Source organism: Scleropages formosus, chromosome 2, assembly GCF_900964775.1.
Source record: "Scleropages formosus chromosome 2, fSclFor1.1, whole genome shotgun sequence".
In the NCBI taxonomy this organism is placed as follows: Eukaryota; Metazoa; Chordata; class Actinopteri; order Osteoglossiformes; family Osteoglossidae; genus Scleropages; species Scleropages formosus.
Genome location: NC_041807.1, coordinates 24,990,162 through 25,101,195, shown reverse-complemented (window position 1 = coordinate 25,101,195; position 111,034 = coordinate 24,990,162). Strand labels below are relative to the sequence as shown.

At 41.8% G+C, this 111,034-nt stretch overlaps 6 protein-coding genes and 1 non-coding gene across 12 annotated transcripts; 3 read left to right on the top strand and 4 right to left on the bottom strand.

The window, feature by feature from the left end:
* Nucleotides 1–5,696: 5,696 nt before the first annotated feature.
* Nucleotides 5,697–16,115, bottom strand: stau1 (staufen double-stranded RNA binding protein 1). 2 transcript variants are annotated; one of them, XM_018759525.2, is made up of 15 exons: nt 15,900–16,115; nt 14,100–14,398; nt 13,202–13,329; nt 11,865–12,021; nt 11,319–11,457; nt 10,961–11,132; nt 10,588–10,683; nt 10,151–10,363; nt 9,746–9,889; nt 9,125–9,271; nt 8,227–8,302; nt 7,612–7,931; nt 7,295–7,417; nt 7,041–7,120; nt 5,697–6,456 (listed from the first exon to the last, which is right to left on the bottom strand). In XM_018759525.2, exons 2-15 carry the CDS (start codon nt 14,290–14,292, stop codon nt 6,369–6,371), a joined length of 2,076 nt encoding a protein of 691 aa, XP_018615041.1. In that variant the 5' UTR covers nt 14,293–14,398; nt 15,900–16,115; the 3' UTR covers nt 5,697–6,368. The 2 variants fall into 2 exon arrangements, with proteins under 2 accessions (XP_018615041.1, XP_018615050.1); XM_018759534.2 differs by having other exon boundaries at nt 13,202–13,323.
* A 488-nt stretch (nt 16,116–16,603) lies between these two features.
* On the bottom strand, nt 16,604–30,459 carry cse1l (CSE1 chromosome segregation 1-like (yeast)). Of its 2 annotated transcripts, none has more exons than XM_018762794.1 (25): nt 30,332–30,459; nt 28,654–28,744; nt 28,421–28,563; nt 28,215–28,316; nt 27,687–27,832; nt 26,540–26,630; nt 26,060–26,167; nt 25,762–25,854; nt 25,045–25,212; nt 24,779–24,908; nt 24,456–24,521; nt 23,515–23,717; nt 23,257–23,341; nt 22,993–23,054; nt 22,730–22,866; nt 22,349–22,452; nt 22,143–22,240; nt 21,878–22,028; nt 21,366–21,574; nt 21,137–21,234; nt 20,817–20,902; nt 20,529–20,610; nt 20,272–20,418; nt 19,441–19,672; nt 16,604–17,412 (listed from the first exon to the last, which is right to left on the bottom strand). In XM_018762794.1, the coding sequence occupies exons 2-25, from the start codon at nt 28,736–28,738 to the stop codon at nt 17,323–17,325; spliced, it is 2,916 nt and encodes a 971-aa protein (XP_018618310.1). In that variant the 5' UTR covers nt 28,739–28,744; nt 30,332–30,459; the 3' UTR covers nt 16,604–17,322. The 2 variants fall into 2 exon arrangements, with proteins under 2 accessions (XP_018618310.1, XP_018618302.1); XM_018762786.2 differs by lacking the exon at nt 30,332–30,459 and adding an exon at nt 29,963–30,317.
* Nucleotides 30,460–31,511: 1,052 nt separating this feature from the next.
* LOC108940173 (protein polybromo-1-like) lies at nt 31,512–46,869 on the bottom strand. 4 transcript variants are annotated; one of them, XM_018762150.1, is made up of 30 exons: nt 46,547–46,869; nt 45,680–45,834; nt 45,414–45,511; nt 45,089–45,236; nt 44,754–44,903; nt 44,322–44,438; nt 43,917–43,985; nt 43,725–43,823; nt 43,375–43,460; nt 42,944–43,044; nt 42,573–42,789; nt 42,184–42,325; nt 41,590–41,684; nt 41,066–41,345; nt 40,793–40,898; nt 39,802–40,441; nt 39,242–39,453; nt 38,906–39,091; nt 37,710–37,867; nt 37,135–37,401; nt 36,753–36,898; nt 35,745–35,902; nt 35,184–35,367; nt 34,700–34,910; nt 34,210–34,411; nt 33,725–33,886; nt 33,091–33,249; nt 32,457–32,524; nt 32,015–32,228; nt 31,512–31,802 (listed from the first exon to the last, which is right to left on the bottom strand). In XM_018762150.1, the coding sequence occupies exons 2-30, from the start codon at nt 45,815–45,817 to the stop codon at nt 31,639–31,641; spliced, it is 4,977 nt and encodes a 1,658-aa protein (XP_018617666.1). In that variant the 5' UTR covers nt 45,818–45,834; nt 46,547–46,869; the 3' UTR covers nt 31,512–31,638. The 4 variants fall into 4 exon arrangements, with proteins under 4 accessions (XP_018617666.1, XP_018617674.1, XP_018617683.1 ...); XM_018762158.1 differs by having other exon boundaries at nt 42,956–43,044; XM_018762167.1 differs by lacking the exon at nt 33,091–33,249.
* Nucleotides 46,870–46,880: 11 nt separating this feature from the next.
* gnl3 (G protein nucleolar 3) lies at nt 46,881–53,372 on the top strand. Its single transcript, XM_018762185.1, has 15 exons — nt 46,881–46,975; nt 47,310–47,368; nt 47,742–47,882; nt 48,214–48,324; nt 48,427–48,489; nt 49,014–49,149; nt 49,283–49,386; nt 49,524–49,668; nt 50,163–50,250; nt 50,964–51,141; nt 51,560–51,702; nt 52,018–52,154; nt 52,272–52,429; nt 52,651–52,711; nt 52,791–53,372. The coding sequence occupies exons 1-15, from the start codon at nt 46,963–46,965 to the stop codon at nt 52,892–52,894; spliced, it is 1,641 nt and encodes a 546-aa protein (XP_018617701.1). The 5' UTR covers nt 46,881–46,962; the 3' UTR covers nt 52,895–53,372.
* Nucleotides 51,772–51,844, top strand: LOC114909940 (small nucleolar RNA SNORD19). Its single transcript, XR_003797491.1, has one exon. It is a non-coding gene; the product is annotated as a small nucleolar RNA SNORD19 (small nucleolar RNA).
* A 909-nt stretch (nt 53,373–54,281) lies between the features above and the next one.
* Nucleotides 54,282–64,039, bottom strand: nek4 (NIMA-related kinase 4). Its single transcript, XM_018760983.1, has 16 exons — nt 63,818–64,039; nt 61,664–61,930; nt 61,051–61,248; nt 60,733–60,840; nt 59,949–60,103; nt 59,697–59,832; nt 59,073–59,570; nt 58,901–58,957; nt 58,596–58,739; nt 57,781–57,942; nt 57,431–57,497; nt 57,226–57,344; nt 56,483–56,574; nt 55,733–55,944; nt 55,110–55,243; nt 54,282–55,000 (listed from the first exon to the last, which is right to left on the bottom strand). The coding sequence occupies exons 1-16, from the start codon at nt 63,905–63,907 to the stop codon at nt 54,890–54,892; spliced, it is 2,550 nt and encodes an 849-aa protein (XP_018616499.1). The 5' UTR covers nt 63,908–64,039; the 3' UTR covers nt 54,282–54,889.
* A 4,516-nt stretch (nt 64,040–68,555) lies between these two features.
* Nucleotides 68,556–104,335, top strand: LOC108938851 (calcium/calmodulin-dependent protein kinase type 1-like). The gene is made up of 12 exons (XM_018759815.2): nt 68,556–68,688; nt 74,300–74,415; nt 90,752–90,883; nt 95,797–95,871; nt 96,282–96,420; nt 97,615–97,741; nt 99,418–99,493; nt 99,683–99,795; nt 100,198–100,276; nt 100,653–100,740; nt 101,263–101,371; nt 101,495–104,335. Exons 2-12 carry the CDS (start codon nt 74,330–74,332, stop codon nt 101,575–101,577), a joined length of 1,107 nt encoding a protein of 368 aa, XP_018615331.1. The 5' UTR covers nt 68,556–68,688; nt 74,300–74,329; the 3' UTR covers nt 101,578–104,335.
* The last annotated feature ends 6,699 nt before the right edge of the window (nt 104,336–111,034 follow it).

The window sequence follows — 111,034 nt, the reverse complement described above, 5'->3', positions numbered from 1 at the left end:
CACCTCACCAGTCCTTTGCTGATGAATCAGCAAAACAAAGACAAATGCATAACGATATCAAATGCTTCACGTTAATATTTCACTTTAGAACACTTACGGTGACATAAAATGAGCAACAGCTTCTCTCCTCTTGAGAAATATCCTTAAAAATATCTGTTTGTGCTTCATGTTTACACCTGGCCATTTCAAGATCAAACAGCCCACTGAGATATTTATACTGCTCCTCAAAACCATATTCTGCATTATGTGTCAAAATTAAAATGACAAGCTATTATACTGGTTATTCCCTAAGGTATATACTGTACCACTTTGTACTATTCTGCCACAGTCATATGCCTTCTTATGTTGTACTTGGAATCGAAATTTAATTTTCTTACAATACATGTCATCATCGGTGGAGAAGAAAAAAAAAAAAACTTTATGCCAAGCTTAAGAACAAGAAATAAAACACAAGAACTCTGAAAGGGCAGCTGGTACTGGAGTGGTTAAAGCTACTACCTTCAAACCTAAAGACTACAGGTTTGAATCCTATGAGCAAAGTGCTTACCCTAAATTACTCCAGTAAGGTTACCTAGCTGTAAAAATGGGTAAAGAATTCTAAGTTGCATTGGAGAAAAGTGTCAGCTAAACAGAAAAATTCATACTCATCCGATGCTTTTGTCCAAAGGAACTTGAAATGCTGAGTTACGTATTTATCAGACACTTTTCTCCACAGCAACTTCCAGCGAACTCTATGTAGTGTTACCAGCCGACACACCTTATTCACCACGGTGACTTACACTGCTAGATACACTACTTACACTAGGTCACTCATCCATACATCAGTGGAACACTCTCTCTCTGTCACTCACACACTATGGGGGGAATCTGAACAGCATGCCTTTGGACTGTGGGAGGAAACCAGAGCACCCAGAGGAAACCCACACAGACCAATGCAAACACCACACAGGCTGAGTGGGGATGGAACCCATGTCCTCTTGCACCACCCAGGCACTGGGAGACAGCAACGCTACTCGCTGTGCCACTGTACCGCATTTAGCAGCATAAGCTAATTTTAGTGAAGCAATTCATGGTAAGTATCTGGATCAAGGCTATTATAACAGGAAGTGGGACTTGGACCTGCAGGAAAGGGGTTCTAAAAACTACACCCCCTGTTATACACTAAATAACACATACCTAAGACAGCTGATAGCACAGGGGTAAACACTACTGCCTTATGACTTTAAGGTTGTAGGTTTGATTCCCCCCTCTGGCTGTTGAACCCTTCAGCAAGGTGTTTACCCTAAATTGCTCCAGGAAAAATTATCTACCTGAGTAAATAATTGTAAGCTGCTTTGGAGAGAAGCATCAGTTAAACTAATCAATGTGATGTGACTTGTTAACATGTCAAGTATTTGCGGGGGGGGGTATATTAACCATAGTTCTCAGTGAAGTTATACTTTCTATAATTTTATTTGGTGATAGTTTTTTCACAACATGTATTTTCATAAAAACGATACATGGGCTATCCAAGCAAACGGGCCACTTATCAGCTTAGTGGTTACAGCTGTTTTCCTGCAATTGGAAGGTTCTTGGTTTAAATCCCATTCCTGCTATAGTCTCCTCAAGGTCAGGTAGTTATCCTAAATATACAGTAAGAACAACCTACAATATAGATGGGTAAACCATAGTAAAATTTACCCATAAAGTCTATACCATTAGATATATATTTAGACAGCATTTGCGAAGGCGAGGTGTGGTGGTGCGACACATCTGGGGATTGAGTCTTGCTTGGGGTGCCTTGCGACAGACTGGCGTCCCGTCCTGGGTGTGTCCCTTCCCCTTTCGGCCTTACACCCTGTGTTGCCGGTTAAGGCTCTGGCTCGCCCCGACCCCCCTTGGGACTAGCGGTTGTTGACGTTGGTTGGATGGATATTTACGAAAAATTTTCTCTAAAGAAACTTACAAAGATCTACCCATTTAGACATGTTATTTTTAGTGGCACAAGGGTGCAATACTAGAAGGTGAAATTTGAACTGAGGTCCTTCAAACAGGAGGCAACAGCTCTAACCACTTACTAACTTTATGCACCTACTCTAGCAATGTACTTTTGGATGAAGGGGTGAATGTGGAAAAAAGCTTAATAGAAATGATGAACATGCTATTGAAAGAGGGGTGTCTTGTCATACCTGGACAGGAGCTCCTTTGGGGGGCAAGAGCAGTTTGGGATGGTGGTGCTCTCCTGGCTGCCGCAGCAGATCCTGTCCCAGTGGTTGGGTTTCCACCAGAATAGGTCGTGGCCGGAGCAGGGGAGGGCCAGCTGAGTGCAGCTTTCGGCAGACAGAGAGGTAACAAGGAGCAGCTTGACAGCACCTATCAGCTGCAGACAGTGGCAGGTTACCATGGCGCTGGAGCACAGCCCAGGGCTCTGGTTCCCATGCATGTTCAAAGCAGTCTACGCTCCCACGCTGCATCCCTTTCCGCTCAAGTTGCATATACTGTCAAGATCCACAGTTTCTCAGCTCCTGTTTCAGTTGTTTTTAACAAAAGACGTTTTGTCTGAACTACATGTCAATGCACCTGGAACCGGTTACTCCACTGCCAAACACTCACCGCGACGGTGTTACCGGAAATCTTTCATTTGGACCGTGTCTCAGCCAGCTGCTCAGAGACAGGAGAACAACATGGACAAGTTTCTCCAAGTTTTTTTCCTTCCCTTCGGTTCCTTTACAAAGTCATCTTCCTTAAAGGCAAAATGCTCTTCCTCAGGTATTTCAGTGTTATGGGTCAGTGTGAAGCTCTGGAAGTCTAATAAACATAAGATGATAATACATTTAATTAATTCAAAGTTCATCCTTCAGGTTCCAACTTTTCCTCTACAAAAATGGAACTAAAATCAATAGAAGAAAAAAATGCCTGCAGTCTGAATTCAAGCACAATGTCCTTCCTGGTATTCATAGGCGTGGGAGGTGCTGGCTGTCTTCCCTCTTACTTGCTGCAAAGATGAATCTTAAGAACTTTAATCAGAATTTATGGCACCTATGATGTTTCAGAATTCAAATAAGAAGAAATGAGGTTTTACCAAGCCAGCCTTAAACAACATACCCTAGAACGAAATACAAAATAATAAAAAGAAAACAAAAAAATGTGTGATGGACTTCCATTTTAGTCCATTAGGTAACCTACATCATACTTTCACATTGTTTTTCGCATAGTACATCAGTGCATCTTCATGGTCCCAGTGCTCTTTAATCATTACACAGGTGTTGGATGGAGACTTATCTGAGCTTATCTGGGTTATTAGCCATACTTAGAATAAGTACTTGCCTATCTGCAGCCAGGGGGCGCGGGGGCGCAGTGGGTTGGACTGGGTCTTGCTCTCTAGTGGGTCTGGGGTTCGAGTCCCGCTTGGGGTGCCTTGCGATGGACTGGCATCCCATCCTGGGTGTGTGCCCCCCCCCCCCGGCCTTATGCCCTGTGTTGCCGGGTAGCCTCTGGTTCCCCACGGCCCCCGTATGGGACAAGCGGTTCAGAAAGTGTGTGTGTGTGTTTTCACCATGTGGTAGAAACAAGTTCAGGAAGGTCCTCTTTCCTGGCTCAATTTGGAACAGAAAAGCTCATTCTAAACCATATTCTGTATAGCTGTCCAAATTAGAAAGGGCTAGTCTGCTTGGAGGGGAGGAGGCACAACAGGTTTGGCCAGGTCCTGTTCTCTGATAGGTTTGGGGTTTGTGTTCTGCTTAGGGTGCCCTGTGATGGACTGGCGTCCCATCCCCCTTGAGCCTTATGCCCTGTATTACCGGGTTAGGCTACGGCTCCCCGCGACCCTACTCGGGATAAACGGCTTCAGCCAGTGTGTGTGGTTTGCTCTGCATTTGTGTTGGTTTAAGCACCTAGACCACAAAGCACTGGAGGCCCAGACTCGTGAAAGAAGCGGATTAATTTAATTCCAGTAAGCAGGCATTCATGCAGAAAGAACAATAACCAGCCGCCTACTGGTAAGGTCCTCCATTCAGCGCAATGGCAGGGAATGACCTTTCCGTACAGAGTCAACAGAAAAGGTGTTCTGCATTATTCCTCAAGAGAACAAACACTGCCAGCCTCAAGCAGCCTCAACACACATCCAAGACAGCTCTGTACATCGACACACCCGCACCAGGAACACGCTTTGCTTGATGCGTAAGTTTAGGCATTGACTTTCAACTATGAAAGCCAGAGAATACAGGCAGCCTTGACATGACTGACAACCTGGAGATCTTTGCATTGCAATCTTCAGCGGTCTTTTTTACTGATACTGTCCTACTATTCAAACTAAATCTGAATTGTGGAAGATATTGTCAGAAAACTACCAGGTTATTACTAGAACCACATATTTTGGAGTTGAAAAAAGAACCACTTTATAGCTCTGGCTACTCTGGAGACATGTCCTTCTCAGGTACACTGACCACCTTCATTTCCTAATGTACTTTAAGCAAAAGATACAAACCATCTATTTAGTGTACCATAATCAAGGACCCCATCAGCCCAGGATGTCAACAGAATATAGACACAACAAGGCAAGAACTGGTGACCACGGTGAACTGACCTTGAACCATCTAAAAGAACTGTATTTAATGTTCTTTGGGAAGTTAAGAGAAGTTAATTTTCAAGCATGTGGAACACAGTGAAAAAGCCATTTTCTCTAAGTACACGTACTGTGTAAGTTATATGCTATTTGAATTGTTTTTGCGACATATATGATACATTTTACATTCTTTAATTTTGGTGTCTACATGTATTAAATTGGGGGGTGTGGCAGTGCAGCGGGTTTGACTGGGTCCTGCTCTCCGGTGGGTCTGGGGTTTGAGTTCCATTTGGGGTGCCTTGCGACGGACTGGTGTCCTGTCCTGAGTGTGTCCCCTCGCTGACCAGCCTTACGCCCTGTGTTTCCGGGTTAGGCTCCAGTTCGCCGCGACGCTGCTTGGGACAAGCAGTTTCAGACTGTGTGTGTGTGTGTGTGTGTGATCTATTTAATTATCCCTGCAACATAGAAGAAAACCAACATAAAAGCACATTTAGCTGATGCAATTCCTCAAAGCAACTTATGTTAAGCTACCTACAACTATTTACCCACCTGCATAATTGTTACTGGAGCAACTTAATGCTCAACGGCACTAAAGCTGGGATTTGAACCTGCAGGTCCAAAGGCAGCAGCCCTATCCCCTGCACTACCAGATACCACTACACATTTTTTGTATGTTCAACTGTTGTTCAGAACTTCAATTCAGCTTTTGGCTTCATCCAGCAATCTTTCATTACAGTTCTTAATTTACATGAAACTTCTTCTGAAATTACAAAAATAACAGCTAAAGATGTGCATTTGTCACACGTATTGTACCTGCTATTTAACTTGGATGCTTATTGACTATCCTCTCCAGACTCCAGTTGCCTTACTTGCTTTGTGATCAGACCCGTTTCAGTTTTCCTATACTTATCAAATTTTTTTTGCAGCCTCTAATTGGCATGAATAGCATAGACCAAATGCTCAGTGCATTACATTCTGACTCCAGAAAACAGAATAAAGTACAAAAAAATGCACTGTATTGGTAGTACACAAATGCTGCCTTTTGCATCTGCTCTCCCAACAAAAGGATCCAGCCCTCCTACATCCCTTTCATTGCTGCACAGAATATAGAAACAAACTCACAACCCACAAACTGGTTTTCTTTTGTGCATAACAGCACATGAGTTTTACTTTCCATGGGGAGCAGAAAGCTTGATTTACAATGAAGAGCGATAGCAGAGGGGAGGGATAGAGACGCGCGGGGAATCGTGCCATACACAACAGGAGCTCTCATTGCCCCGCCGCATACAGAAGGGGGCAAAGTCACAGTACGTTACAGACATAACATTTAATCACAAAAACTTTTCAGCTCAACATGGAAATGTAGATAGACTTTTTTCTGTGTTTTTGTTAAAGCACTCAAGGAAAATCAACAGTGGTGTGTGAGCTCTCTCATATCCTTCCACAGGGTCTACCTGCATTTCACAGGTAACAAACCATCTGGAAACAATGGGGTTAAAAACAAAACCCAATGTTGGAGAGGGTGGGGGGGACACATTTCTCAGTGTTCTCTTCAAAGTACAGAAAAAATAACCACCATATGTTTGGATATGAAACAGCTAAAACTATGTTCTAGAAAAAAAAAAAACTTATGCAATTAAACAACATTAAGAATATTTATTCAATCTTGTTTAACTGAACATGTTAGAAGATTTAGCAACTGTGGTGATTTAGATACTACAGTGACTTTCGCTGTAGCCTTCTAAAACAGCTTTGTTACACAACAGTTTCGGATTTTTCTCTGGTGCTTTATTTAACCACCCACCCCCCGCCCACTAAACAGTGTCTATATGGTGTTATCCAGATTCTGTCCTAGGGTGCTGGAGTTAGTCTGTTTGAGGATAGAATCACCCTCCATTTCTTGTTTGCCGCATCTGAAGAAGGAAAAAACTGAATTAGTGAGAAGTTATAAAATAAAAAACCAGAATGCAGAGCAAGTAAAATCGGTTTACCAAAACTATATACTTATTTTGCACTATCACCGTTCGTTACAGGAAACAAGGTGTTGAGAAGGTCACTTATAAAATATTCTCTACCACCCATCCCCTCATTCTATAGAACTGAAGCATTAGGGGGATTACCAAGCAGTAACATGACACAGCTGTATGTATCCTATTTTTTCCTTAAGAACAGCAAAGCACACCAAAACACTGAGATGCAGAAGTGGATAACGGCATCAGAAATATCAGAAATCACTTTCAACGAGTCTCCTGAGGGAGACTCCAACTTGTTCAAATCAGCCCTTTCAGTGAAGGGTGGCTGTGGACTCTAAAGTTTGAAGAAGCCAGATGGAGACTTTTCTGTCTTATCTGACAGTAAGACACCTTAGCATGCCTCTGACAGCAAAACCAAACTTAGGTCTATGATTTAAAGCCAAAGCTATCCTTGGAGAAACATGCTGAAAACACACTTCAAGGTCATTCTGGGCCACTATCTGACCTCTGGGTAGACACCTTACCCAGAGATTGGTCCGTTTCCTGTCCTGTCACTTGGCTGCTGGTCCAGCTCTGACAACAGCTTCAGTATATTCAACGCAGCCTTTTTTTGGAGAATAAGGAAGCACAAATTGCAAAAAAAGTACAACAAGAATTCAGAAGATTAAACATCTGAAGGCAAAATCATGAACAGTAAGGAAAACAGCAGTCCATGTTCTCTAGAAAAGAAGTCATGAACTGCAAATGAGAAGATATGCTTGGTAAGAAAAAAGCTCACCATGTCATGACAGGACTCCACATCCTTCCCAATGCCATGGCTGATGAGGGGTGGCTGAGAGGAGCAGTTGATCAGCGAGACAAACTCATTCTTGTTATTTTTGGGGAAATCCTTGTATTCCACCTGCAAAGACAATAGTAAAGACAGTGCTCATGTTCATGTCATTGTTGAGTATTGATGTAAAGACTTTAACAATTCAGCAAATCACAACCCATTCTGTCTGAAGCTTAATAAAACACACAAATATGAACCTGTAGTTTAACTGCAGAAAAAAGACCACATAGGCGGAATATCTGTACATGGACATTTCTATGTACCTGTAAGCCCTGCACAGCTGCCAGGTAAGCCAGCTGCTCAGAGGGGCGTGTGAGAGGCCCATGGGGCAGGTGTGCCAGGCTGTTGTTACTCTTAAGGATGGTCTCTGCAGTGAGTGAGGTGCCAGCATACAGCAGCTCATTAGCGATCATGGCAGTGACAGTGGCTTTTGCTGGGTTGGGTGGGGCACGGCTGTAGTCCTTGCAATGATGGCCCTGGTTGACACCCACTGCCTGAGCAACCTCAGGTACCATTGGTAGGATGCCTGCCGGCAGCTGCTGGTGACTCAGGTAAGGTAGACGAAAATCATCTTCCTTTGCAGCTGAGAGATGGGGGGGGTTAATGGAAAAAACATGTTATCCAGTATGGAAGGTAATTACATGGACAGAAGGAACACAGCAGCCATCAAGTAAACTCCCAATGTTGTAATAAAAACACCCAACAATGGCATGAAAATGTTGTCTTACATTTCAGATCCTCACTGTGACCTTCTATTCAAATGACAGTGACAACCGAGCCATACCATTTACAAAGGTCACAAAAAAATCAGCCACATTACCCCAACCCCTTAGCCGTGCAGGTGCAATTTAAATGCCAAAATGACATTAACCACTTACCAATTCCACCCTCTTCTACTGAACTGGGTTCAAAGAAGGTGACTTTCCGCCCATCTCCCGGCTTTTTGATTGGTGGCTTGACATACAGAACACACATGCATTTAAAAAAAAAAAAAAAAGTCAGTCACAAAAACAATAAAACACCATATTTTCCCTTGACGTAAATGTTCAGATTCAACTTTGCAGGCCAATACACTTGTATCTCATGCTATAAACATCCGAGTTATGGATTTTCAAAGATACATTTCCTTTTCTCAAACTGCATTTGCTTCACTGTTTTTCTAAAATTTTTCTGATGCAGAAAAAAAAAACAGCCTGCATTTAGATCATTAGTGGGCAGCAAATAGAGTAGAAAATTAAATGACACTGTCTGGGGTGGGCAGCAAGCAGCAAATTTTTTATTACTGCTTTATCCAAGACTTTTACAGAAACTGCCTAGCAAAGAATCAGAGGTATATCATTAAACTTTTTTGAATGCAAACTAAAAGTAACCAGATGCTAAATAACTCAGCTGCTTCCTTGTAGTTGGTTTATTGTGTTTCACCCATAGCAATAATGTTCTGTCTTGTGTGTATAAAACAAAACACAGTCTGTGAAGATGACATGTTTATTTTCAATCATTTAAAATTAGTCCAAACCTTAACATTGCGTCATGTCAGTAAAATAAATAAATAAATAAATAAATAAATGGGTGCCCCCTTCATATTGCATCCTGGCTCATGGACAATTTTCTAGGATATAGGAATGCCCAAAATGGACTACAATTTAAGTTACAAACAGGCTTCTAGTCCCAACTGTATTCTTAAGGTGAGGTACAAATGTACATATGGTAGCAGCCCCACAGTTCAAGCTGAGGTGTAAAGCAATAGCGTACTGTCAGTGAAAAACCAGTGCTGACCTTTTCATCGGTTTTGAGCGCCGGTTTTGGGGGCTGAGGCTGCGGCACTTTAAAGCCCATCAGCTCCAGCATTTTCTCTGCAGCATTGCGTTTGGCAATCTTCTTGCTGGGACCCATTCCCTCCGAACACAAGCCACAGACCTTTACCTGGCAGAGAGACGCAACAGATAAGAGTATAACATGTATAACATAACTGACGGGTTAAAATCACAAGTCAAAGTGTGTGCGCAAAAGTTACACAGGGAGGGAAATGGGTCCTGAATACTAGCAGAAGAGGAACATAAGAAAAAAGGAGGTTTATATGATCCCAGTTGCAGATTTGTGTAGTCCCCACAATGCTGAAAGATGTAAAAACGTGGGAGTTACACAGACAGTACTACCAGGATATTTTTTAAACTAAGTGTTAGTATAAACAAACTGACATGTGGGTCATTATGAACACTCCTTATTAGCTCAGTTCATTGCTTGTTCCTAAGCAGCGAGCAGGCAGCAGGGAGCCGCCTAGCTCATGAACCATGTGACATTATGTACTGAAATGCTGCCAAGTTTATACAGCATTACATTTTACCAAGGCTTGAGGCCTTCAGCAGTGCTTCAGTGGTATGTGTAGGGAGGACTAACCTGCATGATAAACTCCCTGCGCCGAGGCAGCCCTCTCTCTGTCACCAGGCTGTACTCGGGCTCTTTCTCCTTTTTCGCTTGCTGAATCTGTGCCAGACGGCTGATGGGATTCATGCCCTGGCCATACTCTGGACTTGTTTGTAGCTGGTAAGAGAAAAGTTTTACCTTTATAACCCGCTGCAGGGCACATACTTGGAGAACTGTGATGCAGCAACGGCAGCTTCTACCAAATAACGTCTCTCAATTTATCAGACCTTCCTCACCTGTCACTGTACTTGCCTTAGCCTTTCCTAGCCACCATTAATTCTTTCAGCAATCCTACTGTCTTCTCCTAATCCTCCCCCACCTCCTTCTCTCCCTGCAACTTTTTTGCCTCTTCTAAGCTACTTCTCCTGCTGTCCTAACCTTGACAATGGACTTGGTTTTCTTCTTGATACGTGGTTGCAGCTTTTCCACAACAGGCAGCTGGGGCAGCCTGCGCAACTCCTCCAGCACGGCGGCTGCAGCACACTTCTTTGCTACCTTCTTGCTCTTGCCCTCACCCTCCGCTGAGAACTCGCCCACAGACACGCGCACCACAAAGCTCTTCATGTGAGGAGGGCCACTCTCTTTCAGCACCTGGGGTTAGGGTAAGGGGAGCACAAAAGAAAATTTTAAATGAATCAAACTAGAAGGCAGGGAAGAATGACATTTTATATACTCATTTTCTATATGAATAAGAAACATCATTGATCAAATTTAATTATATTTTTTAACAGAATTCACAGGGAAAAATATTTCAATTCAACTCAAATTTTTGTATGGTATCCACCCTAACAAGTTGCCCCAGAATTCATTACAACCTCAAAGTTTACTGGCATGTTCCTCTTCAAAGCGATTTCAAACACTTGGCTGATTTCTGATTTGTTGAGGTTCTCCTCTGGTGTCTCTCCATTCACCTGCAAGGTGACAAGGTCACCATTATTCAAGTCGAAGGAAAGCCACGTTTAGATAAAGTGACGCATTACCAAAAGTACTCTCCCAACAATATCCATATTAAGAGTGAGCAAACATCAATGCAAATCAACAAAAACAGGTTGAAGGATGTAGGATGTAAAGTAGATATGACAGAACATTCAGCAGAGTGTATGTAAAAAAACAAGGACCTTGAGCAATGTGGCTGTGTGAAGAAGGTGAGATCCAGAAAGTAGGAAGCGAATGACTGGTATATCTCACCTCTGGTACCTGCTCCAGAAGTGCCTCCTTTTGCAACACCCTCAGTGCTTTGGAAGCAGCATCATGTTTGGCAGCCTGGCGCGTGCGGCCCTTCCCATGGAACTGCTGGCCTCCGATCGACAGCTCCATGTGATACAGGACTGGCCCCATTGGAGGGAATGGGTAGTAGTAGCTGCCACAATAGGGTAAGCACAAATATTTTCTTGAACCTTGATACAAAAATACATACTGCAAAATTATGATTTACTGAAACAAGCTTTCAAAGCAAAAAAAAAAGTTTAACACATTTGCAACAGAATCTCAGCCAATTTTCAAAGAGACCATCTTCTACTATATTCTAGAATCTGGTGATACATACCGTTGATAAGGACCAGGTGCCCTGATGGTGTAGTTGAAACTGGGCCTTATTCCAGGATATGGATCAAGGGGCTTGTAGATTGGTTTCTTTCCCAGTTTCATACAAAGTGCATTTAGCTCCACAGTGTGCGTTATACAGTCTGTAAACAGATGAAGAATTCAATTTTAAAGCGAACATATTAACATTATCAACAGCATGATCAATCATCATTTATATATTTATTGAATTACTAGTTATTGACAGCAGACTCAATCAAATCAATATTCACAGGATTCCATACACCATGTTGCAAAAGAGAACTCCATGTTATTTACAGTTCACATATAATTAACTTTTTTCTTTTTAAAAAAAAAAAACCTTTTGATTTTTTATCAGCTACAATGCCAGAAAACCAATCCGTGAACAGATTATTGCTTATGTTGTATGGTTGTTTGCTTTCGATAACTTTTTGTGAAGTAGTACACTTAAGATGCTTGTCTCATTAGTAAGGTATATGTGAATACTTCCTTGATAAGATGTTTGAGAGTACTACTAAAAACACACCACCTGGATTCTTGCCGGTATTGCGAGGGCTACGCAAGCTGGGCTTGGGCAGTGTGGTTTGGGCCAGGGCAGCAGCAGCTGCAGAGTGCTGGGCCTTCTTGATACTGGTTCCCTCAGCATCCCAATGCTGCTCACCCAGTGTTAACCGTACTGAGAAAATCTGCAGAGGGATGGAGGGACGAGACACATAAAGCAGGTAAGCAACACACTGAATGAAAAGCCAACACTGTGTAATGTGTGTCCTTCATTAAAGATGTTAAAAATTGTTAAAAACGTTGAAAGTACTTCCCACAGCAAATCAACTGTAGAATATGCTACAGCTACCTATGAACTGCAATGTGTTGACTGTAAATTAAATGTAAAATAGATTCACTGACAGGTTTGTCCAATTATTTATATTTATTCATTTAGCAGATGCTTTTCTCCATAGTGACATACAACTCACAGAAAAGCACAGACAGATAGAGATGCAAACATGCAAATACAGTCAATTAATCCAAAACCACTGCTTAAGCAACAATTACACGAGTAGCTGCATATAGAATTGATGGTACAATTTTTAGTTCCGAAATTTTTTTACAAGTTAACTACACTTAAAAATAAAAGACCAGTAGAAAAGTATGCTCACACTGCTACTAATATTACTGTCAGAACTGTAAATAACTGCAATAGTTAAAGCACAAATTAGTTTAGTCCCTATCTACAGCAATCTGAGAGGAAGTCTATTGGCAGCTTGAAACTAGGTAATCCAAAAGAATCATGTTGTATTTTTATAACAGTCACTGATGCAGTTTTAACCAACCTGCTGTTTAAAAATCCCCAACAGTAATGCTCCAGTAAATATAATCATGGGTAAAATAAGGAGTGCTCAAAGAGAAAGGAATTAACAAGCTTTTTTTGGATGTGGCCTCTCTGAGGTATGACCAAAAAGAAGAGAAACGTTCAGTTTCATAAACACAAACGCGAGATGCATCATTGAATTTGCAGACGATCTGGAAATAAATCAACTTATTATTTTCAACACAAGTACAAAAAGCTATAATGACTTTCTGAATCAGCATTCCTTTGTTAACAAGTATGTTCAAGCTATTGAGACTTGCATTACCATAGCAACCGCACAAAATAAAGACGCAAGTAAAATGTCCCTGTAATTGTGTATATGTACTACTAGACACTTTTTTAAAAATCCAGCATGTAAACCAATAACTTTTAATCAGTGAGGATGTTTTTAAATCATCATTACATATTTCCATCTTTGTCACCATAACTGTTTAAAATATTTATGGTATGATAATCAAAAAAAATGATTCTGAGAAGTACAGAGGAATTATTCTAATTACCTTGGAGTGAGCTGGTCCCTGCTCACTCAGTAGTTTGTACTCTGGCTGGATTTTGTTGAAACGGGCTAACTCATTCACCAGACACATGGGGGTCTTCTCTTTAGGGTTTGCCATGTTGGGTACTGAAACTAAAATATTAAGTATACATTTTCACTGGTAACAGGATGTTCATCAGTTAAATGGTTAACAATTTAAAATATTATAGAGCTGGCATAGCTAAGTAGTTACATTTCACTTTTTTTTAAACATCATTGCACTGATTTATCAGTATAGGGTACAATATGCTATATCAAGGATGCTGACAGCAATTTTTATTCAGTTAATCAGGCAAACCACGTTACCTTTCAACCTCTCAATATTTTTATATTCACCAAAAAAAAAAAAGAGAAAATAAGCAATCAAATGAGGAAATACTACCAGCCCTTGGTAGGAAGCACTGATGCTTAAAAAGATCACAACAGCAACTGCTGTATGGACTTGCTTACAGTGCCTCTTGTGTATGTCAGCAACCTATATTTACATTACATTTATATTTATTCATTTAGCTGATGCTTCTCTCCAAAGCAAATTACAATGTTAAGCAACCTACAATTATTTACCCATTTATATGTCTGGGTAATTTAGCAGAGCAATTTTAGGGTGAGTGCCTTGCTCAAGGCTACAACAGCCAGAAGTGGGATATGAACCTGCAGCCTTTGGGTCCAAAGGCAAAAAGCTCTAACTACTATACTACCATCTGTCCCATATAGCTAACACAAGACCAATGATATTCAGGTATTGGAGGGCATCAACATTATAAAACAAAAGACCACACTGACAGTAACGGTCCAGGGATCCTATACCTGCCTTGGAACCATGACCTTTCATAAATGGAGCTATGTTTTATCCAGTCTTTTACCTGCAGGTGCACTAAAGGGTGTAGCTGAGGCAGAGGGCAAGGCAGAGCTCCGCAGGGGGTGGCTGGCGCTTTCAGAGGGCAGCGTCCCGGAGGCACAGGGGATGCTAAATCCAGGCTGGTGCTGCGAAAGCTGCATGGGCACAGTGCTAGGCAGGGGGCTGCCAAGGGGTGGCTGGAACTGGACCTGGGACATACTGAGAAGCTGGTGACTACCGATCCTGACGCAGGACTATAGCGAGCTTTGAGAAGGAGGAGCAGAAACGGAGGTCTTCACTGTGGAGTGGGTATGGAGCAACAGACTGCAACAACAAATAAGGGTCAAAAATCATCAGTATTCAGCCTTACAAAAGAACGTGCATCTTTAAATTTCACACTGGTTCATGATAAATACAATATTCAGAAGATCCATCCATTTTCATTAACCACTTGTCCCGGTCAGGGTGGCGGAGGCTCGGAATCTATCCCAGAATCACCGGGTGCAAGGCTGGGGGTGTACATCCAGTGTGGGAAGCTAGTCTGTTGCAGAATAGCCACACAGGTACGCACTACTGGCAACTTAGCATCACTAATCCACCCGAACTATCTTTAGACTGTGGGACGAAACCAGAGCACCTGGAGGAAACCCACGCAGACAGGGGGAGAAATATGCAAACTCCACATATAATACTGGGCTGGATTCAAACCTATGTCAAAACAGCTGAGGCACCGTCAAGGCGGCAGAGCTTTTTGCTGTGCCACCACAACGCTCTTCTAAGATATCTTATTCAACAGTCGCCTTTGACCAAGGTGACACTAAAAGTTAAACTTCACAATGATTTACCCATTTATACAGCGAGATAGTCTTAATGTATCATTCAGAGTAAGTAACTTGATTAAAGGTACAGCAGCATGAGAGACACAATAGGGAACCTCCACTGCAAGACAACAGCCCTAGGCTGGAAGGCATTTAAAAAGATGTACAGAAAAAAAGCCCTGGGAGGCCTCCCTACACACAGCAGCAGAGTGGAAGGCCCCCCCGGCGGCGCGCGGCCTACCCCCCCCCCTCCCCAGCGGACACTGCGCCTCGGACACGGTCCAGCACAACCGCGAGTCCTACATCGGCACGAGCGGACAAAGAGGCGAGGCAACGCGTCCACTGTGTGCCACCTTCCACCAGCAGGCAGGCAGGCAGCAGCAGACTGTGGGACTCGGAGCGACTAGCCCACCGCCAAGTGAGGGGCTGGGGCTGCACTCGGCCCATGACACGATCATGATGATGCAGCGAATAGTGGGAACGGACCTACATTTTTTTAAAAGTATTAAGTGCTTGTTTGTGTGGAGCTGCCAGAAGAACGGCTGAGATGACACGACGATGTGTCTGAGTGAGAGACACGTCCACAACCCCGTTCGTTGACAACGGACATCGCGGGCCGCCTCTGCACAATCACCGTGTTAAATCACTGCATACGTTTCATTGTGAATAACCGCGGCGAGAATGAAGCCCCTCCGACCCCGTTAGCCGCGTTAGCTGTGTGTGTCAGACCGCCGTCCGACTCGCGACTGCCTGTCAACACACACAGAAGACAGGGCTGCAGGCGACAGCTCACGCACTAACGAAGCCACCGCGTTCCATCTTCGAATATAACTGCATCCAACGCACAGAGGCGCATTTAAGATGCGGGTGTCTCCTGCGGACTGCTGCCGGCAGGTTCGAACAGCTGACGAGCGGCTCCATTCGCTAGCGGTGCAGCAGCTAGTAGCTACTAATAGTATACGACGGCGGACAGCCGCACAACAAACAAAGCGTCCAAATAATCTCACCTCTTTAATCTTTTCACTCCAGTTCTTTGTCAATCCATAAGCAACGGCCGCTTGAGGTATCTGTGTTTGGTGTCGTCTCGGGTTTCCTTTTGTTATTGGACATAAAATGTTTGGTAAGTGGTGGACAACGGGAAGGGGGAAAGGCGAACAGGGCAAACACTAAAGAGAACGACTCGAGCTCAGCTGTGCCTCCGAAGGAAGTGACGTCACTTGGGCCGGCGGAAGCGAGCGGCTCGTTTCCATATGGATCGGAGATGCTTTCCAGGAACGTCTTGCGCACACGGTAAAATAATTCTTTAAAACGTAGGCATACGTAGACTTCCTGTAATATATTGCCATCACGCGTAAATGAAACATTCCAGTAACTACAGATTGATATGTGCAGCCAGCAAGGGACGGCAAAATGTAAAAATCAATACAGTTCAACAGAATTACTCAGGTCCTTTCAGCAACTAATAGCAAACCCAGCCCACGATCCATAACTTTAACGAAAACAGAGTGCTTTCCCTCAGTACACTGCACTCTGATCAGCTTGGCTTGACTGAGACGGAAATAAAAACAAAGGGAAAAACTCAACTCAGTGCATATCAGCATAACAAGTAAAAGCACCAATGAATATCTATTAAAGGGGGATTACATATAAAGAAAAACAAGACTTTCCACAGAGGCACAAAATATTGAGTACCACTTTTCATACAAGTGCTGTTCTTTATTAGCAGAAACTTGAACAATACAAAGACAAGACACTACATCTGAGCAATTTGGATGCAAACATAAGAGAAAGGGAGGGGGGGGAAAAAAAGGGGGAAAAAAAATCTCCCCTTGCAAATAAGCACTACACAGTTAAACTGGGGGGGAAAAACAAGTTTGCATGGAAAAAGGTTTTAGAAATTATGCAATTATGCTGACTGCTGTGTAGACCAGTTCTATGCCAGGGGACTGCAGTATTGTCAAAGGTCTTTGTCCACCACATCAACGACGGTTTGCGTTACGTTACTAACATGAATGGAAGTATGCTACAGCCATCTGATACTTCAGTGTTAAGACCAACAACTGGCTTGATGTACAAATCAACCAAAAGCATGAAATGTCACTAAGCTGTGTGTGCATGTGTCGTAGCTCTTTCCATAACGCATCAATCTTTTCTTCAAACCGCATGCAGATCGCTTCAATACTCCTCATGTACAAGTCAAAAGGTTTCATAAGAAAGTTGCTGTTCTTATATTTGAATGCCACTTCCCTAAATTTACTGTAATCAAATTAAAACTTTAAAATCTCAAGTCCATCAGAAACATATTGAACTCAATGCAAAGTTTCTCCATTACAGTGGTCAGTCAGTCACTGGGGAAGTCCACCACTGAGCTGAGTCAGACCATGTCCCAGTCTCCAGAGTGACAAGAGTCCTGTGCTTGGCCAAGTCCTTCTACACCAGCTGCACGCTGGCAGCTTGCAGATAACCCTGAAGGAATTTAAGGGCCTCAGAATCCAGACTGGTACTCAGCATGGAGGGCACCTGGCAAGATGGGACAGACAAAAAAAAAAAAAAAAACATTCCGATTAAAATCAAAGCAAAATGTTTTGGCAAATACAAACTGCATTTTTAGTTTTTCCAATTATAAAAAAACCTCTGCTCTAAAGTGAGGGGTCAACAGGACTGAGAACCACAAGTATTAACTGAGCTACTAATAAATAAAAGCAAGTTGAGGATCTGTATTGATTACATGATATTTTGTGAGTTTTTCTGCAACTTCTGAAACATCATCATTATTTCAAATAGCAATATGAACAAAGCTTTAACTCATTTTGCTGCCCAAGTTCCTAAGTAATAACTTACACACAGTTACACTTACAAGCTAACAACAGCTGGTAGCATAGTGGTTAGAACTGCTGCTTTTGGACCCAAAGGTCACAGGTTCCAATCCCACCTCTGGCTGTAGAGCTGTTGAGCAAGCTACTTGGCTTAAATTGTTCCAGTAAAACTACAGAACTGTATAGAGAGGTAAATAATTGTAGATTAACATTCTAAGTTGCTATGGAGAAAAAGTCAGCTAAATCTAAGTGATGAGTATCATATGGTGTTCCCCATAAAAACTATGAAGTGTGAGTACTGAGTAAAGGTCTCCTATAACAATCCTAAATTTTTACAATGCATACATAGCTTCTACCATTACCACATGTAGTAGCATAATCCAGAAATTTGTGCCTAGGTACACAAGAAAGGAAGGACGTGATTTAGTCTCTGTCCAATTTGTCCTGAAGGGAAGTGCAAAGCAGTTCATTGCCCATTTCATGGAACATAATGGGACAGACTGAAGGGATGCAACCACAACCCATGACCTGAAAGAATTTTAGATACACATTTCTGGGCTATGTGGTTGAAAATTTAATGTAATGTAAAAGTGCTTCACAATGGGTGTATCAATGTAATGTTAAAAGCTGTGCATCATAGCATTACAGAGGTTAGCAGCATGCTTCGCCGAAACATTATTGCTGGCTTTGGACAATTGAAAGTTCGAACAGGCCAAAAGTGTTTCCTTCACCTTTTCAAGCATGCTTCAAGTATCTGAACAGCTTTAGAGAAGTTAAAATTGCATTTCATGCAGTCACAAACAGAGCCATGTTTAGGCAGAAACACAATCACATTTCTGAAGCAAAGTTTGCTATAATGTCGGTGATGTCTAAACACAGGAGTATTTTTCCTCTCCCTTGTAACCAGTGATGTTGTGACACTGCAGCCATTCGTTGCACTGCCCCAACATACTGCATTTTTTTTTCCCCATTTAGATGCCACTTTCTTCTAAAGCAACTTAGAAAGTTGAGCTAGTGACAACTGACCAATTTACATCAGCTGCACAATTTTTACTGGAGGCAGGTAGTTTAAGTGCCTTACTGTAGGGCACTACAGCAGTAAGTGGTATTAAAACCTGCAACCTTTGGACCCAAATACAGCAACTTTAACCACTGCTATACTGCAGTAATGCTCAAGTTAAGAGTACAAAATAGATGAACATAGAATTTCCAAGAGTACTGCAGATTTGAAATTACTGAAATACCAAAAATAAATTGCTCTGATCAGAGCAAAAATAGCATTATGCATATTTGGTCTTAATTTCATCTGTAGATTGTCCTCAAGACATGAATGCCAGATATGACAAATTTCAACTGAAGATGTTCTTATCTACTGCAACAACAAGAGGCAGTAAGTTAAGTGGCTTTTTTAAAAAAAACAACATAACAGCCTTAAAGTAACACCATACACTGATTTAATATACTTAATCAGTAAACGTACATATAAATTACCATTAACTGTACAGTATCAATACCATATTACTGCACACGAAGCAGCTTCATCCATAGGTTATTGTCAAAATAACTCCCTAGCTTCAAATTAGTCTCCTCCCTCTCAGGTCCCAACCCATTTTTCAACCAGAATAAGCCTTCTGTCAGTGCCTTTTTGACCAATATGTAGAGTTTGAAGACCTTTCAGTCTCAGAAAAAGCATCAGGAACAGGATAAAGAAGTGTTAAAGCAGTCAACTTACCCTTCCTGGGCATGCAGTGGACAGCTTGTGCAGAGACTGGGCGAGGAGAATCTTGGGATTGCCGACAGCATCACCAATGGGGTCATGCTCCTTCTTCCCAGCAAAGGCTAGCTGGGAGAAGGCAGTTTGGTACCCAGGGGTATCCTCAATGTCGATAAAGTGCTCATCATCAGGGATGCTGTCATCCTCTGGCAGCTCAAACAGACCAATAAGAGCCTGGAGCAAAGGGGTCCTGCATAACAACCATTGCAGCCAATGGAGGTAATACAAGGTTAGCTGTGTATTTTTAAGAATAAATACCTCTCTTCACTTTCATTAACCATTTGTCCTAATGTAGGGTTCAAGTGGTCTGGAGCCTATCCTAGAAGCACAGGATATAAAAGCTAGACAGTACACCCTGAACAGGATGCCAGTCAGTCACAGGTTTGTCAAACATGCTTATTATTCAGAGAGGCCAAGGGAAGCTCAGAATCACCAGTTCACCTGAAACATCCCTTTGGACTGTGGGGGGGGCAGAGCGCCCATAGGCTCACCCATGCAGACATAAGACTTAAAACTCCACATCCAAATGCACTGCCCATGTGCTGCAAGTTCTCCAGTGCTACCTGCTGTACCACTATGTCTCCCCACAACCAAAACATATGCATCATTTCACTCAAATGTATGACTGCATTCCTGCCACCAGAAAGCATTTAAAACTGGCAAATACTGAAAACACAAGATTAAAGTTGTGGAAGCAGGAATATCTCAAAGGTCCAAAGAGTTTACAGAACGCTTCTTGGCTCAGTTAACACAAACGAAACTGAACATCCAGTCTATCCATTTTCTCACCAAAGCTTGGTGTAGTCTGTATCCATCATGGCTGGACACTCAGTCAGAACTTTGGTGATGCCCACAGCGCAGATCTTCTTCTCTACCTGACCAGAAATCTTCTGGACATCCGGGATAACTAACTTCTCCAACACCATGCCGAACATCCTAACAGAGATAAAAGCCAACTCCAAATGACCTATACTTTATTTTCCCTTCACACTGCACACACCTTTTCTGAATGTCATATGTGGCTCTTTTTGTAGACAGACACTTACTTTGGCTGTATGTCATCAAATATCTCTTGCAATGCAATTGCACCATACTTCACGCAATATAAGTTAATGAAGACCAGGAAACCTGTTTAAATGGGGGGGGGAGATTGCATTGAGACTAAGTCTACAGTCAAACATGGAAGAGACCAACATGGAGAAGACTGAAGCAGGAAAGAATGTCTTATACTTTGTTACCATTTGTGTAAAACAGACTGCTGAAGTACATAATGGCTCTTGAGATCTTAAAAATCAGATGTGTGTTCTCCTTAGATCAACGTCAAATGTACTCACTCTTAATGAACTTGGTAGTTTTTGAACTCTGAAGTCTCTGGAACAACAGAATGAAGATCTGTTTCCGGTACTGACTTATAGACTCCCTGCAAAACACAACACAATGTTGAAAGACTACAAGATCAATTCAGGATCTCCCTACAGCTATATTTAGCACAACTTAGTTTAATAATGAATGCTGTGCCATTTTAATAAAAACAATACTGGCCTTAAATAAGAAGTTTACACAAAATATACTACTCAGCTCCATTTAGTGCAACTGTCAGTCAGTGAGCAGCAGAATTATCATTTCAAGCTTTTTGAATGTTTGGCTTACTCACGGGGGCATGTGCTCAATGATGCTACTGAGCAGATAGAAGCCTTGGTGGTCATTGGCCTTTGAAGCAATAAGCTTCTGGAACACTCCCAGCAAACCCGGCTGTGTAGAGTGGGTTTAGGAAAACATTAATTTCATGCAGGAAGACCGATCAGACTTCTCACTACTTACACTGTTCACAACAACCAAGCTTTTAAAAAAAGAAAAAAAGCTGGTACTTTCATGAGACTCACAATTTTGTCAGTGGCAGTGTTGGCAATGATGGACCCCCCTCTCTGCAAGTAGGCCTGCAGAAGGCGCACAAGTGGAGGAATGTTCCCAGTGCGCTCCCACAGTACGGGCTGCAACAGGTGTGGGAACAGGGCCATGTAGGACGAAGGAATGGAGCTAGAATGAATCTCCAGTAGCAGGGACATCACCTGGAACACATATGGCACAAACTCTGGAGTGCCAAGGAGAAGGGGGTGGGGAAAAGAATTGGACAGTTCAACAAAATCGTATGCAAAACCAGAACTGTAAATACACATGCACATTAAAATAAAATAAATAGTAGCATTCCTGTGAGGTGTCATGTTCCTCAGACTGTGACTAACAGTCACTGACTGACACCAGTATTTTCCTTTGCTAAGGAGTTGGAAGGGAATTAATTTAATAGATTCCTAGTGCAAAAATGAACTGTGTTCTTCAGAGTACCGAGATTTACAGTCTGCTATGGTGATATGGCTAGGTGGGAGTGGTGACCTACCTTGCACGTCATTTTGCAGGATCTCCGTGAATACAGGAAAGAGTGCTTCTTCAAAGCTGACTACTGTTGTAGGGTTAGCCTTGCAAGTGATTCTGATGGACAGGCACAGGGACTCAAACAGGTAGTGGTTGAAGTGTGGCTTGCTGGGGTTCTGAAGACAGACAAAGCCAGATAAGACAGACTGTATACCTAATAATGAACCTCAAGCATCAACAAATCTTTATTACTGTGACTTCAGCCTGTTTTGGGCATAAGTGCAGCCTACCTTGCTGACTAGGAGGAGCTTTTGTGTGAGCTGGCCAATCAGGGTGGGAATGTAGGGCACAATGGCTTCCTGTAGGAGGGAGAAGCTGCGCATGACCGCTGCAAAGAAGCAAAACACATTAGAGTCCAAGGCACATGGTGTGTTGAACACAGAAATACATGTTCACCGTACAGAAGAACGGCAATGAAAATATGGTAGCACGACACCTTTCATGATGTATTCATTTTCAGAAGATCCAGGCAAAGCCAGAGCTTTGAAGAGGTTGTTCAGAAGCTGCTCTGTGAAGGGCACTATCTCTGCTGGGCTAAGGCTTCAGGACAAAAATGCACAAGAGCAAAGAGTTCAGAAGTGCAAGATGAAGAACTTTTAAAACACAGTTTTGTACTGTAAGATTGCTATTGTATATATAGATAGTTAGATATAATTTATTGATCCCACAAGGGAAATAATTATGTTATCAGCAGAATAGTCACGATGGGACAATACCATTATGCTGGGGCTACAGCATAAATGAACAAAGTTGAAGGAGCAAGTTCAGGTTAGCATAAGGCCATAGTAATACGATGCATTTGGGATCAGGTACTCACAGTGTGGAGTTGTTGGAGCCTCTCATAGTGAAGAGCCTCTCGAGAGCATGAGCAGTGTAGGTGTGTTGTACTATGCTCTCAGCTTGGAGGTGGGCCACCAGTAGTGGTACGGCCTGAAGAAGTTGCTCTTTCGGAAGCTGGTACAGAGCCACAGAACAGTGTGCCACAATCATGTTTGCAGACAGCTTAGCAAAGGCTGATCACAGTGCAAGGACCACATTTGTAATAGTGATTCAAATATGACAAAAATACAAAAGTCATACCTGACTCCTGAAGATCATAACATATTTAATGGCATCTGCCTTTAGCACTGGAAACTCATTAACTGGAACACAAAGAAAGGCTCAATTAGTTTTCTTTAATCATCAATCAAAACTTTTCTGGAGCATGTTAAAATTGGAGCTTCTCCTAACCCTAAAAAACCTGAAACATCACAGGTTTAAATAAAAGAAAATGTATACAATGAACATGTTTTCAGGCTGCTGGAATGCTTAACAGAGTCTTAAAAATTAAAAAGGAAAGCTTACGGTTGGGGGACTTTAGGTCTGTAAGAATGTGATTCACAAAGAATTCTGTTAGGTTCACCAGCTCGTTAGCTTGTGTTATCCCATGCTGAAAGATAAAACAACATATAAAGACATTTACTTAAAACTGATCAGTGAAAGCATCTAAACATAAGACATGCAACCAGAAGATGCAGGGAAACTTCAGACATGGGTAAACAATACCCCCATCTAAGACTGGTACCCAGGGCACTTCATGGTCGAGCCAAGTTGTGCACCTACCTTCTGAGTCTGTGCCTTGGAAGCTAGTGATGTCACCAGGTAGATGGCAGCATCCTTGTGTTTCCAGTTAGCGCTGGGGTTTTTGGCATACTCTGCGAGCATGGAGTTAACATAGCCGGAGAAGATGCCAGTCACAGAGCCCTCAAAGAACTTGCACAGGCCACGGACCAAGTCACAGGCTGCTCGGCGTCGTGTGTCGATGTCTTCAGAGATTAGAACACATCATTTCAAATTAAAATAGTCTTTAACAAGAAACCAAAGGAATATAACTTCCATTCATAAAGCGTTCTACATTATGTGATATGACACTTTACATGGTTCAAGCCAGCTGCCCGAAAGGCTACTATGCAATGAAGACTCTACAGTATGAAAACTTTGTTGAGGACCAGTTCCTCTTTGCTGTTTAAATTAAGCTAGACTTTGTTAGTCAAATCATATCCGGTATAAACAAAAATACTGGATAATTTTGGGGGAACTGTGAAATTTACATTTATTCACTTGGGCACTTTTCTCCAAAACAACCTCCAGTGAACACTATGTAATGTTATCAGTCCACACACCCCATTCACTAAGGTGACTTACACTGCTAGATATACTACTTACAATGGGTCACTCATCCATACAACAGTAGAACACACTGTCACACACACTATGGGTGAACCTGAACAGCATGTCTTTGGACTGTGGGAAGAAACCGGGGCACCCGGAGGAAACCCACGCAGACACAGCACAAACATGCAAACTCCACACAGACTGAGTGGGGATCAAACCCATATCCTCTCGTGCCACCCAGGGGCTGTGAGACAGCAGAGCTACTTGCTGTGCCACCATGCCACCCAAAATAGCCAAATCAGAGCAAACCTCATTTTTTCTCCTTAAGCAGAAGTATGTTCATTAAAGAAAATTCAGGCATCATGAGGAAGTGATGCATATGCAGCTACCTGAACCTTCAAGGTCCCTTCTGATGTACTCCTCAGAGTTGTCTTCGAATGCCTCCTCATCTGCACCTGAAACAAAATGCACTGGTCAGCCAGACTCTGGCAACACCAGATCACATAAAAGTAAACACCACAGAAGACCCTTCTCTTAAGACATAAAGGCAATGGTAATGTAAATTTGCTATTGTCAGTTAACATAGTTCAAAGCAAAATCATTTCCAAATATGATAAACTGAGTAAGCCAAAACCATCTACAACTCATTGTGCACTTCTCTAATGAGAAGTCAAGAGCTAGCCTTTGTCTGCCTTATGCCCACACCACTCACTTCTGAACTCCATGTTGGGGATGATGACCTTCTCACAGATGCTGGTCAAGGTGTTCTGATCCTCAAACAAATGCTTGTAGTGTGGTCTTTCGCATACAGAGGCCAGGAACTGGATGGCATTGCTCACTAGCTGTAACAAAATGAATGCAGGAGGAGATTAAAAATTTGCCACATTTGGTAAGAAGGTTAAAAAATGGAAATAACTTCAAATCAAAAACAAGGATTTTCAACAAGATCAAAAGATAGACTAAAAAGGATAAACTGACCAAGTCATATTTGACCTCCTGTCCTGTGGTGACAAGAAGGTTCCATATGGCAGTGACAAACTGGGGCAGGTATGGTTGGAACTCTTCATCATACTTCTGTGCATACAGGGCTGCATTGTCACAGATCTGAGATTTCAGCAACTCCAGCAGACCAGCCTCCTCCTCATCCTAAGATTAAGGGAGAAAAGGCACAATAATAAGGAAAAAGCAACAGCACCAAGTTACAATAAGCAGGTATTCCAAACAAGTTTGGGCCTAAATTAATACATTCACAAGGTAGAAACTAGTGAACAAAATCAAAGGTTTTAGGTCTTCTGGAATCCTGCAAGTTTCAAGAAAATTTGTGTCCCTTGATAAAATTCTGTCCAATTCTTCCAAACCTTAAGGAACTCAATCATGAGACCCTATTTAGTAACACATTAAAAGCATAACATAGAAACTACAATTGTAAGTAAAAACACCACAGCCCTAAGACCCCCCACCTCTGAAAGAAGAAGAAAAAAAAAAAAAAACCACAACAACTTTGCTACAACAGCAATTTAGAAGCTCCTATTCTAAGCTTTCAAAGCTTAACACTCATTTCTCTACAACTGAATTTTTATGGCAAAGTCCCCCTTCTTCATTTAAGGTATAAAAGCCTAATTATACATAAATGTGGCACATTATGAATAAAGGTTAAAAAAATATTGCCATGCAATTATATAAAAGCAGACCCACATCTGTTTGAAGAAGCTTATTATCCAATGTCAATAAATTGTGGAAATTTGTCATCCAAGTCGCCATGTTATCTTCAAAAAATTCAGGAAGATCCTGGAAAAAACAAAAAAATAAAGAGAAATGCAACCAGGATAGTAACTGAGCACTCTGAAAAAGATAAGGTATTAAGTAAAAAAAAGGTCTGTGGCATTAATTAGCTGAGCTCAAACAGTAAAAGGGTATACTGTGCTCCTGCTCAACAGCACAAATACATGTGGGGGGTTGCAAAAATGCTGATTCCAAAAATCAAGGTTCCCACCTGGAAGTTGAGGCTGTAGAACAGTTTTGAGATGAGTGTTAAGGATGAAAAAAGAATCTTGAGTGCACTGACGTTTGTGGAATGTGTCTGGCAAAGCTCAATGGTAGCCTGAAAGAACGGAAGCAGACTTTGAAGCTATAACTTCTATAACAACTTGATACTGCAGTGGTTAGAGCTGCTGCCTTTGAATCTTACCTACTGCTGTAATACCCTTTAGCAAGGTACTTACACTAAAATTGCTCAAGTTACATAGCTGTATAAATGGGTGTATAATCGTTAGCATCTTAACACTGTAAATCACTTTGGAGAAATGTAAACATAAACATGAGCCCACATTAACAGCCCAAAAACAAGTATAATAGATATTTCAACATCAATATTAACTTAAACCAGGCACAGATATAGTCATGTTAAAGCTACTGGCAAGGCTATTTTGGAAGTCCAAATAATTTTAGTACTTGTAGTGCATATGCAGCAGACCTTAAAGAGCTCAGTCAATGGCTGGGCAAAAGTATCCAGCACAAGCTTGATTTCCATCCACAGCTCATTGGATTTGAACTCATGCCGGTACCTAAGACATAAAGATTGCTTTAGTGGATGTATAACAGGTCAGCATTGTTCTATAATGCCTTCATAGTCTTATCAGCTTTTCAATTTAGAATCCAAAACAATCAACTAGTCAGTAAATAACATTCAGCATCAGTCCTAAATCCTGGTCCTCTCATTCTCATCTGTTAGTTAAGAATTGTTTGGGGGCACACTAATACAGTGACTTTAACATGATCTGAACTGTAGTTGTGTAGTTTTACCAAAGTGCTCCCATGTATCTCCTCTACTCATGTCTCTGCACTGGCTTCCTATAGCTGCCTGAATCAAATTCAAAACCCTGGTTACTTTGCACAAATGCTTCAACAGAACTGCTTCCAGCTATTTACAAGACTTAATCAACCGGTACACCCCAGCCAGGCCCCTTCGCTCATCTACTTCTGCTCGCTTGGTGGTCCCGCGTACGAAAGGCAAAGCTCGGAGGTTCTCTGTTCTGTGTCTGTTGTGGTGGAATGACCTTCCCCTTTCACTCAGAACTGCGGAAACTATTTTCAAGAAGGGTCTGAAAACCCACCTTTTCCAGATCCACTTCACCCAAGATCTCTCCAGCTCATTTATAGTGTAACTGTTCACGCATCATAACTCCGTAAGCATTCCCAGATACAACCTTTATTCAGCCATTATTCTGGCATTGTGCTTGCTCATTTGTGTATCTTATAATATTTAAAAAAATTGGTGGGAGGGTATCGGGATTTATCTATCCTGTGTCTTATGCACCTACTCGAACGATGAACCTCGGTGCAACAAGTGGTAGGTAACAAACTAGGTTTGCTTGAGACTTTCATGTCTGCAGCTATGCCTCCTCTTAATGTAATGCATAAATTGTACTTTTGTTGAGATGTACATCGCTTTGGACAAAAGCATCTGCTGAATGAATAAATGTAAATGTGTACTTTCTTCACTTAAAAAAAATCATCATACAGAGGATGTATATTATGTCTATTATACTCACAGTGAAAAAATGCAGAAGTGCCTGTGTGTGTACCTCTGACAGTGGCCTTCACCTACAGCAGACACTTACCTCTTGAAGAGGGAGTGAGCAGTGCGCAGCACCCCGTTGATGATGTTGAAGTCTCTACTTTGGAAGCGGTTCACCATCTCCCTCAGGAGGTCAGGCCACTTTTGTGGAAAGTCTTCTCTGCCAATGATGCTGATGGCATCGCTAAGCTACAAAGACATGTGAGGATTGTCACACTTTCACAAAGTGACCCAAGTCACTGAGACTGCATCTGCATCTTGAAAGTCAACTAAAATCTCACTAAGTTCATCATAAGAACAACATTAACAGAAATAAAAAGAGCCTCTTGATCAATTCTAATGAAGGTCTAATTAGCAACAACACTGCCAAGAAGTCTAACCCCTACTCACCAAGTTCAAAACAACTTTTCAGCTGACATATTTTAAAATTTAGGACTTTCAACATTTCATCACCCAAGTTACTCAACCACAATATCCATGCCATAAATATTCTTCAAATTTCACCCACTGATCAGCACCTCTTAACCCCAATACTCTTCAATCCTTTGCCAAAGAATAACACATGCCACACCTGTTTCTGAATCTGCTCTGGGCTGCTCAACATTAGATTCACAATGTTGGCCTTGATAGCAGAGCGATCTGCCTCTGAGATTTTGTTGGGTTCATCTTCCACCTAAGAAAAAAACAAAAAAAGACCATAAATATTAAAGTGAAGAAATACATTTAGGTTCTTGCCATCACAATACATTACTGTATCGAAACTAATGTCTAACTCACAATGCGCCAGTTCCTTTTGATGTAGTTCTTGAAAGTTACAGCTGCGCAGACACGGATCACGTTGTCCTGAGATTTCTCCAGTAGAGTGAGTAACAAGATTGGGTAGTTCTGGTTCCCTTCTACAGACTCAAGAAACTTCTCAGCTGCAGGAAAATGGGGAAAAGAAAGCATTAGAAACTGCACTCAAAAGGACCTAGAGCTGTAGAAACAAATCTTTCCGCAGTTGTTAATACCTGGTCGCCTAACGGTCGGATCTGGGTCCAGTGTTTTCCGCAGGACCTCTGTGAGACTTTGGAGGTTGGCATCATTTATTTCCATGGCTCTCTAACAACAAGAAGATTGGTAAACACCTACATTTCTCACAACTGGGACAAGTCACAGACTCAGAGTAGAGAATATCAGGGTATGCAGAGTAATTCAGCAGGATGTTGAAACTTAAAGGTACGGTAAGGTAAGGTCAGGTCATGCATCAAAGCAATATTTTCTTCAACACAAAACCTTGTACTTCTTTACATTGCTTCCAAACTTCCTGCCAAACATTAAGTCACCCATGTAACTCCAGATGATGCTCATCTAGCCAGACCAGTGGTGTCATGGTAGACATCATCTTTCCCTTTATGCCACAATCATGTCGTTTAGGTTAAAGAACCGGTAGTGTGTGGCACAACTGAAGAGAGACTATCATAACTTTTGCCAACTGAAGCTCACTGGCTACTGTGAATGCTTCACAATGACTGCCGTGAGAATATCACACTTCCACAATTCACTTCAATTCTGATGGCAATATCTGGGCATCCATTGCTGCAAATCCCTACCTGCTCATCCTCACAGAAGAGTAACACAAACACACACACAAAGCATGGGTAGTTTAGAGTCACCAATTCACCTGCAACATGTTTTTGTACTGTGTGGGAGGAAACCCACGCAGACACAACGATAACATGTAAACTACACACGGACTAGGCTGGATTCGAACCCACAGCCACCCTCGATACCCGCTCTGTCACCCCCACAAGCCGCTTCAGTTTCAGTAACGTTTCTTCGACATCTACGCCGACATGCTGGTCAGATAACTAACCCCGGCCTTCCTTCCCGAGCACGAAAAAGCAGCGTTTACACGCGTTTCGCGCTCCTTCACATCGGGATACGACCACATCATGTCCATGACTGAGCCGTGGCAGGCCGGCCACGCGCACCGACCATCACCGCCCACACTTGACACCGCGACATATCGCGTGCCAGCCAAAGTAGTACAGCGGCCCGAGCGCCGAGGAGCAGTTACATTCACGTGACGTGGGGAACCGCGACAAATCGCGCATCGCTCTGGAGTCTGGCAACCCGGCCGGCGAGGGGCGGCCGGTCGGTCGGCCACCGGCCGGCACTCGAGACAGGCCACACTGCAGGCCTCCCGGCTCACAAGCCGCCCAGCTCGACGCCCACGAAGTGAAGAGCTTCGCGATTCGTGTGAGATTTCCAGTAACGTTAGGAAGTAATGTTTTAAACAGTGTTTTGGACGCCATTTGGTTCGGACGGAGAGACCACCTGCTGCTGTGGCTCCATCATCCCGCAAGCCAAGTTCCTACCGCTAACAACGCCGGCGGTGTACAAAATGACCGGCTCTCAACTCGTCTTCATCAGCAGCCGCGTTAGCTAGAGCACTTATTTTCTCATACGATTTCTCACACGACGAAGGGCGGGCAAAGCGGCTAGTATTACTCAGGTTGCCTGGGTAAAGACGTGACTTTCATTCACAGCAACGTCGTGAGCAACGCGCTGCGCTGCTTGTGTTCTTCACTCGAGTTGTAACTCCGAACCGAGCTCTGTTAGCTAAACAGAACAAGAGAGTGAACGGAGACCGCAGTACCAACTACCAAAAAAACAGCAGCATACGGTCAACACAGCAAAACTCGCCTTTTGAAAGAGACGTTTACACGAAATCCGCTGAACAACTGCGTGCCCTACAGCGCGCGCTGAAAGCCCTTTCACGGTTCTCTCGCTTTCAAAATTGTCAGGGAACAGCGCGGTTGCTTCGGAGCGCATGCGCGACGGGGAGGGGTACCCTTTCCGCTACGTCATTTCCGCTGAAAGATCGCCAAACCACAGACTGAAAAATACTTTGTACGCCTGTGTCTTAGGACTCGGCAGCGCCGTGCTGTGCAGGACAGACAGTTCTCTAACAGCTTGCGTTTCCGTGGCATGAGTACTAGTTTTACAGTACGACACCAGCAAAAACAGTGTAAATGTGAGGGATGAATTGATTCCTGAAATGGGTTTCACATATGGTTTATGGTTGTTTCATCATAATCAAATTTAAGTTCGAATCCTACTCAGGTTGTAGCGCCCTTGAATGAAGGCACTTAACTCTCAACTGAGAATACGTTGCTTTATAAATTGGTGGATCAACTAAATTACTAATAATGCTAAACTTACTGTTGAATAGAAACATTAATTCCAGACACTTGGTGTTACTAGAACCACAGATTGCTTGTGACTGACCATCACATTTGGTACTTATTTTTATCCAAAAGGAACTATCCAGAATGGCACCCAGCAATTTTCAGTAAAATGTGGGTATCTGTATTGTAATGAATGGAGCTGTGCACCTGCTCCATGTCATCATACTGAAGAATAAAGGATGCACTACAAGAATGAATAATATGTGCAGCCTTGTAAAGGTTAACAGTCTTAAAGGGTAACTGGCTGAACTATTTCATTTCTGCATACACAAGTTTAAACATGCAACACTTCAGTTAAAAGTAGTTCCTAAAACACAATTTTTCCACCATGTGATATCCTAAAAAAAAACTAATGTAGGTAAATCCCTTCTGTAGTAGCATTATTACTTATATTAAAAATAAACTGAAGGATTCTTTGATGTTTTCAGAAAGTAGGAGGAGGAATCTTAATCCCTGGATTCCCCCCCCCCCCAATCAAACCAGCACATACAATTTTAACAAAACATTCTTATTTTTAATTAAAATATACCACATCAACATTAAAAAAAAGCATTACATCTGAAACAAAACAAATCTAGGAAACCAATTTAATTTTATAGCTTTTTGAACCTACAATAAGCATTTTCACAGTTGTTTTCCACTATACAAAAACTATCTTATAAAACGATGGCAAAATAAATATAATTTAAAAATGCTGTGACTTTTTCCTCACTGTATTTTAACTTGATAACGTGGTTGTAAGAGCCAGGTTACTCTATTGTCCTAAAGGTTGTAGGCATGACGGATGTTCAGCGTGTCTCGCAGCATTAGATCCCGCAGTCGCCACAGTGCATCAGCCATTGTACTGTGGGCTCCTTTGCTCTTTAGCCAATGCGATGGCAGGCGGCTCTCCTGCTCTTTGGTCAGGCGGACATCTCTCCGACGAGCTGTGTATGCAAATGAAACATAAAAGTAACATGAGTTACTCATTTTGTTCCATATCTCATAGATACATGTGTGAGCGGTACCATGCTTTCCACGAAATCTATGAGATGCCAAAGAATTCTATACATTTTTTCAAAAATAAATGGTATACACCATATGCTTTATGAAATACAGGAGGTCTCTGAACGCAATGATTTCTGGTATGAAAACATACCTGAGAGGGTCTGGTCCCACTTGGTGATGGTGGAGGACTCAGTGTGGAGGCCCTCAATGTACTTCAGGTAGGCCTCAGAGTGCAGCAGACGCTGAGTCTTTGGGGGAGGAGCAACAAATATGGGGGTTGAAGGCTGCTGGAGTGCAGGCTGGCCTAACTGCCCTTGTCCTGGGTAAGGGGGTGGGGCCTGCTGGCCCATAGCTGGCATGCCCATCTGTAAGAATCCGATCAAATCATAAATTTGCTTATAATTACCACCCCAAGGAAAAAAAAGGACCGAAAAATGTAGAAATTTGCAGGGAAACAAACACTTTTACTGAAAAAGGTGTGAAAACCCAGTGAAAGAATTGCATCTAATGATCACAGATCTGACTCTACGTATACAGTACACTATCAAAACTCATCACAGTGAGGCATCACTTTAAGTGGTGAAAATATCTACCTGTTGTCCATAGTGATTTCCAGCAGCAGGACTTCCTGCCATAGTGTTCACGCCAGGCCCCATTACCCCTAAAGCAATGGTAACCAAAGAAAGAAACACACAGGACACCATAACAAGTGACAGAAGCTGGTCAACGCAAAGGTAATAAAGTTGCATAAAACAAACAACACTTTTACACCAATTTATACAAAAATACCAAGTAAAATTTTAATTTCATTAGCATTGTTGACAGATGCAGGACTGCTGTTACTAATGTCAATATTTATAGACTTGAAGGTATGGTGGACTGAAAGTAGTCTTACCAATTAGTCAAGGAGTGACTCACTAATCACTACAGTTAGTGGAATTTGTTAATGTGCGAGTTATGTGTTAGTTCATGCACATTCAAACAAACTGTACTTCAAGCAGTTAAATTCTGGGGAATAATGTGACTCGAATTTGGTCCTAAAATGCAAGCTGAAAATCCTTTGTCAGAGATTGCCCCAAATAGACGCTGCATTTCCAAGCAACAGTCCAGGCAGGTTAGTCAGTAACAGCACCTGAGCCTGTGATACAGGTAGCCCCTTCAACAGGTGAGTGGCAGACACGAGTGACAGCGTGGCCATGGCTAAGTGGGTGGTGGAATTGTCCTTACCCGGGTATGGCATGCCAGGGAACCCAGGCACACCAGGCGGAGAATGGTGGGGCATCGCAGGCACCCCCATGTGATGTGGTGGCATGCTGCCCATACCGACCATGCCTTCAAGAGGGCCCTGCATGGGCATTATGGGTGGGCCATAACCACTCATCATGCCTTGGGAGTGAGGGTGGGGGAACAACACATCCATGCATCAATGTCATGCAGATGACTGATAGATCATGCACTAACTAGTAATGAAGACATTCTGCACTACATCAACTCAAAGGAAAGTTAGTCTATAATATGAACAATGTGTTATTTTGGGGGGGGAGAAAAGTTATAGAAAAAGTAAAAATACAAAAAGGTTATGAAAGTAAATATTTATATCCATGCAATTCATGAAACAAGCTATGATGGACCTGGAAAAAAATTAAACATCACAAAAAAGTGATTAATAATGTTAAGTCAGCTGCGTTTTAAAAGCCTCAGAAAACTAAAACAAAGATACAGGGATGAAACTACTGAGGTGCAAAAGCCAACTGCACTGACAGGGAAAGAAGCTAAAGAAAAAGTTAGGTGTATGAGCAGGTCAGCTTGACGGTCCTGCTCCAGTCACTGAATGGTTCTGCTGCATCCATGAGGGGGTTACCTGACACAGGTGTCATGTTCTGGTTAATCATCCCCATAGGGGTTGGCGGAGGCACGACGCCCATGAGCGCCCCTACTGGGGTACCTGCTCTTGGGGAAGCGCCTTGTTGTTGCTGGGCCACCCTTTCCCGCTCTTGTTGCTCCACCACTTTTGCTGCCCGTTCTGTAAGAAACACAGCAGTGGACATCTCTCAGCAGGAACACTAGTAAAGACCTGACAGCACTTCTGCAATAGAAACATACTCAAGTCAGTAACCAGAGAACATTTCTATCATTCCGGAAGCTTGTCTTTGGTACAGTAAAACAGATTAACTAGCATTTTAAGCAATGCACCTCCTCCTAAACTTGTCTTTTCAATTCTGATGTCACCTATGATACAGTACACCTTTTCTCTTTGCATTTAACTTTAAAAAGACTTCCTCACCTTACCTCCTGCATACAGTCAACACTGGCATTCAAGTGACATTATCATCGGTTTCCTTTTACCTTCATACTCAGCTTTTTTGTTTGCCTCAAGATTCCTCCATTCCGTCCCCACGAGGCGGCTGAGCTCCCCGAAGCTGAAATCTGGGTGCTGGGCCTTGATCACTGCTCTCATCTCACTGCTGAACAGGATGTACCCACTCATGTTGATTTTTCGTTTTGATCCTTCTTTTTTGCAGAGGCCCTTAATTAGTTTTGGTGTCAACTATAGTCAAAAAGGCAAAACAATTACTCAGTGTCAGCTGTAATCTCAATTACCTTTCCATTTAAAAAGCAGGTGTCTTCTGTATAATTAAATCAACAATTCAAGCCTTCTGTAAAGCCCAACGCTAAATCATTTAGAGAAACATCAAATTCCAAGAAGAAATAAACTCTACCCATATTCTAAAAAAAAAAAAAAAAAAAAAAATTCTGCTCAAAAAAATTATGCCTTGTTATGAGATTTAAAAATTAACAATGCACTAAAGTTTTCACTGAAAACTGAATAGTCAACCTGTGGAGGGGTGTAAGGCATCATATCCAGGTCACCAGATAGGGGTGTCTGTAGCTGGGGTAATAAGGAAGGGTCAACTATTTCTCCATCCTCATCTCCCTGCTCGTCCAGGTCTTCACCTGACTCCTCCATTTCTGCAAACTTGGCTTCCAGCTCTTGAATCTTTCTGTCCAGCAGTGGAGATGGCTCTTTCTGGGGTACGATTAACTTCCTTTAGGAGACAGATTCACATATCCAGTTGGTTATACTTTGAAAGACATAGTTCTCCAAATATACTTTAGTTCTTGTGTGGTTAAACATAAAAAGCTAACATTTTGTATACTCAGGGAAGTGGTGTGCAATTTAGTTCCGAGGATCATTTTAAAGATTACGCCTCAACATCAGGAAATCAAAATCCTCATTTAAATAATGGGTAAATAAACTTCTCGCAATGTACCAGCATATTTCCTGTGGAGCACATTGACACTACTTGACAAAAACCCACCGAAAGTAGTAAATCTCATCATCAACCACTTTGCCAGACAATGAGAAGCGCTTAAGGCCCTTAAATTTCTTCATCTGTCTCTCGCTCTCAATGTATCGGCTCTCACAGACTAGCACATCACCCTCGGGCATCTCCGTCAGCCGGCACGACAGGTAATCCTTGAATGAGGAAACTGCACACTTTCCTTCAAGATGAAAGAGAGACATTGAAAACAAGCCTTGATGACATTCATGTTCATTTTACCAGTGTAAAATCACAGTTAATAGCAATGTTTAGATACAGTTTCTGTTTTTCCATCAGCTCTCCAAAATGCTTTGGGATATTAGATTATGCAAAATTACTCTTGGCAAGCTATAACACATGAACTGAGTCAGTATATTCACCAGTGTTTATTCACTTGAGGTAGAGAGCTGTGAAAAATTATGACTAACACTGTACAATGCAAAGGATATGCAGTACAGGAGGCAATGTGGCAGTGGAACAGTATGTGCCATAAAGTAGGTTTGTTTTTAGATGCAGCTGTAATGTTTGTAAATACTGTCTATATAAGGAGATGAATACCAAGGACACAAGTCATAGGACAAGATTCCTCCAGGTTACTCAGGAACACCTCCTTCTTGTAGAACATTCTGGTGGGCTCGTGCTCTGTCTCTTCTGGGTGGATGAAAATGGGTCCAAAGAAGTATGCTGCACCATCTCGCACCCACATCTTCTCAATCCTATTCACAAAGAAACAGACAGCAATTGCTAAATAGTAAACGCGTGAAATATTACATGCCCAATCCTGAATGCAAATACTGTTTTATGTGACAGATTTCACATCCCTCAACCAATCTGCTGTATATGAATTTTATATATCTATGTAGTACAATTTTAGTTATTTACTGTAATAGGAATAGTTCAGATGTATTACTTCTGCAGACTATTATCACATTACTTCATTCAGCTGTCACTTCCCTTCAAAGTGACTTACATGCTACTTACAATTATCCACCCATTTATACTGCTGGCAAATTTTTACTGGAGCAATTTTAGGGTAAGTAGTTTGCGCCAAGACATTACAGCTGGAGGCAAGACTCGAACCTGTTACCTTTCGGTGCAAAGGCAGTCGCTTTAACCAGTACGCTACCAGCAGTGGTAGTAGTGGTGCTGCTGCTGCTACTGCTTATTCATTCAGCTAATGCTTTTCTCCAAAGTGACTTATACTGTTCAGTTTATATATTGAGCTACTTAAAGTAATTTACCCATTTATAAAGCTGGGAAATTTTTACCGAAGAAATTTATACCAAGTACATCGATCAGTGGTACTTCAAATGTGAGGTTGTTCAAATGCAAGGCAGTGGTTCTAACCACTATGCCACCTGGTGTAGTAGGTGCAATTTTTTGAGCAGTGAAGTCAGAATATAGGTTGTTTGCTTCTTGAGCCCAAAAAATTACTCAGAATTTTAAATGTAAAAATAATCTCATCTTTATTAACTAAAATACAATAATCAGTGTCTACAAACCTTCTGAACAGCATTTTCAGTGTTAAAAACGTGTAGGGATACAAGTTAAGCACAGAAAACTCACCTGCCCACCCTTGCCCGCACCAGCCCATGTGAGCGGATATATACACAGTCCCCAACTTTCAGCCGCATGCCATTGTAGTGGAGCTGCTCATAGTACTGGCAGCCTGGTTCCCCATTGCTCACATCTACAGGAACATCCTCTCTCTCCTGCACAAACAACAGAGTTAGTATGCTAACCACATTCTCTGTGCCTGATGGTGTCAACAGTTTACTTCACTGTTGCTTTTTGCTCTGATGAAAGCCCACTGAGAGCTAAGTGTGATATATCCAGACAACCACGGTAAAGCTGGTTTACCTGAACAACTAAACCCAACAAACTACACCAGTGGCTCTGTGGCTCATTAGGGATATCCGTGTCTCCGTCTCCCACTGGTACTGCTCACCTTATCAATGACACTGCAATCGTCAGCTCCTTTTTCACATTCAGTCACTTCTTGTGGCTTCTCCTGTTCATGCCTGGTGGCATTGGCAAACATGGAGGCGACTCGGACCACCGGAAGTGGTACATCCCGAGGTACAAATCTCACTGAGCTCACTGGCATCGTCCACATCTTAATCTTCTTAAAAGACTTGGTCTTGGCTGAATAGCGAGACTCACAGACAAAGACATCCTCTGGTCTGAAGCCCTCTGGTTGAAGCTTAAAATACTCCTGCAGATGAACATCAATTATACAATGCTATTGGCAACACTGATTAAGTGATAATAAATTAGCATTCATAATTTGAGGCAGGGCAGGAAACTAAAGCTATCCAAGACAAAAAGGGCAGCAAGATGCTATGCAGAACAAGTGTCAGTAACCTTTTATTTACTGAGTCTTGGGAGTTCGGAAGCCACCTGTGGTTTTCTCAAAGACATTCTGTGTTTTACCTGAATTTTTTAAAAGTTATACCCATGGTTACAAAAGCAGTCATTTCATTTGAATAGTGTGTAATATTACTGTGGTTGGAGGGTTCTTACCTTAACAAACATAACCACACACTTTCCTAATATTTTTCTGACAGGAACTTTGTTGTAGCAGTCACTCTTGAAAACCTCCTTCTCCAGGAACTTTCGTGTAGCCAAGTGGAAGGTCTCATTAGGTCTGTAAAACCAGCAACCATACAGCCATTTTTCACCTGTAAAGACAGAGAAACATAAAATAATAAAGACTTTTTTTTCCAAAGGCCCAAAAAGAATTAATTCACATCGTTATCAGCAGTCTAAAACCAGATTTTTAAATGAATAATTTCAGTATACAATCTTACCCTCTATCTGCCCTCCTCGTATCAGCGCTTTCGCTGTAACGTCTCTTGAACATTAATACCCTTTTGTGCTACCTACCCCAATTCCCTCCCACCATCTTTTTGCCAAAGCGTCTCTGAAAAAACATAAAATATAGCCTCTAAGAAAACCTTTTATCTGCTCAAACTGACAAAAAAATGCTACAGAACATATTATAGTGGCAGCAATGGGAGCGATAGCTCTTCCATAACACAACACTGTTGCTGTGGATGCAAACAGTTGTTTGGTAACCATTTTGGGGAGCTGTAATTACTCCCGTGTGTACGCCAAGCATGTGTGCGCTGTGAGTGTTGCTGTATGATGATGCAGATGTGCAATAAAGCTCGTGTTCCAACACTTCCGTCTCCTGAGCTGTCTTTCTGTAACGCTGCCGACAGCAGTTTTTACTATTTTTCTGTGCAACTTAAATATAGTGTATTGGTGTACTTCATTATTACAATTATGTTATTACTATTTGAAGTGTTTTATATCAGTTTGAGACATCTGTCAAAGCTATCTTAGGTTTTTGGGAGGCGTGAGAACCGACTACGTAGTAAATCTCATCAACCACTTTGTAAAACAGTGAGAAATACTTCAGACACTTAAATTACTTCATTTGTCTTTCGCTCTAAATGTAATTTAACATTTTCCTCATAAGTAACAATGGGAAATGGGCTCCTGCTATCCGCCATTTTGTTATGCACCTCATTTTCAGGAACGGGGTAAGGGTGTATAGCGGGATACAGCTGTATATTGACATAAAATATCGGGATCACTGAAGAAGCTTTTATTTTTAATTGTAAAGGATCATACTTTGTTTCCATGGCTCAAGTTAAAAAAATAAAAATGGAATGAAGCTGAACTGGTAAGAAGGTACGGTTTAAGGGTATTACCTGTATTATCCTGCCAAAGACGCTCAATACAGACAATGTGTGGCTGCAGGTTTGGTTCTGCTGGTTCCACAAAGACATAGTCCCCGACATGGTAAATGCTGTCTTCAAAGCTACAGTCTTGGCTGTAAGTGCGCTGAAGCCCCGATTGCCACACCCCTCCTGCCGGGTCATCACTCTTCTCAGCTTCTGTTATTCATAAATAAAACTACGTATCATTAAGATGCCTGACAGATGGCATCTTTCTATTTCATCTTCAGCTGACCTTTCTGCTTCTTAGCTTCTGCATGATGAAGTTGAGTGTAACTAAAAGCAAATACACAAGGAAAAGAAACCTACCTCTCTTTTCTTCCTCTCGCTTCAGTTTGTCCTCCTCAAACTCTAGAGGGAGCTTCTCCTTTTTCTCCCGCTCCACATCGTTGTGCAGATGCTTGGCAGTGTAGCTCAGTGCAGGAGAGAGCAGAATCTCCCCGTTCTTACACAGCTCATCTCGAATCCTGATGAAGAACTGCTGGAGTTCAACAGCGTCCTCAAAGATTTCAGAGTCTGTCCTGTGAGCGATATCACAAGAAGTTCATGACGTGGACTTGTATGTTATTTCTATGCTCTGTAGTCACCCGTGACCTAGATTCCTATAATTTCACTATTTTAGGGTGTCTAAATTTTTTGACGTTTTGGAACCTAAATAAGAATATACATTTATATTACAAACTGGATAAATTTCCTCTTCGCTAAGGTTTCTTTATTGTACTTTAATATACATGCATAACTGAGGTAGCTACAAAAATTTCAGATATTAAACAATATTTAGATATAAACAACCAATGCCAATCAGCAAGGCTGGACTTGTAGACCACAGAGCAGAACTGGGCTGAACAGTTCTTGGGACATTTTCTTACCGATGTAACCTTCTTGCTTTCTCCAGAACCTCAAATATATGCTCTTGGAAGACATCAAGCCTCTTGTATCGCCCTTTCTCAACATTTGACCGGATGATGTCAAAGTTGAGGGGTAGCTTATCAGGGCTGCCTGGGTCCCGTGCTGGAATTTCTGCTAGCGAGTCGCTGTAGCAGCGGCCCTCGTCGTCCTGATGATTGAGCAAGGAGACAAACAGGCTGTGGATAAGCTCCTGGATGAGAAGCGTGACGTTAGGTACATGGGCATCCTCCCCGCCTTCCAGGTCACGCCGTGTCTCAAGCAGGACCTTGTGCAGCACTAGGGCATCCTTGTAGATAAGTGACTCCGGTTCATTGTAGGTGCAGGCATTATTGAACATGAGCACAAAGTCCTCCACCAGGGCATCCACATCTTGGTACTTGTTGGCAATCATGTGGCTCCTGACCTTCTCCATGTCAATGGGTTTCTTGATGGTGATATAGTAGTCAGGCAGCTCAGCACGCGAGGGCAGCCGCAAGAAGATTGTGCTGAGGCGGCGACCACGCTTGTCTGTGTAGTTTTTTACTGCTTCATACAGCTCATTCAGCTTCTGCTGCAGCGGTGTAAGGTACTTTGACTTCTTTGGGGAGATGCCACTTTTCCCTAGAAAACAAGAGACAAAAACATATGAAAAACATTTAAAAAGAACAAAAGCAAAAAATCTTTTATTGTATGGTATACATAAATTGTGCTATAGTGTACAATAATATAAATTCACATCAATAATGAACAAAGAAAGCTACAAACAAAAATTCAGAATTCTGATCTCTACACAGTAAATTTTATTAGTAAGAGAACAGAACCCTGACAACTCCTACAGGCCAAGCTCAAGACAGGACAGAGGTATCATTTCAGAATCTCATGTTAGAGGTTCATTAAATTCAAACATTTACACACAGTAAAATTCATGGTTTTTTTCCAAGCCACTTCAGTTTACTTTCAGATTCAGCGTACTTATTTTCAACCTAGGTGAACCCACGTCGTCATCGTCAGGTACAGGTCCCAGCTCCTTGCGCTTGTCCTTTAAGATTTTTTCAAGAGTGTTGGCATCATTGTAGACCTAAGAGAGAGCAGAAAGACAAGCCTGTAATGGTTGTTGGACACCTCAAGAAGTACACTACATTGCATAAGAATCAGTCACATCTGTGTACCCTCTTCTTTACAACAAAGACCTTCAGAATCCATTTGAGAAAACTATCAGTGTGCGATGTCTGAATTAACACTAACCTGAGATCCCTCCTCGTTGTAGTGACGTGCGTTGCGGAACATTAACTTCATGTCCTCTATCATTTGCTCCTCGTTCAGGTATTTCTCACTGCGGATGTTGTGCTCGATGGTCCTCAGGTCCATGGGCTCCAGAATGATCTTATAATAATCTGGATAATCCTTTTTGGAGGGCTTGACCATGAAGAGCTCGCAGAGTCTGCGGCCTGTCACCATTTCCCGAGCCTCCATCACTGCATTGCAAAGCATCTTCATTCTGTTCTTCTTTGTATTCTTCTTGTGGCTGCAATAGGTCACCAATGGGGGGAAAGTGAATTTATGAAATTTATCAAATTTACTTATAACATTTTGAAACAAACTGATAACATGCAATCTATGCTTTGTATATGTATCCAAGCTGAAAATCAGCATCAATCCTCAGTTTTTACTGCATACAAGAAGCCGAAGACTTTATAAAAAAAAAAAAAAAAAAAAAAAGAAAGCAGGGATGAACATCACAGACAATGGTGGAAGGAATACAGATCTACCTCTTTCTTTTGGAGCTTCCAATGTCAGAAGTGCTAGAAGACAGCATACTGTCACCGTCATCTTCATCTCTCCTCAAAAGATCCCGCTTTTTTATCTGAAATATATGCATAGGCTCAACACAGAGCAATTTAAGCTCCTTTTGCTCCTACACCCGCCCCACTGGAGAGCCAACGCGATATTATGATTCAGCTCTCATCTCTTCATTCATCTCTTCCGGACTCACTTTGTCCATGATCTCTTAAGTTCGTGTAAAGTATAAATGTTCATGCCCGTAAGGTACACATGTTCATGAGCATGTTTGGATCAATCCTTCACAAAGCCACTCCTGCAATGTAACGTAAATGTTTATATGCATCTGAAAAAACTAAGAAGGTGATTAGGAATTGGCGATATTCTGGTAAAGTTTTATGCAGCTAGTTGTATGTGAACGTCAGTGCATATGGTGAAGAAACCAATCTAAATGTACTTAAGAGTCACTTCTGCAGCTATGTCTTTCTCCTAACGTAGTGCACAAATTGTATTTTCTTGAGATGTCACTTTGGAGAAAAGCATCTGCTAAATGAATAAATGTAAATGTAACTTGGCTTACAAACCTGTAAAATCTGTTGCAGCTTCAGGACACGCTTGTAAATAGCAGAGTTGGGCATGTTGTAACGCTTGGCATTTTCAAACATCAGGGTAAGATCGGCATCCATTTGTTCAATGTTTTCATACTCATTGTTCCTCATCTTTTCCCTGTGTGAAGGAAGAAAAAAACGAGTTGAGAATGACACTCTCAGCCCTCGATAAAATGCAGGAAAATTTAGGACACATTAATGGTTATACTTTTTCAGTCAACAGAATACAGGTAAACACATATATATTTTTTTTCTTTCACACTACATTTAATCTCACATCTTATACAGAGCAAGCAAACCATGTTTCTCTGCTCAGAGTTAAAAAAACAAAACTGAGAAAGAATGGCTATTGTTGCTGGTGGTACCGAATTTGCTGCAGCGAGATGGGGTGCTTAATCTGCTGGTAGTAGTCAGGGTACTCCTTGCGGGAGGGCAGCTGCAGGAAAGGCTCGGCAATGAGCTGACCCTGGCTATTCCTGCCACCGCGAACTGCTTCATACATCTGGAAGATGGGGTTGCTCACATCCATGCAGGAGTGCATGCTCTCTGCCTCTGACTCACCCTCATCATAGCGCACAGTACCTAATGCATATACAGAGACACATGTGAGCAGACACATACTACACACTTCCACAAAATTACATGAGATTCCTACCTTTCCAATAGATGGATTAATATGGATAAATTTCCTTTCAATAATTTAATGTCACACTTTTAATTTCTATTTTTTACATACCTCTATTCCTACCTCCAAGGGTATCCTCATCGGTGTCTTGGCCATACTGTGCAGCCACGTTTACACCAGAAAGGCGATCCCCCTGGGCTGACCTCCGGTTTCTTACACACAAACACACAAAAAAAGTACTCATGTAATCTTCATCAATCAGGTGTCACTGCGAGGCAACCAAATCTGCATGATTTGCACTCTTAGAGGAGGTTGTACTGTAAAGTTGAAACAAAGCGATTAAATTTAACAAGGGCATAAGTTTACTAGCCATGTCAAGTATAAAGACAATAAGATTGCAGTTTGAAGGCAGTAGTGTTATTCCAAGCTGTTGTGCAAAATAATTTGGATATACAGTGTAAATCATTTCGCCAAGTCTGGATGTCATACACCACCGTCTGTCATAAGAAATGGGGGATGTATTTAAAAAAAAACTGTTGTACCTGATTCGAATGCTGGATTTAATTGGTTCAGCATGTTCAATTTCACTTCTCTTCTGGGCAAAGATTTTCTTTATTGTGTTGGCATCCTTACCAAAAACAAAATTGGATCCATATTAGATATATTCCCAAAAAGTTTTAGCTCAGGAACACTATCATAAAACCAAGATGCTAATAATATTAATTAAAAAAACTATTACATTATCACTGAGAAGCATGCCCTCAATATTTAAAATAATATTCAAAGTGACATCCTAAAAGATCTCAAATGTCCATTAAGAGAAGTAATTTAAAAACACTTCTGATAATACTACACAATTCAGTAGCTTACTGCAACAAAAACAGTCAAATACCTTAAAAACCTGTGATCCAGGTTCATTGTATGTTTTGGCATTCTTTGTTAACAAGTCTATGTCCTTTGCCATGGCACTAATATTTTTGTAGTAGCCCATCTAGAAACCAAAACCAAACAATGTTAAAATTACAAACTATGAGCTATACATTGATTTGTGACTTTTTCACAAAACGTTACTGGAAGCACGTACCTGTATTCTCTGAGCTATAGTCCGTAGATCTATTGGTTCCTTTATTATGGCGTAATAATCTGGATAGTGCTGAAGGAAAAAAAAAAGACAGAGGCATATTTTTACAATATATGGTAAATTACAGACATGAAAAATCAGTCAAGTTTAAACCATACATTGCCATGTTACGTTCTTTTAGTTGATGAGCAGTGCTTATTTGAACACATTAAGGGAAAACAAAGGTGACCTTAAAAACAAAATTTTTGGAGGACTAAAACAAACAGAGAGAGGATTTGAATTACTGATAAAAATCATTTTACTATACATTTGTATCTGTAGGGTAATCATGTCTAGTGATGTTCTGCATTTACAACTGTCCCTGTCTAAAAAGGTGTCACACAAACAGAACCTTTTCTTACTACTTACCACTTTGGAAGGCAGCTTCTGAAACAGTTCACTGATGAGTCGCCCAGAGGGCTCAGAATATGTAACAATTGCATCAAGCAACTGTTCCAAAACATCTTTTAAACAGCTAGACTGGGCCTGACAGCAGAAAATAAAACATACACATATTCAAGTACAGACAATTTTGACATGTGCCATGAAATAACTGAATTACACAGAAACATATACATGTTCAACTACACAAAAACAAATGTCCAGCTTATTGACAATTCTGACCTCAAAATATTTTAAATGGAAGAAGGATCCATTTTCTAAATCATTGTCAAAGTGTTATACTCACTCTCACGCTGTTACTTATGTTGTACAGCAGCTGAAGTCTTGTATGAAAATATCCCTGTTTTGGTTATGTTTCTGTAATACCATGAGTTTGATGCACGGTAAACACTTCTTTACCTCCTCTTCTGTAGAAGTCCCAGGGTTATCAAGGAGGTCTTCCCCATCCTCATCATCTTCATCATGGTCCCCTCGCTGCACAAACTCATTTTTTGTCCGCACATAGAGGTCCCAGAGTCGGCAGGCAGCCTTATACTCTGGACTGTCAGCCTGGAGGCAGAAAAAATTCTTACAATGATCTCATGGCTGCAAAAACTGACACTTCATGTGCCTTGAAATAAGACTTTGCGTTCGTTAAAAGGCTTAACTCACAAAATAAGACAAAAGTGCCCATATAATGATACTCATGGTAACAAGAATATATCATTGACTACAGTCAAAATAAGAAGCAATACCTTGTAGTAAGTCTTGGCATTGTTGAACATGAGCTGAAAGTCTGCAGTGAGCTGATCCACATCATGGTACTCCTCCATCTTCAGCTTCTGCTGGATTTTCATTAGATCGATGGGCTGGGCCACCACTTCATAATAGTCAGGTTGGTTCCTGTTCATGATGGGGCAAAAGAGCACAATGACCGTAAGTCCACCTTTCAGTTTAATCAGCCTTTTTATTAAAGAAGAGAAGGAAATACAACAAAAGTCTTACCGATTCATCTGTCTAAAGAGTTCTAAAAACTTTATTATGGACACTTAAGTTTAACCTTTCAGCTTTTTTTCTTACCTTCTCTTTGGTGCTCTGATGAAGAGCTCACAGAGCAGTCTCCCGTGATCATCCTTGTAATCCCGAACTGTGTTGTACAGCTCATGGCACACCGCAATCTGGGGAAAAACAGAGTTGCTGTTGGTGCTCTTACAGCCAAAGACAACTGGCTTATACACCATCAAAAGCTATTTTTGTGCTTACATTGAAGGCAGGACAAGACAGTTCACTTTGTTGTTTGTTTGTTTGTTTACAGTCTGACAATTAGACAACTTTAGAAAACTTACAGGATCTACAGTAGGAATGCCAGAACCTCGTCTCCTTTTTCGGCCACTTCCCAGGCCAGTGGAGGTCTGGCTATCATCAAAATCCCCTCCGCTGATACTACTGGAGGGGGAAGTGGTCCTTCGCCGTTTGGAACCCATAGGCACCGCACCTTTAACTTAAGACGTAACGATAGTTATTAGAACACACGTACATCAGCAGTACAAGTCATTTGCTTTTGTACTAGTAAAGAAAAAAAAAAAAAACAAAAACATGAAATGAGAAGAAAACTCAATCAATGGTTAAATCAAAACACCGCTTAGTATTTCAATTAAATAATGTTAAGCTCATGATTGAACGTCGGACCCGATGTGTTTACTCAAAAAGGACACAGTGACAGTACGTACGAAGAAGCATCTCTCAACAACGGCTACACGAATGCCAATTTGAGTCTTTGTGCCTGTTGTATAAACATGACTGACAGGTGGACACGTGCGTGGTGGTTTTGGTAACTTACAGAATTATCACACACACACTACCGTAGTGTGTGAGATACACTACGCCAACAGACGTGTATTTTGGGGGCCGGTGCCGTTTCCATCTCGCTCCCGTCCCCAAGCTTGAGCAACGGCACTTACTCTGAACTGATAGAACAGAATGCCCTGCGCAAACTAATATAACTAATATTATTAATCTCTTCTTCATAATGTTAATCACGAAGATGCAACTGTAATAGTGTTACAGCCAGAAGAGGCTATCGGATGCTAACCGTTGCTAGCTAAGCTACCCCTGGCCGGGACCAAACGGACCAAACACGCGGTGGCCAGAGTCGAAGCAAAAGCCGAGGAACCGTGAGGAAGTGAAGCGGAGCGTGTGGCTGCTGTGCTCACCGGATAAGCGGTTCCGTGGCTGGCTGTCTGCGGCCGACAGGAGGAGGAAAGCAGCCGAGCGGCACGGCGCTAACTGACAAACACAAAGACGAATGGGAACGCGGCCAAAAAACGTTACTCCGGCTGTTTACCCGCCTCGCCTCGAATCTGCTAACTTGTCTCCGCGGGGCCCTGTTGTCGGTGAGGTCGGCGGCTAGTTAAAATTGAACCGTGTTACAATAAAACCGAATATTCATATTTTTAAAAAGTATTTAAAAAAAAAACTCCAGTTAAGGTAGCAGAGAAGCGGGTCTTGGCGAAAAGGCCCGCCTTCGCAGGATGCAGTGAACCGGAACCGGAAGTGCGACAGCAAGCGTGTCGGGTTTTGCTCCTTCGCACGGGAACGCTTTCCACGTGTGGAACCTCGGAGCGGTAGCATGAAGCGACCGAGTGAGTGGAATTTTTATTTTTGTGTTCCCGAATGGTGCTTTTTTTCCTAATGTAATCGACTGTCGTAAATGTGCTGTCAATGAACGTATAGCTGTAGTGTTTGGCGTTGGATCGCAGCGGTAATTCTATGCGTTTTCGTAGGTGTCAATGAATGACAATGATCATTGACAATGTGCCGCACGTCGTTGTTCAACCGAGAGACTGACTGACTGGGTCGCAGTATCACTGTGTTTACACTAATGATACATTCACTTAACTTTGTATCATTCTGTCTCACTGGTATCTCAGTGTTTCAGTGGTTTTTGAGGTGAAATGACAGTTGTGTTCGTTTCAGAGCTAAAGAAAGCGAGTAAGCGACTGACATGTGCCAAACGTTACAAAATACAGAGAAAGGTAAGCCTCCGAGTCCCATTTCAAGGGTCCAGTTATATAAAATTTACATAATAATTGTTGAAATGTGTAAATTGTGAACAAGGTTATTTCAGTGAATAAACACTTTTTGCCTGTGATCAAATCCTGTACAAGAAGAACTCATCATAATTCAGGGAACTAACTTAGTAGCTCAACATATAAATCATTTATATGTTGAGCTACTATTAAAGTTAGTTACTGCGTTTAGCAAATTCAAATTTCTGGTCCTTTGTCACAGCTAAACGCAGTAAAGACTTGATTTGCAAAGAGCAGCCTCTGTGTTGTTGTCTTTAAGTTGAATAATGTTCAGATCTGTAACAGTGTAACAATTTATTGCACCTGATGTTTCTTTTAGATCCGGGAGCACAACAGGAAACTTAGAAAGGAGGCAAAAAAGAAAGGAGTAACAAAGCGAGTGAAGAAGGATCCTGGAGTTCCTAACGATGCGCCTTTCAAGGAGGATGTCCTGCGTGAGGCGGAACAGCGGAGGATCCAGGTGAGGAGCTTTTCTGCATCGCGGAAACTGAGTTCTGTGTACGTGGCCCCCATTGGACACCACATCTGTGTTCGCTACAGTTGCCTTTCCAGGAGAGGTTGGTGAGATGCAATGTTTCACATAGACTGTATTCTTGACATTTTGCTCTTTAATGAATTACAAAACCTCTGGTAATGTCTGACTTCCTGGATGAAGAATTTGTAAAGAGATGCCTTGTATGGGGCCATTGGGAAGGTTATATTTTATCGTATTAACATACCTGAAAGTGTTGTCTCTTCTTTTGGTGATTGGTGCATTCGTAGACAAATAATTATCTTTCACCCCTTTTCAGCTAGAAGAACTGAAAGAAAAGAAGAAGCTAGAGAAGAAGAAGGAAAGGGCGGAGAAATGCAAGAAAAATTCTGAAAGTAACAAGGAACCCCAAGCCAAAAAAGCTAGGAAGGTGACAAAGACAAATACATAAACCTTGTTGTAAAGCTCATTTGACTTAAAGTATGATGATGATGATGATGATGATGATAATGAATTTGATTTACTTGTGCAGGAGGAGAGTGCAGTCTCTAAAGACAAATACTCTGGGAAGTTCCTCTGCAGTGAACTAAACAAGGTATGACAGACTTTAAACATAATTTTAAAAAACAGGAATTTGCCACAACTACACATATCAGTTTGTGTAGTATAAACTCCAAAAGTAGCCATGAAATGACACAACATGGTATATTTAAATCTTATTAAAATTAGTAAATATTGATTACCCTTCTCATTTTTTGTGCTTGTTTTTGTTCAGCATGTTGCTTGTATAGAAGTGAATACATGGTGTCCTTCAGGGAAGTTTATTTACAAAGGTCTTGACAATCCACTGCAAAAACATAGATGCTTGTAAGTCGCCTCGAATAAAGGCACCAGCAGCATCATAATGAGTGGCAGTAATACTATTTTTAACAATTACAGAAGGATGGGTTTCATCACCATTATATTAACCTCAATTACTGGATGTCCCAGCATCATTAACCTAGGCTGCATTGGGCTACTCTTTGGTTTATACTGTTACCTGAATACCCAAAGAATAAAACATTATTGTGGCACTGATATATGTGATGCCAACTGTATTTTCTGGTCTATGACTTGTAGGTCATCAATGCCTCTGAGGTAATCATTGAGGTGCTCGATGCCAGGGACCCATTGGGCTGCCGCTGCCCACAGCTGGAGGAGGCAGTGTTGAAACATGAAGGAAACAAGAAACTTCTTATGGTTTTGAACAAGATTGGTAAATGACTTTAACTTTTATTTACTGAAATGACCTGGTTAGTAAGTTGATTTAATTAATGTGAAGTTGTCATGTATTCTTTTTTGTGTGTTAAGTAAGGTTGATCCGGTTAAAAATGCATCCTCTCTTTTAGATTGTGCGCCCAAAGAAAATGTAAAAAAATGGCTGAACTACCTGCAGCGGGAGTTTCCAACTGTGGCCTTCAAAGCATCAACACACCTGCAAGACAAAACTGCGGTATGGGGAGAGTGAGCAAGGATTCTGCCCTGTCTTCAGTAAACAGCATAATGCGCACACTTGATTTCAGGGATGTTATAAATATCTATGGAGACTGAGTAATGTGTGCCATATTTGTCTTTTTGTCATGGTTATAGCAAGATAAGAAGAGGAAAGAGCCCAACAGAACCTTAGGTCTGATCTCAGAAGCACCCTCCTTCAGAGGCAGCTGTCTTCTGGAGTTACTGCAAGATTACGCTAGGAAGCGGCAGACGGAGGGTCCGCTCAGAGTTGGTGTTGTTGGTGAGGGCAAGAATATGTGGAACTATTCAAGTCTTTGCACAGTTTCAGTTGGAGTTCATAATGTGTTTTTGCTATGAAAAGTGTATTTCTGAGAACACCAGGTAGTTTAAATGTTCCTCAAGGTACTTACTTAATTGCCTTCTTTCAGCGGGTCAGGGAATAACTTTTATCTTTTCCCACACTGGTACGTTTTGTTTTTTAGTTTTTCATTTCCTTATGAAAATGCCCTATAAAGAGTCCTGCGATAACGTGCTTGAAAAAGCGTGCTATATACTTTAAAATCTCAGTGGTAGAGTCTGGTCTATGTGAAATAGCAATGTTTTAGCTTTTTTTCTTGCTCTTAAAAGTTTTACAGACAGCCTTTCAAGATGGCATCCAGGCTTAGCATCATTTCATACCTAGAGCCTCAACTGAACCCTAACTGATTTCACTTGTCCCTTGTGTTCCTCAGAGTACAGTGTGCTTCTGCCTTACAGTCTCCGTTTCCTTCCCAGGCTTTCCCAATGTGGGAAAGAGCAGCGTGATCAACAGTCTGAAGGGCAGCCGGGTCTGCAATGCCGGGGTCCTACGGGGAGTCACAAAGTGGGTGAAAAGGAGGAGGCGTACTGTGCTTTCAGTCATGGGATATCAGTGCGGCTAGTTGGCTGCTCAAAGCTCAGCTGAGATACTGTTTGTTGCTGATAAAAGCTCCTTTAGTTTAGCTATAAACAAGTTTAGTAATCTTGAAGATGGAATTTCTAAGTCAAACTCTGAGTTTGCCTTGACAAGCAGACGCAGCTCCCAGTCAGATAGTGTAGTCTTTTGAATGTTATTTTTAATATGTAGTTCTTACTGAAAACCTCATCAATGTTTTGGAATTAAAACAGTTCTGTAAGGAAGGGTGGGCAAAAATTCCTCCACGTCGACTTAAGGGAATGATTCTGAATTAAAGTTAATGCAACCAACAACACAAGTGTAGTAAGAGTGCGATTACTTCTTCCAGGCAGTGCCAGTTAGTGTTGGATAACTTCAGAAAACGCTTAACGAACAAAGTTATCTTCTCTCTCAGGTGTCCTTTGTGTAATATTAGATTTTGGTTGAAGACCTGAAAATATTGTGTCCAAAAAAAAAAAACCCTGCAATTAATAGAGAAAATCAAGAAGGGTGGATATACTTTTTCACAGCACTGTACTTACAGTGATGTACCTCTTTATACAGAGTAATTTTAACTTTATTCGTTCAGGTTACTTACGTTGCTCAAGGTCCTGCATTTTGATAGACATTTTTTATGGTAATTCTGTTTTCCATCCCCTCAGGTGCATGCAAGAGGTTCACATTGCTAAGAATATCAAGGTGATTGACAGCCCTGGTATCCTGGCATCTCCATCTAACCCTGGTGTTGCACTAGCACTGAGGAGTCTGCCATCCACACATAAACAAGACGATGTGCTGGATGCAGTGAGAGACCTGCTGAAACACTGTAACAACCAGCAGGTGATGCAGGGAAAGGGTAAAATGATTGGGTTGTCTGTTAGACTGTTGTGGATAGTTGTCTGTGGAGAAACTCATTGAGATCTTTCTGTTACTTGTTTATTTAAAAAAAAAAAAAAGCACTAGTTAACTTGGGCTGCCTCATTATGGGCTGGCATTGCCTCCAGGGTGTCCCCAGCCTAGTCCCTATGCCCTCTGGGACAGGCTGTGGACCACTGTGACCCTGCATTAGAATACGTGGTTATTGATAATGAATAAAGAAGCTTATGTGTGACATTTGCCAGAAGTAAGGGAACAATGTTGAGATTAAATTGTTTTTGTGGCTTCCTGAATATGAAAGCTGTGAACTGCTTTGTCAGCCAAAGGCCTCAGACATTTGGAGTGTTTTGTTTGTTTTCTAAACTGGCAAATCTTTCTTTAGGTAATGCTTCAGTACAATGTTCCAGCTTTCAAAAACTCCCTGGAGTTTTTGACACTTCTTGCCAAGAAGCGGAGCTTGTTGCAGAAAGGTGGTGTGCCCAACACGAGACAGGCTGCAGAAATATTTCTGTGCGATTGGACTGGGTAAGATGATGAGTACATTCTCATTCTAAATCAGTCTGCTTAGATCCAAATCTTGCTATGTTTTTGTCAGAGAAATGAGGAAATCAAATGATTCTTGAGTACAAGTGAAGACTTCTAATCCAACTCTGATCTCTGGCACCCGAGGCTGCATTAGTGTATATGTGAACGACCTGAAAAATGTGCATTGAGATGTTTTTGAAGAGACATTAACATCTGAGTATGAGGGGGAAGCATCTTTGTGCTTTGAAGAGGGGAAAAAACTATTTGAAAGTCTTATTTGCATGATTGATTTAGGCGTTGTTTGTTTCTTGCCAGTGCGAAGCTGAGCTACTACTGCAAACCCCCAGAGACCCATAGCCTTCCTCCTTACCTCTCAGACACTATGGTGGCAGAGATGCAGAAAGCATGGGACATGGGCAAGCTCCACCAAGGCAATGCAGCAGCCCTTAAGGGTAAGGGCTGACTGCGACTGTTGCCTCGCTGTGTTGCGTGCCCTGTGCAGTAAAAGGATGTTGTGAAGTAAGACAGAAAGAGTTAGGTTTGTGACTATCTACTGCTGTTCGTTGCAGGTATAAAATGCTCCAGTCTGGCCAGCAGTATCACCTTAACTTCCAGTGGCCCCACTTCTGGACTGCTGAATGAAAATGAAGTGTGCGACTTAAAAGATGGAGGGGGTGAGCTGCTACAGGGTGATGAGGTGGCAGAAGAGGACGATGAGGAGGAGGTGGTAAGTGTACGCTCTCACTTTTATCAATGTGCCAAAATGTGTGCATTTACTAATTTAGAAATCATCAGAAATTTAAACACATTGCAAACAGCAAGAATTGCATGTTTCCTATAGGAATGGTAGAGATCCCCAAATAAACTTGTATATAATGTCAATCTGTGACTGTTTTCTATTGTGTCCTGCATTATAACCATCAAAAATGATGTGACTTTTTGTTTCAGCCCCAACTGGTACCAATAGAGGATAAAGGACAGAAGAAGGAAAAGGCAAAATCTGTAAAAGGTTAGCACTCGGATTCATTGAATTAACTTGACTTTTCAGCGCTGAAAATCAGTCATTTCATTTCTCTTTCTTTCCCCAGTGCATCCAACCAAGGTGACATTTTCCTCATTGTCTGTAAACATAGACATGTCTTCAACACAGAAAGATGACGATGCATACGACTTCAATGTAGATTTCAAGTGAAGAGTTCTCGGAGCCCAGCCTTTGTTGTCCAGTTTTGCAGAATAGAGCTGTGTTGCAATAATCACATTTTAATAATAAACAAAAAAAATACCCTGTTGTGTGTGGCTAAAAATCATCTTTTATGTAAGACTGAGAAAATAACTTGTAGATTTTATAAAATCTTTATATATAAATCTGAACGTATCTACCGGTGCTTTGAATATCGTGTATTCACAGTTCATCTTAAATGTGCAAAACATGAACATTACATTTTTGAAGTTTCTATGTTGTAAAATACCTATGCTAGTATCGGAATAGAAGTCAGTTGAAGAAAGCGTGATGTAATTAGACGTTTTATGTTCTAAATAAATATATACACACACGCACAGTCTGAAACCACTTTTCCCAAGCGGGGTTGCAGCAAACCGGGCCCAAACCCACCAACACAAGGCGCTAGGTGGGAGGGGAAGGGGACACACCCAGGATGAGATGCCAGTCCATCGCAAGGCACCCCAAGCAGGACTTGAACCCCAGACCCACCAGAGAGCGGGACCCCTAAGTAAAAATATACTGTACCAAAATGATTCTCTTATAGTAGCTTGCTTACAATTAAATGCAATGAAAATGCCTTCCTGTTTAAAATATGTTGCTGGCTCTTAGAATTTGCTGTCTTCTGGCCTTTCCATAACTCAATCAGGTGTAAATCAACATGCAGAATGCCATCTGCTGAAGTGTGATGTGTAGTGCACACAGCCCTTTTGAAGAACAACACGTATGAGATGGACTCGAACCCCAGGCTGGGGTTCAATGCACCTCAAGCACCTCAATGGCTACGGTGGTATCTGCAGTTTAAACAACAGACAAGTAATAGATTCTTCATGCAAGTCAAGGTTTCAGTGAAGTTTTCATGGAAATTTTTGAGTACTGGCTGTCATGCAAATATACAGGTCATGTGTGTTTATAATGTGGAATAAGAAATGATGAGACTTTACAGGAAGGGTATCGATCAAAGTGTAGAGAGCTGTTTTAGTGAAGGAGTTGGTACAGAAGGTGCTTGTCTGAAGTTTGGGGCATGTCAAAGTGGAAAAGTGCATTAGCATAAGACTCACCTCTGAAATTACCTACCCTTTTTTTTTTTTAAATAGGCAACATAAATATACAAGTTCTGTAGCGGAAAAAGTGATGAATCTAAACTCTGAAACCCATCCTGCTTTAGCTGCAGTACACAGCATATATATCCAAGTTTTCCTAATGGCAATGTTATACAATCTTAAGTTAACGGCCCTGGTGTACAATGATCTTAATACAGTATATTGAAAGTAGGTGTTTGGTCCACATTCTCATTATCTTTTCGAAACAGTAAAACAAAGATTTACATTTAGAGAATCTTTATTTTTTAAAGCAAATCATTTTATACATTCAAATATCAACTGTACAAAAGACTAATTGCAGTTAGTATTACATGTAACAGTAAGTCTATTGTAAACCGTTTCATACTAATGTACTGTGTGCACATTTGTATGGGATTAAAACATGCCTGATTTAAATTTTTTCCACCAGCTATGAAATCATTGATGTATTGTTAGGCACTAGAACAATGACAGTGTTTTACCTCTCATACATATCTTTTGTATTTAACTAAAAAGGTAGAATTTCAAGTAAAATTAAAAATATACAATTATTTCATATTTCCTGTACTGTAGGGTTAGGGTTACTCTTTACAAACCACAGCTTCATTTCAATCACAGTAGCGAAAGGCTGTAGTCTTTATTTCCACTTGTGTAGCGGAAGGCACAACACCGGCTGCAGACTTGACTGATTTAATCATCATCGTAACTTTCATTACTTTTTGTTGTTTTAGCGCACACTCTTACACAAAGTGGCTTATGGATTTTACCCTGGTCATATGGCTAGCTGTTTTACTGGAGCAAATCAGCGTACTGCAGCATTGGTGGGAGTGGGATGAGCCACTTTCTGGTTACAAGTGACTTCCTTAACTGCTCTGCTACCTGTGAGTCACTGGGTACCCCATTCCCTAGAAGCAACGTCTTCAAAGAATTTCAGCTGGCGAACCATCACGGCGTAAGCCTTGTACTTCTCCTCTCCCATTGCTTCCCGGAGGCATAGCTAAGAAAAGGAAAATAAAACGCACTTACAAGATCTGAGTCAAAACCCAGACTGCAGTCTTGTCCCACTGCACGACTCTTTACAAAGCACGACTGTTGTGACTACTTGCCTCTCGTTGTTCCTCATCATCCTCCTCCATGATCTCCAGAACTCTGTCTAACAGCTTGATTCCCAATCCCTTCACCACATCTGTCCGTAAATGTTCAATCACTCTCATGATCTTTGCAAGACCAGAAGTAGTATCTGGAGAATATAAAAATATATTTACTGAATTTGAAACTTTTTCAATTAACCAAACGCTTCTCAGTTCTTAAGAAATAAATGGTAAAGCAAGATGATATTGACCCGTTACCAATCCGCACACGGGGTAGTAAATTAGGTGGTATTTCAATGAAAAGTTAACTGTACAGTGTCAATACAGTACAGTATAGTTTTCTTACAGTTTGATTAACAATGGCTAAAATGTTCAAGTAGTCACACGTTGGTTAAGATTCCGTGTGTCATGTCATGCAGCTCATTGAGTTTTTCCAAGTACTGCAAAAGCCTGGAGCAATACAGTCTGAAGAAAGACAATACCGAATAATAAGCTGTCCAATGATATTACATTAAGACATTTTAATCAATTCTATGAGAAGACAGAAGTTTAGGTCCACTGTTAAATGTAACAAGATAAATTGCATCTTGTGCAATAGGGAATTTTGCTGAATGTGTTGAAAGGAAGGAGTGACATACCTGAGGGAACTTTGCTGAAGCGGAAGTCCACTTGATCCTGTTGGGTCTTGCCGTGCAGAACCAGGGTGTCTCTGTACTTCCTGTTCAATCTGAACTCAGGAAGAACTATGGCGCCGGAGCCAGTTTTTTCAGCAGATGGATCTCTGGCATCCATTCGCAACGTTTGGGTCATCAGCTGGACCAGGTCCTGCATTTCACAGGATTCACTCTTCCTGGAATGTATTTTGGAAATGCCATACAGAAAAGGCTTTGAAAAGATGGTAGATTTCAAGTGATGGAACAGGTTATGAAAGTATAGTGTCCAGGAGCCTTAACTGCTAAAGTGCCATGCACAATACTAGGTGTGTTTGTATTTATTCACTTAGCTGACACTTCCGGATTATGACTTGCAACTCTTACTTTATTTACTCATTCATACAGCTGGATTTTTTTCTGGAGCAATTCAGGGTTAGAACCTTGCTCAAAGGCACAATAGCAGGGAGTAGGATTCAAACCTGGGTGTCTTGAGTGTGAGGTGGAGGCTCTAAGCACTACAGTATCTGCTGCCTGGTTAGAAGTGTGACATGGAATTATGATGGTGTCTAGAATTGACTCCACCTAAAACTGAAACAGACTACAGCCTTTAAATTCAAAAAAGAAGACAGGACAGATACACGTATGTGAAAGAAAAAAAACACTAGATGCAAGTTTGTGCATGTTGTTAAGCGTTATTCGTGCCGACATCCACGATGCTCTAGGTATGGGGCTCACCCTTCTTTACCATCTCCCTCTGAACGGTCAGTGGAGCTGGTAGAGGAGCTGCAATCATCCTCTGAAGACTGCTGTCGTGACATGTCATCCATCTCCAAATAGAATGGAAGCACATGGTCAGAGTGATTCAGAGACACTCTACTAGTCAAAAGTATGAGTACATTTGCTGGAAGCTCCCCCCCAAAACATTCAGTTAACAAGTGTGATCAGGAATCAGCCAGCATGGCTTCCCACCTCTTCTTCAGCAATTCCCAGAGATGTAGGGCCCTTACGAGTTGTTTTGCTTTCACTCTATCATCCCATGCAAGTATTGCCAAGTTTGCCCAGGTGTATTCACACTTCCCAGTGGTACTGTATACTGCCCTTGTGTATTCTTATTCAAGAGTATACCACTGATCAGACATCCTCCCAGTACCTGTGTCCTTTAGTTAAGCAGTTCATGTTTTGCCCGTACCCAATCACAATAATTTTCCATCCTGTGGCATATTCAAAAAATTTAATAAAAATTGCATAAATCCAAGAAAGAAATGTAAGAAAAAAACTTGCATTACTTTAATACCTGTCTTTCTCATCCAATGAAAGCCTATTCTCCCTCTTAGGCTGGTATCCAGATTCTCAATTCATTCAGACGTGCATTACGCCAACAAAATGTAACAGAGCTCTCTGATAAATAACCGACTGGTTGTGTCACTCGAGATGCAGGAGACCCTGAGTGTAAAGTGGAAGAGAAGGTGTTTAGTCACCTTGCTTTTCTTGATGGCAAAGTCAGACGCAGAGCGACTGATGACAGCTTTCTGTACGCTTGGCTGTCTAGCCTCTGAGCTGGGAACGTTACATGAAGCTCTTCTCATTGCAGGAAGTCCTTCAAAAGGGAACAGTATTCAAAAAGCACTTTTTGTCAGCTAGTAAAATGAGAGCCTGGGAAAAGTGACTTGTTGAAATATCTACCTGAGCAGCTATACTCTTCCTGAGACTGTTTAAGTCTTCTTCGCTCTCTGGCAGATAGCGGACGATCCTGAAAGAAATACCAGCACCGAAAATCACAATTATGGCTCACTGTAGCCCACCTACAGCAGCAACTTACACATATACCCAGGTATATAGACTTATACATGTACATATATAGCTTCTCCTCTACAGAAGGCCATAAAACACAGAGCTATAGAGTTAACATGCAAAATCCCAGAAACATTGTGCTAATGACGTCTGCAGAGACAAAACAAAAAAAATCACAATATTTCGAAAGTGTTATGTTATCATCACATGCTTCTGTTCAGCAGAAAAGCAGAGACTCCAACCTGGGAAAGTGTCACAGCAATGTGCCTTGAACCAGAGACACTGGAGGGGGAAGATGTGTGGACTTGAGTCTCCTCAATGCAGCACTGATTTGTTTCCTTCACATTTACTGCCAAGGAGTCTCCAGCAGGTGATGGCAAGGGTCTGGGGGGTATCACTTTAAGCTGGGGACAAGAACACGTTGGTTTTAGCTGTACTGTAAGTGCACACACATACGCACATCATCCGAAACCGCTTGTCCCATGCGGGGTTGCAGAGAGCCGGAGCCTAACCCAGCAACACAGGGCGTAAGGCTGAAGGGGGAGGGGACACACCCAGGACGGAGTGCCAGTCCGTCGCAAGGCACCCCAAGCAGGACTCGAACCCCAGACCCACCAGAGAGCAGGACCCAGTCAAACCCACTGTGCCACCACGCTCCCCCTACTGTAAGTGCCTTCCGTTATTATTGTTGTTGTCATTGCAGTAGTGCACTCAGCTACATACCACAATTTATTACTTTATATAACTGGTGAATTTTTATTGAAGCAGCTCAGGGTACAAATCTCAATCAGGGGTACCATGGCAAAATTCAAATTTGGGCCTTTTGGTTGCAATGCATCAACAACTATGCTAACATTACGATATTTGCATGCCGGTTTGCGCATCTTCCGGAGTCATGCACAACATCTGCAGTGCCACTTAAAAGGCTGCTTGATAATGATCACTTCACAAAAACTTGCGACTAATAAATCACCTCTTCTCTAGTAGCTGCAAGAAAACCAGGTCTCTAAGCATCCTGTTGTGTTGTATGTAGCAGCCAGGTCTATCCGTAACGCACCCTATTCTGATTTTCCTGCATCCTCTCCCTGTTCCTCTGTCTGCGTGCACGGGACACAGAGGGTCCAGAGGTGGAACAAGAGGGCTGCAGCTGAGGAAGGTCCTTCTCTGTAGCAGCGGGTGGAGACTGCTTTACGGGAGGCTCCTAAATGGGGGAAAAAAAAAAAACAGTGACGTCAACGTATTACTTTCACCATCACTGACACAGTACAAATTATTACATAGTTAGGTTATGGCAGGACAGAGATAATCTGAACCCAAGATGAATTACAAGACTTTCAGATAAGGAATAAAATAGAATGTTACCTCTATTATAACCGGAATGAATGGTTCCAACAGTTTTTCAGTTGAGTCCAAACTCTCCTTGAAAGACAATATTGATCTGAAATTTTTGACTGCATCAGAAATCTATTAAACATTTCGTAATCAAAGTATTCAGAGGACTTGGAAATTTTGCAAAAGAAATTGATCTTCCTACCTTAATCTGAGGTGAGTATTCCAAACCAGATGCTTCCTGGAGCAGCCTGAGTGTGTTCTCTTTGTCCTGTATGCCATCAGGTTCTCTCTGGCCCTCCCTACTGTTTGCTTGCCTGTATTGGGGGTCCGGACCCCCTGCGCCATCATCCAACAGCCTCCTGGGGTCCCCTGCATGGCCACAAGTAGCAGGCACCGGCTTCCTCTGGCAGGGCTCGGGCAGAGAGGGATGCTCTTTTACATGTTTACTCTCCTTTCCTGGCCTGGTCTCAACGTGACTGTGGGGCATCTCTTGCAGCAATGGGGACGGCATCACTACATGCTTTGTCCTGTTCTCCGCAGGCAACATGTCAATATCAATACTGCTAGCGGTCGCTACAGAAACACCTGTGGCATTCAGACTGCTCCCCGCTGCAGCTTCTGGGAACGGCCGTTTTGGTGACGGGGGCGGCTCGTCTGCCTTCCCGCTGATTTTTTCTTGTGGCACATGGTTTTCTTCCTTCTGGGGAATCATTGCAAAGTCATTATTTAATGGGTTCTGCACAGCTCGCTCACATATCAGCTGACAGATACAGACGTGCCAAGCACATCTTTAAGTTCCAGTGGTTAAGATATGTTGCATGCTTACCCCTTTCACTCTCTTGTGCAGGTCAGCAGCAGCTGGGCTAGGCTGATCGGGTTTTGAATCAAATGGCGGCGTGGAAGAAGGAGGTGCATTACTTGCCTGGCTACTGGGAACCTTCTTCCTAGACTTGGCAGTTTTTCTGGAACAGAAACAAACACTAAAATCTATTCCCTTCATAACTTCCCATATGAACATGGGGAAAAGCGCATAACTGTTTTTAATCACACAGGAGACCCTCTCTGATGCGACACGTACTCCTTCGTGGCCTCCAGAAACAAGGCGATCTGTCTCTTGATGTAAGGCTGCCGGAGGATTTGTTTAACATCTGGCCTCTCCTCTGGCTTCTTGCTTAGCATGCTTTTGATGAGCTCCCCCAACTGCGGGTTGTATTTGCTGGGCATCTGGGGTAGCTGAGAGCCACAAACAGAGGATGTAAGTGCTCGCTGTAAATTGAGCCAGCCGCTATTTGTCACCATGCATTGCATCGCTCCACATAACAGGACTGCTCTCAGGTTTTGTGATGTAAAACCATAATGTTTTCATGACATAAAATCCAGCAACACTTTGGCTTTATCCAAGTCCAGCACAAAGCGTACAGCTATAAAAACCTTAATATCTATTTGGAGAAGCACATGGCATAAGCATATGCCCAACAAGCGTTCACCTACATTTACATTTATTCATTCAGCTGACACTTTTCTGTACAGCAGTTTACGATGTTACACTCCCTACAATTATTTGCCCATTTATACAGCTGGGTAATTTAGGGTAAGTACCTTGCTCAATGGTAGTACAGCTAGAGGTGGGATTCAAACCTGCAACCTTTGGGTTCAAAAGCAGCAGACCTAACCATACCAGCTTCCTCTTTAACAAGTCACTACAAGCACTACAAAGGCAAAGGCACTACAAGAAGATGTTCTGTGTTTTCAAATCTCAGTGCAAGATGTGTTTTTCGTGTAAATACTTGAGATCAAAAGACAACAAAAATACAGTAAGAAGAAAGCTTCCACTTGTTTGTTGAAGATGTATAACCCCTCACCTTTCCTTCAACTATACGGTACACCAAAGAGTTCATATCTTTGGCATTGAAGGCATGCTTCAGCGTAGCCATTTCGTACACACAGCAACCCAGAGCCCAGACGTCTGACTGAAAGTGATGGGCGGGGGAGAAAAAAAAAACAGATGGAAAAAACAGGTGAACATAAAATGCCCAGAATACACCTTGCATTGTGAAAAATGTCTAAGTAATTCTAAATCTAATGTATAAGTAAATCTAAATCGTATCTAAGATACGATTAATGTAAGGAAGTTATACACATAATAGTACACACCCATGTGCTGGGAAAGAATACTGTACCTTGTAATTGTAGGGTTTGTTGGAGAAAAGCTCAGGGCTCATGTAATATGGTGTGCCAATTAATGTACTGGCCATATCATTTTGGTTTTCCAGCACTCGTGCAATCCCAAGGTCCCCCACCTTTATGATGTTGGTCTTAGTCAAGAAGATGTTCTGCGTTTTCAAATCTCGGTGCAAGATGTGTTTTTCGTGTAAATACTTGAGATCAAAAGACAACAAAAATACAGTAAGAACAAAGCTTATACAAAGAAACACTACCCTCCCTGGCTCAGTAGTATTTTGACTAATCGGGGACTATTTTTCTGAATATAATGAAGTACAGTATCAGTCAAAAGTCTGAGTGCGCCTGCTTGAAACTAGGTTTTATACAAGTTTGACCAGGAAATCAACCAGCGTGTAGGACACTTGTGGGCTCCTTTGCCTTCACTCTTCTGTCCAGTTTGCCCAGTACAAGTGTTACTCAGACCTTTGACTAGTATTGTACTTTGACTGGTATCAGAAATGGGATGGTATTTATTTCAGCAATATCACTGCCAGTATGAGCCTTATTCAGGTCATAATTTAGATTTTTTTTTTTTTTTTTTTTTTTAAGTACACTCAAAACAAAATTTACCTGCAACGCCATGGCAATTTGGACAAACCACTCGATCACCTGTCTCTCCTGCAGCAGTTCGCCCTTCTGCTGCTTTAACTTGTGGTAGAGGTCGCCCCCCTCGCAGAACCCCATGACGATGTAAAGGTGACAATCGTCTCCCTCCCACGATTCCCTGTACGTCACAATGTTGGGGTGTCTCAGCTGGGACAACAGCTGCGCTTCCTGTTCAGCAGCCCTCCTCTCACGTTTTGATGACATTCTCAAATTCAACTTCTTGATGACGTACTAAAAAAAAAAAAAAATAACGTGTGCTTTAATTCAGTCACGGCCGTTAATCAAGTTTACCTGTCTGGCATTATATGATATTTGAGAACTATTTATCCACCAATCAGAATATCATACACAAGCAGTCCACTTGCAGCATTTTTACATTTATTTATTTGGCAGACACTTTTCTCCAAAGCAATTTCCAATGAACTCTATGTAGTGTTACCAGCCCACACACCTTATTCACCACGGTGACTTACACTGCTAGATACACTACTTACAATGGGTCACTCATCCATGCATCAGTGGAACACACTCTCTCTGTGTCACTCATACACTATGGAGAACCTGAACAGCATGTCTTTGGACTGTGGGAGGAAACCAGAGCACTCAGAGGAAACCCACACAGACACAGGAAGAACACACAAACTCTACACTGACTGAGCAGGGATTGAACCCACATTCTCTCACACCACCCAGGCGCTGTGAGACAGCAGTGTTACTCGCTGTGCCACCATGCCACCACAGTGCTTAGATGAGTCCTGTTCAGTTTCATGCAAAAGTTTGGGCACACCTGGGCAAAAAATATGTATTTGCCTTTCAATCAAACTGTACAATTCAGCAAATAATTGTTCATTCAAAGGTGCAGAAATATGTTTTGGTATGTCTGTACCCTGCAGGCTACGAAAGCTGAAAGCAGTGGAAAAAAGACTTGTGGTCACAAAGTCACACAGACATTCACCATCCTTCTCCCTTGATCTTTCCTAATCTTCCTTCCTTTCGTTAACTTCTTATCTGGGCCATGGTAGTCCAGGGCCTATCCTGGAATCTTTGGGTGCTAGGCAATGAGGGGTCGAACGCAGTCTGTTTTCGCGTTTTCTTCCAGAAGCAAGAGCTCAACGACTCTTCCCAGAGACACGTGATGTGGAGATGTAGACAAACCCTGACATAGTGTTGCTTTGTGCTGACTGAGGTCAATGCAACCAAGTGATATGAATGAAAGTTGATACCCTGGGCTGCTCTGGTGAAATAACAGGGCAAGTAAGGTGTGTGTAGGTGTGTGTGTGTGTGTTTGTGTTTGTTTGTTTACTCCTAGCAGCATCCCATGTTTAAAAGTGGTTCTGCTGGTCAGGCTCCAGAACAGAGATTGGAGACTCCTCTTTCTTCCACAACAGGTTTATTTTTCTTGACTTCTTACTGAGACATTCGACGGCCGCAGGGTTGCCGGATCTTCCAGAAAACTACATACAACCAACAAAGTGTTGGACGAGTTGAGATGAAACATGTTTTTCTCTCAAAGCCACATTTTTACTTCAGAGTCAGTTCGCAGTGTTTTTGCGATTTCACCAAGTTCCTGCATAAAGTTCAGATAACATCCAACGCGCATTATACTGTAAAATTCAAGTTCTTGTTTGAACACGTTACAGTTCTTCAGTTAATTAAACCTTTAAGAAATAGAATAAAACAAGAGAGGATTCCAAAATAACATAATCATCAGCAACGGATAGCGTATGCATGTTTTTTTTTTTGGGGGGGGGGGGGGTAAGATAAATTTGAGCCATAATGATGTTGATGGGCAAACTTTTCGAGGTTACTAATTCAATCACCAGTGACTGACACTTGTTTTACATACACGACGATTTTCTACTACAGTTCGTGCTGAACTTGCACATGAAACAGCCAAGAAGACAAGACATGTTTTAATCCACAAAGACCTCGAACAAACTAACTGATTTCATTGGTCAACTTCAAGTGTTTGACCGCGCGCCACTCATCCAACACTATCCCGCGCTCCCCGCATCCAGGTGCGCGGGCGAGCGAGCGCCGCGTCAGCACGGGCGTGTTCCTCTCTCATCATTCGCGGTAACGGTAAGGATGCGCTCCGTGCAGGCGAGCACCGACTACCTGTTTCCCGTCCGTTCTGTGTTTCACGAGGTTCACCTCTCCGTAGCTCCCTTTCCCCACCACTCGGACGAACGCGTACTCCTCCATCATTCCTCATCAGTCCTCCTGCTTCCTTGTGTCTCCAGTAGAAACGCTGCTCGAATCGGTCGGATGCTTCGACGTTTTACCGTCAAAACATTGCGATCGTGTATGTGACCATCACATCCATCCTCCAAAACTCCAGACTGTTATAACAGGAAATGCTCCTTGGCTTCGCCGTTGCTAAGCAACCGACCGTCGATTCGTTCGCCGAGCGTTACAGCGCCATACATTTTGCACAGCGCCCCCTAGCCCTGGAGACTATATGGCAACACGTTGGAGGATCAATGGCGGACACTGTCCTTGTGGGTTCTGATATGCACTTCGTACTCGCAGTAGTGTTAGAACTCATTGCCCGCTGGTGATGATATTCTCACAGTATACATTAAGCGCCCAGCACTTTACACAATGAGTCAGCAGCAGGGTTAGGGGTTGAAGTTAGCTACTGAAGACTATGAGATACATCAGCACTAGCAAAATGATTGAATAATGAATACATGTAATTACTGACATGATAATGTACATGTAAAAGAAATGAAAACTAATAATTCATGAGCCTGGGGCCACCAGAATGGAAGAAGTGACAAGAAGCTACTCGTGTGACCTTGACTGGTTCATGTGGTGGAATATGACAAATTGACTGCGCTCTAGAATCACATGTCTGCACCCAGATCTCTGTTTTATTGTTCTCTGAGTGTATTCTGCTCTCGAGAAAAGCATCTGCTAAATGAATAAATGTAAATGTAGGTCAGAAGGAGCATGGCCAGGATCTGCACTTACATTTACATTTACACTCAGTTGTTTCCTATCTTGCAGGGACACGTCACTCGCCTGCCCTCGAGCAGTGGACCCACAGAGGCCCCATTCTATATATATTTTTTTAACTAACACAATGGAACTGGGTTGCAACAGCATGTACACAGAAAATTGTCTGTGTCCTCTGTCAAAAAATATGCTAATATATGCAGATCCAAGTAATAAAACCCAAGGTCAAAGGGTTTACATTTATTCATTTAGCTGATGCTTTTCACCAAAGCAACTTACAATGTTGACTGACTGAAAATGTTTGTCTCAAGCGGGGTCGCAGCAAGCCGGAGCCTAACGCGGCAACACAGGGCGTAGGGCTGGAGGGGGAGGGGACACACCCAGGACGGGATGCCAGTTCATCGCAAGGCGCCCCAAGCAGGAGTCGAACACCAGACCCACCAGAGAGCGAACCCAGCCAAGCCCACTGCACCACCACACCCCCCTTACATCATAACAATAAAATACATTTCCTTGATAAATATTTAAAGGTAATTAGACTGTTTTCCACAACATCATCAAAAACAGAATTCAGGTTGTGATTTAACAGGAATTTAGAGGGGGGCAAACAGACCTTTTAAAGATCTTTTATATGGTTGAATATGCACCAGTAAGCTTGTATCCTATCACATTCCCAGAGAAAATACACCCCACAGAGGACATAAAATTAAAATACAGCTAATATGTCCTGAAGAACATCCAAAGAACATGTACTAGTGTGAGGTACATGTTTCTCGATACTAAGGTAGATACACACACACACACACACACATTTTCAGAACCGCTTGTCCCATACGGGGTCACGGGGAACCGGAGCCTACCCGGTAACACAGGGCGTAAGGCCGGAGGGGGAGGGGACACACCCAGGACGGGACGCCAGTCCATCGCAAGGCACCCCAAGCGGGATTCGAACCCCAGACCCACCGGAGAGCAGGACTGCGGTCCAACCCACTGCGCCACCGCACCCCCTAAGGTAGATACATTTAGTACATATAGAAAATTGTCATTACATTTAGCTACTGCGTTTCCCTAAAGCAATTTACTATGTTAATACTATTTATACAGCTGAGTAATTTTGCTGGAGCAATTTAGGGTAAGTAATTTGGTCAGCAGTACCACAGCCAGAGGTGAGGATCTGTAACCTTCAGATCCATAGACAGCAGTGCTAACCACTATACTACTTGCTGTCCTACTGATCTCATTGAAAGACAAGTCATAGTCATCTTATGTTTCCTTCACTGCATCAGGTATTGACACTGGTTACAACAATACATAGTGTAAGATCGTACGCCTCAAACTGCTTGGTGAGATAAGTTGTTTTCCCACTTAACTACAGCTACTGGAAAATGACTTAAATGAGCACTGCAATCGTGAATCATCCTTTATTCTGGTGAAAAAAAAAGTTCATACTGCTGTTGCACCGATTACAGAAAGTTAAATTTTGTAACCATGAGAGACTCATATTTATTGCTAAGAGCTTACATGCCCCGTAAGATAAGCTTTGTTCAGCACTCTAGATATTGAGTGGCCATTGGCAAATTGAGCTGGAGAAGGCAAAGACAAAGAGAAAACCACCTGTAACACTGGCAACGGCTTATAGCAATCTGAAGTCGTGCCAATGAGGTTCACTAATGCACCGAAGCATTTCAGCTTTCAATGTACTATGTGCTATGCCGCCTTCATTGGAGCCAAACTATAATGTAGATGGCATCACCGTCTGTCTTTGGCAAATCCTTCCAGAACTACCTAAGTATTTTGAAAGAAGTAATACTGTATAATGACTTCAATAAACTGGTATCCAGCCAAATTGCAACTGTTTCAGCAGTCGCGTTCCTGACCTTGCATCCGAGTCCATCTCCTACTCCGGCTCACAGGTTCTGTTGCAGGTCTCAGGGAACCAGCATCATGTCTGGTCCATCTAGGATCCCACGTGGAAGTTGTGTTGTTGTAATCTTCATTATTCATTTATAGTTAATCCTGTGTTTTTCTAAGAAATGTAGGTACATTTACTCTCCATATGCAAAAAGTAATGTTGGACACAAAAGTGGTTTTATTAAATAATTTTTTCTCGATTTTGAGGTGTTCAGTGTTATCTGTTACAATATACCTATGGTAGTGTGTAGCTTTACTTCATTGTAGCCAAAAAATGGAGGCAGATTTTTTGGGAGGTTTAATGCGTGCAAAACCGCAGCTGTGGGATTAAACACTTTTAGCTGTAAAGTTTTTGCGGAGTTCTTGTTAACATCACTCGTATGCCATGCTGGAAGGCAACCACCCTAGACACCCAAGTACACTCAAAAACTGAGAGTTACTGAGTTTTATTCAACTGAGGAAATATATGGTATTGTAACACCCGCGTTACCAGGAGTTTGAGCGGGAAATGGGTTGATTGTAAAGAGTTGCATTGTGGGTAAAAAGTGAATGAAGTGTTCAACCGCTGTTGGAACTCACGGGGACTATAAAGGGGTGAGTGCGTTAGAGGGTGAAAGAGGAAAGAACTGAAAAGATGCTGGGAAGGTTGCTTTAGAATACAGCTCTAAAGGAAAGCTGGTCTGACTGAGTTTATTTTCTGTGGGTTGGTGCCGATACTACTCGTTGTGTGCCGCTGTTCCAATAAAGGCTCGTAATGAAGTGTGTCCGTGCGTCGTCTTTGCCCCATCAGAACCAAACAAAAGTAATCCGTTGACATGTACATGATGTTCAGTACGGGACTGATTTGTTTTTCGTTTCTATTACCACAAGATGGCGCTGTTAATCAGTTCCAGGTTCTCCGTCCTTTTATATTATTAGAAGTAACTCCAGTGCTAGCGAACAAAAAGCTTGACTCTCGCACTCCTTTATCCATAGATTTAACACTCTGGTAGTATGTTAGCCTTAGTTATTCATATTTTTGTAGTGTGTAGAGCCAGACACCTCTGGTGGGCTGATAATACATTCTGATACGTGAAAAAAAATATACATACTGTATTTGAAGGTATATGAGATAGTTGATTTCTTTATTTAAAAAAAATAGAAATTAAGACTACAGTTAAGTAAATGACAGATTCCTGCTTAATAGAAAATAACAGAATAATAGAAACCCCGGGAAGAGTGGCAGCTCTCTGGATACATTTTTCACATTAAGCTACATGATCTACATTTCTGAGACCATGGTACAGTGTTGTCTTTGCACTCGAGAAATATAGAAAATCATTTAAAATTCCAAGATAATATTTTAAGAGTAATATTAAATTGATCTTCCTATTTATAAATTATTGTGTTGACTGTTGTGGGTGAGCATTTTTATGCCGTATTATTTTTTCTGTGCATAGAGTTATGCAACGCATTCTTTCCTTCATTACAGATTTTTATAAGCCACCTCGCTCTTTTTCCTTCTTTATTTTTTACTGTACTGTACATGTACAGTAAAAAATAAAGAAGGAAAACTGATCCCTGCATCACGATTTACACCATCGTTTACGTGCAGTGAGACATTATACATTCTGCTCGACCTGTCTTCTTGGTCGAAGAACTGAGTTTAAAAACCGCGTAAGATACGAACGATTTCCAAATTCTCCGCATTGTAAATTATGCGTTGATTTTAAAATGGAGCAGGACGAAGCCGTGACTCCTGCTGAGATCTATAAGGAATATAATAATCCGCTATAATAAACTTCACTTTCAGAGAACTAACACTGAAAGTGTCATCTGGGAAGCGGGGCAGCAGCGGTCTCATCCTCCTCCTCCTCCTCCTCATCATCATCATCATCATCATCATCATCATCACCACCACCACCATCGCGCAGGGCAGTGCCTCCCGTTCCCGCTCCCTCCTCCGACTGACGTAAGGAGTGTCTGTGTGTGTGTGTGTGTCTGTGTGTGTGTCTGTGTGCGTGTGTGTGTGTGTGTGTGTGTGTGTGTGTGTGTGTGTGTGGAGGCATCGAGCGGTCCGCAGATTTCCCCAGACTCCCAGGGAGCGCCGGATCGTCCACCACCTCCACCGCTCCCAGGTATGATCCCTCCCCGCGGGCCGTGTCCGTGTCTCAAGCTGTTCATACCATGGTACTACTAGATGCGCGGGCTGGCTGCTTTTAGCCGGGCGACATTACGGCTCTGCAGCTTCGCTGGAAAATATCCATGTTTGCACCGTCTGGATGGATCGCCGATGAGCACACGCGGGCAGCTCGAGGCGATCGCTGTTATTAAGTGCATTGGCACGTTTTGTTATTCTTCAAGTACGTGCAGCATGTAACACCATGGCATTAGGGCAACGTAACGGTAAAGGAAGTGAAGGAAAGTGCCCACGCAGCCATGTAACGCACGTGATACAAGTCGTCCTGGATGGAGGCTTAACCAACTCAGTGAAGCAGGCAACATACAGAGTAAGGTACAGCAGAGTACAGTGCAGTACAGTAGGGTACAGTACAGCACAGTCCGACAGCTCCTGTCTTGTATTTGGTGAAAGCGGTTCGAATGACATGATGATGAACACAGCAGCTGTCATGACATGAAGCTGCAGCACGCGACTGGTGTCGCACATCGGACACCGGCAAAAGGTGTCGGAATGGCGGGAGGTGATCCGAAAATACAGGTCGTTTCGTGATGCAGAGCGCCGTCCGTCATGCCGTGCATTCACCGGCAGAAATTGAGCGCAAGTGTCGCATCGGTGTATGAGCTGTGACACAGTGACACACTGAGATGAGACACTGATAGACCGAGATGAGACACTACGCAACGAGGTGAGGCACTGATACACTGAGATGAGACACTGATACATTCAGATGAGACATACTGGAGAACTTTCATGGGCCAGGGGATGCAGTGATAGATAGATAGATAGATAGATAGATAGATAGATAGATAGACAGATAGATAGATAGATAGATAGATTCAGTCTCCAAAATGAACATGCTGTGAAGTTATTTTACAATAAAAGTGTTGTGGTCGTGTGTCATCTTTAAGGTAACAGCTGGTATTTTAAGGGAAAAATGAATGAAGGCAAGAGAAGTGAAACTGCTCTTGCACATCCATTTTTTTGCGTTCTTTTCTTTCCCTTTTCAGTTTGAGTATCTGTGACTCCCCTTCGACCCGAGGTCTCTTAACTGTGCACAAATATATGATACTTTCTTACTGCTTGTATCTTATCAGTTAATATCATGAAAATGCTTCCTTTAGCTAAAATCCTTTCTTTGTCTTTACAGCTGTGTTATCTCTTTCGGATTTTCTGAATATTAATAATCATACTGGATCCCAGTGATATATAAAGTGATTGGAATGAAGAAATAAGACACAAGTTCAGGTATAAGATTTAAGTTCAGGTATAATACAAGAGGAACACAAGTCCAGTACAACCCTGACCAGATCTAAACTCCATTCCTTTTTACTTGAGTATTTTCGATACAACATCTAAATTGTACTTCTGTAATTAGTTGGTTATTACAGTTATGCTATTGATATGGTGCTTGTTATTGTTAGATTATTTCAGTTAAGTGCAAAACTGAGTACAGTATATTACATATATTGTACATTGTAAACAGTGGTAATCATTTCTGCAATCATTTAGATTCTCTGAAAGGAAAAGCTGGGTATTACAATAATAGACTGAGCAAAAGTAACAGCATAAAGTAAAAATCACTAGAGTTTTTATCCATCTGTTACCAAAAACCACTTGTACACCATGGGTGGTACGTTAGTCACTCGGAGGGCAATCACACACACTCACGAACTCAGACATTCACTCGCTATAGGCAGTTCATGAGAAACAAATGGACTGTGGGAGGAAACCAGAGCACTTGGAGGAAACCCATGTGAAGACAGGGGGAACATGCAAACTCATCACAGATAGAATCTACATCTGAATACACAGCCCAGGAGCTGTGAGTCACCATTTAAATTAAATCTTCACAAACTAAAAACAGTGGTTGAGAAACCAGACTCAGATATATTTGGTTTCCTACATTCAGCCTATGACAATGATGAACCGTTGAGAAAATTCTGGGGCGCCTCTTCCAGAAGCATTGTAGTGTTATGCTGAAAATCTTCCAAAAGTCAGTGACCTCATAGTCATTCTAACAATGTAAAGAAACAGACCTTGGTTTCTGCTGGTATACAAAACTGTTTCCTGACCATTTCCCAGCATCGTGCATGTTGTTAGCTTTCAGGGGAAGTGAGGAAATCAATAGCCAGTCACTCCAGAATTGATGCTGCTGGTGAAATGTTATTAATCAGAACATTTCTGAAATCACTCATAGCACAGGAATTAACAAGTATAATTTTTTTTTTGGTTTTACTTGTCTATAACAGCTCAGTGATTATTAATTGACACAAAATCTCACCTTTTAGAAATGGCCTGTCACATAAAAAGATAACTATTTTATAACAGGTTCCCTTAAATTGGTAATAATTTTGCATTTACTTTTATGTGTTTATTTCAGAACTTTATTCCTGACATTGCGATTCAGAGTATTTTTTAATTTGCAGTTTTTGTCCTGGGTATAAAGAAGCACAGGTGAACTTCCACTCTCTCAGATAAATGAATAATTACAAATAATTTTAATGCCACATTCTCTCTATATATAATCTCGGAACTTGGTGCCAAATGTCCCCCTCTTTGTAAAGTTTTATAATTAAAATATATTATGCTGTCTGTAAAGTGTAAATTTTTTTTTTCATTTCCAGTGCCACTCAGTAAATGGAACATTCATTCTACCTATTAGTAGCTTAGAATGTCAGAAAAGCCTTATGCTTGCCAAGGTTCTTTAATCTTTATTTATTTAATTTGCTTTTCTCTTTCGTTAGTGAATATTCTTGGAGGTACAAAATGATCTTTTCTCTTTCTGTTATTTTTTAAGGTGAAATGTAATATTGAAAATGTTATTATTATGAATAATTATTTAGCTGACACCCTTGTTTAGAGCAACTAACAATTTTAAGGTTTTTATGGTAAGCTGTTTATAAGGAATTTTTCATGCAGCTGGGTAATTGAAGGTGCTTCAGTGCGAGCAGGGATTCAAATCCAAGTCCTGCAACTGCAAGGCAACAACTCTAACAACTGTGTTACCTGCTGCCTATGTTCAGTAAAATATGTGGCTATAATAAGGTCTTTTGTGAGAGCTCAAATATGAGATTAAAGAAATGGAAGGAAAGCTATGGTTGTATTCCCCTGATGAAAAGGACTTCCGATGGCACTAATCAGAATGAAAATGAAGGGGCGCAGCATCTGAGTGGTTTATGTAAACTATTTCCGTTTTTTCAGGTTGGAGGAATACTGTTGATGTCAGACAATGTGTAGAGTTATGCCGTCAGCTGTCAGAGCCATTATATTTTGTACTTCAGAGTCAGGGGGGTTGATCACTGTACCATTGATAACATGCACATCTGGAGACACAACCAGTGTCAGAAGGCTTTTTCACCAGTGGCGGAGTCTTTCTCGCCTGTTAACCTTTCAGGGGTTACATACATGAATTTATTGCTAAACTGTGGGACTAAAATAAATACTGCCACTGTAGCCATTGATGCTGCAAGAGTAAAATTTAGCTTGGCACTTGCCATGATATTTTCCATTCAGTTACCATGGAAACTCCATGGCAGCTTCAGACAAGAGGAAAGAAATCAACCCCAACTTCACTGGCAGGGTGGTCACAAAGACAGTGACCAGATCACTTTTCATATGACCAGGGCAAAAAGAGGGTCATTCCATTAAAAACTGGACTATTTTGAATGTGTTTCTTTGGTTACTACAATGGCTCTTGTTGGAAACGTTTCTGGTGGAAGGCTGAACGACACCTCTGAATGAGTGGACTTTTTGAAAGCAAATTAACTAACATTCTTGACATGTAGATTTTATTCACTTAAGATATTTGATCGAATACTTCACCAACTCCGACCGACCACTATAGCATAGCATGGTCATAGCACAGTCAATGTGCTGTTTACTTGTTCTCTCTGGGTCTGGTGCTCTGGTTTCCTCTCACAGATAAAGGGCCTGTGCTTCAGGTGAATGAGTGACTTTAAACTACCCTTAGTGTGTTTGTGTGTGGGTTAGCCCTGTGTTGGACTGGTGTCCCGTCCACGGTTTACCCTACCTGGTCTACTCCCTGTGTTTCTAGGGTAGGGTCTGGATCATTGTGACCTTGCAACGCCCAAGATTTGTGAAGCAATGGTAAATGTGAAGAACATGGTGGATACCTGTTGATAAAAGTTGTTTAACTTACTGGAGAATGTTTGGTTACAAGTACCGTCATAAAGCAGTCTTACTGCAACTATTCCTTTCGATGCACAGTTATCAGCCTGATGAGAGAGCCTACATTTCTGCACACACAACTGTCATTGTCACTGGGTTCAGTGTGGAAAAGCCTGCACTGACATTCTGTGTAACCATCACCTGATAATCAACCTGTTTATAGACACACACACACACACACACACACACACACACACACACACACACACACACACACACACACACACAGGGTCTGGCATAATAATGGAATTGCCAGCTCCAACCTGTCAGTGTGAATGATGATGGATGTAAATTGAGGTGAGCCGTCTACTGAAGAAAATTGCTCACCATTTCAAAGAAATGCATTGCCTCTAAGCTATTTAACAGGACAGACTGCATTCTTTGTTTTTAATCCAAGAGTTGACATGGCTTGTTGATAACATCATCATTTCATTCTTTGGCAGTACAGCGTTTTGCTATGCATGGTATACTACAAAGGAGCGTGGTGGGTGGGTTTGGCTGGTGCCTGCTGTGTGGCAAGTCGGGGGATTGAGCCCTGGTTGGCGTGCTCTGTGTCTGTGATGGATTGATGCCCCTCCCTGGGTGTGTCCCCTCCCCCTTTTGGCCTTGTTCCCTGTGTTGCCAGGTTGGCTCCGGCTCGAGGCAAGCGGTTGTTGACATTGTTTGGCTGGTTGGTTTACTAAAATGTTTTTGCTAATCATTTTTTTGATTAGCAAATTTAAAATGGTAAAAACTCTTTAAAATTATAAGTCAATAGTATTTTAGGTAAAAATGAAACTAAGCTTCGTGTTCTGAAATTATATTTTAATTAATGCTTTCATTGGGGAGTAAATTAGAGTACCATCCTCACTGTTATTACAGGGCACTCCATATTTCTTGTAAGAACTCAATGTGAGGAGGATGGAGAATGAAGTGTCAGCTTTTTTGCCAACACTGATGAAGTAGATTCTTTTTATATCTGCTGGCTGACAAATAGCTGACTAAGGAAAATGCACTGGTCAATATTGCTCTATCTCTGTTGCCAGTCGTTTCAAAGATGTATTGGTTTTTATAGTGAATACAAAGCAGAGGAGTTTCAAGGACTTTTAAGTCAAAATGTTATCCAAGTTTGAACAGCCATTAGCATTTGGAATAGCGTGATGGGCTTCTGGAATTCACTTTCTATACCTTTGCGGCCCCCTGACTTCACGTTGTCATTGACTTGTTATTGCACTGAAAGGTATATAAAATCTGTGTCAGGCTTAAAACGAGCCTTTTTTAGAACATGGATTTTTTTTCTCTCTCTCTTTGGTTTCCATGGAAGTGAAATGAAAATGTGAAGTGAAAACATTTGCTGCAGTGTAAATTATTGAGCAGGTTTGCTTCTCCTCACTGCCCAGACTTGCCAGAGTTTCCCAGACAACAGAAAGATGCCACTAGGTGAACATGGAAATGGCTGGAAAAAGAAGACATCAGATATTAAAGACAACTACGACTTCAAGGAAGTCCTGGGAACGTGAGTATCCTGCCACCGCGTCTTGCTTGCCATACCGTACGAGTCGCTTCCAATAATAGCTGTAACTCATCAGAATGCTCTTATCTGTGTTTTTCCTTATTCTCAAAATGTTTCCTTTTGTGTGGTATGGCAGTGAGAAATTTAGGTGTTTTGAAATATATAGTGTAATGCGTTGCGTGCTTATGCTCTGTCCTCTTCAAAATGATGAGATTCTAAGTACTGTCGAGCTAAAGCTAACAGCTAACAGCTAACAGCTAACAGTTCCCATTGCGTTGTGGTATTTGCCCCGTTGGCATTCTGTGCTTTGCTCAGCTGCCCTGTGGTGTGTGTAAGCACTGTTAGCAGTCACATGTACCGTAAGATCTCAAGCAGAATGTGACTCTTTTGCTGGAGCAACATGCGATGCGGAGTGCGTCTCTTCCTTTGGGGGAAATACGGCACTATAGTTAGCCTGTAATTAGCAGCTCTGTCCTTGTACTAATTATCAGGCCTTAATGACCAAGGTGGTGAATTAAACAGCATGATGTTCCTCCAGTCGCTATATTCAAGGCACGGTAACGGGTTGCCTTGCAGAAGCTATTACGGGACGTTGGTGTGCATTAACCCTCCAGCATGTACTGAAAGGTCCCCTTGGAGTAGCTGTTGTGAACAGGTTCCCCTGTATTATGTCGCCGTAGAGACCAGTTCTCCTCCTCAAGCTGCTGGGAAACCTTCCTGGATCCCCCTTCACTGCCAGGTCTCAGCTTTCTCAGAGCTTCCCTGCTAATATAGACTTGTTCACAGGTCTGGAGTGACATAGCAACGTGTTGCTTCCCTGCGGCTCAGAGCTTATGCCAGCAGAAATGGTGTCATTTTCAAACAGCCCTTTTTTTTTTTTTTTTTTAAAAATTTACTAGAAGGATGACTTTCCAAATGTAACGTTTAGTAGACATTTATCTGAATTCGAGTGAGTCCAGGTACTGTGTGGGATCAGAAACTTTTCACAGCGAAGGGCGAATGATTAGCTCTTCCAGCGGTGCAGGGCTCACAGTTTGTGGTTGAACGCACCGGTGGGTAACAGCAGTCTTGTGTGATGTCCCTTGCTCCCATCCTCTATGTGAGCACTGCGAATAAGCCTCAGGCTAGGCTCAAAATAAGGCTGGCCTGGGAGAACCAGCCACCTTGTCACTGTCCAAAACAATGCAGCGCTCCCATGAGCTCTGTGGGCAGGGTGGTGTGGACATCGCCCTTCCTTTTCACACTCAGGTTGGTGAGGGACACCTGTCCAGGGCCTTCTGTTCTTTTCTCTTCTTTTCCGTTCTGTTCTGTTCTGGCTTGGGCCTCCAAATGAGGTCTTCTAGCGGCGTGTTTCGGCCAGAGGAAGCTGCAGTACCACAGACTGCCCCCAGGTGGTAAAGAACGTATCCCTGAAACCAGTGAAACCAGTAATAAATGAACAGTCTCTGGCTTTCAAAGGGAGGTGGGGGGTGTGGTAGCATGGCGGTGTGGCAGGTTTGGCCAGTGCCTGCTATGCAGCAGATCTGGGGTTCGAGCCCTGCTTGGGGAGTCTTGTGGTGGACTGGCGTCCCGTCCTGGGTGTGTCCCCTCCCCCCCCCCCCCGGACTTGCGCCCTGCGTTGCCGGGTTAGGCTTCGGCTCGCTGCGACCCCGCAAGCAGTTGTTGACGTTGGTTGGCTGGCTTTCAGAAAATACAGTAGTTAGTTATACTTTTAAATGCTTAGTGATCTTGCTGATTATCCTTGTCGGATGCCATCTGTGCAGCATAAATAAGGAAGATAATTGTTTATTTTGCTGGATCCCTGCAGTTTTTGGGATACCACTGCAACCACCCTCACCAGGCCAGCGGGATTAAACCCAACAGTGCATTAAACACAAAGCTGAAAGGATTGCAGGAGCTCTTTATGGGAGCTTCTGCAGGGAGCTGATGAAAATGACATTGTCTTTGATGAATGCTGAGGTGGTCTCCTTTGCTCTCGGCAGGAATGAGTCAACAGGGATTTGAGCCAAGGACTTTATTTCTGACATGAGAAACTGAGAAAATGGGGAGACAGGGAACAGACCCACTGACACTTTGGGGCAGGTGTGTTTTAAAAGTCTACAGTGACACAGACAGAGACCCAAACACACGTAAGCGTGCCATTCTGTTCTCCGCTTCAGATTTTTTAATGTCATTGAAAACGCATGTACAGCAAAGAGGGGGACCTGCAAAATCCAAAACCAAATAAAAGCACAGCTGCCACTCATAGCCACAATAGCAGCTGCAGAACTGAAAGGAAAAGAATTTTAAATACAGTACAAAAACAGAATCAGTGAAAGGCGAGCATGAGGTTGCAGCTCTCATAAATGTATGTGAGTGTTAATGCCCCAAAGATTGTCCCCAGTCATATGCATTGAAAGTCTATGTGTTTATTCTGAATATGGAATGTGTTTAAAAAGTGACCCGATGCAATAGCGATGACATCCACAGTGTGTGGCAACCAAAAATTCTGTAAGAGACGTTGACTGCATTTTTAAAATGTTTCTGATACACTTTAAAGACTACAGAAGTGCAGAAGAGTTTTTGTTTAAATGCTGTTAAAATACCACATTTCTTACCGCTTCTTGTTTTGTTGCCAACGTGAGATTTCAGAACCAGCATAGTGAAGTGTGAGAGGCCAGGCATTCTTCTGTGCTTCAGTGGTATGGCTTTGTTCCTCTAAGACATTACACAGCAAGAGGAAAAAAGACTGTGGCAGAAGATAAAGCCAATACTGTACCTGGGAAACACACACACACACACACACACACACACACACACACACATTGTCTGAAACTGCTTGTCCCAAGCAGGGTCATGGTGAACCGGAGCCTAACCTGGCAACACAGGGCGCAAGGCTGGAGAAGGAGGGGACACACCCAGGACGGGACACCAGTCCATCTCAAGGCACCCCAAGTGGGACTCGAACCCTAGACCCACCGGAGAGCAGGACCCAGCCAAACCTGCTGCACTTCCACACCTACCTAGGAAACATTATAATCTAAAAGGTTTTAATGTTAATTTCTTCATTTAGTTCAGTGGGAAATTATATAGGCACTAATGGAAGGAGAGTTAAGTTCCGAATGCAGCTGCATATTTAAGTATTTGACATCAGTGTCGTGTCGGAAGAAGGGAAGCCGGGGAGTTGGAGAGTTGGACCCAGTCGTGGATTCTTTTATTAGCGACAAAACCAAAGGGGCAGGTGAAAACAGGTTGGAAACAAGTGAGGGTCAGGCGATGAGCAAGCGGGGTTTTGTAGGATGAGACGAGGGATGTGGTCGAGAAGGAACAGCGAGGGTCAGAAGCCAGGAAACCAAGAACAAGAGAGAATCGGGAACGCGAAGCACAGGTGAATTGCGGTTGCTCTAAATGAGGTTCCGCAAGCAGGCGTGGAGTCACGGTCTCTTTATACCGTGCCTCCTAGATAAGAGGCAGGTGCGGGTGTCGTGCACGTGGCAATTAGTTGAGTCGTGGTTCAAAAAAATCATTCCCGAATCGTTTTCCTTTCCATTTCATTTTGGACAAGTTGCTAGAACACCACGTTACTAAATCACCTGTAATGTTATCTATTTCACAAGTTTAAGTACTGTCCCATAAGGTGCTCCTGTTGGGCCCCACCTAGGACTTGAACCAAAAACCTTAAGGTTAAGTCTGTGTTCTTATGGATAGTCCTGCCTCATGTTTTGTTACATCTGGAAAGCTCATGTGGTTCAATCTTCTCCTCTCCACTTTAGGGGTTTACCACTCCCAGGCTCTGTTTCTGTGGTTCAGAGACGGATGTTTTTCTGCTTGATTCGTGAGATATTGGTGAACTCTCAGTTCTTTCTTTCTTTGTTTGCTTAGCAATAGAACGGTGCAGCACTCACTGGTCAATATACTGAGAAAATTCCTATACATGCTGCACATAATGCAATGCAAGAGCACAGGGTTAAATGTTTAGCAGGGGTGGCTTTATGACCCTAAGAAGGTCCAGAAAGGTGATCAGATCTTCCAGATTTCTTAACCAGCAGGATGAGTGTTCACTTTTCTACTGGAAGAGTTAAACACTTATGTCAACCTCACACAGTTTTTATAGAGTAGTTAGAGTAGCTAAGCAGCTCCACAGATGCTTCCTATAAAACTGTCCTGTGTTTGGATATGTTTCATTTTAAAGAACTTTAGATTTTGGCTGTGCTATGTAACAGTTTTTTTAAAGATGGAAAGATTATTAGAGCTACACAAACATAAAAACAAAGGGTCTCCTCATTGTTTGGTACACCTTTGCTTTTGCTGATTGTGGGCTGCATGAAAATACAGAGTTTGCGTAGTAACAAACGGTTGCTATGGAGACAAAACATATTTTTAATTTGCAGAGTCTGGTTTTGTCACGACACTGAAGTTCCTTTTATTGTCTTAATTGTTCGAGATTGCCTGAGGACTTGGGTGCTTAGATTCGGGGCACAACTCTGTCCTATGAATCGTCTGTGCTGGAGTTACAAGGAGTGCCGTATAGAAAAAGTGGTCTTATTGTATAACAATGTTAAATCCAGTCTTGGGTATTTTTGGAATTACAGAGTTGTTCCAGGTCCTGCCCAGAGTGGGACTCATTTTTAGAACATGGAAAGCACCCTAACAGGACAATTAGCAAAAATGACCAGGGAGATCTGCTTTCGTGATCTGTGGCCTGAGAATAATACCAACCGAGAATAAAATAGCTTTACGTCCAAAAAGAGCACCGCGCATTTAATGTTTTGGATGACAAAGATGGTGGTAGAGCTCGACTGAAATCCATTGCTTGAGCGGGGTTTGCTGTGCTTTCACAGGCAAGTGCATGCAGTCACACACACAGTAGAAAGTGGAGCGCTCAAATTTTCACAGACAGCTGCTGTTACTGTTGCCTGTCCTCCGGCCCATGTGTGTCAAGGATACGATGACTCAGAAAGTAAATATTTTTTATACTCTGTACACCATGTACTGTATAGCTGATATAATCAAACACTGTTCAAGTGTGTATTTTACTCTTAAATGTTTTTGTTTGTATTTTGAAAAGCTGTTCAGAAACCCAGATTACTTTATGTTCTTCAGTCATATATTTAAACACATTGCTACTGGGGACAAGGCTGTGTCCACTTGTCCTAGCTATCAGTTGTTTGAGGAAACGTGTTGTTCCTGGAGCAGAAAAATGATTTGGGAAGTTCAGGACGTTGCACGTTCAACTACAGAACATTCTTAAGCTTTCACGTGTTCTGCTTTCTCTTTCCCATCTAGAGTTCATCTGAAGAGGCAAGTGTGACGTTTGTACTGTGGAACTTTGGAAGAACTAGACTCCAGAGTTGTTAGGCTACTTGAAACTTTTGTCCAGTAACCAAACTTGAGCATCAGCTCCCATGGAGTGGTGAGCTGAGCAGTTTGCAATCATTGCTGAATTCTGCTGCATGAGAATTTGTCCAGCATCCTTCTCCAATTCATGGTAACAGTTCGGTATCTCAAGCAATAATGCTCATGCATGTCAGACAATCTCAATGATGAACTAGAATCTAAAAAATAAATGTCCAAAGACATGCTGTTCAGGTTCCCCCATAGTGTGTGAGTGACTGATGTATGGATGAGTGACCCATTGTAAGTAGTGTATCTAGCAATGTAAGTCGCCTTGATGAATAAGGTAGGAGCTGATAACACTACACAGAGATTGTTGGAAGTCGCTTTGGAGTAAAGCGTCTGCTAAATGAATAAATTTAAACGTAAATGTGCTGGTTTAATAATTTGATCTCCAGAACCAATTTTATCCAACAGAATTTTTTAATTAAAATTCTTGGCTTCTGGTTAAATAATTGGTCTTGCCATAGTAATCAACAAATGTGCTGTCAATGATGTGAGCCTGGATTGAAGGTTACTTTGGGATTTGGTGGAGTGTTCTGCACCTTTATTATCTACGGCCCTGATGTCTTTAAACAGTTGTCCATGTGGCCAGCTTTAGAGTCGTGATTTAATGCAGAAGGTAGCAGAAGCTGCCAAAACATGTAGTCATCAGCCCAGCAAAAAATCAGTGCATCATTGATCAGTTTTGAAGCGCAATATTTGCACTTTTTTGAGCCAGAGCTGGCAATCGACGGAGAATAATTAATCATAGACCCAGGCTGTTTGGATATTCATTTTAGGTACTTACCCTGAGGCTCTTGCCAAGAAACTGTTGAAGACCTTTAAACTGTCCTAATCCGCTCATCACAGAACACTTAAAGCTTAAAGGGGTCCCGTTTGTCCTCGCTGAAAAGATGATTTCCTTTGGAATGTGACTGTGAAACTGCAGCTGGCGCACTTAAGTGATAACTTTTGCACAACTTGCCAGAAGAAACACTGTTTTTTTTTGTATAATTTAAGGATTTGATGATGAACCTTCTGCTGAGTTTAATTCTGAATTCTTGTGATAGTGAGGTGAGCAAGTATATACATGTGAGATTTTTTCTGCCTTCAATGTACTGTCAAAGGGGTTTCACTAGGGATCAACCTTTCTGAAATGGTAAACTACTGTCTAGTTGTTGTTAATGAAATGAGTCTCTACTTAATCTTCCTTAACTGTGTACTGTGTGTTGTTTATATGGAGGCTATTTCAATTATATATATTTTTTGCTGTGTTAACAGTATCCATTCTGGATTCCCTGACAGTTTATTTTTGGTTTACTTATTCATGGATTATCCCGTTGCACTAATTTACCATATGGTTGTTGTGCTGTGATTTGCATGACCTTGGCTTACAAAGTGGGAGGTCTCAGGAAGTAGATACTTGGCTACAGAAGCTGGACAGCAGTAAGAATCATGCTGGGATGGTGTCTGCCTTAGGATCTTTTCTCATGTCTCAGACCAGTGTGCATTCAAAACCTGCGTCTGGCTTGGATAACTAGGCACAGACTTGCAATCACCACACACACAGCAGGGTCGTGGCGAACCAGAGCCTAACCCGGCAGCACAGAGGCTGGAGGGGGAGGGGACACACCCACAATGGGACACCAGTCCGTCGCAAGGCACCCCAAGCAGGGCTCGAACCCCAGACCCACCAGAGAGCAGGACCCAGCCAAACCTACTGCACCACCGCACCCCCACCACGCACAACCACACACAGAAAACATATTATCTTTATGGAGAAACTGTAATTTTTTTGTATATGTTATTCCAGCTGTCCTCTGCTGACAATAAACTGCATCAACCCTCATTTGTCTTAGATGGCTGAGTGTATTGACCATAAGACATTAAGTATTTCATGCTCCTCCAAAAAGTAGGGCTGCTGCACTATGTTGAGTTACACATGCTTGGAGATGGTTTGAAGAAAGACCTTAGCCAACCAGGGTTTGCTTAACAATTAGTCTTTTTTGTGTCTCTTTATGTCTCACCTTTTTTAGCCCTGGACTGGAGGGAAGGAAGCGTTCCGGTGTAACTTTTTAAGACAACTTCTCCATCTCAAAATCAGGGAAGTCTAGACGAGTTTCCCTGAAAGCTCTCAAATAGAATTGCCACAAGCGAAATATGATTTTTTTTGCTCTTTTTAGTATGACTAGGTATGACTGTACATGTTAATTGTCAAAATTGTGCGTCAATTTATTTTCTTTTTAGGAAGAGACAGCTCAAGTAGTGCTGTCTTATATTTGGCGGTCTTAATTTGCTAAAACAAGGAATATATTGGCCCTGCCATGAAAAGTTCATAAAAGTCCACTCTTGCTATGAGAAAGTGTGTAATTAAGACCAGTTGCTCAGGTGATTGGGGAGGCAAGGTAACTTTCTTGACACGTCTGGGCTAAGTTTGAATCGTGTAACCAGAGAGCCAACTGAGCTGGAGAGGGGTTTGCCATGACATCCTGAAGCTCAGGTTCTCCACCTCACACGTCTTCTGTTTGCAGATAACATGTAATATAAACAAATGTGATGTGCTGAAGAATTAACTGCAAAACATGCCCTTTATTTGACACCCGCTTTCACATAGTTCGTCTTATAATTTGGTCCTGCGAGTAAGCTTGGGTGGCAGTGCTGGCGATCTGACATCTAGTGAATTGTGTGTTAGAAGGGGAAATACTTCATCAGACTTTCCAGCATATTTAATTCCACATGGAATGCATTTTCAAATGGCATGGAGGAAATACAGTTCTTGTTTTAATAATACATTTGCAATGGTCATTGTCCCCCTCGAATGGGTTTCAACGCTGGCTGACATGCCCAACTGTGATCTGTGTTCAGTTAATTTGCCTAATCTGTCTCTAAACAACTTACTGTATATTTATATGCTGTGTCAGTGTAGAATATGTCTGTATTCATTTGCGCTGGGTTGTTAACTTTTCACACTGTTGAACTGTGATTCCTAAGCAAAGCTCTGCCTGTCCGCAGAGTATAACAATTAGATATTCTCGCAACCTGAAGGTTGCTGGTTCAATGTTCAATCCACTATCGTGTAGTACCTTGGAGTAAGCATCTGGTCCTGAATTGCTCTTATAAAAATACAATGTGGTACAATCATGTAATATATTGTAAATTGCTTGGGATTCAGCATAACAACAACAACATAGTGTTATGACAGCATAGTGGTTACAGTTATTCCCTTGCAGGTTGAAGATCTTGGATTCAAATTCCTGCTTCTGCAGGGGTTCAATAAAGCATAAATGGGTTGATTCAGTGAGTTGCTTCACTGCTTGGTTACAACAAAAATACTTCTGGAGCTGATCCTCCTGGACGAGGAATTGTATACATCTTTTATAAGACAATGAAGATGACTGTTCTCGCAAAAGCAAGCCCAGTACCTAGTCGTAGAGGCTTGTGCGAACACGTCTAAAGGCATATGTACACAATCTTACGTTTACATCTATTTAGGTGACATTTTTCTCCAAAGGATAGGCTCCGGCTTCCCATGACCGCACTTGACACAAGTGGTTGTTGAAATTGGTTGGCAGATTACACTGTTATGGTACTTAAAATCATTTACCTGTTTATATATCTGGTAAAGAGGGGGGTGTGGTGGCGCAGTGGGTTGGACCGCAGTCCTGCTCTCCGGTGGGTCTGGGGTTCAAGTCCCGCTTGGGGTGCCTTGTGACAGACTGGCGTCCTGTCCTGGGTGTGTCCCCTTCCCCCTCTGGCCTTACGCCCTGTGTTGCCGGGTAGGCTCCGGTTCCCTGTGACCCCGTATGGGACAAGCGGTTCTGAAAATGTGTGTGTGTGTGTGTGTGTGTGTATATCTGGTAATTTCTACTGGAGTAATTAAGGGCAAGTTATTTGCTCAAGGCTACTACAGTAGAAGGGGGATTTGAACCAGGAATCTTCCAGTGTAAGGCAGCAGCTCTAAGCATTATGCTTAAGCACATACAAGGATTTGTTACTGCAGTCACACAGATTACAAGAACAACTACACACAATACAGTCTTTATCTGTCCTTTGCTTTAAAGCCAAAAATGGCAAATGGTGATGTTAGACAAATACAGACCCTGGCACATACGTGTTTATCCACACATTTCACATATCTGAACTTTTTGTTGAATACCTGATCTTCCTGCTCCGATGGCGTAACCCTGCTCGACTGTGTCAACCCAGTCATTTCCCATGCAAATACCCCAACAACAGGGGCCCTGTGTTATGAGAATGCCCTCCCTTCAGCATCCTGTATGAAGGGTTATAGAAAAGAGTTGTTGCCTGAGGCCTCAAACCAGAGTAAGAGGAAGTGCTAAGAACTAAGCTGCATTGGGATTCTGGGATGTGTTTCCTCAGACTCTCAGGCAGTTTCGTGCTCCCGCTTGCTCTCAGCTACAGGACTCTGTAGATTTGCTGCCTGGTTAAGTGAGGAGAGGTAAGGGGAACCTACAGGTTGCTGTTCAGGGCCTCTACAGAGCAATTACACTCAATAGGAGTGACATAAAATGCAAATCTTAAAAAAAAAAAAAACATACTTTGGTGGGGAGAACTGTGGGTTTGGATAGGGCAAAGAAGGATGCAGAGGCAGTTCTCACAATGAACCGTTTATTAGAACACCAGCACAACCTACACCTACAGCCAGCCTTCCCAAACTGCTTAGCACCCCAGGGCTCTATCCCAACACACCGGTAGGCACAGTCACCCCATCATTTTTCCCCTAAGTGCTGCCAGTGGTTACACACGCTATTTACAAATTACCCACAATGCAACTATTTACACAAAACATCTTTCCACCTAAATGCCAGTAACGTGGGTCATTACATAGACCCCATCAAAAAAATAGCAGCGTCCCCGCTGCTACCTGCCCCACACAAGTGTCCCAATGTCCGGCGCTGTTCTCACATGCCTCCTGTCAGGAGTGCAGGTCCCGGACACTCAGCGCTGGTGGTCGGGGCGAGGATGCTCGCAGCAGCCCGCCATGGCGGCGCGCTCGGGGGTTGAGGCGGCCATCCTCCTCCCCCGTCCGCTCGGCCTCGGAACCAGTGCGGCTCCTTCGCTCACATGTGGCACATACCAGACATGGCGGCGCCTACATGGTCTTTGCCGGCTTCCGGGGGACCTTCGCGCCGGCTCTCCGCAGCTGCTCCGCGTTGTCCCAGCTCTGTTGTCAAGGGCGAACACCCGTCTTGCGCCCCCAGCCGTCTCGTCACACCTAACGCTGCTTGGTCATCTTCCGGCAGAGGACCCAGCAAAACCACCCTACTTGCCGCTCTTGCCTCTGCCGATTTGCCGCACGCCAAGCCTGCCGCGACTCTCGTGAAACTGGCTGCTTCTCCTGGCGCAGCCCTTCTTTCGCGGCGTTTAGTCCACTGCACGGCTCTTTTTTCGTAAAGCTTGCTGGGGCTTCATGCAGGCTGGGCGCTTTCTTCCCGAAAGCAGCAGAGTCTTGCTCCGTGAGCGAATTCGCTCACCTCTGTTACGGAGCCGTGCCTGTCCACAGACGAGGCACGCTGCTCTGCGCTGTCCAGTGCGTCGTCCGACTTGCCCGGGAAAGCAGCGCTCACCGCAGGGCGCCTTTCCTCAGGCCCAGCGCTCGACAGCGGTTCGCTGCCTCTTCCTGCCGCTCCTACTGCGGGCGTAGGGAGACCCCACTCGACCTGCTCGCCCCTCTTCAGCGGCACCTCGCAGGTCTTCTCCGCCGTCCTCGCCACAGCACGCGCTTCCCTGGGGTCTCCCTGGACACCCGTGCTCTGCCACTGCTCTTCCATCACAGGCACTTCTTCCACTGCAGGTGCTTCTTCCACCAAATGCTGTTCTTCCGTCCCGCGGGCTTCTGTTATTGCGCAGATTTCCCCTTCTTTGTGTTTGGTGTTCAACTGCTCTCTGATCCAGCCTCTCATCATCCTGCCCTATCCCATTTCTAACACCATTGTGGCACACAGCACTGTGGGTTTGGATGGGGTGAAGAAGAATACAGAGACAGTGTTCACAACAAATAGGTTATTAGAACACCAGCACCAGAAAAATAATGCTCAAGGACCCCCTTTCGCCAGACCCACCACCTACAGCCAGCCTTCCCAGCCTGCTTAGTACCCCCAAATTTTCTTCCAACAGGCTCCTAGGCACAGTCACCCCATCATTTTTCCCCTAAGTGCCCCCAGTGGTTACACACGCGATTTACAGGTAACCCACAATGCAACTATTTACACAAAACATCTTCCCACCTAAATGCCAGTAATGCAGGTCGTTACATTACATTTGACATTTATTCATTTAGCAGATACTTTTCTGCAAAGCGACGTACATGTCCGAGAAAAATACAATGTGTCATTAAATCCACAGAAGGCGTAACTTGGATGCAGACACATGATTCTAAAGTAGTTAATTTGTCACATTCCACCATATGAATCATTATACATCACATGAGTAACTACATTAAATCTAAACATTTTCATCAAACAAGTTGCTGCATAAAGGTTTATCCATAATTGTCCAATTTCTAATCAAAATTATTAAACATAAACATTTACATATTTATTGTGCTCTTAAGAGCTCATTATTCATTAACCAATACTATCCTTAGACATTCTGCCCATTGTTTGTCTTCATCCTCACATAGTATATGTTACCTTTTCATCTCAATTTCTTCTTAACACCAGGATCAGTTCCTGAACAACGTAACAGCAGCAACAGCACTTTAACACTTGCAAGAATGATGTACTCAATTTGTTGTATAGGTACGTATGTCAGAGCCAGCGGTCAGTTTGTAAAACCACTGTAATGTTACATTGATCATAATTTCTATAACTTTCTACTGAGCTGCAGTCACTGATACTGCAGTGCTTTTGGGCAGTGGAGCACATTGAATCTATAAAGAATGAAACTGATTGAGAATACAATTTGAGCAATGATTTTGGGAAGCCTACTTCCAGTTCTTCAGTACATTTCCTCTTTCCGCAGAACTTAATGAAGCGTTCGCCTGATAGGTTCATGCATTTACAGTGAGGCTGAAGCTGGATATGCTGCATGTGCATTCTGTCAATACACAGGTGTGAATCTGTGTCCATTCTCAGACAGATCAGAAGGAAGTTAAGAAAGACACATTACCAGACTATGCAATTTGGGTTTAGGTAAAGTTGACCTAGATCACATACGTACATCGGAGATGGCAAAAGATAGGAACTTATCTTGAAGTGTCCTAACGTTGATAAAGATGAGGAGGCCATCATTACAGTTAACAATCATCAAGGTTACCTGTGAAAAAAAAGATCCAACCAGTCATTGTCAAACCATGTGACTGGCAGACTTTGTTTTGTAGTATTTGTTTTTGGTACCTTGCTCATTTTGTGTCTCGTGTTCTTTGCTTGGCTCAGGGCAAGCAGCCCTGCCTGTTTCCAGCTAACCGGTGTGTCCTTCTTGGGCCCTGATCCATTGCCTCCAGCTGCCCAGGGCTCACATGTCATGTGACCAGGACATCCTGATGAAAGCCACAGCGCAAACAGAGCTTTGTTTGCTTTGTGGTCTTCATCTAGCACCTGCTCTCATGTGGTTGTTGCTGTATCTGTGTCCTCCTCATATCCTGAAAATCACATGTTTATGGTTACTTCGTTTAGAGAAGCATGTTTAGAGAAAATGTTTTCACATTTTCCCAGCAAGTCTATAGAAAGTTAGATTTCTTAAAACCCTTGGCATAACACTTAAGTGGTTCTTTTGAGTTATCATCATTATGAATTATTTATCTGAGAGCACTCAGGAATAGTGGCACCCTGCGGTTTATCTAGACTGATGCACCTTGGAGGCTTTATTCAGTTGTGCAACAACATTTGCTGGAGGGTATGATGGTGGTGTATGCTTTGGTTCAGAACGCTGATCCCCTTGCTCTTTTCATGCTTGTACCTTGTCAGGTTTTGCTCTATTCATGCTACATCAATACTCCCCTCAATTCTGCTCAAAGTTAAGTTCCATGACCATGTGTGCATATATACCTCTGTCTATCTATTATACACTTGTAGTGGTTAATTATGTCTGCGTTTATGTGTGTACATGGCTCAGTGTTGTTGCCATGGTTACCTGCCCCAATAATATGATGTGTTTGCTGCAAACCACTCATGTTGTCCCTCTTCCATACAATGTGAAATGATGCTACAGCTTGGGTTATTACCCACTGATTATAATGGTGCACAGTCCACACGATTAAACTCTCACATGCGCACACATTCATAAGAACGCATTTGCCCCGAGAGTGTGTAAGTGTGTGTATGAAATAGACAGGAGTTCATTAGAGAGTAGTTGACAGGCTTCTAGACCCTTAAGTGTCTGGTGTTGAATCACAGTGTTATAAATAGTTTCAATCCCTGTCTTCACTGTTTCATTGGTTTGTAAAACAAAGAGGGTGAATCCCTGTTAAGGGTATAAATGAAAGCAGATATGATTGCTGATCTCTTTAACACCTGCTGCCTTTATGTGGTCATATTTGGAAAAGGTTTTCCCTAGCTGTTTGCATGCAGCTGGGGGTCTGTGTGAAGGGTGTAACCAGCAACTGGAGCATTTATTTTTACTTTAATAAAGTACAGGATTGGCTCAGCCTATTTGCCATAAAGAGTTGACACAACCAAGATGTTATTAGTTCTGTTATTTAAAATTCAGAGCATTCTTCTGATGAAATAATAGATACGTATGATGTTGAGAGCACAATTGCACAGTTTCATACCTTCCAAGTAAGAGGCACTTTCCCTTGTATGGATTATTGATTATCCATTTCCATACATTTACCATGTCACATAATTTGTTCTGTGTGAATGGCGGTATTGACAAATATAAACCCAACAAGGCCTTGCTGATGAAGTCTTTGAAGAGCCCTGTCTTAGCAAAATGTTTTTACATAACTTTAATTTATAGTGCTTATCTTACAGGGGCTATGTTTATTTCTCTTAAGCTAATGGTGTAATTTGTCTGCATCAGTGTTTGCCTTCTGGAAGAGCTCAAGTTGAATATGGCACAGCGATCTCCCGTGGGAGAATTTGAATCCAGGAGACACTGGAAGACAACACCCTCAACCACTTCTGTGAATGATGTTTTTCTCTGTTATACCCTGACCTTCATCTCCTCTTTTTGAGGACTCCGTCCATATTTCATTCCTCACTGAATGTTAAGCAAACACATCCAGGCCCAGGAGCATTTTCTGGGCAACCCTTCACTCATTTGGGAGCAGGATCGGTCCCCCTTTACTCTGAGATCTGAGCTGAGGCTTTGTCAAAGGTCTTTGTTTGTGGTTCCAAATTTGGGGACAATAATGCATGCCTTTTTTAAAAGTCATTACCCTAAAGAGGAATCTCACCCTTTTTCATATCTGTGCTCTTTCAAAAACATGTTTTATGCATCTAGCTCAAACTGTTTTTAGATTATTCCAATTCAGTAATTATTTAGTATTTTTCATCAGTAATGATTACATTTGCAGATAGAAAGTAAAAAAGAAAGCCTAAAAATAACAATGTAAAAATGCTAAGGATGTGAAGGAAGTTGTGTCCTTCATATGTTTTGGTCTGAATGTTCAGACATTAGGTTGGCCTCTTGACACATGATCCCAGGCTGGCACCCTTTTATCATGCCCGATTTTTAACTTGTTACAGTGTCAAACACACTGGACATATCATGGAAAATGTATAAAACAGTGATGGCTGAAATTGTAAGCCTGTATTACAAGGCTGTGATGAAAAGCTCTTTTTCCCAGTTTTACAGAGAATTTTCGTCTATTTTTTTTGCCATTTTCTTTTGCAGAAGTGAACAAGGAGAATAATAATGTGCCTTTTTGCCCAAGTTTTTAAACTTTCTTTCCTTTAGTTTGATTTCCCTTTGTCTCAGCATTCTTGTGTCATGTTTTCATTGCGATGGATAGCGTGCTGTCACTCTCAGTTTGATTCTTTAGAAAAGTCAGCTGTCACTGCTGGCTCAGATGATTCCGGTTCTGCGACCCATAGTGTGTATTGCTGTATCAATTCACAGCATCGTTCTAAATGCTATTTAATTATCCCTGCTGTGTGTGTGTATCTGTGTGTGAGAGTGTGTGTTTGAGAGACAGAGAGGGAAGCATTACCGTAGGGCCGGTCATGCAAATGGGGAATGAGCTATAATGAGTGTGTCAGAGGGCAATAAATCTTAGTCCTGGTCATGGATCTTCATCTGTGATGTTTTCCTTCATAAATACTGGAAACTCTTTCTGAAAAAGCCTTTGTGAATTCTGCTTTTCAGCGTTGCATATTTATTGCTTTACCTTGGTAGTCAGTGTTTTTTTCAGGAATACTTATTATTTATATATTGTTATGACTTAATATTTGTATTTATTTAGCCGATACCTTTGTCCAGTGCAGCTTACAGTGTTAGACATACTATACTAAGCTTCTTACAATGATTTACCCATTTGTACAGCTGGCTTATAGGATAGCCTTGCCAAATTTAGTGTGCCGTTGAGTCACTTGAAGATTGTTTACATTTTTAGCAATTGTGCTGACAAGGTCGAGTACAGATATGTACCAACGGTGACTCTGACTCCTGTACCAATGAGGCAGCCAATGTGTTCATAACTGGGTCTTGTATTCCAGTTTGTTGTGGCATTAGAGTGCAAAGGTGTTGCGTTCTTGCAAGTTGATGGTGGCCTAAATGAGAAGATACACTGCTTCTTATGACTCACCATATGGCTACGACCTACTGTTCAGTAGAAATGTACATGCAGACATCTCTTGACCTTTGGTCTTCTTAAAAAAGTGCAGATAGACTTTACAGTGGGCCGATTGTTTAAAAAAAAAATTGAAGATTGGCCTTCGGGCCCCCATGTAGTAGATTTCAGATCTGGGTTCACTATAAATATAGTTCTTGGCCTTTTGTTCTGAGGATTTCTAAAGAAGTTCTTGAAGGGGTGGCTAAGTTCACTACTCAAGTTGTTTTGCTTTCTATTTTTATATAGGGGTGCTTTCTCAGAGGTGGTTCTGGCAGAGGAGAAGCAAACCCAGAGGCTGGTGGCTGTGAAGTGCATCCCCAAGCAGGCACTGGAGGGGAAGGAGAACAGCATTGAAAATGAGATTGCTGTCCTCCGCAAGTGAGTGATGGACCTCGATGTTCACTGGTTGAATACAGATGGTGAAGAAGGGAAAAGCCATTACACATTACATCCATTGAGATCCCCATACCCAAGCTGGCTTCTTACATATCATAAACACCAGCATGTCCTTCTTTAAGCTCTTCTTTATTTTTTAATTATTTTCTGAATAAATGTCCTCTTTTTGTTTCCATGGATCATTGGAAATAGCGCAATATCAACATCTTATCTAACATTGAAGGCACTGGGGATTCCCCAGCGGAAATGTCTGAGCCAAAGAAGATAATCTTTTTTTGTGTCTTGTTGCCTGGGTTACCGCATCCACCACAGACACGAAGAGAGGACAGGGCTGCCACAAGAGAGACACATTTGCTAACCATTAATTTGTATGAGAAAACCAGAAACCTGGTGACCCTACACCCTCCTAAGGGCAGGGCCTTCTCTAGCTTAGCCAAGTTATTCTACCTCACCTAATGCACCATGTCATGCACCTTTTGCAATATAAAGAAATTATTGAATTGAAGTGTAATGATAACAGACTGGATTCCACTTGGTACTGGTGAATGCTGGAAGCAACTAACCAGTTAGAAATAGAGTTTATTTTGTTGAATATCTAAAGATGCATCTAAAGTCCTTGGTCTCTAACAAAGTGCACTTTTTTACCTTCCGTTGTATGCTAGAAGCTCCTTGGGAGAAAATCTTCAGCTCGATAAGTACGTAAATGAAATATCAATGAATAATATAAATTGGATGTGTTAAAGATGACAGAACTTCTAGTCTTATTTAATGAGGCTGCAAAACTGAGAATATACAACTAACAGATTTTTATACCTTTTTATAACGTTAGCATTTTAATTATCTTACAAATTATGTGAATTTACAAACAAAAACTGAAAATAGAAATTGTTCCAGTCATTGTCTTCACTCTAGGTACTATGCTTAGAACTATACACACACTCGCTGTCTGAAACTGCTCGTCCCAAATGGGGTCACTGCAAACCGGAGCCTAACCCAGCAACACAGGGTGCAAGGCTGAAGGGACACACCCCAGACAGGACGCCAGTCCATCACAAGGCGCCTCAAGCAGGACTCAAACCCCAGACCCACCACGGAGCATTCCCTAGCCAAACCCACCGCACCACCCCACCCCACCACCCTTTGCTTAGAACTACTTTGTGAAAAATAAAGATGCCAATGTCATTAAGTTTACTTGCAATAGACTTGAAACAGTGAAGAGATGAACTTTGAGGGTAATATATGGTAGACTGACAAAAAAATAAAGCGAGCTTCAGTGAAGTCCATGCAGATTTTATTTCTTAATTTCCTCAGGTCATCTATGATACAAATTATTAACATAATTAACTTTTAACAGTTTTAGGTTTGTACATTAAGTTACTTTTAATTTTACACCAATTTATACTGCAGAATATCTCTATTGGAGTCATTCAGGATAAGTCCCTTGCTCAAGGGTAGTGCAGCAAGGATGGAAAGTCAAACCAGGGACATTCAGATTGCAAGTCTATCACTGTAAACAATATTCTATCTCCAGCCTCCAGTAGTACCAATTCTAGATGAATTTGTGGTTTTGGAAAGCTGATGTGTAGTCTACAGTAGGGATTAATGTAATGAAATACATTCAAAAGAGTTGGCAGAAGACCGTTATGCATTTAGTTCTTGATCAACAGAGTAATTTACCATGAGGAAAAGGAAAGGGTTACACTACTTAGGTAACATAGTACTTACTGGCTACAAGAGTTGCTGTAGAACTTAAAGGATGTCGCATGCTGCTTGAATACGGCAAAGAAATAATTTACTGCCTTTTATCAACTCACATGTCTTGTGATTCATGGTAACATTTGTTTAATGAAATCCTGAGAACAAAGTACTAGAGATGGTAATGATTTTATTGCATCATGTATTTTAAATTGAATGGATCTTCCAGACTTTTTATTACAGCTTAGGCAGTCATTACTCAGTAGAGCCATAATGAAATAAGGGCTTTTACTTTTTATAATTCTCCTCCCTCGAACTTGGCTGTGGAACTTGACGTTGGATTGTCAATAAAGAAGACATTAGGTTCCCTGAGAGTAAGGCAAATGTAGCAGAGCAGCATGAACAAACACACGTGTACACACAATATTTACACTGTGTATTTGCACTCTGTATGTACATATATTTGACCCATTATTTGCCAGCCCCAAAAAACTAAGTGTGCCACACGGTAATCTATTTGTTTGCTTGGTTCCTTCATGACAACTCAAGTGTACTCATGTGTACATGGAGATGAGCAGAGGCCCTCAAGCCTTTACCCTTTCACCAACAAAGTACCCTTATCCAAAGTGCACTCATCCAAAGCACTCTTATCCAATGTACCTTCTTTTGGCTTGGTTGGCTTTTGTTCCAAAATATTCCTCATTAGATGCTAATCAAGAATTTTCCCTTTACTTTGGCAAAATAAACTGGCGAGGCACTTTTACACACATGATAACACTGGTGATCTGAAGCCCTCTCCGTCTGAATCACCAGACAGTTATCTGCTTAATAGATGCCGTTTGTCCTTTGATGAGGACTGGAACAGAAGTGTGTGAACCCTGTGGGTCAGGTTCGTTGTCTCTGGCCTTTACCCCGAAGAGATACCACCTACACATTAGCTATTGCTTACTAATACTTCCTTATATACTTGAGGTAGCTGATTAAGGGTAAGGTTCCTAACTGTACTCGCTACCTGCTAGAGGTACAGTTCTCTGCTCTCTGGTGCTGCTTATGCAGGTAAAGTAGATGTTAGCCGGAAATTCTTCAGAACCTGGTTTGGAATGATCACACGCTGCTTGGTGTGTGCACACAAATGTGTTCCTCACAAGGATGATGCTAAGGCCCGATTCTGAAGCCCAGTCTCTGTGTGCCGCACTGCAGGAGATCAGTGCATCGCATGCTGCCTTCCTCAGGCCTTGGCACATCTACCCCAATTTTCCTACAGAAATGGCACAGTAAGTGCTGAGGAAGCAGGCTCCTGGGTGCACTGGGAGCCACTCTGCTAAATGGGCCAGTGTGATGCACTCCAGTCCCGTGAAGAAAGTGTCTACTAGGCGAGGGCCGTGTTCCTCCTAAGACACTGAAGGGCACATGGCTGTATGAAGAGAGCTACACTTAGCATGTAGCTAAACCGGATTATACCAGACAAGTCACTGTCGGAGCCCTTAGGAGAACTGGCTGCACTAGTGTCCTGGTTTATCTTTCTTTCTTTATATATGACTATGTGATTACTGGGTGTGCTGTCCTGGTTCTTTCCCTTTTAACCGTACTTCCTGTTTCCTCCAACCCCAGTAACCGCAGACACACAAGCAAGTTGTACCGCTTGTTTTATCTCTGTTGAGGGCATGGAGGTCACAATGGGTCAGCAAAAAACTCACACCAGGGAGTGGGTAACTGAAGGTAGCAACACAGTTAGCCACTGCAACAATATTTAGGGGCCTGTCAGTAGTTTGCAGCAGTCAATGAGAAGTTCTCCACTGCGGTTGCACACCTGGTCATTATGCAGCACCTTTCACGACTGCTTCCTTTTTGAGCTCAACTGATGCAAATGCAGAGAAGAATGGCTCCGTGACCAGCGGTGAACACTTTGGCGGCCGAGTGTGTTCTGATCCTGCCACCTCCTGGCTAGGTCACAGCCTTGCAGGCAGATCCAAACAAATTAAATGTTTTCGTTTTTAATAATCCTTTATTGCATTTAGTAAAACCTCTGCAACAAAACAAATTCATATATCTTATGGTTTTTATAGTTATACATATGGTCAGACAAGATATGACAAGTTATAAAGCGATTAGGTGCTCGTCACTGAGGTGGTTCACTATAATGCGCCATTCTATCAAGATTTTTTTACAAGTATGGAAATGTATAGTGTTATAACAAAAGCATTATTAATGCTTCAGCTGTAATTTTACCAATGAATTACATAAATAAATTGCAAAAGGTAGCTGGTAGTGTAGTGATTAGAGCTGCTTCCGTTGGACCCAAAAGTCGCTGGTTTGAGTTTCACCTCCAGCTGTAATGTCCTTGAGCAAGTAATTTGTCCTGAAATTGCTCTAATAAAAAAATTTTCCCAGTTATATGAATGTGTAAATAATTGTAAGTAGCTTAACACTGTAAATCACTTTGGGAAAAAGCATCAGCTGAATGAAGAAATGCAAACTATAAAGTTACAAAACTCTTCTGTCTCTGTTGTTCTTCTTCATGAGACTTTATCCTACATCTAATTATTTGTTTGTTTGTTTATTAGCAAAAGTAGCAGCACTGGGTCACAGCAACATGAAGTCAAACAGCTAAATGTTATGAATATAACCACATTCATAGGCCATGAACAACAGCAAAATTGCACCTGCAATATTTTGAAAATGTGATCAATATTGTCCAAGAAGTGCTCCATCCAAAAAGATTTACTGAATTTCTGTGAATTATCATAAAGATTATATCATACAGATAAAATATTAATTTTCTCAGCCAGAAGAAAAATCCTCCCTTGGGATGTTCATACTGTATACTCTTTTTATAGAGGGAACTTTAATGAATAGACTGCCGTAATAAAATTTTCTTACTAAATTAATAAAGCTAAAGGAAATAAAGATAATAATACAGGTCCTAGAAAGTTTAAAATTTATGTTTTTATAGCATCATGCACTGCTGAGGCCATAGCTGTAGATGTTTTGAGCATTACTTTGACTCCTGCATCATACCCTCCTTCTGGCCAAAATAACTGTGGGTCATGTAATCGATATTTGTGACAATTTTCTAGAGAACTAGTACATTATGTACATAGTGCCCATTACAAGTGATTCTGCTTTGAGTAATACATTTTGTGGTATAAATGTTGTGCTGTTATAAATAGGTGTCAATTTAATCTCCTTCTTTTCTCCAGAATAAAACATGCCAACATTGTTTCACTGGAGGACATCTTCGAGAGCAAGTCCCACCTGTATCTTGTTATGCAGCTGTGAGTATCTAATTTCCACGGAAATAATATCAATATGAGTGTAGCTGCAGACTGTAGAAGGAAAGGCTTGACATGAAAGGTGTAATTTTTTTAAAAAGATAGTGGGGAACAATTTATCAGAAAATTATAGATACTTGGTTTTTACTTTTTAATCTTTTTTTATGGAAAAGTCATGGGATTTAAATATTGTTATTTTTATATATGTCATAAAAGATTATACTAATGAAAATTTAATTCTATAATATAATTATATTTTTTACTTTGAAATACAAATCCTAAACTGGAAAACTGGTTTTTAAAGTACATGTACAGTATTACATTTTCTGTTTTAATTAAACTTTGGACATTTGCAGCTGCAGTTTCTCCCAGTATTTCAATTAAGAATATATTCTTAATTAATTTTTCTACAGTGTATCTGGTGGTGAGCTCTTTGACCGGATTGTGGAGAAAGGTTTCTACACAGAGAGAGATGCCAGTAAACTTATCCAGCAAATTCTGGATGCTGTCAAGTACCTCCATGATATGGGCATTGTGCACAGGGACCTGAAGGTGAGGATGTTGGGGAAGTTGCTAGCCAGCAACGTGACAACACAATTGTCATAATGATTTCTTATAATGATTTTTATAACATTAAAGCATTAACTGTATTTCAGAGGTACTGCTTTAGTGTTACAAAGTATAGGAATTTCTTTCAAAAATGCAGATTTTTTGATGAAAGCCTAAAATGTTTGTGACACTATGTTATAACAGTGTAAAATCATTATGGGGCACACAAATAACCAGTGAAACCATATATATATATATATATATATATATATATATTTAAACAATTCGTTGCTTTTTCAAATTCAGAGCTGTCCTCTCACCACAGCCTTGTAAGATTGCATTTGCTTCTTTGGAAGGTTGAAAGTTAATTCATTTTTCTTGATGCCAAAATCTTTGACATCTGTGTTGTTAACATGGCTGAAGAAGCTTAAAAGAGCAATAAGATCATTCTGTTAAAGCAATTTGATCTAAACATAAAGTAGCTGATGAGTGTTTTCATAGTTAAAGAACTGCAGTACAATCCAAGGTAACAAAGTATACTATTTATGATGTTCAGCCCAAATACTTGTCCTTCCACCAGGACATTCCATCGTAGATTTCCGTAGTGCACTTCTGTGGAATATCCCTGTACCAATGTGTATTTGAATGTCAGCATCTATCGGTGCCTACCTCTATTTATGTTTCTTTAGTTCCTCTTAAAAAGGAATGCACATTAAATAGATAACATCCGTGGTGCAGAGCAGATCATGTGTCCCGCGACTGGTGACAAAGCAGAGCTCCACAACACTGGATCTGAGTGTTCACAGTGGTTGAATCTCAGTTCTTTGGAGACTCAGTGAAGAGACATGGATCCTAGGGATTATTACTACACGGTTTACCCTTCTACTCTGAATCAACAAGTCCTAAAACATCTCAGCCATCTTTGTACCCCCTTGTTGCTGGGGCTTTTCCTCACTTAAACACTCATCTTTGATCCCCCCTTTTATAACCCTGCATGCTTCTTTCAGGAATTTGTCCCTCATGATCCCCACCCAGCCTCTCGAGCATTGTGCAGAAACACAAACACAAATTAAGAAGAATAGTATAACAGAATACACATAAGGAAAAAGTTTAAAAACTAAGGAGAAACATTGTTTTAAATAGTTGAACTGTGATGTCAGTGAGGTTATTAGTAAATTTATTTTCCCACATCTACAGCCAGAGAACCTCCTATATGACAGCATGGATGAGGACTCCAAGATCATGATCAGTGACTTTGGGTTATCCAAAATCGAGGGGTCGGGGAGCGTCATGTCCACAGCGTGCGGGACGCCTGGATATGTTGGTAAGAAGGCACAAGGGAAAGATCAGAATGTTATCATCTCGTGTTATATGTGGTGTTATTCATGTTTAAACAAAAATCAGCCTGAGGAAATACGAAGGACAATTTTCAAAATCTTGTGTTAGCTGTACTTTTTTTATCCATTATTTAATATCACATATTTACCAGTATGGTTCTGCAACATATGGTAGGCAAGCTGTTTCTGATTTTAGAGTCAGCATAATATTTATACTACGTAGAAAGCAACTCACAGCAGAACAGCATATACAGTGCTGCTTCAAAGAATGTGAACCCAGTATGGTTATTCTTGTACAAAATATTACATTCACGATACACAGGAAAAGATGTTATACCCTATGCGCAATTTTCAACAGCTGCACACAAGGACCCAGTCCACCCACCACCCTAAAAACCACAGAGAACAACACCCAGCATGGCCACCATACATCTTCATGCCCTGAAACCAACTGACCTAACACACCCACCAAACCGAAACTAGTCCCACCAACAACATCCAAACCACTGAACCAGATTTAAACGCACCAACAAATAACCAAACCAAGCCTAACCGACTACAAAACACCAAGCCACACCCACCACCAAAACACCTAAAGCAAGCCTAACTCAACAAGCCAGCCATCCAGCCAACCCACTAACAATACCCAGCCACCAAAAAATAAACTGAACTATGAAATCTAAATCTTTAAACTTAAAATAAACTTATGAAATGAATAAATGACTATGATTTACATACATGATTCTACTCACCTACTTGGTGTAACCAATAAAACTTGGGAATCACTTATTTTCACACCTGCACTACTTCCGTGTTTCTACTACACACATGATTTCCTCTAAAGCAACATATGGAATTGGTCATCACACACCTATTATGTCAGATGAAAAAGACTTGTTCTAATTAAATAATGATTTTATGGTAAATCCAAAGGCCTTGGATTTCACATACTTCGAAGCAGCTCTGAGAACCGTTACATTAAATATCAAGGTTCCTCCAAAAGAAGGCTTCTATACATGTTAAATTCTAATAAGTAGGACATGATTACAGTTGAGTCCATCCGTCCATTTCAATAAACGCTTGTCCTGAGCAGGGTTGCAGTGAACCAGAGCCTATCCCAGAAGTATTGGGCGCAAGACTTGAGGGGGATACACCCCAGACAGGACCCCAGCCCACCCCAGGGTAGCCACTCACACACACACACACGCACACACACACGCACACACGCACACACACACACACACAGTTTTACATCGCCAATCCACCTGAACTGCATATCTTTTGGTCTGTGGGAGGAAACCGGAGAATGCAGAGAAAACTCACACAGACGTGAGCAGAACATGCAGACTCCACGGAGACTGAGTGGGGATCAAACCCACATTCTCTCGCACCACCCAGGCAGTGTGAGGTGGCAGCGCACAGACCACTACATCGTTCCTCAACATCACCGTATATAAATGCAGTTATCACAGTTCATCACACTTAAGATATTAGCAAAACAGTAAATATGCAGATTTTCACTATTATTTAACTTAAAGAAAAGATATGAAGTATGAAGAAGTATAAATCTGGAGCATAAGGAGGTATGGCTTTCAAGCACTCATTATACATTTATATTCGTATATAGTGATTATACTTGGGGGGATACCGTTGTGTTTTACAGCTCCTGAAGTTTTGGCTCAGAGGCCGTACAGCAAGGCGGTGGATTGCTGGTCCATTGGAGTCATCTCCTACATCCTGTGAGTATGCAGTGTACCCAGAATGTTTGGCCGCCCGGTGGTGCCATCCCTCAGCAGGCTGCTTGGCACTGCCTGTCCCACAAACCCTCTTCTCCACAGCCCTCTGTCTTCCTTGATAATTTTGATCTCCATGTCAGTTGTGATTGTGCCTAGCACCCTTTCTTAGTGTCCTCTTCCCCTTCCACGCAGTTTATGTGGATATCCTCCGTTTTACGATGAAAACGATGCCAAGCTCTTCGAGCAGATCCTGAAAGCAGAGTATGAGTTTGATTCTCCATACTGGGACGACATCTCAGACTCAGGTAGCTCTTTACCTGCTGCTTTCATTCGAACCCGTGAAATTTGGTGTGTTGGTGCATGTACACGGAGCTGATGGACAGTTCTTGTGTTTTGTTTGCTTGATTCTTGTTTCCTTGGTATTACAAGGTTACATAAAGTCAGTGACTTAAACTTTTTGCTTTCACTTGATTACAGCCAAGCACATATTTTTACTCGTCAAAGCGAAAGCATACTTGGTTCATGTGCTTCAGAAATGGAGCCTTATTAAGCCTTTTGCATGCTTTTGCACTGTATCATACTGACACCAAAGATTCATTTATTTCCAGTTTGACAGAGTCCTCATAATTTAACAGCATAAAGCATGCCTTACAACTGAGCAGAGATGCTTGACATTTTTCAGTTAACAGATATCCTTGCACTTACAGCCAAAGATTTCATTATGCACTTAATGGAGAAGGACCCCCAGAAGAGATACACTTGTGAACAGGCCTTGCAGCATCCCTGGTACGTGTTTAACTTCGCTCTGGCTCTTGGGACGTAGTTCTGTTCGGTGTCATCCTGGAGGGTCACAGTCCAGTGGGTTTTTCCACGTGGATGAGCCGCTATCGCAGCGAGAGCTCAGAGGGAATTCAGCTCAGTTAACCCTCCGCTGACTCAGCTGGCTCGGTGCTGGACTGGAACACAAGTATTTGAATGATATCATTGTGTTTTCACTGAAGCGAGAGTGAATATCTATAATATACATACAATGAATGTATTCAGGAAGAATGGGAAGACGGTACAGCTTGTAAAAAAACCCAACAGTCAACGGGGAACCAATCCTTTGTGATCTATGTAATTGTCCTGCGTGCCGCTCACTGCCTTTCCTTTTGCCCTGCAGGATCTCCGGGGACACGGCGCTAGACAAGAACATCCATGAGTCCGTCAGCGCTCAGATCAGGAAGAACTTTGCCAAAAGCAAGTGGAAGGTGAGTCCCAGTGTGCTGCTGCAGGACTGGGCTGACTGGAGTGTACAGTGGTGAAACTATGCTGTATGATAAGTGCTTCTCATAATCCTTTAATGCAAACACTACAGCATGTTTAGCAAATTATACACTATACACCCATTTTAAAGGAACACTGTGAAGGAGGCTTATGTCCAGTGCTGGACTTCGGATTAGGCGCTGGATGCACACTGCCTAGGACGTAATAAAGGAGGGAAAAGATTCAAAGTGCAGAAAAAAGCAGGAAAAAAGACCGTGAGACAGAAATTTAATGCGACTAAACTTTCAACGTTAAATTTCATAAACATAATTCCAGAATTTATAGGTATTTCCCAAGAAAATGGAATCACTGGCATTGTTTAAAGTGCCTCATATCAATCAACGTAATACGGGGCCATTTAGCCATCTTTTTGCACATTTCGGAGTGACAGCCCCTAGGGGCCTGGTCATATCTAACAGAACCATGACACCACCAAAGGAACACACCTCTCTGTCTGCCCCACGCAGCAAGCATTCAACGCCACGGCCGTGGTCCGACACATGAGGAGGCTGCAGCTGGGGACCAGCCAGGAAGGACCCAGCCAGACGACGCCCTCCAGCCCCTGCCCATGTGCAGGTCAGGAGGAGGGCTGTCATTAGCGTACCACCCTGCATCCCACCCCTCTCTCCCCGACTCACCCTCACCATCCCTCCCGTCCATGACACCATTAAACTCCGCTGCGCTGCTCTTTCCCCTCAGAGTCCGGATGCAGGAGCACCAACGGTAGCATGGAGCACACTGGGCTGCACGCTTGTGGATACTGCTGCCACCCCACCAGCTAAGTCTGAGCAGAGCCACGTGGCCATGCCAGCTTTTTTCACTGATGCCCAGAGCCCCGCAGTCTGGCCAGGATCACAGTTTTTTCCAACAGTTTCCATCAGGGGGCAATATTGTCTAAAGAAACCAAGGGGAGGTGGGACACCGTGCCACAGAAGACATTTGGGCACGAGTAGAATAGGCAACCGACAGGCCCAAAGGTTTCATACTAAATATTCTGACATCCAGGCTCTGGCAGTTTCCCTCCAGTTGAAAGACTGTCCCTGGATTTGCTATTTTTTCATTATTTCAGGTATTTCTAAACAGCCACTAATACTTACATCTCTAATTTATGTAGGATTAAATACGTTAATATTTCTGTGGGCAAAAGGTTTGCTGCACGTAAACCCCACATTGTTGTCAAAGTTAAGAACTGAAGGTTTTTTCTAACGGTCAGGCAACTGTATCAGGAATAGACAGAGGTATTGTAACTTTTGATAAGCACTCAGTCATTAACCTTACGATGAACTCATACAGCTTATTTTTTGGTTTGATGTTACAGTATGTAGGCAGTGTATCCTAGAGGATGATTCAGTTGAATCACTCCCTTTATTTTTAATCTGTCGCAGATGTCAGGTTTGGCTTCTACAAAATTAACAAATGTCTCATTATTGTATCTTCTACTGATATTTTAACTCTTTCAGTCCTCTGTGAGAATAACACAGAGCTTAAATAGATATAAAAGATTAACACTCCAGCAAAGCATATTGACAGGTGTTTTCAGCTAAATCAGAATGCCTTTAATTTCCTTTGGGGCCTCAAGGTTTCTTTTTTCTTTGCCACACATTTTTCGAATCAAGATAGACATTTACGTTTACGTAGTTAAAATATATTTTTCGCTTCAAAACATTTTCTTAAATCCGCTCGAGTCAGAAAATTGATCATGTGGTTTCAGACTGTGCTTACAGAAAATGCAAGTTAAAAAACAAAAGGCAGAAAATCTATTATCTTATTAACTCATTTGTACTCAGTCAATGTTGTGGACCTTAGTGGTGGATATGAGTTTTACTTTTGCCATTCAGTATAAGCTTTCTTGTCAAAACATGGTCATAGGGATTGATGATCAGGAGACTATTTTATAAATGTTGGAGTATGTAAAGAATGTGTTATACATATTAGTCTGCTTCACAGTGGAAGAATCAGGGTTCGTGGGAGTTGTGTCTTACAAGGTTGTGTTATAATAAGGGATCACTAATTCAGGTTCATAATCCTGTAACCATGGATTTATGTTCTTTCTCATGGGAAAAACATGAAAATGCTAAAGGTCTTGAACTGACATTGGTTTACAAACATTCAGAGTGGTCATTTGCTCAGTTTAACCATCTCAACATCTTTTAATAATCCAACATACTTTTAGTGTTTTATATTTTACTGAAAGTGAAATCTGTATTCTTATTTCACATTATTTTGTTGGTTTATCTGAAGTGCCACATGGCGTCTGTACAGAAATAACTTGAATTAAAGGAATGATTCAAACATCTCATTGCCTCATTTCACCATTTCATTGCCAGCCTCCCAGTTCTGGATGTTTAGCTTCAAATGACATCATCTCCAAATATGAAAATCTGTTTGTGAGACTTAATATCTATTTGTGGAATTGTAAACTGAAAGACAAAGCTGTTTGATATTTTAATTCCGCTTTAAATGTATTAGATGAAATAAATTCTGCTACATGTCATTATAGATATTCAGTGGAAAAGTATGCAGGACATCTGTGTTGATGCTAAACATGTTACAATCAGAGTTTTTACCATGAGGATTCCGTCTACGACCACTGTCACACATCGGCCGCAAGGGGGTTTCAGCTGAACCTCTCCTGAGTGGCTGCATGTGTGTGTGTGTGTGTGTGTGTGTGTGAAATCAAAATGTCTTGGGTGACTACCTGTCATGTGCACTACGCTGTGCGTGAACTCCTTATTCATGAGCGCTCTGTAGAATTTATAATTTCCAACATCTTTCAGCTGGTCCTTCCCTTACGAATAAAAGCTAACCTCATGTCAGAACTATCATGCTTGCTTACTCAGCCAGAGAATGTCATTCTCCTAGTGTGCACACTCACATGCATTGGAACATGCTCGGTCTCACCCTTTTCATTTCTTCACAGTACGGTCATACGTACGGTGTGACATAGTGGCTTGCATGAACAGGTGAATGAGTGATGACAACACTTGGACTATGGTGCAGAGCTCTATTGCTAATACTAAGTGCCTATGTGTGCATCACCTTTCTTCCATTTGTACTGCAGCAGCTGCTCGTGGCTTTGGCACTTCAACAAGTTGTCTAAGTAACATGGCTCGTATTTAGTATAGAAAATGACGCATTTAATCGCTGGAATCTGGGCTGTGTGCTGTGCTATGTACCAGAAGGGTGTTGGTTTGGAACAATAGCTGGACTGTGTGTAAATAAATGGTTTCTCTATTATTGTGCTATTGAAGGGAATGTGCAGTGCTGCTTGAAAGTATGTGAGGCCCTTGTGTCCTTCAGTTTTACCACAAAATGGGTATTTAATGAGATTCAGTCTTTTTTATGTGACATAAAAGGTGTGCAATGACTAGTTCCACATGTTGCTTTAGAGGAAATCATGTGTGTAGCAGAAAAACAGAAGTAGTGCAGGTGCAAAATAAAGTGGCGGGGGGCAGCTGGAAGTATAGTGGTTCGAGTTGCTGTCTCTGGACCCAAAGGTTGCAGGTTTGAATGCCACCTCTAGCTGCTGTACCCTTGAGCAATGTGCTTACCCTAAAGCTTTTGCTCCAGTAAAATAACCTAGCTGTATAAATGGGTGAATAACTGTAAGCAGCTTAACATTATGAGTTGCTTTGGAGGAAAGCATAAGGTAAATCAATAAATGTAAATGTGAGTGAACCCCAAGTTACATTAGTTAAACCGAGTAGGTAAGTAGGATCAGCTATATTAATAATGTATTCATTTTATATTTATTTTAAGATTTAAGATTGAGATTTTATGCTTCTTTAAAGAGCTGGTACAGCAACAACCAATACTGTAGTGCTTAGAGCTACTGCCTTTGGATCCAAAGGTTGCATGTTTGATCCCCATTCCTGGCTGTAGTACCCTTGAGCAAGGTACTTACCATAAATTGCTCCAGTAAAATTACTTAGCTGTATAAATGAGTAAATAATTGTAACCTTGACATTGTAAGTCACTTTGGAGAAAAAGTGTCAGCTTAATTAAGTATTTTATACAAGAACATTAACAATCCCTATAGGGTTCACATACTTCCAAGCAGCACTGTAAATGATTTGTGATGGCATAATTCTGATATTGCCAGTGTCTTGGTTGGAGTGTTACTTTTGGAATTTCCATAGCGGCAAACTGTCCAGGCATAAAGATATGGAGGCTGAAAGCAGAACAGAAGAGGTGGCCCATGCTTACTGTATATTGATGTTAAAAGAGACATAACACCCACCCACTGTAATGTTAGAATGTCCTTAGATCAATGGCTTTGAATTACAAGGCGTTAGATGAAATGAAATGTGTGCTTCTGAGATACAGCAGGTCTACAGCATGAGTAAGATTGATGCTGGCCCCCCAAGAGCTGATTTCTTAAAAATTGTGCTTTTTCCATTGTCACTGAACAGCTGTACATGAAGTGTTATGCTGGGCTGAGGTACATGGTCAAATACTATGTGTGAAAACTGTTAAATTGAGAACCCCTTTGCATTTAGTTTCCCCCTTGTATCAGTAGGATATATCATACCGCTGCTCTCTTTACAAACTCCTCCTTAATCCCACAGCAAGAATTGTTCCTGTTTTGCTTAATACTGGCAATACTTGTAAATGAATAAAAGTACAGTATATGCAAACATATGTAAAGGAGTTTTTCACATCGAAAAACATGGTAAAAGCAAGTGCATGCGTACGTCTGTTAATTCGGAGAGAATTGCTATTGCAATGGTAGCCTTTCAGTTTTAAACAGATTTGATTTTTTGTGTGTGATGTTGAACTAGGAATTATGACCCAGCTCTACATAGGGGCAAATATTCAGTTGGTTGTAATTTCCTTTCTTATTTCTCATATTTTATCAGCATAACAGATGCCTTTATCTGAAGTAACTTACCTCAAATTGTACAACTTTAACTATTAAAACAGGAGTCAATTCTAACAATTGTAATTAAGCGCTTCTGTAACCGATTTGCTTTAAGGCACCACTTCCTTAATTTTGCAACATGTGCTGTTCTGTGTTGTAGTTGTTAAGATATTTATACTAGCCTTGCATTTTCCTTCTGTAAAGTTGTAGCACATGTACTGTGCAAAGGCCTAACATTTTAATATATCAATGTTTCTGCCTTAGAAATGTTTCTCAGTACCGAGTCATATTGAATTTATATTTTTAAAGAAGTGCTATGACTGAAGCCTCTTGTGATTCTGTACATTGTGGTGACTTTTTGCAAGTCCAAGTACGGCATGACACAAATGTGCATGATACTCTTTTGCTAAGATGTTAAAATAGCAGTTGTGATCATATTCATCAGGGGACAATGCTTGGTAACAGAATTTCTTGATGCATGTAAAGAGAGGGTGGGAAAAGGGTCAGTCTGGGCAATGTCAATAATGGCTTGGCGTGTGAAGATGTACTGGTGTCAGCGTTCGCATTTCAGGTCATTGGCCTGCAGAGCTCAGCAGTCCCGTGATGTGATTTGGCCCTTGCATGGAAACTATTCTCAGCTGAAGCACTTTATGTAAAGATGGGATATTCCCAGCCTGACTACACTATAGTCTCACATACACACAACACACAGTCTTACATACCGTATGAGGTGCCAGGGAAACATCTTGTGCAAGATCACAGAATGGAGGATCAAGTGATCCCTCACCAGGAAGATGTCTTAGCTAGTGAAATGTGTAAAGCGAAGAGCCTTATAGAAACAGTCCATTTAAACCTCGTAATGTAATATTTTCAAGTGTTCAAGGTTAGCTAGGGCAATACTGAGAAAGGACTCACATATATAATATGTAATATGTCTTAAATGCATGTGTCATGGATATTTCCTGTCAATCTGTAAACAGGTTTTATCCAGAAATGTAACAAAAAATGTGCAAAACATTTATGAAGGGCTCACTTCTTAAAGGCAGAAAACCTGCTGTCAAGTGTTTTTATCACAAAGCAGCTAGTTTTGGTAAACAATATTTCAATGCTGACCTGTTTCAAATGTCTTTTATTTGCCTGATGAGGCACATGTCTCAAAACATGAACAGAAATGTGTCCTTTTCTGAAGCTGATGACAGTTGTTTTGATCCAGTGCAGCATGGAATGAAAACATCAGGCGTACTCTATAGTATTACAATAGCATTACTGCTGTATATTTAAAACCAGTAATTTTTAACTTTGGGGTTTTGAGAGTGGCCAATGAAATAAAACTTCCTTGTCTATGCATTGTGTCTTCTGTCTTTATCCTCACTGTGATTATATGCCACCAAAGTTGCTTTGTAGGTATTAAATGATGAAAACTGATGCCCAAGTGTCACCTAATATAAACTTGGAACGTGAAAATAGTGTCCCACCGCTTCTCTTTGTGAGAGTCTGGTCTTATCTAGTTATATTTCTGCGACTCTAAGGTGTGTCTTTCACTCGTTGCTTGTTTCTGCTGCAGTGTGAAAAACCTCACTCTTTAATCCCTCCTTCATAGTATCAGGAGGTCTAAAGGAGGCCAAAAGGCATTTCATCCCTGACAAAGACCAGAGTACGGTGACTTTATGTGTGACCACCGGTGCTGAAGGAAGCTTAGATCACATAGAGCTACCGTCACTCAACGCATGTAGTGGAACTCTGCTCATTCTTCTCCTTCGACTTCAAGCTCAGAGATTAGCGCTGCTTTGAAGATCTATCTTCACAGATTGTTCGCTAAGAGCCAGCACCAGTGAGAGGGGTGACGTTAACACAAGCCACATTCCATAAATGAGGAGTATAGCTCAGCTTAGGTGGTCATGATGACAATCTCAGTCTCTTTTTCATCTTCTTGCTGGTATGTCCTACCTGTTTACCCCCTTCCACATAGGAGCTCAAGACATGCATGACTTTATTAGTGTAACTTTTCACAGCCTCCAGGGTTCCTCTGGGATGATCTTAAGGGACTTGCAATTGTCTTAGGTGGTGTCCTGTTAAGGGTGGGGGTTGTGAACAAGCTGAGGCCCACAGAACTGCTTGAGGTCAGGAGTCTGCTCCTGGGTCTGGCACTCAGCCTGCCACAGGAGATGCTTAATGAGCCTTACCTTGTCAAAGGAGAACACCCTCTGCATGTGGCTCTGGACATGTTCCTATACCTCTAGCAGGGCCTTCTGCAACATTGATGGCTGTGAACACATTACTGAGCTTTACCAGTACCTGTGCAAGATGTCTTCACACCATATTTATCTACAGTACATTTATTCATTTAGCTGACAGTTTTCACCAACATGACTTACAATGTTGATTTACCTGGAGTTATTTAACCTTTTATACAACTGGGTCATTTTACTGGAGCAATTTAGGGTAAGTACCTTACTCAACTGTACTATAGCAGTAAGTGAGATTGGAACCTGTGACCTGTGTGTCCAAAGGCAGCAACCCAAACCATTATGCTGCCAACATCCCCCATACAAAACAAAAGGTATTTTGTGATTTGATTGTAATACTTCTGGATGTGTGATTCCATAATGTTAAGTATCATTTTGATGTTTTGAGGCCTATACAGTGCTGCTTGAAAATATGCAAATCCTACAGGGATGGTCATTATTCTTGTATAAGATATTAAAATAAGCTTCTAAATCTAAATCTTAAAATAAAAATAAAAAAATAATAAATGATTACAATTTACACACCAGATTCCATGGTTTAACCTGTTCAACTTGGGGTTCACTTATTTTTGCACATTTACTGCTTCTGTTTCTACTCCACAAATGATTTCCTCTAAAGCAACATGTGGAATTGATCATTACACACCTCTTATGTCAGATGAGAAAGATTGATTCTATCCATCGGCAACAACCGCTTGTCCAACGACCTGGAGCCAACCCGGCAACAAAGAGCACAAGGCCGAAAGGGGAGGGAACACACCCAGGATAGAATGCCACTCTGTCATAAGGCACCCCAAGTAGGGCTTGAACCCCAGGCTTGTCACACAGCAGGCACTATTTAAACCCAAAGCACCACTGTGCCCACTACTGAATGATTGATTCTCATTAAATAACTATTTCATGGTAAAATTAAGGGACACAAGCACTTCACATACTTTCAAGCAGTACTGTATAGATTGTAATTTACATACAGTAAAAGTTTTAACACACCTGGGGGACTTGAGCAATGTACCACTTCCTCACATAGTGGAGTTTAAGGAGAATTCCCATTTTGAGGGGGTCAAATTACTACTATTTTTTTATGGAAAAAATAATTAATTAATGGACAAAAAATGTTGCCTAAAGTTACCCCAAAAAAGTATTGTTATTCATGGCAATGCATAAAAAACCAACAAATTTTACAATTTTGTAACAAAAACTATAATTTCCAGGTTATTTTTAATGTTAGTTTGTTTTCTACTTTTTTAGTACACATTTTGATAATTCGCTTGCTGATGTTTATGATAATAAGTAAGATGCCTATGTCTACATCCTTCACTTTGGAAAGTGTGCTGACACTATGTCCTTAAAGGCACTGTGTAGTGCTGCTAGCAAATGTTTGATGATAGATTATCTTCTCTCGTTCGCTAGATTTCCGGAGTAATGTACAGGTCATATGCTAGATTTCATGTGAAAATAGCCAGATTGATATGAGTGTGGGACAAAAGCCTTTTGAGTGTCAGCCTACAAGTGTGGATCTCTCTCTCCCAAAACATCAGATACCAGCAACTATGTTGTTGTGCAGAATAAAATACCAATTTTAGAAGTAAAATGACTGTGTAGCAGTAAAAAATTCTGTTGAACTGAATAAAAAGGCTCTCACATAATATGGATTTGTATTTTTATATGCCATTGTATCAGGTTTTCATTGTATGGGACCACATTATATGAGGGCTGAGTGTACTTGTATGGGATGAAGTGGACAGAAGAGTGAAAGCAAATCAACCCACAAGTGCCCTACATCTCTGGGAACTGCTGCAGAAGAGCTGGGAAGATTCCCTGGCTCATTTCCTGTTGAAACTGAATGCCTTGTGAAAGAAGAAGAAGAAAAAAAACCTTTTCAGCAAGTGCTCTCAAACTTTTTACTGGTACTGTAGCTAAATTGAAAATGGTGTGCAAAAGCAACAGTACAGTATGTTGAGTCTGAGAAATGCATTTGCTTTTCATTTAGAAATGTATTCCTTCCTAGCTGTGCATGCCAACAGTATTTAGCGTGGATTTCGTTTCTTAAACCAGTAGTCTGTGAAAGGTGGTAAAACCACATAAAACATGACCTGTATTACAGTAACAATGGCTCATATTTTTCAGCATAATGAAATTGTATTAGGCATCTGTAAAAAGAGCTTCAGGATGTCTGTCCATGATGATCATGGAAGAGCATTAAGCCTTATGCCACTTGTGAATGAGATTCATTATATTGCTACAGTATAATGGAGAAAAACCAGGCATATGTGCAGAAAGGTATGGTAATGGATTGAACATCACAGACTATTACAGGCCAGAGTAAACAGGATCATTCATGAGTAACCATACATATTTCCAAGTTTTAGTATGCAGCAAGCATATATCTATTTCAGTTTATGAAAATCTGAGAAGTAGAGAATTTCTCCACTCTATTATTTTGTACAAGTAACTTCACATGAACCCACCATTAATTATAAGCATTAATAGAAATGTGATTCTGATTAATATATCGTACTATAAACACATAGGCATATTTTTCATTTGACACACAGGGGCTATTAAATGAACAGTGGCTTAAATAATACATAGCAGGAAACAAAGATATGTTTTTTCTTAGGTCAAATGTTTCAAATTTATAATTAGAGAGCATTACAGAGAATACTAATGTGTGTATTTCTTTGACAGTCTCTGGGCAGCTAAGTAGATTTCCCAAGCAAAAGTCATCATCAGCGGATTTGGATTACAGATCACATACAGTATGTTGCTTTTAGCAATGCTCACTGCAGCAGGAGAGAAAATAAAGTTGTCCAATATGTGTGGTGTTAAACAGTTTGCATACTGCCATCAGAGATGAGTAAAAAAATGTTCCCCAGGCTAGATTTGGACTTATGAGAAAAGGCTGCAATGACAAGGGAAAAATGGATGGAAAATATGATGGCCTTAACAGTTTCTAAGAAGTTATAAACTATCCCAGGTGTTGCAAGGACGGCTGGGAACACGTATTGAACCTTTCATTGGCACCACAGGGCTGTTCTTGCTAAAACTCAAAGTTAGGTGACTTGTTCATTAAAAACGAGCGGCAGAATGTAGGGGAATGGAGGGGAACCGAGGGGAAGGAACACGGTCTGT

What these genes read in the sequence shown, in the direction of transcription:
- stau1 (XM_018759525.2), bottom strand. Translation starts at nt 14,292, where the DNA reads ATGTCCCAGGTCCAGTTCCAGCCACCCCTTGGCAGCCCCCTGCCTAGC. An exon ending in AGGGACCAGCTCACTCCAAG is followed by an intron (nt 12,022 to 13,201) that starts GTAATTAGAATA and finishes ATCCCTCTGCAG; the next exon opens with ATTTTCTCAGTACGGTTAAC. An exon ending in CAGCTGTGCAGGGCTTACAG is followed by an intron (nt 7,418 to 7,611) that starts GTACATAGAAAT and finishes TTGTCTTTGCAG; the next exon opens with GTGGAATACAAGGATTTCCC.
- cse1l (XM_018762786.2), bottom strand. Translation starts at nt 29,983, where the DNA reads ATGATGGAGCCACAGCAGCAG. An exon ending in ATCATTGAGCACATGCCCCC is followed by an intron (nt 20,903 to 21,136) that starts GTGAGTAAGCCA and finishes TGTGTTTTGCAG; the next exon opens with GGAGTCTATAAGTCAGTACC. An exon ending in TTTGATGACATACAGCCAAA is followed by an intron (nt 20,419 to 20,528) that starts GTAAGTGTCTGT and finishes TATCTCTGTTAG; the next exon opens with GATGTTCGGCATGGTGTTGG.
- LOC108940173 (XM_018762150.1), bottom strand. Translation starts at nt 45,817, where the DNA reads ATGGGTTCCAAACGGCGAAGGACCACTTCCCCCTCCAGTAGTATCAGC. An exon ending in CCTTGGAGGTAGGAATAGAG is followed by an intron (nt 42,790 to 42,943) that starts GTATGTAAAAAA and finishes TATATGCATTAG; the next exon opens with GTACTGTGCGCTATGATGAG. An exon ending in GATGAGATTTACTACTTTCG is followed by an intron (nt 34,911 to 35,183) that starts GTGGGTTTTTGT and finishes TGTCTCCTAAAG; the next exon opens with GAAGTTAATCGTACCCCAGA.
- gnl3 (XM_018762185.1), top strand. An exon ending in AAGCCAAAAAAGCTAGGAAG is followed by an intron (nt 48,325 to 48,426) that starts GTGACAAAGACA and finishes TTACTTGTGCAG; the next exon opens with GAGGAGAGTGCAGTCTCTAA. An exon ending in TATGGTTTTGAACAAGATTG is followed by an intron (nt 49,150 to 49,282) that starts GTAAATGACTTT and finishes CCTCTCTTTTAG; the next exon opens with ATTGTGCGCCCAAAGAAAAT.
- nek4 (XM_018760983.1), bottom strand. Translation starts at nt 63,907, where the DNA reads ATGATGGAGGAGTACGCGTTCGTCCGAGTGGTGGGGAAAGGGAGCTAC. An exon ending in ACAAACCCTACAATTACAAG is followed by an intron (nt 60,841 to 61,050) that starts GTACAGTATTCT and finishes CATCACTTTCAG; the next exon opens with TCAGACGTCTGGGCTCTGGG. An exon ending in CTTCAGCAAAGTTCCCTCAG is followed by an intron (nt 55,244 to 55,732) that starts GTATGTCACTCC and finishes TATATTCTCCAG; the next exon opens with ATACTACTTCTGGTCTTGCA.
- LOC108938851 (XM_018759815.2), top strand. Translation starts at nt 74,330, where the DNA reads ATGCCACTAGGTGAACATGGAAATGGCTGGAAAAAGAAGACATCAGAT. An exon ending in GGAGTCATCTCCTACATCCT is followed by an intron (nt 99,494 to 99,682) that starts GTGAGTATGCAG and finishes CCTTCCACGCAG; the next exon opens with TTTATGTGGATATCCTCCGT. An exon ending in CAGCCCCTGCCCATGTGCAG is followed by an intron (nt 101,372 to 101,494) that starts GTCAGGAGGAGG and finishes CTTTCCCCTCAG; the next exon opens with AGTCCGGATGCAGGAGCACC.